Source organism: Schistocerca nitens, chromosome 6 (assembly GCF_023898315.1).
Source record: "Schistocerca nitens isolate TAMUIC-IGC-003100 chromosome 6, iqSchNite1.1, whole genome shotgun sequence".
In the NCBI taxonomy this organism is placed as follows: domain Eukaryota; kingdom Metazoa; phylum Arthropoda; class Insecta; order Orthoptera; family Acrididae; genus Schistocerca; species Schistocerca nitens.
Window position 1 is genome coordinate 335,006,745 of NC_064619.1, and position 144,179 is coordinate 335,150,923.

General features: G+C 40.7%; 1 protein-coding gene across 1 annotated transcript; it reads right to left on the minus strand.

The window, feature by feature from the left end:
* Positions 1-17,932: 17,932 nt before the first annotated feature.
* Positions 17,933-73,813, minus strand: LOC126262514 (cytochrome P450 6k1-like). The gene is made up of 5 exons (XM_049959187.1): positions 73,793-73,813; positions 40,179-41,078; positions 37,756-37,992; positions 36,153-36,404; positions 17,933-18,591 (listed from the first exon to the last, which is right to left on the minus strand). The coding sequence occupies exons 2-5, from the start codon at positions 41,068-41,070 to the stop codon at positions 18,413-18,415; spliced, it is 1,560 nt and encodes a 519-aa protein (XP_049815144.1). The 5' UTR covers positions 41,071-41,078; positions 73,793-73,813; the 3' UTR covers positions 17,933-18,412.
* Between the last annotated feature and the right edge of the window lie 70,366 nt (positions 73,814-144,179).

A 144,179-nucleotide genomic window follows, 5' to 3' on the forward strand; every position in this document is an offset into this window, starting at 1 on the left:
GCGGGGCGCGGACAGCAGAGGGAGCGCTCCGCATGCGGAGGGTATTTAAATCGGCCGCCCCCGCGACCGAACCCAGCTCCCTCTGAGCAGCCATAGCGTACGGATCTCCGTGCCGGCACGTTCACAGGAGCTCAGTCCGTCAGTTCACCTGATGATGGCGACATGTATGATCGCCGAAATATTGTGCCCGTTGGACACTGTAGACCGGCAGTACACCCGTGGATATTTTATTATCAAATACGCCGGGAGAAACTCAAGAATCATATAAAAATTAAACTCATTCTTGCTACTTACTCATATTTTATTGAAATCAAAATATAATACAAACACTCTGACAAAATTGAAATCAAATTTCTGCCTTCGGAAATTATCTGCTGTTGTCGTTTACAATCAACATAACAATGCCTATGTTTAAGAAGAAAGAACGAATCAGCATTACTACTTATAAGCTAAATTCGGCCATTTTTATTCCATGTGAGTTGGTTTTTATTCTCAGTACATATCTCCCCTCCTTTTGAAAAGCTATACCCACAGGGTACATAGATGGAATACATAACCCTTCCAGAACAACTTGTGAAGCACTGGGTACAGCAGTGGTCTGGATTACCACACGTTTAAGGAATCGCTACTTGAAGGCAAATATAACTCAGATAAATATTTATTTTGTAGAATCCTCGTCGCCAATGTAGAGTCTTGTACCATGGGGGCAAGGGAGAGGATGTTGTTATGGGTAGCCAGTATCATCTCTCTACGACACAAATGCACACGTATATTAAAACAGTTATTTGCATGAACAGATAGAGTCCATGTGTTGTGGTACAAGCTCATCAATAATAGTCCTCCTGCAGACAATATCAGTAATCTTGCTATTAGAAACTCAAGTCTGTCTGCTAGTCTCAATCTGGTCGCTATGCACTGTCGTAGCCCACGTGAGTCAGTGACTAAGCCTGCACTGCAACTCACAGAAGCCAAACTGGAGTGTCAGTTAGTGAGGCCCTCTGGTCAGCGACGGCGGCCTAAATACAAGCCGTCGAGAGGGCTTTGGTAGCGTGTTGCTTGCGAGTCTGCCTCCGGCCTCTTTCGTGATAGACATGCTTCATCGAACTCTTACTAACGATCTTCGCGCTACATCTTTGCCAATTGGTGTGCTGGCGGCAGCTTACGCCAGCACATGTTTAGTTTGAAAATCGTCGCAGCTCCTGGGTCGTGGATCTTTGCAACTCTTCCCAAATTGAAGAATTTGCATGTGTTACAGCAGTAATTTGTTGTTGATTGTTCTTTTTATTTTTATTTTCTTTCAAGAAGTTTTATTAGTGCAAGTCTAATCCTTGAAAAATATAAATGCTCTTTTGACCTCACCAACAGTTCTTCATGTGGGGTTTTGTATAGCATGTTACACGAGATTTAAATGCAAGCATCGGACATTTGGAATGTTCAAAACTATGGTAGTTGATTTTTCTGATATTTTTAAGATTATTGTCCCTTATGAATTTAAGAAGGTCTGCAGTTTTTAAATATTTATGATTAACAATGTAAACATTTCTGTACTCATTTTCTAGTCTTTCGTTGTTGAAGAATGGGTAAGTTCAGTTTCATTGTTGGGAAATTTGATTTATAATTTTCAAACTGATTCTCTAAATTAAATATTCAGAAAATCTACAAAACACATTTCCATTTGTACTGTCATTTTATCTAATGTCTCAGAAGATAACATTTTAAGTGACAGGTAGCCATGGACACCAACTCATTTTTCACTGTGAAATTTCTTGTTTTAACTTTCAATACACGTCACAGCCTTTTCTGAATTCATATCATTTCTAAACTAATGGTGTTCTTGATTTCAGCATCACACATACTAATATAGGCAATTTAATGTTGAAGATGTGTGTAGAGATGATCAGCATATACAATTTTTTTTAAAATGCAAAACAGGAAAGAGAATTGAGTTTTATTAAGAATGCTAAGCAACCGACTGTTGAACGATTCTTCATTCCAGTCTTAATCATGTGTGGTGATATTTTGCAAAAACTGTTTCTACTCATGCTATGTGACACACATGGTCTGAACAACCTTTTAATTGAACTTCCAGCGTGTAGTACTTATCTGAGGCAATCTGAATCCTTTATTTTCTACGACTTGTGTTCTCTTTAAGGTTTTGCTAAAAACGAATGGAATGCTACAAGACTGTACATGAAAGGCCGAACTGCTCCGATATTTTTGGAACAATGTAACAGCTGTAGATTTAGTTTTTTTGCGCATAACAGTACAAAAATATAGCTCGCGATTGTTTTTGTTTAAGCAAAGTTTGGACACTTCCACGTTTCTTGTACTTACCGAGACTCCATCATATATTTGACTCTTCCTAGTTCCGCAAACGTCAAGTGCACTGAGTAGAGTTTCTTATAAACCGTGAGCAGTTTTGTCATTAGGAGCATTGTGAACACCAATAAATCTTCGTATGGGACAGTCTTGTTTACAAAACCCGAGTAGAACGCTCATTTGTAACTTACCAGAAATACACAGCGCTTCTTCTGCTTGTACAGCAACGAATTTACATGACTCCTCTTTAATGCAATCATTAATGACACTGGCAACTGATTAAAATATTTTTTTTTTAATTGTGACTGTGTTGCTTTGAACGTGGAAGTGCTCTGCCAGCGATCACGAATAAACTGCTCTTGTCTCAACAAAAGTTCCGATGATTCTAGGTAATATCCTTTGTTATCTGTTCTTTCAGATTCAGTGCGTCCTCTGAATGCAACCTGTTGCGTGCCCAAGGAAAAAAGAACATCAATAAGTCTCTCGATTAATAATCTATTTTGTTTCAAAGCGTATTTTTTGTGGCTAGAAGTTTTACTCCTTGAGAAATAGAATGCTCAGTTTGTCCATGATCCAGAAACTGACAACTTTCTCAATTCTGAAGGTGTCTCCTGTAATTCTGATGTTTCTCTGATGTTCTGTCAAAATTTTTTGTTGCACATATGCCGAAAGAAGCTGACGTCTATTCTTTTCCAGTCCCAGACCCACCAAACAATAAAGATGTGTAACATTACAATTTATTTCTTACAGATCAACCTGAAAGCCAAGGATACTTTGTACACCAAGGAAATTGAAATTTTCTGATTTGTTCCCATCAAGCATTTTAATTTCTAACTGTTGTGTGACTCGCTTATTTTTGTAAGTGCTCTTTGTTTCTTAAGTCCAGCGTGAAAATGGTTTGTCATCTGATTCGCGAAATGAAGTCACAAATGTGCCCTCTGCACAAGCCATGATAGAATCAGTTAATTACCTGCGCTTACGAATTATACTACTAAAACAAGTTTTGTGAAACCAATCCTGAACAGCAGTAACACACAATTATTTCACGGCTGAGGCCAGCCTCGTTGTCACACTCCTACGTCACATGTGACTGTCTGACGTCTTGCCGGCTGCCGCCTGCAAAGACTCCACTCACCGATGGATCGAATGAACATGTAGTAACATACAAAACAAATTGTTATATTCTAAATCTGATTGTAGTTTTCTTCAAATTTTTGAGTGGGCTGAGCAACAAAAAGCCTCTGAAGAGTTTCGCCACTGGTAACCGGTCCCTGATATTCTGGATACTTGACCTCCAAGGTGGTCTCAAAAATTTTCAATCGGGGACGTACACTGATCAGCTGGAAAATTATGACCACCTACCTAATAGCCGGTACATCCACCTTTGGCACGGATACAGCGGTGATGTGTCGTGGAAGCAATGAGGCCTTGGTGGGTCACACACGTAAGTCAACTAATACCCGTAAATTCCAGGGAGGGGGGGGGGCAATGAGATCTGACGCCAAGTTCAATTACATCCCGATTGTGTTCGACCGGGTTGAGACCTGGCGAGTTAGGGGACCAGCACATCAGTTGGAACTCGCCACTGTGTTCCTCGATCGACACCATTACACACCTGGTCTTCTGACCAGTTTTTACTGAAAGCTGAGGAGTGACTCAGTTAAAAGCGTTGTCGGCGGAGAAATGAGCTGACTGTATGCTGGAGGTTAACTAAGGACCATTGCAGAGAAAGACTACGGTGAACAGATATCGTCCACGGTAAACTGCTCGACGAACAATAATTCTTTTTGCATCGGCATATACTGAACTTGGTAACTGTTGGTTCATGTGAAGAGTAAACATTATTAATGTAACTGCAGGCCTCCAGTAGCGACTGTAGTAATTTTAAAGTTCAGAAATCTTAACTTTTTAACTTTAGGACCCCAAAAATATTTGTATTTTGCAACTAGTACACCAGTGATATAATACTTTAAATAGAATTCAAAACAGTAATTTTTAATTAATTTATTTTCGATATCCGAAAGAAGTTTTTCAATTTTAGCAAAATGGCCACTGGTGATGACATAGAGGAGTTTTTTGCCCATTTTCTAGCAAGTGATAAAATATTATTAGATGATGAAAAGAGTGATTTGGCACAACATAGTGAGAAGGAGAAGCAGGAGGATGTACAATGGAGGCAGAAGGAGAGACAATAGGATAAAACAGGAACAGAAAATTGGTAGATGAGGTAAAAAGAGAACCAGCTATGAAACTGTGGAAAGGTCAAAAAGAGTTCAACCACTTTTGCAAGATAATTTTTTGGGACAAATGGATAAAATCAATAATAAAGTCATGCATCTGAATATTATCCGAACGAATAGTGCAAGAAGTAAAGATGAGACTAGGAAACTTATGAGTGATAGCGTATACAAGGAGGCTTGAACTTCGACAAGAAACTGAATAATGAGATTTCACAGGTGCAGAACTGGTAGTAAAGAAGTTTAGAACTTGTGATTGACTTGTGGATTGTGTATGTGTGACAAGTGTCGATATTTGTGGGCAGAGTAGCAAAAGGAAGAAAAGTTCAGGGTAGTGTTGAGACACCCTTTTCGTTACACTGTTGGGGAAGATAAGAACTTGTTACAAGAGAGAATTATACAACGTAGAATCATTATGAAATTTATATAGGACATTTGGAGAGAATTTAAGGAAGAGTAAATTTTAGCAGTTGTGCTCCTTGTCAGGCAGAAGTGAGTGGTGGTGGAATCAGTTTTGGGAAGAATTTAGGTTTGAAATGGGCAGTGATGGAAACCAAAGTTTCTGACCTTCGGCCCAGAAGGAAGAACCCAACCAGTTATTTTACTGAAAGTGTTTCATGGGTCTTTATCTGTAGCTTGAGACTCCAGAAGAAGGATACGTTTTGTGATAAATCATTTAGAGTAAACTGCTTTGTGGTGGGAATTGTTGAACGTAGACACATTTTAGTCTTACGAGAGCTTTGAAAAGGAGTTAAGTCACAATTTTGTTCAGAGGGTGCACAGAAGAGACTAAAGCTGCAGTTGCTGTTAGATGAAGGTATTTCTGAACCTTTCTTTATTGAAGTACTTATCAGTAGGTTACCCACAGTCACTAAAGAAAAACTGATAGAAAGACCTTGGGACAGTGTGTACCAACTTTTAGAATTTCTTGACCTATCTGATTACTTAAATTTCTCAAGAAATAGTTGTAATAATAAGCTACAAGAGAGTGGTCATAAAATCAATACCTGGTCAAAATGGAGAGTAGCTAAGAGGTACATACCTATCAAGACAGTTGTGGATGGATGGTACACAACCAGCAAAGTTCTAACAACAGTTTGAAACAATAGGTTTTACCATAATAGAAATAATGAATACCTAAGCCAGAACTGTAATAACAATCGTAGTAATAGCAATAAAGGGAGGAGGTATGGCAGAGCCAGTCAGTCAGTCCACCCCAGGGAATGAACGAATATGCCAAGAGCCAAGAGACACTAATAGGCCTTGGAGGGAACCAGTTGGCACCGAAAGTGTGGGAATTAGTGAGTGTCCACTTGATACAGGAACCAGCTCTGTTGACAACCCGATACCTGTTTCAGTAATATATGTCAGATTTCATAAGGTCTCGAGAAGGACTAGAGGTAAAAGAATTATTATTAAACAGTTAAAGGAGCAGTCTGACTTACTGAAACCATTCATAAGTGGACGTGTTAATAAAACAGAGTTGACATTAACTGTTCTACTAGGAAGACGTGGTTGAGGCTATACAAAAGATGAATGGTAGTAGGAATGTGAAAGTCATGTAAAAGTGGCGTATGTTTAACTAACAAAACATGTTGCGAGGTGATTAAGAAACACGAAAAGACAGTTACTTTACTTGTAGAAGGTGTGATTTCGGTTGGAGTGATTTGAGTTTTCAGTAGGTCTGTAAAGCGAAAAATTAACGTAAAACTTTCTGTAGAAGGAATGAACTTGCGGCACACATTGTTTATAGTAGCGGGGTTAGGAGTGAAAATTTTGTTGGAAATGTCAAGATAAAGAAGGAAGTATTAGTGGAATTTTGTATTAAAAACACGTGGTTAATGAAATTTGTGTTAGCTGTTGCTAACATAGGACTGCAGATTACATTAGGAATGGACTGATTACTAAAAATTTGAGTAGATTTATACATTGCTGAAGAAGAAACAAGAACTTAATACCAAGAAGAGATGAGAGAGTAGTCCTTCTGAAATATATGAAGAGACATATAACTATAAAGTAAAATAAGGAAATTAGGTATAGTGTGGGTACAAAGAGTGTGTAAAATTTACTATCTTACAGTTTACTGTTTAGTTTTCATATTGAATTGCTTCTTATATTTGTGTGCTGAACATCAGTAAAAATGGTATTCTGAACATTTACATAGAATAAATTCTATCTGCCAGGAATATTGCAAATGAAGAAATGTAAATAAATAAAGAATAATTGTAATACTGAAGAACTGTATTTAAATGAGTATACCAGAGAAGGATTTTTAAGTGACATTCAGGTCATTGAAAGCTAAGAAGTTTCATGAAAGGAAGAGTGGAGGCAGAAAAGATTTTTTATTGACATGTGACAACATTAGTAAGTAAGTGAGTGGCATAAGTGTTTTGATACGAAAGTAAGGCTTACATAAGGGCCTGGATCACCATGAACTGTGAGTATTGTTTGTAAGAGTTGTTAAAAGAGAAATGAGTAAATGCTATTCAGAAGATAAATAGTGTTATTCATTTATATATTAGGTATGTGAGGCAGAATGGATTGTTATCCTATAGAGAGGAAAGGGAAAAAATGATTTATTAGTTATTTGGTGAGCCTGGAGGAGGCGATTTATGTGGTTAAGTTGTAGAGAAATAATAAAAGGCCATTTAGTGTTTAGGTTTTGGATGTAGAGAATTGAAAGATTGAAGGATAATTTTGAACACTGTTCTACTAGGAAGACGTGGTTGAGGCTATACAAAAGATGAATGGTAGTAGGAATGTGAAAGTCATGTATCACATCCTCTCAATTAAATGCGACTCTCGTCTAACAATTGTTGCCTGTTGATGTGAATTTCATTAAGTGGAGAAATAGACACTAACGAACGTAAGAATTCACAGTCTTCCCTTTGACTTATGTGACCAACACGAAAATGGTAATACATGAAAGTGCCAATTAATGTCTTGAAACTGTTATAAAATGACACCTACCTTTTCTTGGTTTACTGGAGTAATAACATATTTTAGACAGAAATGGTATTTACACTTACCTAGCGGATTGATAAAAATAGCAGGTGTTCAACACGAATGTTAAACGTAATAAATGCTGTATGCATTACTTTTTCCATGTGTGCTGAAGAAACTATCTGCATTTGGGGAGACAAGTGTAAAGGAACACTTTCTGGTATACACTTTTCTTACGAATTAGTTCACATGCTGCGTGTTTGTCTCCAGAGAAATGCAAATAATTTCCCACACCAAATGTAACGTAATTAAAGTGTTTTTAAAACTACATAGTAGAAGGACGTGTAGGAATTTATTTATTTTTTTTTTTTCGTTTTTCATGCCACAACCAAATTTTAAAGTATACGCTGGAGAGAGAGAGACAGAGAGAGAGAGGGGACAGACACACTGAGAGAGAGACAGAGAGAGAGAGAGGGGACAGACACACTGAGAGAGAGAGAGAGAGAGAGAGAGAGAGCGAGTCGCTCTATAATATAATGTAATACTTCTAATTATGAATACACGATGATTCTTTGCCTTTTTATACAAACAATATTATTATTATTCATTTTCCATTTTTCATGATGGAGAAAGAGTTGTTCTGTACCCCTCTGGAGTAACAGAGATACTTGTACATTGAAATAAATCTTCCTGTGCAAGCCCTGATTTCTCTTATTTCGCTACAGTGATCATTTCTCACGATTTGGGTGGGTGCCAACAAAATATTTTCGTATTCGCAGAAGGAAGTTCGTGATCGTGCAGATTTGTGTCTTTTTCATGTAAGGGAAATTTACCGGATTCCCTTTAGTGCTGATGTGGATAACTGCAGACTTTTTATTATTTACGGTCAGTTGCTACTTTTCGCATCACACCATACATATATCTTGTCTAAATCACTTTTCAATTGCTTTGATCATCAGGACTTTAAGAGACAGTAAAAGTTCGTAGAAAATTAAATGTTAAAATGGAAATTAAATCCAAGGTAGACTGTCAGAATTTATAAAGAGAGAAGGATATTTATAAATTAAGATAGTTTCATTCCAGACGTCAGTGAAGTGTAAGTTATTTCAAGTATTTTTATTCATTTTGATTATTCGAAATGCAGCCAGCTATTTTTCTTTAGAGGTTTTAATTGCAGCTTTCAGAGAGTGATATTTCTAAAGTATTGTGTTGGTGTCAGTAAGTTACTGTAAATCAGACCACATTCCCACGTTCGTGGGAATTGGTTACAGCTCTGTTTTAAACAAGCAGCGTAGCATGACGTCTGTTCACTAGGTAAGTAAAATAAAAATACATTTCACGAGAGATGGTCGTAGGTTTGAGTTGAATTGTGGCAGTGGCAATTTCTCATTTTCAATGCTGGTCTTATAGCCTGTAACGTGATAGATGCGAAAAAATCTTTTAAAAGTTTAAATATGTGATGTATATCTACACTCTACAGCTCTAAGATGGTTGCGCTATGAAGCCGCCATTAAAATTTCAAAAGCAAAGTAACGCAGTGGATCACCTTACCAACATCAAACTCGAATTATTTACTTCGGGCTGCATGTCTTGGTCTATGATCCAGGGAAACCAATATTCTCTACGGAAAATACTTTGCTCGTCTCATGGACAAAGTTTGATACACACGGTATATTTTTGTTCACTAACAACAGGGCAGTGATATAAGAATAGTGCTTGCCCAAAAGAATTGTTATGGAAATGGAATGATTGAATCGTTGGAGAAGTGACGAAAGAGAACCTGGAGAAGCCAGAGGCACATGAATACATCATCGTGACACAGCTTGAGCAGGTGCGAATCTTTTCATGTCAGATTGCGACAGCAGAATGTCGACATTACTCGCACAAATAGTACACCTAGGATGCAGAGACATTGAGGAGGTGGGTAAAGAGATAAAGAAGCGATTGGAGGCTACAGAGAAGCAGCCAGACAGAGAGAATTGCAAGATCATAGAACGTAGAATTGGGAGCTAGATGCAAAAGTGAACGACGTTTGTTCCACATCGGTGACCTCATAAGCCGAATTGCAGTCGCTTCTCACATTTTAGGCGCAACAGGGGTACTGCAACAGATCTGAAAGTGAGAGGAATGAACCCTTCTGTGAGAATATGACAAAATTTAAAACAGATGTAGAGCATCCCCAAAAAGAGGAAATTTGGTGCTGTTGACAACATAAAATCCACATTTATTGGCGCAAGAGGTCGCCCTTCTGTCAACAGGGCTAAAGGTAACTTGACAGATACTAAACTGGCCCCTGCAGAATGAGAGGAATTCAATTAAGAGTTTTTCTTTTCTGTGCAGTGACTCCGAGTTTTGACGGGCAGCAGCAAATCGTTACATCCAAATGTTTGGGTTCAGCCGTTCGAGAACTCCCTTCACGCTATGGTCAATGCATCACTGCCTAGATTTTGTGAGCTGTTACCGGGACAGTGGCGCCTTGGAATGATTACTATATGCCATTCGGTGTGGTCTATAATATGTAGAAACTAGGATGGAGTTTCTGACTGTACAATGCCCAGAGAGGGACTATATAGAGCTTCTACTTTTTCTGGAGGCGCCACAGCTACCACATAGTACAAAACATTTTGATTTTAGTGGACTGTAAAATCTTACTCCAACAAATGTGCACACCAGCCATTCTCAAGAACACTTATCAGATGGTAATGGATATTCTGAAAGCCATCACTGAAAATAAAAGTTTAGTTAAGATGATAAACTTTGTTTGGGTCAAGAGATGCACTAACATTAAAGACAATGAAATGTTCCTTGACTTTGCGCTCACCGCCGCTCCCAACAGCAAATTTAAAAACATCTTATTCCACCATCAGACCTGAAGACGTTATACAGGTTGTTCGGAAATTCTCATTGCAAAATTCTTGGAATTGTAGAGGGTAGTGAGTGCATAATATTTTGAATAGGAACCGATGACTGGAAATGCACCGTTTACGTTCTACAACGGTTCGAATTCAGACGCTATCTCGTTCAGTTCTGCTTGAGGACTAGGCGTGACGCAAGACCATTATTAGGTAACAATGTGAAAGGATGCGTAACGAAACATCCATTTATCTTTTAAACATTTCTGTTAAGTTATGAGACTCCTGTAGAGACAGAGGAAGATCTGCTGTCACGGATTCTGGCCGCTGCTCTAGAAACTGAAGAAATTCCAGTTGGAATGGAGTGTGCACTCCAGAACAAGCTTCGTTGGTTCAAGTCTGTAACAACGTTAGTGATCGCCCCATCGAGCCACTATTGTGATAAAAAAATGTCGTGTGACTAGGGCCTCCCGTCGGGTAGACCGTTCGCCAGGTGCAAGTCTTCGATTTGACGTCACTTCGGCGACTTCCGCGTCAATGGGGATGAAATGATGATGATTAGGACAACACAACACCCAGTCCCTGAGCGGAGAAAATCTCCGACCTAGCCGGGGATGGAACCCGGGCCGTTGGGATTGACATTCTTTCCCGCTAACCACTTTTTTTCCCTTTTTGTTCGATACAGTTCGTTGCGTTTGGTCTGGGCGGACGTCACAAGACGTCCGTTCGAGTTGATCCTTGATCCCTTGACTCAGTTTTTTTATTACAGAGAGCACGCAGCCTTCTGACCGACACGGTGAGCTACCGTGCCGGCACATATTGCCCGTTGGCTTTGTTCGTGGCGGACGTCCAATGACACCCGTTCAAGTTCTTGGTTGATCCGTTCACTCAGTTTTTTATTACAGAGGGTAGCTAACCTTCTGACCGAGCACGCTGAGCTAGCGTGCCGGCGAACCACTCAGCTACCGGGGGCGGGCAGTGTCAGTATTGGTCTGTATGCGTGGTATGCTGGGTACTTCCTTGTTTTGGAATAATGTACACGAGTATAGAAGTTAATACAAATAAATGCGCTTAAGTAATAAATATATGTTTCGTTACGTCTCCTTTCGAATTGTTAGCTGATAACTGTGTTGCGTCACGCCTAAATCAATTTCTCAAGCAGAAGTGTATTAGGTAAACATTTGAATTTAAACTGTTGTAGAACAGTAACAGTACATTTCCGATCATAGGTTCTTATTCAAAATATTATGTATTGACCCCCCACTCTGCTAGTCCTAGAAGTTTGTAAATGGAATTTCCGAACACCTTGTACAGAAGAACAAGATGCCAACCACAGTAAAGGGAATATTATGGGGAAATACAGCCAAACTTTCTCTTGAAGCCCTAGTTCCACACAATTATGACGAATAAAATATTTGTAAGTTCACATGACATTTAATCATGGATCATTCTCCAGTCATCTTCACTGAGTATACATTCGAGATAACCCCTATTGTAAATATTACTGAGTAATATTAGAAGATATCGATAACATTTTTTTTCGAATGCAAACGGCGTTCAAAGCAGGTAATTGATTTCATAAACAGTTAATCAGGTGTCATCAGCCATTACCAAATAATATAGCATCTCTTCTTCATTAAATTAATATATTAATTTTAAAATTAATTATGAAAATTTTAAACAAATGTAATCTTAACATGTAAATTCCTAGACCTTACTAAAACACTGAGGGATGAATGTATGACTTTCAGGCCAAAAACAAAAAATAAATTAATATTTAATTTTACTTTTAATCTAAACTTATAGATGTGTATATTTATTAGATTACACTCTCTAACTTCATTGCCTTTCCTTGCAACGATTGTGACCTCTTACGATCGATCAATGGCTAAGAGAGCCGTGAGGTGTTTTCCTTTCAACACAATGATTTAAAAGTCAAAATTTGTAATGGGGTCGGTGCTAGAACTTTTCTATGTTTCCTTATAATTCGGCATTCGTCTTCCTAAAAACTAAAACTACTTCACACTCCCAGGTCTAAGCTCCCCCTCCCCTCCTACGAACTATGGTATGAGTGCCTTTGTAATAGACATGTACAAGTTGATGATGAGAAGCAGGATGTTTACATAATGCGACAATTGTGGGTCATTGAGCCATTCTACTCACCCTCAAGCCATATTTAGTATTTGAGAAAGTACATGTGTTAATTCAGATATGACGTAAGAGATGGAGTGAGTTGCAGACAAACTTTCATTTATTAACAGTTCTTTGATATATACACTCTTAGACAAAAGAAAAAACCACTCACAACGAAGTAATTACCCGAATGTAACAGATATCACAAGCAGATGATTGAGATTTGGAAAAAATTGGATTATTTATTCAAGAGAAAGATTTCCACCAATTGAATAAGTCAATAATGCGTTGGTCCACATCTGCCCATTATGCAAGCAGTTATTCGCCTTGGCGTTGATTTACAGAGTTGTTGGCTGTACTCTTGAGGAATATTGTGGTAAATTCTGTCCAACTGCCCCATTAGGTCACCAGAATCCCGACCTAGTTTGAGAACCCTGCCTATAATGCTAGGAAAGAGGCCATAGAGTATCATCGATATAACGCAGTGTTGCAAGAATGCCGCAGATGATACCCAAAGGAGTCCTGCTATGAAAACAAATGACACCTCAGATCAGCGCTCATGGTTGTCGGCTCGTATGGAGGATGACAGTTAGGTTGGTATCCCACCGCTGTCCGAGGCGTCTCCAGACATGTTCTCGGTCTGGAATCTCATTCGATGCGTTCTTATTCGAACAGCCCCAATTACCAGCTAAGACGGGTCTGGAGACGCCTCAGTCAGCGGTTGAATACCAATATGTGTGTCGCCGTCATACTGCCTGACAACCGGCAGTGAAGGTCTAACTTGCCATTTCTTTTCAAAGTATAACCCTTTTAGTTGCCATCCACTACACCCTTAAAGCCCAGCGGTACGATGACGATATTTTGTTGCCCTTCATGGGAAGCTATCCTGGATTTACATTTCAGTAAGATAATGGCCGCCCGCACACGGTGGGAGTTTCTACTGCTTGTCTTCATGCTTGTCAGATCATAGGATGGTCAGCAGCCGGCCGCTGTGGCCTAGCGGTTCTAGACACTTCAGTCCGTAACCGCGCGACTGCTACGGTCGCAGGTTCGAATCCTGCCTCGGGCATGGACGTGTGTGATGTCTTTAGGTTAGTTGGGTTTAAGTAGTTCTAAGTTCTAGGGGACTGATAACCTCAGATGTTAAGTCCCTTAGTGCTCAGAACCATTTGAACCATTCTGATGGTCAGAAAGGTCGTCGGATCTCTTTCCAATTGAGAACGTTTCGTCCATTACGGGCTGGATCCTCCAACCAGCTCGGAATTTTGACGATATAAAGCGGAATTTGGACAGAATTTCGCACCATATCTCTCAGGACTTACAAAATCTCCTTCAATTAATGCCAAGCCAAATAACTGCGTGCACAAGGGCAAGAGGTGGACCAAAGCGTTATTGACTTGCTCAGTTAGTGAAGCTCTTTCTCTCGAACAAATCATCCAATTTTTCTGAAATCGTAATGGTTTGTTTGTCTGTACATCACATCTACGAACTTCTGTCCCATTCATACACTACTGGTCATTAAAATTGCTACACCAAGAAGAAATGCAGATGATAAACGGGTATTCATTGGACAGATATGTTATACTAGAACTGACATGTGATTACATTTTCACGCAATTTGGGTGCATAGATCCTGAAAAATCAGTACCCAGAACAACCACCCCTGGCCGTAATAACGGCCTTCATAAGCCTGGGCATTGCGTCAAACAGAGCTTGGATGGCGTGTACAGGTACAGCTGCCCGTGCAGCTTCAACACGATACCACAGTTCATCAAGAGTAGTGATTGGCGTATTGTGACGAGCCAGTTGCTCGGCCACCATTGTACCAGACGTTTTCAATTGCTGAGAGATCTGGAGAATGTGCTGGCCAGGACATAAGTCGAACATTTTCTGTATCCAGAAAGACCCGTACAGGACCTGCAACATGCGGTCGTGCATTATCCTGCTGGAAAGTAGGGTTTCGCAGGGATCGAATGAAGGGTGGGGCCACGGGTCGTAACACATCTGAAATGTAACGTCCACTGTTCAAAGTGCCATCAATGCGAACAAGAGGAGACCGAGACGTGTAATCAATGGCACCCCATACCATCACGCCGGGTGATACGCCAGTATGGCGATGACGAATACACGCTTTCAATGTGCGTTCACTGCGATGTCGCCAAACACGGATGCGACCATCATGATGCTGTAAACAGAACCTGGATTCATCCGAAAAAATGACGTTTTGCCATTCGTGTACCCAGGTTCGTCGTTGAGTACACCATCGCAGGCGCTTCTGTCTGTGATGCAGCGTCAAGGGTAACCGCAATCATGGTCTCCGAGGTGATAATCCATGCTGCTACAAACGTCGTCGAACTGCTCGTGCAGATGGTTGTTGTCTTGCAAACGTCCCCATCTGTTGACTCAGGGAGCGAGGCGTGGCTGCACGATCCGTTACAGTCTTGCGGATAAGATGCCTGTCATCTCGACTGCTAGTGATACGAGGCCGTTGGGATCCAGCACGGCGTTCCGTATTACCCTCCTGAACCCAGCGAGTCCATATTCTGCTAACAGTCATTGGTTCCCGACCAGTGCGAGCATCAGTGTCGGGGATACGATAAACCGCAATCGCGATAGGCTACAATTCGACCTTTATCAAAGTCGGAAACTTGATGGTACGCATTTCTCCTCCTTACAAGAGGCATCACAACAACGTTTCACCAGGCAACGCCGGTCAACTGGTGTTTGTGTATGAGAAATCGGTTGGAAACTTTCCTCATGTCAGCACGTTGTAGGTGTCACCACCGGCGCCAACCTTGTGCGAGTGCTCTGAAAAGCTAATCATTTGCATATCACAGCATCTTCCTCCTGTCGGTTAAATTTCGCGACTGTAGCACGTCATCTTCGTAGTGTAGCAATTTTAATGGCCAGTAGTGTATAATTCCTTCGTGGTGCGTGATTTTTTTTTTCAAAGAAATGTTAATAAATGAAAGTTTGTCTGCATCTCTTCTCATCTCTTCTTTTCATTATCACTACATTAACTTCAATGTGTGTAATGCAAACGAAGCAAGCAGTACTTGCACCTTCGACATGCCAACAATGCGCGCTGAGCGAATCCTTCGGGTGGACTGTAGTGGACGAGTTTTGGCCAAAATTAAGTGAGCGTGTCCTGTTTGTACGGCTGCACAACACGGTGCGTCGGCGGTAGGCGACATATTTAACGTGTTCTTTGCGATCCGTTGTGCAATTCAGTCATCTCATCTCTGTGATCAATGGCGAGCAGAGAGTGTACATAAGAAGTTTACTTTCGTATATTATGGTTAGTTGTATAAAGTTTCCTGTGAACAAAGGTCATCACTGTTAAGTATCTGAGCTGTGTAATGTGTCTCACTGTAGACGAACATTTAGCAGTTTGTGGCTTTGTCTGTTACGTGATTGGTGCGTTCAAAAATGGCTCAAATGGCTCTGAGCACTATGGGACTCACCTTCTGAGGTCATTAGTCCCCTAGAACTTAGAACTAGTTAAACCCAACTAACCTAAGGACATCACACACATCCATACCCGAGGCAGGATTCGTACCTGCGACCGTAGCGGTCTCGCGGTTCCAGACTGCAGCGCCTAGAACCGCACGGCCACTTCGGCCGGCGATTGGTGCGTTCGTTGAAAGGTACTACCATACTTATTTATATCTGACTTCTCATTTAGTAACATTGAGAGCATTAATCCACTCGATAGTAAGTTTCCTTCAGCCTCACATTAAGAAAGACAGGTCAACGTCCTACGTATGCTGCATTTATGCAGGGACAACTGCAGAAGACACCAGAGGGTGGACAGCCTTAGAATCTGTGTGTTCTGCCGTGATGCAGAAGAGCAAAACCAGGGCCCCTCGCATGGTCTACACTCTCAGTACAAAATATGTTGACAGATGCGAGTTATCTGCAGAGATACAGAGGAGGGAATACACAGGGTACTACTTGCACTTCTTTTCATTTGGTTGCTAAGGTTAATTGGTTTGAAAAGAATCGGCTATCTCCGTCGCACTGGTACCGCTGCAGTAACATTTTTCGTTGGAAGTCCCTTTCTGGCCAGCCTACTATAGCGCTGCGTAGTGCTCTACACCGCACCCAGCACGTAGGGTGCGCTCAGAATAATGTGGCTGGAAGATGCGCAGTCGGCAGATCACTCGTGGCGAGAGCGACAGTGGTGGCCGCTGCAGGCAGGCGCTGTAGGGGAAATGCTGAGCACTGGAGGGGAGGAGCCGTTCTAAACCGAAGCCTATGCTCTCATATTTTCGTAAATAGTAAGTGTAGCCCCTTCAGGCCCACACTTCCCTCGTGACCATTCAAAAAGCTCTACTGTCACCTCTGACTTGGTTAATTACCTAGAAGTAATTCCGCTGAAAACGCAAAAAAAAGTATTGATTTATTTTCTCATGACTTATTAAACATCTGCAAGTTTCAGACAACTGTCATGAATGGCGAATTTTGAATGAAACCTACCTTTCTCTTGCTACTATGTTGAAGTTCGCTTCTTTTTTTTTTTTTTTTTTTGCCATAACACGGCAGAGCTTACGCAATGTCACCTCACTAACACGCTGTGCAGACGCAATTGAGAATGAATTCTGAAACCGTAGTTTATCAAGTTTGTCAAGTGGTGAACAGAAGGAAAGCAAGGTCGACAGATTATGAAAAACACGTCATCGGTACAAAAATAAATGGGTAATGGCTTCACTCATGCTGCACAAAAACCCACAGCATTCCTCATTTCACCAGCTATCCATGACCCTTCCAAATTACATTCTTTCATAGAAAAAGTCTCTAGTTAATGGAATAACATGTACATAATGAAGTTTGCATACTAACCATATGGCAATATACTCTCCTGTTTGCATGTTAGCATTTTCCTAGATCCCCTTCCAGTATCTCTAACCACATATGAAATAGAAGGAATGTTGTGGACATTTCATTTGACTTTTTTGTTAGCGCGTGCGATCGCAAATAAGTGTGCTACATCAAATCGGTTTTCTTGGCGTTGGTGGTAGAGACTCCCACCCAATTGAACACATTATGTAATACTATGCACCAAATTCAAAATCATAGGACCCCTATTTTTTATTATAAACTTTTTCGAATTTCGCTCAGTGTCTAAGCTGAATGCAAATATCACAATACCTATGGCGATTAACGAAATGATAGGCAGGTAAATATTTTGCTGTGACAGTTTCACAGTTACATGTAATGCATTATATATGTAACTGTGAATATATATATATATATATATATATATATATATATATATATATATATATATATATATATATATGTGTGTGTGTGTGTGTGTGTGTGTTTTATTTTTAGTAGATTTTAACCAACTCCTTGTCTTGTTGAACGGCAGATTCCGTAGGTATGTTCGTATACACTGAAATGGGCCTTGGTTTATTACATCCGTCTAAAATAAAAAGTTGTCGATTTCCTCTTGAGGTTCATTTTAATTAGTTGTAGAAGCACAACATGGTCAGAGCTATAACACAGGCAATATTAATGTCTACAGCAGTACACAACAGGAAACGTACCAAACGTGTTTAGTTCCAAACAACAGAATGAAGAGACAGCAGGTATGTAAATATACTACGTTTCGACTTGAATTCTTCTTCCTGACATACAGAAACAACAAGGTAAGGAAGCGATAGGCATTGCTATACAAGAGTTTCTATGAATAGATACGTGTCCAACTTGACAGTGATATCAGTGGTGATGAACACTATGCACAGTACAGAAACGGTGACATCTGTTGTTAGACCAACTGTATCAGTAGGAAATTTGTCACTATCAACAATCTGAAGCATCACAGTGTAATTGATGTAGTGGTGTCCATGTTCCATGAAGCTTTTCATGTGAACAGAGTGTGTGTGAGGTTTCTGCAGAGCTGTTCGCAGCAGCTGGAGATCTTCAGCAGGCAGGCACTTTTCGCGGCTCCAACCTCAGGTGGATCCCTCCGATCGGTGTCAGCACCACAGTGTTGGGAGCCATGCGTAGCTTAGACTGCTTGTCTCCGACGGGCAGAATGTCAAATTTTGACAGCAGATGTACTATTGCCGTCTTCACCTGCATCAACCCGAAACGCATGCCTGCAACAAAACAAGGAAGTTATCACTTTGTTGTACTGGGAATGATAATGCTACATGCTTGAAATCTCGCACTGTGTCAAAAAATTCATTTCATTCAACTTTTCACATAAACTGTAATAAATTTCGAAATAATTCTGTCCGCAGAACTAGCGTTATTTCGCCCCGTCCCCAGAGAAGTATCAGGACTGTAAACACGAAGAAGTCCTGTAGCAAAAGTGTTTTAATCGCTATACGGGTGCAAACTCACCATTAGTTGTTTGATTTTATCATTTGCTGTTATCGAGTCAGCTTTATTCGTACCTACTATGGCAGCTTGGCTGTCCCATTTCTTATTAGTTTTGAAGGTTATAGCTTCAAGCTACCTGCCTCTGCTTGCTATGAAGTGACAACAGGGTGTCTCTCCAGCTATGTCCCAATTAATTAAATAAATAATATTAATTAACTTTCACCACCCAGATTAATTGAAATAATGTACAGTGGATAACATCCCTTGACACTGTCATAAGCCATCACAATCAATATAGGGGGATAGAGATTCGTTTTGTCCATACACTGTTTTCCTTAGACTTACGATTCTTTAGCATTCTCAACTTCATTTCCTTCAGGTGCTTAATTACCCTCTTGAATCAGGTACAATCAGTTATTGGGAATTTACTTTGACTGGGAATGTACGAAGGTTTCCTTCATATCAAGAGCAACACAGGGATGTTGCTGTACAGAATTTATTTCTCAAATTGACCACCATATAATAGTTTCATCTCCTATTCAGATTGGGACTTTTACATCAGCAAAGCTGCATGCATTAATTCTCAGTTGGGATTAATCTTTGTCTCTAGGGCCATTAGAAGGTCGTAACACTGTTAGGTAGCGGAAGGCTTCATATAATGGAAACTATCTCGTCTCACGACATACAGATCTCACTGGCGTGCTAGATACTCTCTCTGTTAACTACTACGACCTGAATATCACTGGTAGTTGGAAGACTAAGCATCGGAGACCAGCAGACTACTGTTCTGACTATCAGGTCTCATAACAACGTAACTGCACTTGAAAGCTATCTTTCTAGTTGAAGGATTAAGGAAGGCGTTAGTCAGTGGAAAAGTACTCTTGATTACTTCAGCAAGGAACTGAACGAAATATAACTTTAGTAATCACTTCAGAGAAATTATTCAAACACGAAGTGGCTATAAGATCACACTCGTAATTTATGCTAAATATAGCTAATTGAAATGGTCAAAATTACGGTTAAATTTGCGTGATGCTGTTACAGAATTTACTGTAGCGACCTACCGAATGTAATTGACACAATTCACCATACAATAATGACTGAATAGCCAATCACTAATGATTGCGATTGCCACTGAAGTAGTATTGCATCCTGAACCTCTGTACAGTGCACAAAGCATACATAGCCACACGTTGCAGACCATGTGGTACCACCACCCATTACAAAGAAAACATGAAAATAATCATCATATTTTCCTTGTCAGTGACTGAACATCAATAAAGAACACACACTAATGACTACAGACTGCTGAGAAGTGGCTCTGTAAGTTTGCGCGAAAGCTGTAGTTGCAAAGCAAATGCAAAGAGAAAGATCCCAAATTAACAAAATGATACCATAAAATTATCAAAAGTCTACCTATATCCGAGCCTATAAGTGTTCCAGCAAATACTCTTACCGAAATACAGGGATTTCTCTTAGTCAGTCTCCATTACCAATAGGGATGCTAACCGTTATACATCTCGGAGTCACAAAGAAAAGCCACAAATGTTAAAATAGCACCCCGCAGGCTACTCTGATTAATCTTCTAACATTTGTAACAATTATTATCAGTTGGTAATACTCCATAATAATTTTATAGCTTAAGGTTCCTTTATGCGTTCAGCTCGAAATGCACTCAACACTATCATGCAAACAAAAGATCATCGAAGCCAAATAAAATTTGTGAAGCCATACATAGAAACGAATCATTTTATCTGCTCTGTTAACTAAAGAAGTTTTAACTACTGATTTCCAAACACAAAAGTGCCACGCTGAGAAACAGCACCACACTCTGTCGTAGCTACACAATTACAATCATTTAAATTGTCAAAAACACGCAAATCACCAGGTGTTAGAACATTTCCTTCTATATGTTAACTTTAACTAATATGTTTCGAGTGTGATCCAGGATAATAGAGCTCATTTTTAACGTAGTTCTCTTACCATACCACGCTGTGCGCTCCAGCTGCACAGTGCGTAAAATGTTGCACCCCAGGAACAACGTCTTCCACAGGCGGAACTACCTGACGCCCTCTAAATTATCGATACGTTGTGAAAACTCTGCAAACCTCTTTGCTCAACCTTGTCCATAGATTTACCTTCCATCAACCTCTACTCATCCTTGGTTGGTTCTATCTTTTCTACAGTCCAAGCAACCACGCTTTCATTCGTCAATTTTCCTGAGAAGGTACAGAGAGGAATAAGGAAGTGTGACTAGTGACATAAAACACTATTCGAATGCATACTTTAATACAATTGGACTTTGTGTGAGCGAATTATTTCACGTATAACGATCTCTTGTATTACCAGTCGGAAGCGCTTAAATGCAGTGTACGAACAATACCGCTTCAAGAAGTCCGGCAGAATTACGATCACTGGCCTGGTTCACACGTCAGCCTGAGTGAATGTTTTCCACGCTAGCTTAGGTAAATGGTGGGCTGGTCCCCAGTCTCTGCCTTAGAAAATACGACACAAAACAGTTAAAATACTGCAGGATGATCGAAATGCAGCGCACATCAACAGTTAATTAAGTGTATATGTATGCTTAAAATATGTATTTTATTTCATAACTTCACACACATTGTTTATAAAATATGCTCAGAATCATATCTCTGTTAAGTAACGTATTCACAAACATTATTTTACTATGTTTATTACAACTTTCAGGAGCACACTGACACTGATTGTTAAGCTCTGTTGTTATGTTAAAGTTCCTTCAGTGTGTGTGTGTGTGTGTGTGGTGGTAGTGGGCGGGCAGGGGAGGGGGGGGGGGGTGTTATTCAACGACGCGATGCGAAACACCAAACTCCAATACCCCCGACAGGTCACGATGTTTTCATGAAGCATACATGCATACATATCCAGTAGTCACAGGCCCTTCAGACCATGTACTGCTTTCACTAGCTGCCTCCGCTCATTTCTGTGTTGTGCTCGATTCTTCTTGGGGTCTTCAGTCGTCAGGGATACGCCGCCTTGGTCGTCATATGGGGCGTCTAGGGTTTAGTTTTCCCACAATGCATTCGTCACCCATCTTTCGGCTGGCATACGGGCTACACGGCCTGCCCACTGGATTCTTTTGCCCTTCAGCTTCTGTGGTACGTTGGTTGTTGCATCAAAAGGAATATTTCCTCATTCTTCTTTCTTCTCCGTCCTGTTTTTTCGAATAATGGTCTCTATATCTTCCTCATTACTCTTATTTGAAACAGCAATAATTTTTACGTCTTTTGTTTCGTCATGCCCAAGGTTTCTGAATCGTAAATGACTGCTGGTCATATCACTATGTTATATATTTCCATCTTAGTGTTTGCTGATATTGATTTTGAGCTGAGCGTCTCCCGGACGGAATACAAGAATTTCATTTCCATTGCTGTTCTTTGTTTGATGTCCCTTTCTATCCTGTTGTTGCTGGTAAACCAAGACCCCAAGTATTTGAATTCGTGAACTCTTTTAAACGTCATGCCATCTATCTCAAAAAATTCTTCCTAGTTTTGTCTTCTTCCTAGTTACATGAACTCCATTTTGTCTTGATACATCTCTAGCCCAATCTCCCGAGCGTAGTTGTCCATTTACTGGTACATTTCTTTAAACTCATGTTCTGATTCACTTAGTAGTACTACATCATCTGCTTATGCGAGACCCGTTTTATCTTGATACATCTCTAGCCCAATCTCCTGGTACGTTTCTTTAAACTCATGTTCTGATTCACTTAGCAGTACTACATCATCTGCTTATGCGAGACAATCGAAATTACCATTCATCTGTACTCCAGGCCATTCCTGTTGCTTATACTGCCTCATTACTTTCTACAACATTACACTGAACAGAACACACGAGAGAGCGTCCTCTTGTGTGAGATCTGTATCAGTCTCGAACGTTCCTGACGTGACCCTTCTGAAACACACTGCTGCCCTTGACCCATCCATACGAGTTTGTAGCATCCTCACTACTTTCTCAGGAGTTCTGAAGTCACGCAGTGCCTTGTATAGGCTACTCCTGTGATTACTGTCGTATGCACGCTGGAAATCGACGGACAGACTGTGTATATATCTTTGACATTACATCAAACAAGCCGATACCTCTGTATTTACTACACTGCATTTTGCGTCTCTTCTTGTATGTCGGGCATATTTCCATTCCTCTGGAAATTTCTCATTCTTACATATCAACTGGATTATTCTGTTTACCTCACCGCAATCTTTGATTAATTACCCTGTTGTTCTGTCCTGTCCTGGGCGAGGACGTGAAACACATGTAGATTTTCGGTGACTATTCACGTATCTACTAAAGTGAAACCAGGACTAATCAGTGAAGAAGACGAGGCCACTACTGCGATTTCATGGCTGTCAGCAAATGACAAAAGATGCTTTTCTTTATCCGGCACTTTCAGATCCTGCCCACTGTGAACATGATATGCACGAAACTTTAACATCTTTATAGGATTCTGAGGACTTACTATACGAAACCTAAGATTGGACAGATAACCTGAAACTTTCTGAAGGCGAGCGCAGCCTCACATCCATCACCTCAGCTTCTCTAGTATCCGTCAGAGTAGACTTTCTCCATGTTCCCTTGTTTCTGATACGCTTTCCCGGAAACCTGTGATTAATCACGCTATTTTTGACTTTTTGGGCACTGTGGCATCTGGACATTATCTACGAAATACCTCTACAGCAAGCGCATACGAATGACTATTCATCAATGCAACTACGTGTAGCTGCTCCTGGGAAAACGACATTTTAACAGGCAAAATGCTTAAAAATACTATAGACATAATGGGTCTTCTACCCCCTTACGTTAGTATAGTCGTGTTTTTTGGTAATATCTGTGGTGCTATCTTGCGGTGACTCATCGAACGACTGCAGTACAGCTCCTATTTGCAGACATTTTTTTTATCTTGTGCTCGACTTTTAGATCGCACTGTATGACCCATACCTCAAAATTTACATCATTCAAAGACAGAAGGTACATACGAATACCTTCCCTTAGTTTAACCTTATGAGTACCAATGGCATTTCATTAATTTTTGGGGTTCCATATGACAATCGATAAAACTCAATCCATATTGAATTACTCTGTCGTTCGTCTGTCTCTCGGACTGCTAGAAAACCTTTTCGTTAGGAAGTGGTAGACGTGTCAAAATGAAACTTATCTCACATATTAAGGTCTACGGTCCCTTGGTGCTCTAAAAATTGAAGCTTCTGTGTTGATGCAATCAAAAGATATGGCCATTTACATCATATATTTTGATACTCGCAAACTCACTCATCAAAACCTATAGGTTACTCATCAAAACCTATACGTTACCTCCCGTTGAACTAGAATCACAGAATTCGGTAAGAAGCAAGGTTTCACAATACAACCAAAGTAAAAAATCCGAAACCTGTAAATTTGTAATATTATCACACAACAAAGAAAAGTTTGTCTTCTCTTATCAGAAGGTGACTGTATGTCAGTTTGTTAAGATCCCCGACTATCAGGAAGGGGTTGACATATCACGTTGAGATTTACATCGCATACTAAGGTCTATCGTTGCTTAGCGGTATAAAAAATTGAAGCTTCGAAGTCAGTGCAGTCAAGAGATACGGCCTGTTATGACACATATTTTGATACTCGCAAACCCACTCATAAAATCTGTAGGGTACTTCCCGTTGGACTGGAATCATGAATTTTGACAAGAAGCAAGGTTTCACAGAACAGCTAGAGGAATAATCCAAACACTGTAAATATGTAACTATGTTGTTGTTGATATGGTCTTCAGTCCTGAGACTGGTTTGATGCAGCTCTCCGTGCTACTCTATCCTGTGCAAGCTTCTTCATCTCCCAGTACCTACTGCAACCTACATCCTTTTGAATCTGCTTAGTGTATTCATCTCTTGGTCTCCCTCTACGATTTTTACCCTCCACGCTGCCCTCCAATACTAAATTGGTGACCCCATGATGCCTCAGAACATGCCCTACCAACCGATCCCTTCTTCTAGTCAAGTTGTGCCACAAACTCCTCTTCTCCCAAATCCTATTCAGTACCTCCTCATTAGTTATGTGATCTACCCATCTAATCTTTAGCATTCTTCTGTAGCACCACATTTCGAAAGCTTCTATTCTCTCCTTGTCCAAACTATCTATCGTCAATGTTTCACTTCCATACATAGCTACACTCCATACAAATACTTTCAGAAACGACTTCCTGACACTTAAACCTATACTCGATGTTAAATTTCTCTTCCTCAGAAATGCTTTCCTTGCCATTGCCAGTCTACATTTTATATCCTCTCTACTTCGACCATCATTTTGCTCCCCAAATAGCAAAACTCTTTTACCACTTTAAGTGTCTCATTTCCTAATCTTATTCCCTCAACATCACCCGACTTAATTCGACTACATTCCATTATCCTTGTTTTGCTTTTGTTGATGTTCATCTTATATCCTCCTTTCAAGACACTATCAATTCCGTTCAACTGCTCTTCCAAGTCCTTTGCTGTCTCTGACAGAATTACAATGTCATCAGTGAACCTCAAAGTTTTTATTTCTTCTCCATGGATTTTAATACCTACTCCGAATTTTTCTTTCGTTTCCTTCACTGCTTGCTCAATATACAGATTGAATAACATCGGGGAGAGGCTACAACCCTGTCTCACTCCCTTCCCAACCACTGCTTCCCTTTCATGCCCCTCAACTCTTATAACTGCAATTTGGTTTCTATACAAATTGTAAATAGCCTTTCGCTCCCTGTATTTTACCCCTGCCACCTTCAGAATTTGTAACTATATCACTCGAATTTTTTTCATTTATTATCGCACTGTTTGTCTGCCCTTCTACTAAGACCCCTCTTTCTCAGGAATGGGTAGACGTATATTTTGCCAACATCGACAACAGGAAAAAATCGTCGTGTTTCTCTATTCCCGGGATGGGTGAACTATCTACATATATAACTAGCTCTGTACGGCACCCTCTGTAGAAACCGTTCGCTGACTTGCTGCTGTCATACAGCGGCCATGAAACCCAAGCACTGACTGGCTGTTGCATCATCGTATTTACCGATTTTTTTTATTTTATTTTTTTTAAAGTACCAGTGACTTTCGAATAACTCACTCATGCTAGTGCAAGACAGACATTTAGCGGTAAACTTAGATATTTCTACGAATGTAGTGCATTGTAGCAGCCAAAGCAACAGTCGGCGCCGAGATTGTGCCACGTGATTGTAGGGGATGGTGTGGTTTCTTCTTGCGATCAGATCGTTGACATTGAAAGTAGGTATACCTCAAGTTATTGTAACGTAAATTTGAGTTTCTCCTAGCGTTGTTGTGAGTGGTTTCGAATTTATCCACTATAGCCGCATGTATTTTTTATATAAATGTATTAAATGTTAGGGAAATATTTGCTTATTATTTAGGGCTATAATGTGTTTCAGGCGTTTTGAGTTCATGGAACTTTCGAGATACGGGACTGTCTCTAGGAAAAATGCAGAATGGCTTTCAAACACATCTCGTGAAATGGGTGGTTTAAAACTGGATGTTCCACTGGTTCCAAAGAGAAAACACAGCTCGAAAAAATGGATTGTCTACTTTTGTCAATTTTTTCCTGTATTCGTTGCTTTCTGTGATAATAAAAGTTAATTTTGTGAAACATTTAAAAATTTTATTCCAAAATGAAACCACCTCCTTCAAATAACTGAGTCATTAATTTTTGGCACTTTCGTCTTGTAATTGCTGCTTACTATGACGATAATGGTCAATTTTGTGAAAAAAATTGTTTTTCGGAGGGCTAACTGACGACTTTCCAATGGAAAGGCCTCCGGCCACAGAGTTAAACAAGGTAAACTTTGCCATCTCTTGGAAACAAGCAAACGCCACACGATGAGCTGAACACTTCGATACAGGTGAAAGGTGTCCGTAGCATCATACACTTCTTCTGCAACACACGATGAGGTATAGAATTCTGAAACAGAATTCTCTCTCTGATCCACCTTTTGAATGAAAACATCGCATAAACATTGCAGCAGGATCTGGATCATGTTTTGAGCTTTTATAACAACTCAAAACTACTTTCGATAACATTTATCATACCTGAATGGTATCGATGTGGATCCTACTAACAAAGATTTCATTTTTAAAGCTTGTCAGCTCTACATTACGTATGTTTAATGTCTTCCTTCGTCACTTGACTTGGTGTTGTACAGAAGCTGATTTCTGCATTTAATTTTCATTCTATCCATCACTGCTCATCTTTGATACTTAAAGATTATATACAATATTAGTTCGATGCACTACAGACGTAAAATGAAGCACACCTCATTACATGAAAGTAAGTTCAAGTATTTTCATTAACGTAGAAATAGTGTAAAACAGTTTCAGTAATATGCGATTTTTAGCCCTGGACAGTTCAGTGCTACACCACACGGCGATTGGGTGTGAAATTCCGGATATATTTATGTTGCTAAAAAGCAGAAAGGAAGCATTTAATATGCATGGCAGTATATTTTGGCAGAATCCGAAAAATATATTTGCGATGCAGTAACGGCAAAAGCCTAAGGGGTTTCGTTGAGTTGCATGTATGACAGAGCGTAGACTTATATTATTACCATATAAGACATAGGTCGCGATACACTACTGCTCCCTTATCGAGCATTTCCAACGGCATAAAAAACTTAAAGAATTTGAAGAACCTTCTGCATATTAATAAATCAACAGTTCTCATCAACGTGATACGGAAAACTGAACTCATCAATACACAGCAAAAAGATATTCAAAGCGCACTCGTGTAAAATAATCTATTAAAGCAAAGAAAAGATACAAGTAATGACTGTAGCCGCGACCTTTGATTGCAGTTACAGGATATCCATTTCACAGTAATGCATTCTGCCTCACCGCGACCGAATGACCGTAAAGAAATGCAAATTGTGAAAAAAAATTCGTCTTATTGATTAAGTCCATTTTCAGCTTCACCATCTGTATTCACTATTGCTGTGTCTTCCATCATATGAAGCAATATTTCCTGTATTTACAAGAGCCAGGAGAAAAGTTCTTGCTCCGGCATAGAGATGGCATTGATGTCAGTGAAATTTTGATTCATGTTGGCACGTTTAGCTCATTAACGTAAGTCCTTTGGCAAATTGACCTCTGCACTGATATTGTTTACAGCTATTTTAGAGTATTTCAGTTGTGTTTCATTCAAATAAAAAATAATGGCACATTGTATCGTGTTTACATTTTTTCGAACTACGTAGCTCCAACGAAGGAATATATAAAATTGGTGAAGATTTTTAAGGAGACTCCTTCGTCAGTCTGAACAATTACGGGATGAATGGGTGAATTTAAAAAAACAATTTACATCACCTGATGATGAATCCATGTGAAGGACGTCCAGAAACCGGAAACATACATGAAAATATAAGGAAAATGCACAAAAAGCTCATGACGATAGGATAGAAAAAATGCCATTCATTTTACATCACGATTTAATTATAAAAACGCTTCGCTCAATTCGAATGTCGCATCTTTTTAATACTGGCCACCGGAAAACGAGAATACGAACTGCTCAGAAATCCTTGGAACATTTTAAGCAGATCTGTATTAATTGAGTGAGTTGCTCCGTTACAGCGGACGAAATGGTCGATACCGTCATGGCAGAAACGAAACAGCAATCAAAGCAGTGACTAGACGCCAGTACCAAAAACACAAGGGGCGTTCCATAATTAATGCAACACATTATTTTTCTGGGTCAATTTCGTTTGAAAAAATTGCGAAATTTGTTGTGGGAAAACTTGGAATATTCCCGCTCCAGCTCCTGTAGTTTCATGACGTTCCAATAGATGGCGGCGCTATATGTTGCCTTCAGAATGGCGTCTGCAACGTAGTTGCGTTTCAGGCAGAGAGCTTTCACTGAGCTTCTTTTGGCGGGAAACCAAAGCATCACAGATATTCTTACGAGCTTGCAGAATGTCTACGGAGACCTGGGAGTGAACGAACACATGGTGAGTCGTTGGGAGAGGCGTCTGTCATCGTATTAACAAAGTCGCGAAAACCTGTCAGACCTCCAGCCTACTGCCCGACCGCACGCAACTGCGCTACCCTCAGGAATTAGAAGAAACGACTTCAGCGTGTTCGTCGCTACAAAAATGAGAACAAACTTCTCCTTCTCCATGACAAAGCAAGGCCTCACACAAGTCTGCGCGCCGGAGAGGAGCTTCACTGAACTGTTTTTCCCCATGCTCCCTACAGTTCGGATCTCGCACCTTTCGACTTCCACCTGTTTCTCCCAATGAAAGATGCACTGCGCAGAAAGCAGTACCTGGATGATTGGGAGCTTATTGATGCAGGAAGACGTTGGTATCGATGTTGGCTTCGTAAGATGGCGTAGGACCGTCGCATTGAACGGAGATTATGTTGAAAAATAGGGTTTGGCGCCCAAAGAATTGGGAATAATATGGTATATTGGAATCCTGAATAAAACAAACCTGCTTCCAGAAAAAAATGTGTTGCATTACTTACTGAACACCGCTCGTAGATAAACCGATTTTTCGCGATGGAAAATGGTGGCTTCTTGTTGATTAGTTTACAAAGGTTAAAAAGGTAATTAACAAATATCATGCAAGTCTCGGAATCAAGTGTTTGAAAAAATGAGTGGAAGCCAAGATTGTTAAAGAAGGATATCGTCTCTCATCAATGCGTCTCTTCACAGAGCTGTAACAGGATGACGGTGCTTTCCCTAATAAATGCTAGGACGGTCGTATTTTAATTCAGGATGCAGAACGATGGGTTGCCTAACTCGGCTGTCGAGAAATCGGTAGAGCTCGAGTGGAAATACATTTTTGTTCAGCAAGATGCTCGCACAGTTGCTGAAAGCGGCGAATCGAATGTGTGCACTCACCCCGGGCAGTAGAGTCTGCCTCATCGAAACAAAAGAGAGCACGTTTGGCTGCGCCATTGTGTGGTCGCCGGCTGGGCGAGCGTCCGCGACCAGGGGCCCTATTCTGTATTGTTCATACCAATCGGTGTAGTAGGTTAGTCTCGGTAGTGACGTCATTTTCGGTTCTTTATCGAAAACTATTCAGTAAGCTTCTGAGACTTGTTACCGAACAGTCCTCCCACAGATTTTACGACAATTGTACCGAGAGGTTTTGGATTTCGTTCTGGCCCTGTCGGTCGGTGAGCTGTGGTTTATGTGCACCTATAATTGGTTATTTTAAGCATACTTAGCGATTTTAGCTTTGGATTTAGTGATTGTGTTACTAAAGAATCACCAGAGGACGCATCCGGTTGGAAAGTGAGTTCGTAATAGACTATTTTCCTTTGTTAGAAAAATGGTTAGGTTAGGTTGTCACTGTGAATGATTACATCCAAAAAAACGTTTTCGGTCAATATTCTCTCAAAATACGTGTTATTTTTATTCAAATAAGAGTTTAAACATCATTAAATATCAAGAAATCGGCTCGCATTATGTATATTACGTGAGTGTGAAGTGACGCTGCTAGTGTCTTTGTGTACTTTTTCCTACAAATGGGTTAGTTAGTAACTATCGAAACGTGTTTACAACTTTCAAATAACAATGGAAAGCAATTATGTGAAGCCTGATATTGGAAACCTTTCAAACTATCACGCATTTATGACTTAAGCAGCACCATTTGGCAATTAAGTCAGCCTACGTTTCTCTACACAATACTACAAAATTTAGGCACTGTGTGTCTGTTGTTTGGAGTGGCCAAGTGGTTAGTGCGCGGGAACGCGATCTGAAAGATTATGGGTTCACGCATGGGTGGATGCAAAATTTATTTTCCCTCTTCATATATGCAACGCGTTCTGAGACATTGTTATTCGTGTAAGTTAAGATTTTTCTGCAATATTCGTTATTACTTACATGTAAGAGAGCACTTCCTCAGTAATGATTTCGTGATTTCTGTGTGTTTAGAACATGAAATATGAAATTCCTGTGAGTGAAACAACCGACAGTGACCTTTACATTTTTTCTTGTCAGAAATAATTCACCATTTTTTCCGACTATGTAGCGATTTTCGAGTATGCGGTTAGACAGGAATCTAAGAGCACAACTTAAATTACTGCGAATGTAACTAGCAGCAATCATCTTCATAATCTTGCTTGTCACAAGTATTTATCTGCGATCGAATGGTTCAAATGGCTCTGAGCACTATTTTTATGCATTTCAGCTGAGAATCATGGAAATGGATATTCTGCGCCTGATACTGTTAAGGAGGAGGCAAGGGCGATGAAGGTGGGCACGTCAGCTCGATGGAATGCGGCGACATGCGTTATGGCAACGTAACGCAATTTTCGTAACTTGGAAGAATAGTGCACCTGTGTCGTTTGCTAGCCGCTTTGTGTTTGCAGCGCTGTGTGCGCTGCAGTGAGCATGCTCGGATCTGCGGCCGCTTGCTTTTGATTCACTTGTGCGACACGAACCGACAACAGCGCTTTGGTTCTCTAGACCCGAACGGTATCGCTACCGAAATGCATACTGAATAACGCAGGGACCCTAACTCGAGTACTAGACCATTGCCAGCTGGAGTGGTCGTCCGGTTCTACAGTCTGGAACCGAGCGACCGCTATGGTTGCAGGTTCGAATTCTGCCTCAGGCATGGATGTGTGTGATGTCCTTAGGTTAGTTAGGTTTAATTAGTTCTAAGTTCTAGGCGACTGATGACCTCAGAAGTTAAGTCGCATAGTGCTCAGAGCCATTTACTAGACGATTCGGTGCTATTGAGTACCGAAACGATCGGCACACGGGCGGAAAGATACAGAATAGGCACCCAGGTGGCGGCGTCAGAGGCCTCGCTGGCGAGAGGATGTCGTCAGGGGTGTCTGCCACGGTCAGCTGTCCTGGCAGTGGGTCAGGTGCGAGGTGCGTTGGAGCGCAGGTTTCGAACCTAAGACCTATAAGACCCGCTGGAGACTCCAGGAGACTCGACGATGTCAGCCTAGTGGTCGTCTGCTCGTGGCGACTCCAGCTCGAGCCTCAGAATCATCGAGTCTGGCAGCGGTACATAGACCAGCTCCTAGTAAACGATGAGACTTCATGTGAACAAAGCTTTTTGGCCGATACGAGACCGTCGACTGACGTAAGTATGTCTCGACGTCGGCAGTAGTCGAAGACAAGACGCTGCTAGGTCTGTGCGACGTTTATTTATGGCAGATTTGCCCGGCAATTTTGTGACCAGTGCTCCGCATTCCATCAGCTAGGACACCGAGGCAGCGTAGCATCAGGCGATGGCATGAGGTAATCCAGCTTACCACTGCGACAGACGAGTTTTCTGCACCATGGAATCTCAGCCACAGTCCAGCCCTGGTAGCAGGGTTCCACAGTTGGTGAAATCTTCTCGAAAGCGGTTTCCCCAATAGCAGTGAAAAAACTGCAGTATATGATTACGAATAGTAGATGCAGCCTGATGTGCCATATTTCACATGTCTCCATACCGAGAGAGGCACCACAGTGAAAAAATCCTGGACTGGCATTCAGGAGGGCAGTGGTTCAAATCCTCCTCCGATACTCCAGATTTATGATTTCCACAATTTCACTTAATTGTTTAAGGCGAATTCTTGAATGGTTCCCTTGTAATGGATATGGGCGATTTCCCAATCCTTTCCTTCCTTTCCCAGATCTGATCTTACCATCGACGGAACATTAAATCCTAACCTTCCTTCCTTAAAAATTATTCCAGTCCATTGTGGCAGGGTTGTACAGTAACCACTTTCGATTTATTTCAGAATAAAAGCGATCTTTGTTGCAAAAGTATTCAATGTCAATGAAACATGTCATTAACATTAAATAATTCCGCAACGAAGACAGTTTTTACTGTAAAATTTTCCTTCCTTCTTCTTTACCACTTCCAAAGAATTTGTGACGAGAAAACGTTTATTATAATCGGATGGAAAGCTCATACCAGCTGTAGATAAGTGTTTTGAAAAGCTTCCAAAGTCGCACTTCGACAGTCAAAGTTATTCAGTAGAAAAGTTAGACAAAGCCCTTTACCTGAAAGTGTATATCGATAAATTGGACACTTTCGACCTGAATCATAAACAGGCTTCCTCTGTCAAGCAAGGTAGTGTGCATGGTTAATGTGATTTGCACATACTGTAGAAGTACAATAAACAAATATTTCCCAGGGGTGACCTGATCGATGCGTGGCCCGCTCTCAATGGGGCGGGCCGCGAACTCGTGTGTGGAGCATCGCATCGTGGCTTGCAACCTCTCCTTCAGAACTGTCGTAGTGGGTCCTCAGCTGCTCCAAAATGCAAACCCTCTTCGTTTGGATCTGTGGCCAAACCCTGTGCAGGTTCTATTATCCATTACCAATTATTATTTATTGTCAGTTATCAGTTACTCGCAATATATTACCATGAAACTATGAAACCATGAAACGTCAACAGATTTTAACTACTGAACTACAAGGATTGGATCTTTAACAGTGCGAACTATTAATTTATGACTGATTCAGAATATGTAAATACACATTTATAATCGCAAAACAATTGCTGATCATTTTGGAATGAAAGGGCGACGATTTCATTAGAAACCACCCATCAATTTACAGGGAAATGCTGTGGCACGTACAGCGCAAGCTGTGACTGATTCGTTCTATTGACTATCCAGTATACTTCTTAGATATAAGTACTTGTGACTTCGACCTGATTCTTAAAATAAATGTGGCAGTTCGTGACGTTCGCTTCAGAACTGTTACAGAGAGACTTTCGTTGGGCAATGGACCGCTCCATTCCAACTATCGACACATTTGGTGCTGCTGTTGCCGTCGTTATGGTCACAGTGAATTTTTCCAAATGGTGAGCCTCCCAAGTTTATAGGCTGCCAAGTAGTTATTTTTTCACTAAGAACCCAATCCCAATTAACTAATTATATTCCAAAGATAAATCCTTAAATGGTATATACCAGACGGATGAAACCTATTCAAAGATTTGTCACTATTTCACGGTTGCAACAGTTTCCTAAAAAAAAAAAACAGTAAATATAGAAGTTTTTGGATACCTTGATGAAATGAATTAGAATGGACTAATAAAAAAATATTCCTATAGTTCTCGAAAAGGAAGCAAGCGATGGTATAAATAACACAAATAAAAAACCAAATGGGAGCAAAAGGAACAACATAGGTACAGCTCACATATGAAAAAGAAACTGTTAACATGGAGGAAGCCAATGAGACTAATAAGGAGAGAAATAAAAAACGAAGTGAAAAGAAATATCATGAGTTTATCGGATACAACAGATGCAAGCACTTTTTACAACTACGTTGTTCACTTTAGAATACTATCAAGAGAAAAAAACTAAGGCATACATGTACATAGAAAAGATAACGCCAACATGGACGACGCCGACGATATCATCAGTCACAAAAGTAAGAAGCACAATGAAAAGAAATATCATAAAAGTATCAGACTCAACAAGTAGAAATTCATTTAGAACTAAGATCTACAATTTAGAAGGCTACCAAGGAAGAAAAAGCAAAGAACAACGTCCACATGGAGATACTATGTCAACTTGGAGGAGAAGATTAAGGTGCAGTGAAAATAAAGAAATAAAAGTTAAATTGTTATGTGATCCCACTTCATCATTGTGGAAATAATAAAATAAATTAAGACATTCCTAAACTATGTCTTTTAGTCAGTTATAGAGAATAGTGATCTGTGTCTATCTCTGATACTTTTTTCTGATACTAACGTCTCAAGCGCATCAGATAATCAATTTCACTCACTGAGCGACAATACATGTTTCTGAGAGAGTTTCATGCCACAATCGCTACTGTTATTTAGCATACAACACGCAAATGTGAGTGATGTTATCCACAGCTACGCGTTTTGGGGGTCAAGCTTCCATCATCTGTTTATCTGCGTTCAATCTTTCAAACACTCATTTAAAGCACATTATAGTCATGAAATAACTTTGGACATAAACTCAGCCTTACTTAAGCATCTGTAGCAGCTAAACATGTGTACGAGACATGCCACCGGGTAAAAGGTATTGAAGAAGATCTTGAAGTGGTGCACAAAGTGAAGAAAGGTAGGAAGTTTGACCAGCTAGAGGAACTAGAAATATCAGTTCACCGAGATGGATGTACAAACGGGAGAGAGCAATAACAGATTCTTCAACGAGGTCACATTTTGTGCAGTTTGACAGTAACAGATACACATTAACAGTTCGCAAAGAGAACTACTGTAAGCTTGTTTTCCCATGTCCCCTATGATATCTACGGCATACAATGAAAAGATTGGTGAGAGTGTGCAGTCATTTGCAGCCGTCTACTTGTCCACACAACAGGCCAGTATATGGGAAGACTGCTGGTTTGACATTTAGAAGGACGATCGGTGTTGGCACTATTGAAGAAGAGCATTTTTGTGAACGGGTAGTCTTATGAATAAGCAAAACAGAGAATGAGATGTTGCCGATTGCAAAGTAAGACGAGGACTTATTTTATTGTACTTCGTCACTATTTTGTGCTTGTATTTAAAGGGTTGAACGCAAGTAGCCAGATGATGGGACGTTTACTGCCTTATCACATATCTGTGGACAATATTGCTCACATTAGTGTGATATATGCTAATGACAACTATTATCTTTACAGCCGCTACGTCCAAACTTTGGTATGGATAATGAGAGGCCACAGTGTTGCAAATCGACAAGTGGATAATAGTCTGCTCCCGTTAGTTCAGTGGTCGGTTCGATTCCCGGCTGGGGCAGGAGAACTTCTGCGCTTATGGACTGGGTGATGTGTTGTCCTTATCATCCTTTCATCCCTATCTCCAACGCGCAAGTCGTTCAGTGTGGCGTCGAATGCAATAAGTACTTGCCCTCGGCGGCCAAACTTCCCCGACTGGAGGACTCCCGGCCCACAATGCCGTACACTCATTTCCATTTTTTCAGTGGATAATAGTTTGATGTCGTTGAGTCTAGTTGTTTATGAATATACATGTTTCTATCAGGAAACAAATTTTTTAACAAATATAGAATGAAACTATAGTGCACTGTGAGATGAGGAAATGACAGAAACTGCACTTCTTGTTATAGAAATCCGGAACAAATGACAGATGTATTTCAGGGTGCAGTTTTGGTCACTAAAAAGTCTACATTTCTGGTTTAGAATTTCTGAATGAATTTCTCTGAGACTATTTCACGTCATTCCATTTCATTTAGTGTGTCACCATTGATTTTATCATGTTAAATTATTCGGTTTCATTCAGTTAATCAGTATGAAGTGTTTCTTTTTATTTTAACGCAAGACATTTTCATACAGTTTTTGTAAAATAATGATAACAAGAAGAAAAGTGGACTGACTCACCAATGCAGATGCGTGGCCCTTCGCCAAAGGGCATATAGCAGTAGGGGTGCCTGGATGCCTTCTGCTCCTCGGAAAAGTGCTCCGGGTCGAATTTCTCGGGGCTTCGAAAGAACTTCCTGTCATAATGGAGTCCCATGAGTGGAATAATCACCTTAGTTCCTTTCTCCAAAACACAGTCATATCCTGGCAGCTTATAATCCTGCACCACCTCACGATTCAGAACTGTAGCGGGTGGATACATACGAAGGGTTTCTGAAAAAAAAACGGTGAACAGATGTTAACGGAAGTGTTTTAATAAGTATTCAATGGTGGCGCTCTTTGTGAAATTTTGAATCTCCCATTATCGATAGCAGTTGATTTGCACTCTGAAAACAATTCAAGATAATGTATGAACGTAATGGTCCCAGAAGAGGATTTGTCATTAACTAACTACTAAACCATTTGGTCTATGGCCAGCATTCTGGTGTAACAGGTGTTTGCTTCGCTATGAACAGTAGGGTAGGTAACAGGGTAGGATATTGTGATCGACAGTGTCTGAATAATTCTTCCTGAAAATAAAACAACACCAACCATACTGGTTTTCATGTGCACATCACAAGACTACGATGAGTAATAAGGGTGAATATATCTGAAATAATGGAGTTGATGAAATACGTTAACAGGATGAAAGTTTGATATCCTAGGTGATTGGGGTGCTATTGTATAGAAGAGAATGGAAGGTAAGATTACTGGAGAATAGAATACAACCCAACAGCAGCACTCTGTGCGTTTATAATCGAAGTAAAATCCGTTATACTCGTGAGAGAAAATAAAACTTACACTACTCGTAACATCTTTTCACAGGCTTTCCCTATGTTCCTTTAGCTTCTGGAGCCAAGAATTCGTAAATCATAAATATTTAATCTGTATACTGAAATAAACTCTGCTGTTTCTTTCATACATAGCAACTGTTGCTTGCCTTTGGATAATTAATAACACAGCAGAGTATAAAATTCCGTAACAGATCTTCTAGGAACCCAAAATGTTGTGGTTAATTCTTAAGGTGCTGATAAAGCAGACCTTGTTATGCTGAATGCCTGATATCGTGAGTGCAGTACAGTTTTGAATAAATGAACAAACAAGAAAGGTAATATATGTGTGTGTGTGATTTATGTTATTACAGAATTTCGTAATAGTAGTTAGGGATGGATCATGAGTCTTCTTGGATCTATAAGGAGAGAGGCACTGTTTCTAAGGATGCCTCAGGACGCTCCTTCCAGATAAGATTTGTGGACTTTTGGCTTCCTTATGCCTGAGAATGTTAATGTTTTTATCTGTTCCACAGTTTTGGATAGCTCCTATAAAGTGTTCTGTTTTTTTGCTGGCAGTGTACATAGTTTATATTGTAAATACTATATGTTCATAAATATAGGAAGTAACACTATTGTATATGGCTGTCATTAAATACCAGCTTTATTACGGATGATGGCATCATAATTAAACGAGTATGTGGCTGACCTAGTGTTTACTAATTTGCGTTCTCTTCTCTTAATGACTCTTATGTGTGCAGGACCACATTTTACTTATTATGATATATGATAAAAAGCCAACCCATTCAACATACCATTTACCACCTTTTCCATGTATGGCATTTTGGTCATTATATCTTCATATGTCACGTCACCCTTGGTCTTTTTCATTATGTCATCAACTTCTTCTTGCAGTTTCTTCTGGATATCCAGATGTCTAGAAAGCTCGTACAGGCAGAAGCTTACGGTGGTGGAAGAGGTCTCGAACCCAGCGAGGAAGAACACCCACGCCTGCGCTGCCACCTCCTTGGTCGTCAGGGTCTTACTTGTCCCTGCCAGGTGCAAATTATGTTTGTAAACATGCTGTTACTTTCGTTGTGAAGCAAATCAGCTTAATGTTACGAACTCTCACAGTTACCATGAGGAAATGGTTTCTAAGAATTCTTCATCGTTTACAGTTAGTGAGTGAAAGGTGCCCTTACAAAATGCAGTTTCTTTTCAAGAACTGTAATAGCAACAATAATTATATAAAAAGTGCCTATAACTGGATATCTTGTCTAAGGTGTTAGTTTCACAATCATGCTTTAAATAGTGCAGTTTTAATTTGACAACTAAAGTAATTGCCAATTTTGCCAGTTCAGGTATAATGAAGATAAAACTGCAAGAGCCATAAATTATAGTAATATTCTCTTGATTGCCTTCGCAAAAGTAATTCTCCTCTCTGTTGCGACTTCACATATGTTTTTTGTAGGATTGGTCATTCTACTAATATGTAAAAGCTTAGCTAAGTTTGGTAGTGACGCAAGATATTTCGTACTGACACAAACATCTACATGTACAACTACGTCTATACTCTGCAAGCCACCATACGGTGTGTGGCGGAGGGTACTTGGGTACCAGCGTCAGTTCCCCCTTTTCTTGTTCCAATATATTGGTTGATTCCTCTAGGAAGCTACATTCTCAGAACTTCAACGTGATGCAGAACACTTCTCTTCCAGCGTCTGCCTCTAGAGTTGGATGAACATCTCCGGGATGCTCTTGCGCTTACTAAATGAACCTGTAACAAAATGTGCTACTTTTCTTTGAATATTCTCTATTTCCTCTATCAGCCGTATCTGTTGACAATGACATCTTAATGACCAATGCTGAAGAAAGCTGCTGCTTTTTTCACCATTTTGGTGTTTCGTAAAGTAGTTACATGAAAGGCAATACTGATGTCCTATTGGTTAAACAAGAAAACGAATAACTGTCCTAATGGGACGGCCAAAATATTTTAATGGTAATAAATTCACAAGAAGAACTTGTAGAGATGCTTTGTACTACTCTGTGCCTCAGTTGTAGGTACTGGGGCTACATTTCTGAGAAGAAGAATGTCCAATTGAAGCATTGTTCAAGTAAATAGTGAAAATATCAATGCTAAAGTGATTCAGAAATGGAAATTGTCTATTAAGTTCTTTCAATTCTTGAAATGTATTTTTCAAGCCATGATTAGTTAGATACGTATCTTTACTTAAATAAAACATCATTTTGAATTTGCTTGTTGCAAGTAGGTGCATCGAAAATTGGTGTGTCATGGTGGACAACTATGTGTCTGTATATATCTGCTGCCCATTTACATTTTGTAGTTAACTTCGTAGTAGAAGTATGTGTTTAGCTGAGCAGCGTGTTAGCCCGAGCTGCACAATTAATTTCAGGCAACAAAAATTTTTCATTTTTACTGCGATTATACTAGATCAGATTAAAAATTCTGATTTAAACTCAAAGGAACGATAATAAAGGTAATAAAAGTAAAGACAGAACCTAAGCCAACACGAAGAACACCTGAACTTAAGAAAAAAAATGACTCTAAGTGCTATGGGACTTAACATCTGAGGTCATCAGTACCCTAGACTTAGAACTACTTAAACCTAACTTTATGAAAAAGCAAGTAAATATTTGAAGTAGACAATTTTTTTCCAAAGATAACACTCTAGGTAGAAACAAATGTGGGAAAAAATAGCAATGTCTCCTTATGTTAGATCTCGTGTACTTTTATTAGCAATGAAAAGATGTTATTCATTGATGTTTCGAAAGGGATCTCTATAACCAACTACTTATTCGTACTAAAAGCCATAGAGGTACATGAGTTACGAAGCAGCCAACAATATGAAGGCTTTCTACTGGTATTGATATACCTCTTAATGTTTGAGTTACTGGTTGATCTAAACTATTTATACCCAAAACTACTGCCACTTCTCAGAAAACGATATGCAGTTAAATTCATTTAACTGAAAACTTCTAAGATGAGAGCAAAATTTTCGCAGTTTTACATTAAGAAATGTGGCATGTATTGGTCTTTGGTTATCGACAATATTAATTATCATGCCAGTAAATGAGACCATACTCGCAAATGATTTGGATGAGAGCAGACTAACGGTGTCTTACTACAAAATATCTAAGATTTACAGGGTAAACAACGTTCTAAATTTACAATTAAATAGTTTTTAAAAAATCATATAATTTGAGGAACATGACTTACTTTCAGTACTCTTCTCCCCAGTGATTGTGAAGCTGTCATCAACATATCCATTGTTCTTCAACTGAATCATCAACTGCATGAAGTCCTTCCTAATGATGCCTGTCTTCTCTCGGTGTTTGACTGTGTCATCTACAACGCGCGTGAAATACTCTGTGATATCCCTCGGTGTGAAGGGCAAAGGCAGCAGGGTGCGCAGTTTGGGATTAGAGAATCCCAGAGACAGAGTCAGGTAAGAACGCAGGGATGTCTTGAAGAAGCGCCGCCCCCACTGCCGGAACTCCGCCTCGGGGTTGTGCTGACTGTCGACATCAATGCCGAAGGCGCAGGAGGCAATGACATCAGTAGAGTAGCGGGCGATCAACTCTCGGACTTCCACATCTCTGCCCGAGGGTATGACGTCAGCGAGAATGCGCGCACAGTCACGCACTATGCCGAACATGGCGCGCATTTTTCCCGACGTGAACGTGGGCGTCAGCTTCTGGCGCAGAGATTTCCACTTGGTTCCTCCGAGGAAGAAGAGGTGCGCCGACAGGTAATCTGTCTCCTCGTCTACGTAGATGCCCCGGTCAGGAAAGTAGTTGAAATCCCTCACCATGATCATTTTGATAAGTTCTGGATCCCGCACAACGAGAAGAGGATTATTTAATGAGTAAATACCGACGACAGCTTTGCCTTCTGTTTCAAAGTACACGTCTTTCATATCTTCGCCCGGGCATTTCCTCATTAGTATTGCGTTCCAACCATTTCCCAGTGGGAACGACGGCTCCAGATATGGCAGACCTTTCTTCTTCCAGTAGGTGTAATTTATTTTAAATGTAACGTATATTATCACGAAACACGTTGACAGTAGAGCCAACAGTTCTGTCACCCACGAGTCGAAGTAGAAGGCCATCTTGTTTCCTAGGTGAAAAATAGAAAGAACAGAAGATTAGTGTTATAACTTGTTACATGCTTTGCTGCTTTGTCGAAGCCCTCGACAGCCACAGAACAGTAACAACAGTGGAGTTGATTGGAACACACTAACAGAACGAAAGACAAGTGTTGGCTTCTGCCATACAACAGGACTATCTATTTCAGAACTGTAGAAGATATGTGATTCCACTGTAAATTCTGGGTTACAAACATCCTAACAGAAATACGAAACTAATTCCTATGAAATTCTCTCTTCTTTTCCACCTAATGTCACCTGGAGAAAATGAACTGTTCTAATACTAGTCGAGTGATAACTGTCGAAGACAGTTTGTTGAGGAGATACACTCATATGATGATGCAGCAGGCGATGCAGATCCAGTGTACCATTTTCAGTCTTGACTGTGGCAAGAGATTTGTAGAGAAGTACGAGATTCTTAAACAGGTGTACTTGCCCCATGAGACAGAATACAACATTAGGAACAGCAAAACTGCTTCGAACTAGTCCTTTGTATATTTCTCAACATAAATTTTGGACAATTATATCATTTATCGCTATTTATGTTTCACCAGTGTTAATTTCGACTGTCGTCCATAAATACTACATGGTGACACCTGATATTTGTTACCCTTTAAATTGGGAACAACTTGTTCTATCAATAAATGAGACTGATACATTTTCCATAGTGTAAATAAAATAACAAGCCCTTGAAAAGATCAGAGCGGCTTCAACACATTTGTATAACTGTTAAGTTGTAGCTGGCGCCGCACTGCAGGTCACCAATAAAAATTCAAATGGCTCTGAGCACTATGGGACTTAACCTCTGAGGTCATCAGTCCCCTAGACTTAGTACTCTTTAGACCTAACTAACCTAAGAATATCACACACACACATGCCCGAGGCAGGATTCGAACCTGCGACCGTAGCAGCAGCGCGGTTCCCGACTGAAGCGCCTACAACCGCTCGGCCACAGCGGCCGGCTGGTCACCAATTGAAACACAAACACCAGCAGTTACGTGTTATTTACTGTTTACCATTTCTGGAAGGTTCTTGAAATATCTTACGTTTGTAATTCTCGAATATTGGAGTTTGTATAAATAGCTACACTCTCTGTAGAGGAAGTTGGTTGTGTTCTGACTGTACATTGCTCTCAGTAATAAATGTGCATTCAGTGCTAAGTATTGTAGTTCACTGACGACCCTGCTTTCAGATTTGGGATGACACGACTGTTTGACGAACGCGTATGTGCACTTCTACTTGGATGGCAAAACCCAGCAGTAATTCGAAAACACTGAGGTGGAGGTCAGTAGCTGGTAACAAATTCTAAGCGGAATGAAGCAAACTCTGACGACAACTAGCAGCAATCTCGCTTAGTGGAAGAACAATACAAGAATGGGTTCCCAGTATCATGAGGAGACGACATAGTCTAGAACGTCTTGAGCCTATGCCACGTCGTGTATCTGAACGTGACAGAAGGTGACCAAATCTCACACTTCATGAAGGAAGTCATAGAAAATATATTCAAATAGTTCAAATGGCTCTGAGCACTACGGGGCTTAACATCTGTGGTCATCAGTCCCCTAGAACTTAGAACTTGGCCGGCCGAAGTGGCCGTGCGGTTAAAGGCGCTGCAGTCTGGAACGGCAAGGCCGCTACGGTCGCAGGTTCGAATCCTGCCTCGGGCATGGATGTTTGTGATGTCCTTAGGTTAGTTAGGTTTAACTAGTTCTAAGTTCTAGGGGACTAATGACCTCAGAAGTTGAGTCCCATAGTGCTCAGAGCCATTTGAACCATTTTTGAACTTAGAACTACTTAAACCTAACCAACCTAAGGACATCACACACATCCATGCCCGAGGCAGGATTCGAACCTGCGACCGTAGCGGTCACGCGGTTCCTGACTGAAGCGCCTAGAACTGCACGGCCACACCGGCCGGCTCAGAAAATATGTGATAAGCTCTTCTGGTAAAGGATGACACAACGACAGCGGAATTCATCAGTTAGAAATGAAACAGAAATGTGTCTACATGAAAGAATTATGATTGGCTGCCGAACATGATCCAAACAGCAGTTGTGGAAATCCGTCATGAGCTTCACTCATACCCCATACAGTAAGAGAAGAGATGTATGAGCATTTGGCAACCAGAAATGTCGGGCCAAGCACACCAGAGATTGTTGTTGTTGTTATGGTCTTCAGTCCTGAGATTGGTTTGATGCAGCTCTCCATGCTACTCTATCCTGTGCAAGCTTCTTCATCTCCCAATACGTACTGCGGCCTACATCCTACTGAATCTGTTTAGTGTATTCATCTCTTGGTCTCCCTCTACGATTTTTACCCTCCACGCTGTCCTCCAATACTAAATTGGTGGTCCCTTGATGCCTCAGAACATGTCCTACCAACCGATCCCTTCTTCTTGTCAAGTTGTGCCACAAACTCCTCTTCTCCTCAATTCTATTGAATACCCCCTCATTAGTTATGTGATCTACCCATTTAATCTTCAGTAGCACCACATTTCAAAAGCTTCTACTCTCTTCTTGTCCAAACTATTTATCGTAGATATCTCACTTCCATACATGGCTACACTCCATATAAATACTTTCAGAAACGACTTCCTGACACTTAAATCTATACTCGATGTTAACAAATTTCTCTTCTTCAGAATCGTTTTCCTTGGCATTGCCAGTCTACATTTTATATCCTCTCTACTTCGACCATCATCAGTCATTTTGCTCCCCAAATAGCAAAATTCCTTTACCACTTTAAGTGTCTCATTTCCTAATCTAATTCCCTCAGCATCACCCGACTTAATTCGACTACATTCCATTATCCTCATTTTGCTTTTGTTGATGTTCGTCTTATATCCTCCCTTCAAGACATTATCCATTCCGTTCAGCTGCTCTTGCAAGTCCTTTGCTGTCTCTGACAGAATTACAGTGTCATCGGCGAACCTTTAAGTTTTTATTTCTCCTCCATGGATTTTAATACCTACTCCGAATTTTTCTTTTGTTTCCTTTACTGCTTGCTCAATATAGAGATTGAATAACATCGGGGAGAGGCTACAACCCTGTCTCACTCCCTTCCCAACCACTGCTTCCCTTTCATGTCCGTCGACTCTTATAACTGCCATCTGGTTTCTGTACAAATTGTAAATAGCCTTTCGCTCCATGTAGTTTACCCCTGCCACCTTCAGAATTTGAAAGAGAGGATTCCAGTCTACATTGTCAAAAGCTTTCTCCAAGTCTACCAATGCTAGAAACGTAGGTTTGCCTTTTCTTAATCTAGCTTCTAAGATAAGTCGTAGGGTCATTATTGCCTCACGTGTTCCCATATTTCTACGGAATCCAAACTGATCTTCCCTGAGGTCGGCTTCTACCAGTTTTTCCATTCGTCTGTAAAGATTTCGGCGTTAGTATTTTGCAGCCGTGACTTATTAAACTGATAGTTCGGTAATTTTCATATCTGTCAACGCCTGCCTTCTTTGGGATTGGAATAATTATATTCTCCTTGAAGTCTGAGGGTATTTCGCCTGTCTCATACGTTTTGCTCACCAGTTGGTAGAGTTTTGTCAGGACTGGCTCTCCCAAGGCTGTCAGTAGTTCTAATGGAATGTTGTCTACTCCTGGGGCCTTGTTTCGACTTAGGTCTTTCAGTGCTCTATCAAATTCTTCACGCAGTATCATATCTCCCATTTCATCTTCATCTACTTCCTCTCCCCTTTCTTTAACATTGCCCTCAAGTACACCGCCCTTGTATAGTCCCTCTATATACTCCTTCCACCTTTCTGCTTTCCCTTCTTTGCTTAGAACTGGGTTGCCATCTGAGATCTTGATATTCATACAGGTGTTTCTCTTTTCTCAAAAGGTCTCTTTAATTTTCCTGTAGGCAGTATCTATCTTACCCCTAGTGAGATAAGCCTCTACATCCTTGCATTTGTCCTGTAGCCATCCCTGCTTAGCCATTTTGCACTTCCTGTCGATCTCATTTTTTAGACGTTTGTATTCCTTTTTGCCTGCTTCATTTACTGCATTTTTATATTTTCTCCTTTCATCAATTAAATTCAGTATTTCATCTGTCACCCAAGGATTTCTACTAGCCCTCGCCTTTTTACCTACGTGATCCTCTGCTGCCTTCACTACTTCATTCCTCAAAGCTATCCATTCTTCTTCTACTGTATTTCTTTCCCCCATTCTTCTCAATTGTTCCCTTATGCTCTTCCTGAAACTCTGTACAACCTCTGGTTTAGTCACTTTATCCAGGTCCCATCTTCTTAAATTCCCACCTTTTTGCGGTTTCTTCAGTTTTAATCTACAGCTCATTACCAATAAATTGTGGTCAGAGTCCACATCTCCGCCTGGAAATGTCTTACAATTTAAAACCTGGTTCCTAAATCTCTGTCTTACCGTTATGTAATCTATCTGAAACCTGTCAGTATCTCCAGGCTTTTTCCATGTATACAACCTTCTTTTATGATTCTTGAACCAAGTGTTAGCTATGATTAAGTTGTGCTCTGTGCAAAATTCTACCAGGGGCTTCCTCTTTCATTTCTTCCCCCCAATCCATATTCACCTACTACGTTTCCTTCTCTTCCTTTTCCTACTATTGAATTCCAGTCACCCATGACTATTAAATTTTCGTCTCCTTTCACTATCTGAATAGTTTCTTTTATCTCATCATACATTTCTTCAATTTCTTCGTCATCTGCAGAGCTAGTTGGCATATAGACTTGTACTACTGTCGTAGGCGTGCGCTTCGTGTCTATCTTGGCCACAATAATGCGTTCACTATTATGATTGTAGTAGCTTACCCGATTCCTATTTTTTTATTCATTATTAAACCTACTCCTGCATTACCCCTATTTGATTTTGTATTTATAACGCTGTATTCACCAGACCAAATGTCTTGTTCCTCCTGTCACCGAACTTCGCTAATTCCCACTATATCTAACTTTAACCTATCCATTTCCCTTTTTAAATTTTCTAATCTACCTGCCCGATTAAGGGATCTGACATTCCACGCTCCGATCCGTAGAACGCCAGTTTTCTTGCTCCTGATAACGACGTCCTCCTGAGTAGTCCCCGCCAGGAGATCCGAATGGGGGACTATTTTACCTCCGGAATATTTTACCCAAAAGGACGCCATCATGATTTATCCATACAGTAAAGCTGCATGCCCTCGGGAAAAATTACGGCTGTAGTTTCCCCTTGCTTTCAGCCATTCGCAGTACCAGCACAGCAAGGCCGTTTTGGTTATTGTTACAAGGCCAGATCAGTCAATCATCCAGACTGTTGCCCCTGCAACTACTGAAAAGGCTGCTGCCCCTCTTCAGGAACCATACGTTTATCTGACCTCTCAACAGATACCCCTCCGTTGTGGTTGCACCTACGGTACGGCTATCTGTATCGCTGAGGCACGCAAGCCTCCCCACCAACGGCAAGGTCTATGGTTCATGGGAGGGGGGGGGGGGGGGCACCAGAGATAACAGCCATGAATGTCGACCCCATACGTCAGGAGGTAATAGAGAATGTCGAAGAAAAATTGTATCGATCATTGGCACCAGTGTTCGCTGCTAGTCAAATGCACCAAGAAGGAAGGACACGGCCAACTAAGATTTTCCACAAATGTCATAAAACCCAGCATCTGACCAATGCACGCCCAACCAACTTCTCCGTCAAGTGGAAATACGGACCTTAATAATGATATACTGTGTATACTGTGTATCGAAGGAGGCCATGTTGTCTAATTGCAGCCGTGGTAAGCCCGGTGCCTCCACTGAACAATATGACATCGAAGCCGCAATCAAGTCCAAATGCGAAAGCAGGGTCTTGAATGAAGTACAACTGTGGCATCACATATTGATACTACCCCAAGGGTGTCACGAGGTTGGCGATGGGATTCCAAGTTTCCGTCAGATGTCGACAGCAGACATGTGGGATCCAGTGGACTCAGTGGTGCTCTGGACTACAAGGACTCTCTGCCGCCATTAGGAAGCCGGCGGCAGCCGGACACCACACGTTCACTTGGAGTCTCTTCGCTACAACACCACCATTAGTGCTTACTATAGTGAACCTTTTCCTTGTTGACGCTGAGAGCTGGACTCTGTTTCTTGCTGTATTATTTGTAATGAGTCTTTGTGTGCTAGGAGAAATACAGTTAAGTTATTCTTCTGCTTACTGTGCTAACTTGTTCATTAATCATTTCTGCTCCTATCCAGGTTTCCTACGACAATGGTTGCCGCACTACTCTTTAACCCACCTGTCCTTACCCTTGTGTGTGAAGTCATATATAACAACATACTTAGCACTGAGAGCACGTTTATTTCCAACACCAACGCGCCACGTAAAACTTGACATTTGTAGGTTGGAGAACAGCACAGCAGTCCAGTTTCACTGTAAGCAATATGGACACATTCTACACTACTGCAGAGACAGAATATGAGTTTTCTACCAATATTACGTCGCAAGACATGGACCGTCACAAAAATCAAATGCAGACTATTATTGTCAACCTGTGGGAGAAATCCGATCACTGTACCCTGGACGAGATCGCTCTCCAGCTCATAACATCTGTATAGAGATACTTGCCGCCCATCTAACCACTGAATTCAGGAAAATTAAGGGAGGTGATCATACGTGGAGGTAAGGTCGTCACAGACGAAAATCCTCCATGGACGACAGTCATCAATAAGTCAGGAAATCTCAGTGAAGTCTTCATCGACAGTTAGCCTTTCTGTGCTCTAGACGACTAAGGGGCTTCCTTGTGTACGAAGACTCCCACTTCTGATACAGTCAAAATAGGGGCCAACATTCAGTGACTGTGCGCAGATTTTTGACACAGCGATCCCTTCGATGATCACTTGCAGCAAGTGTATTGCTTGAAAGAAGCAAAGTACTTCTCAACAATGAACATGCAGACAGGCTACTGAAATATTAAGGTTGACAAGGCTGACCCGGAAAAGATCGCCTTCATGACTCCATAAGTTTAAAGTTATGCCGTATGATCTCTGTAGCGCTCTAACCACCTTCGAACATACGATGTACAATTTACTTCGATACCCTAAATGGATGATGTTTCTTTGCTATCCGGATACATTGCCTTTCAGAGGAGATTTGAAGAATATCTAAGCCACCTGACAGAGAAGTGTGTTCGGACTCCAGGGCTTCGCCAGCATAAAAAAAAGCCTCTTCGTAAAATAAGAAAAAAATCTTGTGCGTCAAATTAATGGCGATGAAGTCCGTCCTGATTCCGAGAAAATAAGACCATTCGTAGACTTTCCAACTCCTCGCCGCATTCGTGAATTGAGAAGTATTCACGGAATGTGCTCGTACTATTTCTGTCCCAAGGCACATATCTTGTAAGAAGCACTGCACGTAGATGACCAATTTTCCTGAAACGAGGGCGTAGAAAGACATTTCCTTGTTCTTAAGGAGGTGCTAACATCTTCCCCATTGCATGACGAGAATGCTGAGACAGAACTTCTCACTGATGATAGCAGTTAAAGGTTACGAGTAATTCTAGCGCAAATTCAGAAAGGTGCCGGGAAGGTGATAGGTTATGTTTTCAGATGAAGAACTCTACAACCAAGTAAGGGTACCTTGCAGTGTTTCGCTCCATCAACATATGTACGTGACAAATCATTCACTGGTGTGACAGACCACCATTCTCTGTGCCAGGTGATTAGCCTGATGGGGATTACTGAAGCATGGGATACAACCCTACGCCTTTGACCAATGATGTCGGAAGTTACCACAGTTTATGTATTGCACAGATTTAACAGCAAAGACGAATATTGAGAAACAAATGAATGCAGGACAGAGAATACGGGTGGTAGACATACACACATCAAAAAAAGTTTTGCATCACTCCGTCTCCCAGAACTCCTGAAGATAGACGTTGACTGTGAATATTGTATCACATACACAATCCCTTTGACTGTTCAGAGATGTCGCTAAACCTGCCGAAAGATGTAAACAACCATGCATGAGTCTATTATATGGAGGGGGTCCGACAGCCGATCAGTTCCAGTCGTTCCACCAGGATGACACTGTTCGTATTGCTTGTAGTTCAATCATGACTGGACGGCCAATACCGCAGTTCGATTGCGTCCCCATTGTTACTTTGTGCCAGGAAGGGCTCTCAACAAGGGAAGTGTCCAGGCGTCTCGGAGTGAACCAAAGCAATGTTGTTCGGACATGGAGGAGATACAGAGAGACAGCAACTGTCTATGACATGCCTCGCTCAGGACGCCCAAGGACTACTATTGCTGTGGATGACCGCTACCTAGGGATTATGGCTCGGAGGAACCTCGACAGCAACGCCACCATGTTGAATAATGCTTTTCATACAGCCACAGGACGTCGTGTTACGACTCAAACTGTGCGCAATAGGCTGCGCATGATGCGCAACTTCACTCACGATGTGCATGGTGAGGTCCATCTTTGCGACCATGATACCATGCAGCGTGGTACAGATGAGCCCAACAACATGCCAAATGGACCGCTCAGGATTGGCATCACGTTTTCTTCGCCGATGATTATAGCATATGCCTTCAACCAGACAATCGTCGGAGACGCGTTTGGAGGCAACCCGGTCAGGCTGAATGCCTTAGACAGACTGTCTAGCGAGCGCAACAAGGTGGAGGTTCCCTGATGTTTTGGGGTGGCATTATGTGAGGCCGACGTACGCCACTGGTGGTCATGGAAACCACCATAGCGCCTGTACGACACGTAACCATATCAGCAGCTCATTGGTGAGGCATTCGTCTTTATGTTTGACATTCGCGCCCTCATCGTGCATGTCTTGTTAATGACTTCCTTCAGGATAACGACATCGCTCGACTAGAGTGGCCAGCATGTTCTCCAGACATGAATCCTATCAAAAATGTCCGGGATAGATTGAAAAGGGATGTTTATGGACGACGTGACCCGCCAACCACTCTGAAGGGTCTACGCCGAATCGCTGTTGAGGAGTGGAACAATTTGGACCAACAGTGCCTTGTTGTGCTTGTGGATAGTATGCCACGACGAATACAGGCAAGCATCAATGCAAGAGGACGTGCTACTGGGTATTAGAGGTACCAGTGTGTACCACTACCTCTGAAGGTCTCGCTGTATGGTGATACAATATGCAATGTGTGGTTTTCATGGGCAATAAAAAGGGCGGAAATGATGTTTATGTTGATCCATATTCCAATTTTCTGTACAGGTTCCGGAACTCTCTGAACCGAGGTGATGCAAAACTATTTTTGATGTGTGTACAATGACAATCGGAGCACGTGGCGCCAAGTTTCTGTAGTTTAAATGTTAAAATGTGTGTGAAATCTTATGGGACTTAACTGCTAAGGTCATCAGTCCCTAAGCTTGCACACGACTTAACCTAAATTATCCTAAGGACAAACTCACACACCCATGCCCGAGAGAGGACTCCAACCTCCCCCGGGACCAGCCGCACAGTCCATGATTGCAGCGCCTGTGACCGCTCGGCTAATCCCGCGCAGCTCTGTAGTTTAAAAATGTGGCGTTTTCAACATACACAACATTAATAATTTTGGTTCCTACTGGCATCAGCTATCCAGGGTTAAAATTTGGTGACACAATTTTCCTCCACCCTGTGTAGGTCACCTGAAGAATTGAATACAAGTGCAAAAAAGAAAGAAAAATGGTTAGAAGTAATGTTAGCGTGGTGTACTTTAGTTGACATATGAGTTGTATCCCGAACATCAGCTGATCTTTATAGGTTAACTGCAGTGCGGGATACAAATTTAACGTATGTCCACTTTTTCGCATTCGTTAGCACTAGTATCATATTCTTCAGTTGACCTACATAGGTCTACTGAAGTACGGGATACAAATTTGACGAGCGTTGTTTTCTTCGCCTTTACTACCACTAGCATTCTACTCTTCAGGTAATTCTGATACTGCCGGCCGGAGTGGCCGTGCGGTTCTAGGCGCTACAGTCTGGAACCGAGCGACCGCTACGGTCGCAGGCTCGAATCCTGCCTCGGGCATGGATGTGTGTGATGTCCTTAGGTTAGTTAGGTTTAATTAGTTCCAAGTTCTAGGCGACTGATGACCTGAGAAGTTAAGTCGCATAGTGCTCAGAGCCATTTGAACCAATTCTGATACTAGCGAAAGCGAAAATACCGACATAAGTCAAATTTGCACCCCATATTTCAGTTGACCTGTAACTAGCTAGCTAGCGAAGACGAAAACTAGACGTACATAACAGCGCCATTCTATACCTCAGCTGAACTACGCGAAGGCGAAACAAAACGATTTACTTAAAATCTGTATCCAGTACTTCAGTTGAGCCATATAGGTCTTTGCTATCACTACTATCCTATTCCTCAGTTGACTATAGTACGGGATACAAACTTTTCGTATGTCGTTCTTTTCGCCTTCGATAGAACTAGTATCCGCCGAAAAATATCGCAGTAATAGTAGTGCTAGCGAAGGCGAAAAAAGCGACAACTGTAAAATTTGTATTCCGTACTGAAGTTGACGAAACCCTGCTTCAAGTCTTCCATATTCATAGGATTAGATAAATCCATACCTATAAACAAAAATCAAAAAATAAAAGTTGTCCAGAATGAAATACAATTGCTCAAAAATACCTCAAACTGATTAAGAATGAAAATAAATGCCTAATGAATTGGAACGAACAAATTATTTAATACGAGCGACAGAAATTGTACACAATGTCTAGCCCTGTCTTTTAAAAACACGTTCATTTATTTCAGCTTATAATGATGACGCCCACCACAGAAGATAACCGATTTATTGTCTACGGCTTGAAAACGAAAAAGCTTTCATATATGAGTGAACTTTTATGTCATTGGGCATAGCCAATGGGTTGTATCCCATCCTTCAGTGATCCGCCTGACGTATCCACATGGTCGACTGACGAGATGGACACTGAGTCTTTATGTGTACGATATCACAGTGGTATAAAAAGGCGGATGAAAACACAAGGACGCCAATTGTCTTTCAAGGAACCTTTCGGCAGAACACAGTCGCTCGGATGAAATCTCAGTCTTCGCTGCATTAAGTGATATTGCTGCTGAATACAGGGAAGACACAGCCATCCATGAACGTCTCCTTCATGCTCCGACATCTGGCCATCTGGGATTTGGGAGCACTCTAGACGGAATAAGACGCAGGTATCATCGGCCAAGTCTAGATCAATCCGTTAGAAACTATGCCAGCCACTCAACGGAACTCCAGAGATGCAAGCATAGGTGACAGTTACCTCCGGGCCATTTGGAACCAATCCCATCTGCAGCAGCTTGGAATCGACCTCTTTGGGAAGTTCCCAAAGTCGGAAAACGGTAATCGATGGATAACAGTCTGCAGTTCACACCTGTTACGGTGTCGGAAAAGCTGTGCCGACTGCAAAAGCTCTGGAAACTGCAAAATTCCCTGTAGAAGAGTTTATTTTGAAGCAAGGAGCACTCCGTGTGATGCTCTCTGATCGTGGAAATGCTTTATATCCAAGACTCGTATCAGAGGTAATTTCACGTTACGACATCACCTACATGGTGCCAACTGCCTATCATCCACAGACGTTGACAGACGTGCTCTTGATCTGCACTGATGTCGGTCAAAGAGACTGTAATAAAGTACTGTCTGTCGTAACATTCGCATACCACACAGCGAAGCAATACAATCCAGGCTTCACACCTTTTTTTCTGCTCCATGGCGGTGAAACTGGATACACTGTCCCAGTTTCAACCGCACGATTCTCAGGTTGACTACGTGAAACACTTGATCACCAAGACTGAAGAAATGAAACAGCTGGATCGCTTCTGGACACCCAAGAGAAATTTATATGAAACAGATAATGGAGAAAGAAAGAGAAGGATTAGTAGGAATTCGTGACTTCCAGCCGCATAGGGCAATGTGGTAATGCAATGGCGGAAGTTGAGAATTCGGATGGGACCGGGACGCGAACCCACATTTACCGTTTCTCATGAGCGGTTGCCTTTACCGCTCGGCCATCTGGACACGGTCTCTGTGGGACTCAAATTTCCATCTTACCGCACACTGCAATATAGCGTCCCTCGTCCATTAACCCCCTACTACTAAATTATTAATTCCCGTAAGAGCTCAGACGATATTAGTGCAGTTGTACTGAAACAAACGTCAAGGAATCGGCGCGCTAATACAGAAATGTGTATGTTTGAATGGTGTCTGTTCTGTGGGATATGTCGAGGCTCAGTTTGAAGCAGTGCTCATCACTGAAAGCAATTCTACTCTGAGCAGTGAGGTTCCAGGCCGAATGTGGCCGACACCACTGCGAACAGATTTGTTGGTGTGCTGGTAGTAGGCGCACAAGGGGCGCCGTGAACTCAGCCCCCTTTCTGTGAGCCGTGTTTTATTGTCCTTCTGGTAACTGAAGCACCAGTTGCACTCGGGATCGATAATAATGATGAATCCGGTCCTCTGACTGCCTCTCTGACGCTTCCTTGGTCCTTGTATTCTGTGGGTGTCTAGGTCGACGGCTTCCTACTCGAAACTGTGTTCGGTCATGGTTCACCCATTCCTGCCAAAATCGTCGACTAGTGGTGGCCCTGCTATTCAAATGCTGAGCGATTCGCCGATGATTCCAACCGGTTGCTTTGTGCCCGACTGCACGTCCTCTATCAAATGCTGAGATCTGTGTATATCGGTCACTCTCCGGTCTGCGACTCATATTTAGTGTCCGAGTACAGGGGATAAAAGTAGTAAAAACTACATGCCCTGGTAGCGACATGCTATCCTTGTCAGCGGCTCGTGAAATTCAGCTGCAGCGTCATATGTTTATCCATCGTCCTCCAAAGTTCACAGTTTTGCATTTTCCGTCCATCCATGTATGAATATCGGCTTGTGTCGATCTGCATAACTCCTCCATAGTGTGTAAGTTTTGTTTGTCTTAGAGTGTACTACATACGAATAATTGTAGGGATAACCATTATAGGTCACAAGTTTTTTCAAACCTAGTGCTGGACTGGGGCAGGTTACAGAGGATTTAGGTTCACTATGTAGAGGCTTTACTAAGGAAGATGCCGTGGTTATTGTGGGCAACAGTATTGACAGAGATCCAGGGTACAGCATAGAGTGTGACCCGGCAAAGATTGCATCAACATCGAGTCATACCAGTGTTGGGTTTGTGTCGGTTCTGGAGCGCCACGACCGACCTCATTTGAGCTCTTCTGTCAGGAGAGTTAATTTGGAGTCGGAACAGCTACTTGGATCTGGTGCGGGGTCACACATTGGTGTGGTTCCTGTTGATTCACTCTGTAGGTGGGACTATACTAGACATGGCCTACACCTCAACAAGAAAGGGAAGGGTAAACTGGCTGGGCTGATAGCAGGAAATTTAAAGGGGGGAGGAACTACATCTCATGGTGGAAACTCTTTTTTAGTGTAAGATCAGTGTCCCGTGGGAAACTCAGCCAGGCAAGTACTAAAGATGTTAAAAAAGTTCAAGATACTCACGAAAGTAAAGTGAAAAATAATGTTAGTATATTTCATCAAAATATTGGGGGATTGAAGAATAAAATTGATGAGCTTCTGCTTTGTTTATAAGATATAGAATCTGGGAATGTAATAGGTGTAGTATGCCTGTCTGAGCATCACACTGTCACTGATATGCAAAAGGTTAGCATCAATGGGTACAAATTAGCTGCACATGTGAGTAGTGATAATATGATGAGAGGAGGAGTTGCCATATATGTCAAAAGCTTCCACAGTGCAAAAAATTTAGAAAATAAAAAATTTTGTGTACAGCAACTGAACTAAAATTAAATGATGGCACTTTCATAATTGTAACAGTGTATAGGTCCCCCTCAGGGAATTTCCAGCTATTTCTAGAAAACTTGGATGCTGTGTTGTGCTATCTGGCAGACAGGGGGAAGCAAATTATCATTTGTGGGGATTTCAATGTTGATTCCCTGAAAGAGTGTAATAGGAAGAATGACCTTGTAGTATTACTCAGTTCTTTCAATTTGAGCTCCGTCATTGATTTTCCTACTCAGACAACAAAGAACAGCAGGACATTGATAGATAACTTTTCTATAGACCAAGATAAGTTTAAGGACATAAATGCTTATCCTGTTGAGAATGGTCTTTCAGATCATGGTGCACAGCTAGTTACAGTACATGACATGGCTCCATGCACTATATCAAATCAGAATTTCAAAGCAGTGTGTTCAATTAACAATATAAGTATTGCAAACTTTAGGGAAAGCCTACAGCAGCTAGACTGGGATGAAGTGTATAAGGAACCCGATGCAAACTTGAAATATAACTTATTTCATGATACATTTTTAAGGGTATTGGAAAATTGTTTTCCCAAGAAAATAGTTAAACACAATTCCAAGAAAACATATAAAAAACCTTGGCTAACTAAAGGAATAAGAATATCTTGCAACTGTAAAAGAGAACTGTATCTAACAGCAAGAGGGAGTACTGACCCCGAAATTGTTCAATATTATAAAAACTATTGTGTGGTACTAAGAAAAGTTATTAAAAAGTCCAGAAGCATGTGTATCATGTCTGAGATCAGTAACACTGATAATAAAATTATTAAAAAAATTATTGAAAGGGAAACAGGACAACCAAGAGCACAGGAAGACTTTAGTGCCATAAAACTGAATGAAAAGTGTACTAACAAACAATCAGAAATTGAAAATATTTTCAATAATCATTTTTTAAATGTTGTGGAGAAAATAGGATCTAGAAGAGGCCATACCTGTGCTGTTTGAAACAACTGTATTTCCACCAACCTCTCCCTCTGAAATCAGTAAAATAATAAACTCATTGAAAAGTAAAAGCTCTTACGGAATTGATGGCATTTCCAGCAAGGTAATTAAAGCTTGTTTCCCACAGATAAGTAGGATTCTCAGCCACGTATGTAATAGCTCTTTGGAGCAGGGTGTTTTCCCCGATATACTGAAATGTGCCATTGTAAAACCATTGCATATAAAGGGGGATACGTCGGATGTCAACAACTATCGCCCAATCTCTCTTCTGACAGCTCTATCAAAAATTTTTGAGAAAGTAATGTATTCAGGAGTAGCCTCCCATATTTGTAAAAATAAAGTACTAACAAAATGTCAGTTTGGTTTTCAGAAAGGCTTTTCAACAGAAAATGCTATATATGCTTTCACTGATCAAATATTAAATGCTCTGAATAACTGGACATCACCCATTTGTATTTTTTGTGATCTCTCAAAGGCCTTTGATTGTGTAAATTATGGAATTCTTTTATCATCATCATCATCATCATCATCATCATCATCATTTAAGACTGATTATGCCTTTCAGCGTTCAGTCTGGCGTATAGTCCCCTGTATAAAATTCCTCCATGATCCCCTATTCCGTGCTAACTTTGGTGCCTCTTCTGACGTTAAGCCTGTTACTTCAAAATCGTTCTTAACCCAATCCAGGTACCTTCTCTTTGGTCTGCCCCGACTCCTCCTACCCTCTACTGCTGAACCCATGAGTCTCTTGGGTAACCTTGCTTCTCCCATGCGTGTAACATGACCCCACCATCTAAGCCTGTTCGCCCTGACTGCTACATCTATAGAGTTCACTCCCAGTTTTTCTTTGATTTCCTCATTGTGGACACCCTCCTGCCATTGTTCCCATCTACTAGTACCTGCAGTCATCCTAGCTACTTTCATATCCGTAACCTCAACCTTCTTGATAAGGTAACCTGAACCCACCCAGCTTTCGCTCCCATACAACAAAGTAGGTCGAAAGATTGAACGGTGCACAGATAACTTAGTCTTGGTACTGACTTCCTTCTTGCAGAAGAGATTAGATCGTAGCTGAGCACTCACTGCATTAGCTTTGCTACACCTCGCTTCCAGTTCTTTCACTATGTTGCCATCCTGTGAGAATATGCATCCTAAGTACTTGAAGCTGTCCACCTGTTCTAACTTTGTTCCTCCTATTTGACACTTCCCCCCTTGAACCATGGACCTTGCCGTTGGTGGGGAGGCTTGCGTGCCTCAGCGATACAGATGGCCGTACCATAGGTGCAACCACAACGGAGGGGTATCTGTTGAGAGGCCAGACAAACATGTGGTTCCTGAAGAGGGGCAGCAGCCTTTTCAGTAGTTTCAGGGGCAACAGTCTGGATGATTGACTGATCTGGCCTTGTAACATTAACCAAAACGGCCTTGCTGTGCTGGTACTGCGAACGGCTGAAAGCAAGGGGAAACTACAGCCGTAATTTTTCCCGAGGAAATGCAGCTTTACTGTATGATTAAATGATAATGGCGTCCTCTTGGGTAAAATATTCCGGAGGTAAAATAGTCCCCCATTCGGATCTCCGGGCGGGGACTACTCAAGAGGACGTCGTTATCAGGAGAAAGAAAACTGGTGTTCTACGGATCGGAGCGTGGAATGTCATATCCTTTAATAGGGCAGGTAGGTTAGAAAATTTAAAAAGGGAAATGGATAGGTTAAAGTTAGATATAGTGGGAATTAGCGAAGTTCGGTGGCAGGAGGAACAAGACTTTTGGTCAGGTGATTACAGGGTTATAAATACAAAATCAAATAGGGGTAATGCAGGAGTAGGTTTAATAATGAATAAGAAAATAGGAGTGCGCGTTAGCTACTACAAAAAGCATAGTGAACGCATTATTGTGGCCAAGATAGACACAAAGCCCATGCCTACTACAATAGTAGAAGTTTATATGCCAACTAGCTCTGCAGATGATGAAGAAATAGATGAAATGTATGACGAGATAAAAGAAATTATTCAGTTAGTGAAGGGAGACGAAAATTTAATAGTCATGGGTCACTGGAATTCGTCAGTAGGAAAAGGGAGAGAAGGAAACGTAGTAGGTGAATATGGATGGGGGGGGGAAGAAATGAAAGAGGAAGCCGCCTTGTAGAATTTTGCACAGAGCATGACTTAATCATAGCTAACACTTGGTTCAAGAATCATAAAAGAAGGTTGTATACCTGGAAGAATCCTGGAGATACCAAGAGGTATAATGGTAAGACAGAGATTTAGGAACCAGATTTTAAATTGTAAGACATTTCCAGGGGCAGATGTGGATTCTGACCACAATCTATTGGTTAGGAACTGCAGATTGAAACTGAAGAAACTGCAAAAAGGTGGGAATTTAAGGAGATGGGACCTGGATAAACTGAAAGAACCAGAGGTTGTAGCGAGTTTCAGGGAGAGCATAAGGGAACAATTGACAGGAATGGGGGAAAGAAATACAGTAGAAGAAGAATGGGTAGCTCTGAGGGATGAAGTAGTGAAGGCAGCAGACGATCAAGTAGGTAAAAAGACGAGGGCTAATAGAAATCCTTGGGTAACAGAAGAAATATTGAATTTAATTGATGAAAGGAGAAAATATAAAAATGCAGTAAATGAAGCAGGCAAAAAGGAATACAAACGTCTCAAAAATGAGATCGACAGGAAGTGCAAAATGGCTAAGCAGGGGTGGCTAGAGGACAAATGTAAGGATGTAGAGGCTTGTCTCACTAGGGGTAAGATAGATACTGCCTACAGGAAAATTAAAGAGACCTTTGGAGAGAAGAGAACCACTTGTATGAATATCAAGAACTCAGATGGCAACCCAGTTCTAAGCAAAGAAGGGAAGGCAGAAAGGTGGAAGGAGTATATAGAGGGTTTATACAAGGGCGATGTGCTTGAGGACAATATTATGGAAATGGAAGAGGATGTAGATGAAGACGAAATGGGAGAGAAGATACTGCGTGAAGAGTTTGACAGAGCACTGAAAGACCTAAGTCGAAACAAGGCTCCGGGAGTAGACAACATTCCATCTACTGATGGCCTTGGGAGAGCTAGTCATGACAAAACTCTACCATCTGGTGAGCAAGATGTATGAGACAGGCGAAATACCCTCAGACTTCAAGAAGAATATAATAATTCCAATCCCAAAGAAAGCAGGTGTTGACAGATGTGAAAATTACCGAACTATCAGTTTAATAAGTCACAGCTGCAAAATACTAACGCGAATTCTTTACAGACTAATGGAAAAACTGGTAGAAGCGGACCTCGGGGAAGATCAGTTTGGATTCCGTAGAAAGGTTGGAACACGTGAGGCAATACTAACCTTACGACTTATCTTAGAAGAAAGATTAAGAAAAGGCAAACCTACGTTTCTAGCATTGGTAGACTTAGAGAAAGCTTTTGACAATGTTAACTGGAATACTCTCTTTCAAATTCTGAAGGTGGCAGGGGTAAAATACAGGGAGCAAAAGGCTATTTACAATATGTACAGAAAGCAGATGGCAGTTATAAGAGTCGAAGGGCATGAAAGGGAAGCAGTGGTTGGGAAAGGAGTGAGACAGGGTTGTAGCCTCTCCCCGATGTTATTCAATCTGTATATTGAGCAAGCAGTAAAGGAAACAAAAGAAAAATTCGGAGTAGGTATTAAAATTCATGGAGAAGAAGTAAAAACTTTGAGGTTCACGGATGACATTGTAATTCTGTCAGAGACAGCAAAGGACTTGCAAGAGCAGTTGAACGGAATGGACAGTGTCTTGAAAGGAGGATATAAGATGGACATCAACAAATGCAAATCGAGGATAATGGAATGTAGTCAAATTAAATCGGGTGATGCTGAGGGAATTAGATTAGGAAATGAGACACTTAAAGTAGTAAAGGAGTTCTGCTATTTAGGGAGTAAAATAACTGATGATGGTCGAAGTAGAGAGGATATAAAATGTAGACTGGCAATGGCAAGGAAATCGTTTCTGAAGAAGAGAAATTTGTTAACGTCGAGTATAGATTTAAGTGTCAGGAAGTCGTTTCTGAAAGTATTTGTATGGAGTGTAGCCATGTATGGAAGTGAAACATGGACGATAACCAGTTTGGACAAGAAGAGAATAGAAGCTTTCGAAATGTGGTGCTACAGAAGAATGCTGAAGATAAGGTGGGTAGATCATGTAACTAATGAAGAGGTATTGAATAGTACTGGGGAGAAGAGAAGTTTGTGGCACAACTTGACTAGAAGAAGGGATCGGTTGGTAGGACTTGTTTTGAGGCATCAAGGGATCACAAATTTAGCATTGGAGGGCAGCGTGGAGGGTAAAAATCGTAGAGGGAGACCAAGAGATGAATACACTAAGCAGATTCAGAAGGATGTAGGTTGCAGTAGGTACTGGGAGATGAAGAAGCTTGCACAGGATAGAGTAGCATGGAGAGCTGCATCAAACCAGTCTCAGGACTGAAGACCACAACAACAACAACATTTGGCACTCAACCGTTTATATCTCTTTCCCACTGACATTACTTTCGTTTTGGAGATGCTAATCTTCATACCATAGTCCTTACATTTCTGATCTAGCTCTGAAATATTACTTTGCAAACATTTCAATCGAATCTGCCATCACAACTAAGTCATCCGCATATGCAAGACTGCTTATTTTGTGTTCACACATCTTAAGCTCACCCTGCCAGTCTATTGTTTTCAACATATGATCCATATATAATATGAACAACAGTGGAGACAGGTTGCAGCCTTGTCTTACCCCTGAAACTACTCTGAACCATGAACTCAATTTACCGTCAACTCTAACTGCTGCCTGATGCCTGACTATCCATGTAAAGACCTTTAATTGCTTGCAAAAGTTTGCCTCCTATTCCATGATCTCGTAGACCAGACAATAACTTCCTCCTAGGAACCCGGTCATATGCCTTTTCTACATCTATAAAGCGTAGATACAATTCCCTGTTCCATCCATAACACTTCTCCATTATTTGCCGTAAGCTAAAGATCTGGTCCTGACAACCTCTAAGAGGCCTAAACCCACACTGACTTTCATCCAATTGGTCCTCAACTAATACTCGCACTTTCCTTTCAACAATACCTGAGAAGATTTTACCCACAACGCTGATTAAAGAGATACCTCTGTAGTTGTTACAATCTTTTCTGTTTCCATGTTTAAAGATTGGTGTGATTACTGCTTTTGTCCAGTCTGATGGAACCTGTCCCGACTCCCAGGCCATTTCAATTATCCTGTGTAGCCATTTAAGACCTGACATTCCACTGTATTTGATGAGTTCCGACTTAATTTCATCCACCCCAGCTGCTTTATTGCACTGCAATCTATTGACCATTTTCACCACTTCCTCAAATGTGATCCTATTTCCATTCTCAATCCTATCCCATTGTACATCGAAATCTGAAACGTTACTGATCGTATTTTCACCTACATTGAGCAACTCTTCAAAATATTCCCTCCATCTGACCAAGGAATCCACAGGATTCACAAGCAGTTTTCCTGACCTGTCCAAAATACTTGTCATTTCCTTCTTACCTCCCTTTCGAAGACTGCTAATTACACTCCAGAATGGTTTTCCAGCAGCTTGACCCAAAGTCTCCAACCTGTTTCCAATGTCTTCCCAAGATTTCTTCTTGGATGCTGCAATTATCTGTTTGGCTTTGTTTCTTTCCTCAACATAACTTTCTCTGTCTACCTGAGTTCTAGTATGTAGCCATTTTTGATACACCTTCTTTTTCCTTTTACAGGCTGCCTTGACTGTGTCGTTCCACCAAGCTGATTGCTTCATCCTACCTTTACACACTACTGTTCCAAGACATTCTTTAGCCACTTCTAGTACTGTGTCCCTGTACCTTGTCCATTCCTTTTCCAATGACTGTAATGGACTACATTCAACTAACTGGTACTTTTCTGAGATCATTGTTATGTACTTGTGCCTGATTTCCTTATCCTGAAGTTTCTCCACTCTTATCCTCCTACATATGGACCTGACCTCCTGCACTTTCGGTCTCACAATACCAATTTCGCTGCAGATTAAATAATGATCAGTGTCATCAAAGAATCCCCTGAATACACGTGTGTCCCTCACAGCCTTCCTGAATTCCTGATCTGTTATTATATAGTCAATGACAGATCTGGTTCCCCTGCCTTCCCAAGTATACCGGTGAATGTTGTTATGTTGAAAAAAGGAGTTTGTGATTACTAAGCCCATACTGGCCCAGAAATCCAAGAGTTGTTTCCCGTTCCTGTTGGCCTCCATATCCTCTCCAAATTTACCCATAACCTTTTCATACCCTTCTGTTCGATTTCCAATCCTGGCATTAAAATCACCCATGAGCAGAACACTGTCCTTGTCCTTTACTCTAACAACTACATCACTGAGTGCATCATAAAATTCTTTTAGATAAGCTAAATCATTATGGTTTTAGGGGGGCAGCGCACAAATTGTTTAATTCATACTTAACTGGAAGAATGCAGAAAGTTGAAATAAGTGGTTCATGTAATGTTAAAACAACAGCTGATTCCTCAAACTGGGGGGCTATCAAGTACGGGGTCCCACAGGGTTCGTTCTTAGGTCCTTTACTGTTCTTGATATACATTAATGACTTACCATTCCACATTGATGAAGATGCAAAGTTAGTTCTTTTTGCTGATGATACAAGTATAGTAATAACATCCAAAAACCAAGAACTAAGTGATGTAATTGTAAATGATGTTTTTCACAAAATTATTAAGTGGTTCTCAGCAAACGGAATCTCTTTAAATTTTGATAAAACACAGTATATACAGTTCCGTACAGTAAATGGCACAACTCCAGTAATAAATATAGACTTTGAACAGAAGTCTGTAGCTAAGGTAGAATTTTCAAAATTTTTTGGTGTGTCCATTGATGAGAGGTTAAACTGGAAGCAACACATTGATGGTCTGCTGAAACGTCTGAGTTCAGCTACATATGCTATTAGGGTCATTGCAAATTTTGGTGATAAGAATCTCAGTAAATTAGCTTACTATGCCTACTTCCATTCAATGCTTTCGTATGGCATCATATTCTGGGGTAATTCATCGTTGAGTAGAAAAGTATTCATTGCTCAAAAACATGTAATCAGAATAATTGCTGGAGCCACCCACGGTCATCCGGCAGACATCTATTTAAGGATCTGGGGATCCTCACAGTAACCTCACAGTATATATATTCACTTATGAAATTTGTTGTTAATAATCCAACCCAGTTCAGAAGTAATAGCAGTGTGCATAGCTATAACACCAGGAGAAAGGATGATCTTCACTATGCAGGGTTAAATCTGACTTTGGCACAGAAAGGGGTAAATTATGCTGCCAAAAATGTCTTTGGTCACCTACCAAACAGCATCAAAAGCCTGACAGATAGCCAACCAACATTTAAAAATAAATTAAAAGAATTTTTAGCTGACAACTCATTCTACTCATTGGCTGAAATTTTAGATATAAATTAATGGAGAAAAAAACCAACTTAAACATTAGTGTCATGCAATATTTTGTGTAATGAAATATCTTGTACAGACATCTTTTATTAACCTGACACATTCCACATCATTACGAAGTGTCGTATCATCATCTGTGGAACAAGTATTAATCTAATCTAATCTAATCTATACTAAACTGCTGCAGCTATCTCTTATACTACAGTCAGTTTTAGATTTCCATGTAGAACACCCCCAGGGCAAATGTTATTGGATTTGAGGGGGAATTGTAATAAATATCTATAAATATAGATTGAAGATATTCTCATTATACAATGGGCTAAGGCTAACAAATACTTCCTTTAGGCATAAAAAATCCACAATGCACCTGGTGAGCTAGAGGCTCTGCTTCAAATATGTAATAGAAAATAAGAAGACTTGCTCTCTAATTAAGGCACAAGAGTATTCAGAGATCCAGATGTCCCTTCAGACCATTTCATGTTAGTCTCAATAATAACACCATTTATAAATGGAAGATAACTAAACAGAAACTGAATAATGCTGATACAATATTTACATCACATTTAGTTCAAGAAGGGGCATAAAGTTACTATATCAGAAAATCCGTAAAGAGTACATAAGTTTAACAGTTAATGACATCAACCATGACTGGAATAAAACTAAAAAAATCCACCAGTTAAAGTAGCATCAGAACCATTTGGCATAAAAAAGAAAAGTTTTTTGAAGGTGGTCTGCGATACTGCTGTGATAAAATACACAATCTAATTTAAGAGAAGAAACATTCCTATTTAAAAACGTTAAAGTCTTCATATGATCGATATCTAAGACCACATTATGTAAGAAAACCAGCTCTAGTGAAAAAGGAAAATCAGAGAACTTAAAAACCATAGCTGGGAAAAAATATATTACGTTTGTTATACATGCTGTAAGAGAAAGATAAGACAAAACATACAAAATCTTGAAACATTTAAACTAAAAATAACGACCATTTAGAAATTAACACAACATCTGAAACTAATTGATTACAATACCATAAAACACTCTGGATGGGCATGCAAGATACACAGATGATTCTGGCTGAAGCAGATCGGAATGTAGATTTAATACCATTGGAGGAACTGCAGGATACAATTGCGTCTACGACGAACAGGATGCTTCAGGATGTAATAAAATCTAAATATATGTTATAAATTTTATGCTAGAATTTCAACAAAACGACAATCGCCAATCGCTGAAAGTATATTATCAGATGCCCAACACGGGTTTCGAAATGAAAGACCATGCTCAGGCTACATATACACTGTGACACATCTAACAGAAAACGCCTGTGAATTCCGTGTAACAAATTTCCTTGCCTTTACTGACTACGAAAAGCCGTTTGATGAAGTAAATAGAAACAAAATGTAAGACCTTTTAGGAAACAGAAGGATCTAATCTTCTTTTGTAAGAGCTGTGATGATTTACATATGAATAGCAGAATACAAATAAAAATAGCAGACAGCAGATGTAATACGGCCTAAATAAACCGAGCGGTTAGACAAGGGTGTCACCTTTCACCCGCTGTTTTTATTTTATATATATATCGACGATGTCACCAATGAAAACATTTCAAAATTAATAATGTGGATTTTAGCACAGTGCATCTTGCGCACGACCAGGTAATTGTTAGTCAGTAAGTATAAGAGCCAAAGAATGCAATCTGAACACCTCCAGGTCAAAGACAAAATCAATGACAGTTTTAGGGCAACAGCACGTACAAGTAAAGATCCAAATTGACAAGAAGATTGTAGCGTAAGTTAATACACTTAAATATTTAGGGTGCAGCATTACATTTGGGCCAAATAATGAAATACAAAATAAGTTAGACCTATGTAGCTACATCTGTGGAACGATGCGCGGAACGTAGGGATAGAAAGTCCATAGTTACAATTTACTGAAGTTCTACAAGGTTATGGTTGTACCTGCAATGCTTTATGGATGTGGAAACTGGGCCTCTAGAGTGGCGATGAAAAGAAGTCCAGAGCACGTAAAATGAACTTCTTCAGGTACGTGGCTGGACATACTTTAATGCAGAGAAAGAAAAATTATGACTTTGGAGCTGAAGATGCAAAGCATAGCTCACGCAATAAAACAATACCGTATGACATAAGATGGAAAGAATAGATAAACCGTGTGCCAGGTGCAAGAATATCTCGAACAGTATAAACCAAGAGGCAAAAGACCTTTGGGAAGATGAATGAAGAAATAGCCTGACGAGATTTGAAGCAGATGGAAAGGAACAAGACTGGTGTAGATGGCGATGATGATGATGATGCAGTACAACACTACAAATAAGACACGTGACAACGATTAACAACAGAATTTACCGTGAGCAACACATTAAAATTAATTTGTGGACTAGGGAAATATCACACAATCTCGCTGCGAGACGTGGCTGTAGGCTCGATCTGAACTGCGTCTGTTGCTTCAATACCTGTTTCACGAACCGCTCTCAGACCTACCTCGGCGAGGGACATCGACCGGGCTACAACACTTATAATGTGTATGTGACTGCATGGTCATCGCACTTTTCACATCTTTTTCGAGAGGATTATGTCTATTTGCAGCATGTGAACTGATGCGGTAGGATACGAATTCTGCAAACGTGTAAATCATATAACTGTTCAAAAGAAGCCTAAACAGAACAATATGCAACAAAATATATAACGAATTCGCATTTTTATTGACGTATTGAAAGGCAAGAGACTGGTGTGGAACAAGTAAGGACTAAAGTAACTTTTGCAACATGTTTCACTGCCATGCAGCATGGCTCGATGAAACTTGGACCATATATGGACTCTTACAGTGTAGTGCAGAACGCAGCTGAATGTTTCGCAAATCATTCACAGACGTACATGTGGAGGTCAGTACGTCCACGTAACATTATACCTCCCCACACCATAACACTTGGACCGCCAAAACGATCATCTTCGACAAGTCTTCTGTGTTCCTGAGTGCATTACGTACCCTCGTATGCCGAGAGGTGAGAACACACGATGCACATAGGAACATTGACGGACATGGTAGTTTCGGTGGCCCACATGTTTTGGAGTGGGAATGCGTAACGTTGTATGTGGGTACTGACCTCCAGGTCTTTGAACATGGTACACTCACCAGTCAACACTATATAGTCCTTCGACATGCTCGTCGTTTCAGGGGGCATTCGACTCCGACATCATTTTTGTGGATGACAAGCGACCTCATCGAACGACTTAGGTAGAGGAGCTGTTGGAACGAGAAGATGTTCCGTGAATGGACTGATCTGCCAGTTCCCTCCATTTAAATTCCATTGCGCACATGTGGAATACTTTGGCAAAACTTTTTGCATCACGTCCACGCACAACAACGACCGTCCACCACTAGTCAACCGCGCTGGTGGAGGTTTGGAACGAACTACAAGAAGAACTCTTCATCAATCTCACAGATAGTATGGGAGCAAGTTGGTGAGAATGTACTGCCGACAGTTGTGATTGTACACCATATTACGGACCATGTTACGCCCTTTATAATGTCAAGGATACCATCAAGAATCGCGGTGATTCCAGTGTAATTATAGTCTTTAAATAAAAGTGTCATATCTGTTTGCTTCGTCGTGTGTTTCAGTTACCTTCTGTACTCTATTGCAAGTCATTCATATGTGTGTGATTCAAGCTGTGGCCGAGCGGTTCTAGGCGCCTCAGTCCGGAAGCGCGCGACTGCTACGGCCGCAGATTCGAAGCCTGCCTCGGACATGCATGTGTGTGATGTCCTTAGGTTAGTTATTTTCAAGTTCTAGGGGACTGATGACCTCGGATGTTAAGTCCCATAGTGCTCAGAGCCATTTCATTCAAGTTTCATTTAGTTACGTTAGTTGGTAGTGACACGTCACGCAAAAGTTACTTTCCTACTAACGTTTTGCACACCAGTGAACATACACGACAGGGCGACGAGTCTCAAGTATGCTTTTTTGTTGTGCAACAGAAAGTGAATACCGATTAAGATGTGTCGCCGTTCATACATAAACAAATACACTTGCCTAATACTCAACGGCCTTCGGGGGGAAAAGTTACCAGTTGTGCCAGCAAAAAAATCACTTCTGATATGCGTTCCAACAGGGAAGGAAAATACACTTGCGCGCATTCAGAATAGCAGGCAAAAAAGTAAGATGAGGGATGGACAAAACTTGATGTCGTCAATGTAAACAAATTGCTTTGTACTATATCAAAATTTCCAAAATTATGCTTGGAACTACCAGGTACCAACAACCTGCACATGAAAACCCACGAAGTTGGGGAATGAGGAGAGAGTTCCGTTGTACCACAATTATTAGTAGGGGAAGGCGGGGCAAGACGGGGAGGTGGGGTAAGACGGGGAACGGCTATAAGTTACAGTTAGAGCAATGCCATCTGTGGATAGCTACGTCAACATCATCAGTACACAGGTCCCAGTGTGTTGACATTGCTGAACCTTAGTTTCGCGGCGGTTTCTGTGAGCTTTGCAAGGTACGTACAATTGTTATACTGATTTGCAATGTTTTACACCTTCCGAGGTCCTAAAACATAGTAGGGGGCAAGACGGGGTGGGGCAAGACGGGGAGCTTCCCCATGTTGCCCCCACTATTTGTCCAACCATTACGTTCTTATCGTCTCGCTGCGGGTTTTGAACACGTGCATTATACGTTGAATACAATTGTAAATAGGATGGTATTCGTTATTCCAACGTTTCCTAATTAATTACAAAGTATGCCTTAGGCTATATGGTGAATAAAAATACACAAAAGATGCAAAGTCAGTATTCTTGCTATGCTTTAACGGCTGACTATTGGAAATATGGTATTTACTATATAATATAGATTACCAGAAACGATCTGACTCAATAGTACGTTCCACGGGTTTTATTTCAGATGGTTCGCAAGTATCGGCGACAAACGTCTAGGCAAGATTGGTCATTGCAGTCAATGGAAGGCGCTGTAAATGCTGTTATAGAAGGTCATATGGGTTCTTTCAGGGCTGCTCGACAGTTCAACGTGCCACAGAAATCTGTGTTTCAGCGTCGGGGTGTCCATGACACTTGTGCAGGGACAGAAAGTGATGATGACGAGGCTGTCCACACTTGTGTACTATGTGGATGTAAGAGGCCTAAATAAAACGTAATACCTGATTCTACAATTTGCAGAACCATGTTTCGAAACCTTATCGTCACGTGATTTCGTTATTCCAGTCTTTATTTAAGCTTTAGAGATGAATTCAAGCTAGTTCCCCATCTTACCCCGCATATGGGGCAAGACGGGGAATTGGTAGTTTATGTTTCAAATCGAGATATTTCTAACTAAATGTAACAGGTTTGCAGGTTTCTTTACATGCTATTGTAATTCAATGGTTAAGTAAACAAATGGTAATCAAACCTACTTGAATTTGTTTATTTTTGTCCCTTTTTTAAGGGTTTAAAGTTAGCTTCCCCATCTTTCCCCGCCTTCCCCTATCTCTTGTCACCGGTTTTAGTAGAAAATAATACTTTGTAGGCTATGAACTATAAATGCCAACGGGCTTGCCACAGTAGTAACACCGGTTCCCGTCAGATCACCGGCGTTAAGCGCTGTCGGTCTGGGCTAGCACTTCGATGGGTGACCATCCGGTCTGTCCGAGCGCTGTTGGCAACGGGGTGCACTCAGCCCTTGTGAGGCAAACTGAGGAGTAGCGGCTCCGGACTCGGAAACTGACATAGGCCGGGAGAGCGGCGTGCTCACCACATGCCCCTCTACATCCGTATCCAGTGATGCCTGTGGGCTGAGGATGACACGGCGGCCGGTCGGTACAGCTGGACCTTCATGGCCTGTTCGGGAGGTATTTTTTTATGTACTATCAATAAAGGAATGTATGTCCCAAAATTTCTTGCAAGTCTGGAAGTTTGTCGCTTTCTAACACCATTTGGTAAGAGGAAGAGAAATCAAACTTCAATCTAACCCTACAGCCTAATGCGCAATTGTATTCGGTTGCTTACAGCGTCTCAACGTTGTGTAAAAGTGCCGTAATTCTCATTAACGCTAAAGAGAAAGAAACTTATACCGGTAACATAATTAAATTAATTGGTAGGTTACAAGAGAAATTATTTTGTTTGCATAATGGACATAGCGGCTGAAAGAACTTTGGAAGACTTGCTATCAAGCAAGACGAAAGACAGGCACAAAATTCCACAGGATTTTCTAGAATCAGTGGGGCAATGACACCCTAATGATTATTCAAGTTGGAATGTGCAATCTGTGAGACCGTAAGCATACCGCAACGGCGTGAAAGGGAGGTAAATGAGAGGATTATCTCAGTCAGCTTAACAGCTAATGGTATCCAAGTCAGTGGCAACAATAACAAACAAATCAGTGGTAAATAAATATGATGATCTTTTACGTGATTATTGATATGACTTCAGGAAAAAGGCGTCAGGGCTGCAGATCTGACATTGAGGTTGATAATCGAGACAAGATGTAAGAAAAATGAAGGTACGTTCACAGGATTTGTCGCTTCACAAAAAGTGTTCGACAACGAAAAATGATCCAAAATATTTGAAATTCTGAGACAAACTACTATAAGCTCTTTGGAAAGACTGATGGTGTCCAATACTTACAGGATGCATCAGGGATGAATAAAAATAGAAAACAGAGAGGGAAGTGATCGTCTTAGGAAGGGTGTATGACCGATATGCAGTCATTCTCCACTACTGATCACCATATACATCCTGGAAGCAACGCCGGAAACGAAATTTCAGGGTAGAATTATAGCAGTGACGAAATTCGCTGTTGACATTGCTATCACAAGTGAGGAAAAAATACTGGACGTGTTGAATGGACTGAATAGTCTAATCAGCGTAGAACTTGGACTGAGAGTAAACCAAGACGAAGGAGTAGCATATATGAGATTAACAATTGACATGAAAACTGGGAACAGTGTAGCAAACGTAGTGAAGGAATCCTACTACCCTGAAGACGAAGTAACGCTTGACGAACAAAGCAAGGTAGATATAAAAAGGAGACTACCACGGGAAACGAGAATATTCCTTGCTATCAAGGCGACCGTGCTAATTTTCCCGCACCGATCTGATTCATATTGACAGGGTGTGTAGGGCACGACTAGGAGGACATCAATATACGTAAACAGGAAGACGTAACTCTCGAGCTCTTTACCTTATTTTATGGACTGTAAGAGCACTTTTTTCTTCGAAAAATGGCCTACAAAATTCAGGCGCGTCATGAAGTTAATATAAAAATGTCCAGTATTTGACATAAAATTCCGGCCAGTTTTAAAAATGCCATATATTCGATGCCGCGAGAAACCTCCATCTGGCAACAAGGGATTCAATTTACAGCAGCACTGCACCGATGTGATGAACATGACTTTCGAGAACTCACAAGTTGCTAACATTGTCTCGACCCGCCCCGCCATCACAAACCTTGAACACTGTCTAGCCTTAGATGCGTCGTTGCAGCCTACGGTGCCAGTGAACTTGAATTGAAACTGAATTGTGTAATCGATCACAGCACAATATTTCAGTTAGTAACTAATTTCGTAATGGAAAAATTTAAAAGGTATTCATATGGTGTGAGCTATAAATTGAAAATAATAGCATATGCAGAAGAACATGTAAACAGATCAGCTGAGCGGAATTTCGTCCCTCCACCAAAAGAACAAACCTTTCACGATCGGCGGTTAGTGATGAAGTGAAAAAAAATGAAGAAGACTAAATGTGCAAACACAGGACTGAACGCAAAATGGACAGCATTAGAAGACAACGTGTTGAAATGGATTCAAGGACACGGTCAAAATGGCACTGGAGCTAATACAAAAATTATTCAAATACACGCTCGTAAGCTAGCGCCACAGGGGAACTTAAGAAACTTTAAGGGTGAAGTTGGTTGGTGCTAAAGGTTTATGAAGCGTTATTCACTTAGACTGACAGAGCGAGGTGGCGCAATGGTTAGCACACTGGACACACATTCGGGAGGACGACGGTTCAACCCCGCGTCCGACAATCCTGATTTAGGTTTTCAGTGGTTTACCTAAATCGCTTCAGGTGAATGCCGGGGTGGTTCCTTCGAAAGGGCGCGGCCGACTTCCTTCCCTAATCCAATGAGACAGATGACCTCGCTGTTTGGTCTATATCACCAAATCAACCCGTCCCTACCCCTCGCCAAAATCTCAGAAAATGCCACAAGAGTATGAAGGGAGGATGTTATCTTTCCATCGCTTCATTATTCAACATCCAAAGAAGGCCAGTGTGGAACTAAGCCAAGTAGTGAATATAGATGAAACTCCACTGACACTCGATGTGCTACTAACTATTGCCATGAAAGGTGTCTAACTGTAACTACAAAAACAAGTGGATATGAAAAAATGCACTTCATTGTTGTCTTTCATATTGCGCTGACGGTACTAAACTTAATCCAATGATCATTTTCAAGCGGAAAACAATGTCAAGTCCTTCTGAAATTCTGCCAGGTGTTGTAATTCATTACACGACAAGGCTTGGATGGAAAAGTCAGGTATAAAGTTGTGGATTAACATAGTGTGAGTGAGAAGGAAAGCCATTTGATTAAAGAAGAGCTCTCTTCATGGGCTGGTTCAGTTTAGTAGTCATTTGAAAAATTACGTGTAAGAAATTGACAGAGGGATGACCTGCTTCACAATTACAACCTCTTGATATGTCGATAAATGAACTAATTAAAGTGTATATGAAAGAAACATTCGTGTTCTACAGTGAGAGAAAACATTGTATTAAATCTTTCAAGCAGTGTGGCATAAGTAATGCTCCCGATGGCATTGAAGACCATCTTACATGTGAAAAAAACAACGATTACGATGAAGAGGAAGAAGGAGAAAAAGTTCATATGACGATTTTCAGGGATGTTAATGGTCAGTTCGGTTTTATAAACTAAGATTTATTTTTAATCTGGCTTGGTAATCTAATAATGAAAATGTTATGTTTTTAAAAAATTGCTTAAAATTAAGGTGTGGCTTATAGTCCGTAAAAAAAGGTATGTAATTTATATGGTCTGCAACATGCACGGAGTCGGAAGCCGATCGAGTAAGCGTTGGTTCGAGTCTCGCCACCGTCACTACTTTCATTGGGAGCTATGTGCACCTATGTTCTGCGATACATCAAGAAACTGTGTGACGTCCGAGAGCAGTTTTGAACGTAAACCAAGTTTGTTTTGCAATACACACGTTGAAAAAAACCACGCACCTGCAGAACTTCGGCATTCATTGCATGTGTTGTGTGTCGCAGTAATGTTGTCAACGTGTTTCTACTATGAATATTATGCTGATTCCTGCAGTGTTTCTTAGGATACAAGCTATGCTTGTCATAAACGTAGATATATTTCCCGTCTCCTGAAATAGCAAATGCCTATACTCCGTTTAAGAATGGAGATTGATAGAACTAAACGGGAATACAAATGAAATCTACCGGCAGCAATATTCCACCCAGTACCTCGTGTTTATTAAACTACGCGCTTACCCATTCGACTGCGGGCTCCTGGAATACTAGCGGCCATACAAGGTATACAGACACGCCTGTAATTTTCAAGCTCGGTTTCCTCGGTACCTGTTTATAGTAGTTTATTCCTGTTTACATGCGTTAAAGTCCTAGTCTGCTCCACACATCCTGTCAATATGAATCAAATCGGTGAGGGTGCGTTCTCACGGTCCCCCGTGTAAAATAAGTGTACTAGATATATTAAATATAGGCAGGATATTTCTGAGATTGTTCAACTGGAGGATAGAACTGTGTGAAAGACAGTCTGAACCTCTAGCAGTAAGTACTAATGAACAAATCCAAAAACTTAACAAAATTAAACTAAAAGAAAAATAATCAACTCCAAAATAACATCTAATTATATTCAAATCAGCATATGAATACACACAAATCATAAAAAGAAAACTTGTCAGGAACATTAACTGCGAGGAAATCGCAAAAGAAAAGAATCGAAGCGTTTGAGATGTGGTGTTACAGAAGGGTGTTGAAAGATAATTGAACTGATAAAATAAGAACTAAGGAGGTCCTGCGCAGAACCGACGGGGAATGGAATTCGTGAAAAACACTGACTTGAAGAGGGGACAGAATGACAGCATTTATGCTAAGAGTTCTAGAAATAGCTTCATGATGTTAGAGAGAGGCGCAGGGGTCAACAGATGTAGGTGAAGACAGAGAGTGGAATACATCCAATAAATAATCGAGGAAGTAGAGTGCAAGTGCTACTCTGAGGTGAAGAGGTTGACAACGTACAGGAAGTCTTGGCGGGCCACGTCTACTCAGTCAGAAAAAGGAAAAAAAAGAAATGCGCTGATTCTAATTTGATATACAGAGTGGCATATGTCTTGCGAACATGTGTGTTCACTACAAGCGACAGAAAACTGTCGGGCCAGAAGGAAATCAGTTGCAGGATGAAAAATGCTTGCTGTGAAGACTAGACAGCACAGTACTTGCCTGCTGATGCACCAACCGCTGTGTGGACTACTGCTATGTTCTGCACGGCGCTTAAATATGCGACGCGAATTCGGAATTTCTGCAAGTCACTCGTCTGCACGTGAGTACGAACGACGTCGCACCAGCCACTAGAGATAAACAAAACCGTTCTTCCCAGGGATCGTATTAGAACCGCCTAGTCACTGGTATTTTTCATGTCACCATTGACTTGATAAATGTTCAGCTGGAAAAAAAAATGCGCCTGTCGATAAGTGCATACTTCACTGATGAGAGTAAGTTCTGTCTGTACGCGAGTGATGGACGTACACTTGAACGGCTTAGACTGGGTGTGCGACCTATTCTGGACCCCATTCGCTCGCCATGATGAGGTCTCACCTTATTCTTCGTGCTGTAGGGGCCATCAGTTACAGCAGACGGCCACATTTGGTGTTTCTACAGGGTAAACCAACAGCTGCCCGCTACAGTTCACAGGTTCTTATCCCCGTGCTATTGCCATTTTTTTGACAGTAAGGTGCTTTTTCAGCAGAACAGTGCACGCCCACATACCAATGCTGCGACGCAACGTGCTCTTCGTGGTACACGAGAACTGCCCTAGACAGTAAGAACAGCGTATCTCTTGCCAATTGATCGCGTATGGAACAAGATGAAGCGGGAACTTAACTCGTTCTTCAGAGCCTACAAGAACCGTTGCTGAATTGCAACAAAGGCTGCAAGATGTTTGGAGCAATCTATCGTAGAATGCCCTCGACACCTTCATGGTCGCTTTCATGCGAGAATACACGCCTCCGTTGCCCCAGAGGAGGGCACACTGTGAATTGTTGTGATGGTGCGGCTGTTTGGGTACCCTTTACCTTTAATGTAACATGTATGTTTCGTTTGGTTTGAATTACTAACCATATACCGATGAACTGCCTGCCACATAAAATGACCTTGTCCTTAGGGATGTTACATTCTTCTTCCGGCAGTGGAACTCAATGGAAGGAGTGTTGCCTTTTTGATTCAGAGTCGCTGTATCTGTAGTTTTACCTTATTTTAGACTGTCTTGGTAGAACACAAAGAGGATTAATAATTTTCCGTTACATTCCATCTAGTTCTAAAATTTCCAAAGCCTTACTTTTCGGTTTCAGTGAAAATATCACAACAAAATTATGAATATTTTATCAAGTTTGAAACTATAAAATTAAAACGCGTTCTTGCTACTTACTCATATTTTATTGAAGACGAAATACAAAATAAAAACTACAAAATAACTGATTAGTTCCCTACTTTATGAAACTGTCTACTGTTGTCGTTTACAATCATCATCATCAGTTATCTGCTATATTAGCAGGTCCTTTGCCTCTCCATTTTCTGCGATCCGTTGCTTCCTTCTTAATCAGCATAACAATATATGTGCCGAAGAAGAAGGAAGTAATCAACATCACTATTTTTAATCAAACGTTGACAAATTTTACTCGGGATGAGTGTAGAAGAGTCCATATCTGTCCTCCTTTTGAAAAGCTACACTCACAAGGTACAGACCCTTCCAGAACCAACTCACGACCTGCTGGCTACAACAGTCACCTGCATTCTCACCAGATTCAGGGATCGCTACTTGTATTCAAATATGCCTCAGATAAATAGTTGTTTAGTTCGAAAGCCACAATCCCAAGTCTTGGCTTCCTTGGATCTGACTAATGGTATCATCAAACTCCTCCCAAACATAAGAATTTGCACATGTTAGATTGATAATTGGTTGGTAATTGTTCTCTTTTTCAATTTTCTTGTGTTTCTTACGGTAGGTGTACTCTTTTTGAGAACTATAACTGCTCTTTTGATCTCGTCAACAGTTCTCTGTTTGGACTTCTGTACTGTGTGTTGCAAGAGATTTAAATGCAAGTATGGGACATGGGGAAGGTTCAGAATCATGGTAATTGATTTCACGTTTGAAGCGTTGTCCGTTATTATGGAAACGATTTTAAATGTGGTATTAAATGTAGTAACAACGGCCTTAACCCTGTTTGAAATGTTTTCTGCAGTGCGTCTTTCCTCGAGTTGGAAGCATCCAGGGGAAAACATTTTGAGCCTTCTTATTTAAAAAATGCGTATATAATGTGTATTGCTTACGTTTTCCTCCCATCGTTGCCTTTGCAGCAGTCTAATCATTTTTAGTTTTATCAAATAGAAATAGAGGCAAGAAAGTGTGAGGATGATTCACGAGAAACAATTTGTGAAATGCCCGCAGAAGAATCATTGGTCCAGTGCAATTGTGACCTGCTTAAAAGGCACTGTTGTATACTTGGAGTTTAGACATATCATCAGGTTTGATGATGAGCCAAATGAACAGGAAGTTATCTGCTGGCAGTAGCGGCATTTTCCTTTTTTTTTTTTTGTTAATCCTGTTTGGCAAAATGACGCCATATGTCACTTGAAGCTCGTCTTCTAGGGGAAGACAGTGTGAATGACTTATATCCTGAAACATTGAACAATATGTTATATGGAGAAATTGAAGTACTTGCTATTAATATGCACTTTTTTAAAAGGTAAAAACTTAAAATTGGCCAATGGCTTTGCCACAGTGGTAACACTGCTTCTCGTCAGATGACCGGTGCTGTCGGGTCTGGATAGGCCTTGGATGAGCGATCGTCTGGGTCTCCGTGGCACTGTTGCCAAGTGCAGTGCACTGAGTTCTTGTGGAGCCAAGTGAGTAACTACTTGACCGACAAGTAGTAGTTCCAATCAAAAGAACTAACACCAGCCAGGAGAACGGTTTGCTGACCACATGCTCCTCCCATGCTAATCAAGCGATACTACTGGGCTTTCAAGTGACAAAACTGTTGGGGTTTTATCGGAAATGGTACTAAATACGCTAGATGTTTGGGGACTCAGTGACCAAATAGTGAGTGAAACATATGATGGAGCCTTAGTAATGGCAGGTAAACGCGGCAGTGTGCAAAATTTGGTTAAACAGAAATGTTTGCAAGCTATATTCTTGCATAGTTATGCTCATAGACTTAACCTAGATATGTTAAATTGTTCTAAAAATATCAGAACAGCTACGCTTTTCTTTTACAGTTTTATAACATTGCATTCACTGTTAGCAAGACCTCAAGGAGAACACAACTCTCAGAAAATAAAGGATTCACATTGCCTTAAATATGTACTACACGCTGGAATTTCTGTTCACGAGCTGTCCAGACAATGTACCTAAAATGCCATGAATTGAAGTGCATTTTCTAAAATAGCACCACAGATGATGAAGATTGGGATGCAGAGTCATTCAACAGTGCTTCTGGCTAGCTTATCATTCTTAATAAAACTCAACTACTTTTCCTGCATTGCCTTTATTAAAAATATTTGTATATGCTGACCACCTCTATACGCATCTCCAACAGAAAACTGCATGTGATATTAGTATATGCAATGCTGAAATCAAGAAGACCATCAGTTTGTTAAATGATACAAGTTCAGAAAAAACTGTGACTCTTGTATTGAAAGCTCTAACAAGAAATTTCAGTGTGAAAAAAGTGCTAGTAACCATGACTTTCAGTCTCTGAAGATCTTATCTTTTGAGATCTTAGATAACATGACAGTGCAAATGAAAACGCGTTTTGTAGGTTTTCAGAATATTCTGTTTATAGAGTTGCTTGACAAGATTCAGCTTGGAAATTACAAATCAATTTTCCTAACAATGAAACGGAGTGGCGTCCTCATAGTGGACAATGGTCAAGATATTGTTTTATGATGGAGTAACAAAAATTTATCAAATTGTCTCTTATATTCCCTGCAATTACAGCTTCTTGTGAAAGAAGAATAAAAACCTTTAAAATAACTAAAAATTGCCGTAGCATTTCAGTGAAAAGTGATAGGTTAAGATCTCTCTGCACAATTAGCATAGAAAGAAACCTGATTAAACAATACAGAAGTGATCAGAAACTTAAGGATAACGTGACTGCTACTAAGATGATCGATGTGCGGATCTCCTGTATAGAAAGATATAAGGAAAGCCTACCCACAGTTAATCCACTACCTTCGCCACTGTCAGTGACAAAGACTGTGAGCCAACTTGCCTCAAGAAACGACACAGAGGCTTTATGACACTCTTCTCTTCCGAATCAGTGCATGCATCCAGGCCACACAGAGGGCAACGTCATACTCCCGAGTTGTTTGTAAATTTGACTCGATTCTGTAATGACTGAAAGAACATCACATACCCTCTCAAAACCAAAAAATCCTCCTATGGGACAATCTTTTGAACAAAACCTGAGAATAATACTTATTTTTGCCTTAATATTCAGCGTATCCTCTTCTTTAATCCGATCATTAATGACATTGGTAACCGATTTAATTAATTTGTTTTGAGTGGAGCTTTATGTTCCTTTGAACCCAGAAGTGCTCGGCAAGTGATCACAATAAACTGTTTCTATCCACACAAAAGTTGTCGGAACTTTCACTTTCAAAGTGTTCTCTGAATGCAAGTTCTCGCCTGCCCAAGAATACAAATACGTCTCGTTATTACGAATCTATTTTGTTTCACGGTCGAATTATTTTTTTATGACTAGAAATCTGGTTCCTTCAAAAACTGACTGTTCAGTTCGTCCATGACCCAAAAACTGAAAACTTTCTTGATCCTGGAGATGCCTTCTTGCATTCTGCTGTTTCTCGGCTATTCTGTCAAACTTTTTGTCATGCACACTCCGAAAGAAGGTGCCGTGCGATCTTCTCCAGTCTGAGATCCACCAAGCAAATCACTTGTGCAACGTTACTGTTTATTTGTTACGGAGCAACCTTTAAGCCAAGGATACATTTTACACCAAGAAAAATGAAATTTTCTGATTTGCCCTCATCAACTATTTTAATGTCTAAGTGTGGCGTGAGTTTATTTTTATAACTGCCCTTTGTTTCGTAATTCCAGCTTCAAAATGGTTTGTCGTCTAATTCGCGACATGAAGACACAAGTGTTCCCTTTCCATAAGCAATAATAGTATCAGTTAATTACCTGCACTCACGAATTATACTACTAAAATAAACTTTCGTTAAACCAAAACCGAACAGCACGCGCAATAACGCAATTTCACGGCTAAGGGAAGCCTCATTGTTTTGCTCCTACGACACACGTGACTGCCTGCTGCTCTGTTGCCTGCCGCGTGCAAACAAGAGGCTATAAGTATTTGTAGAAGCTGACACTGAACTTTTAAACTGGATAGCATGCATAACGCAGTGAACTCTCAAATCACGGATGGATCGAGTGAAACTATAGTGACATACTCTCTAAGTGTACGTGTTCTTCAAATTTTTGGGCAGATTAAACATCGAAAGCCTCTGAAGAGCTTCGCCAATACTGCTCCTTGATATCCTGGGTATTGGCACTGCTTGACGCCAGAGCTGGTCTCATATCTATTCTACTGAAGACATAGATGGATCTGTTGCTGACAAAGGTGGCTATCTAGATATTTTATAAGCAGTCTGTCTGGTAGACTCGTGTCTGTGCCCCACAGATGATTTTTCTGTATTTTGTAGTTATTTGGGAAAAGAATTCGTGCGATGCGACAGTATTTATTTTGTGTGAATCGCCAGAACCATTTTCTCATCCACTCAATATTACAGAGTGATCTCTGCAAGTACGAATGTGTTCGAATCGTCAGTGACAGAAACAGAGGCTCTCTTGTGCTGTCTGATGGTGTAGTGTCAAACTAGCAAGGCTTCTCCAGAGAGGTGTAGCAAAGTGCTTATTTTCGAATTAAAGTTTTCCCGTTGGTTTCTCTCAGGTACACTCCAATGAGAAGCACCTTCACTCCCTTTAGTAAAGAAAGTGATCCGTTCGGCGACTGCCGTTAGTTGGCCTTTTTGAACGTCTATCTACTTCATCCCCCAAAACACCACGTCTCCACGGCAACGGCAGCTGGGCAGAACCTCAGGAAACTCACTCAAAATCTGGACTCTGATGTGGGGCAAGTATGATGTTCTTCAGACCATGTTTTGATACATCTCTGCGTTTCAGTTGGCAAGGATACATACTCGTTTTGATTTGGAAATTGCTTCATTTATTTCGTCAAGCTTTCCGGAGAGTCTTCCGTCTCGAGTTGTGGAGTTTTTTTTTTTTTTATCGTTTCTTCTGGATGATGTTCGAGCCAGATTCATCTCTTTGTTCGTGCCAAAGTGGATCACGTGCTATCAGCACAGGTGCTTCTTCTCTTGAGAAACACTTCGAATCTGTTTAAACACGGATGTTTTCAAAATTTGCGAGCATATAGATGATGATACAAATTTGATTCTTTGATGTTAGCTATCTTTCATTCTAATAATGTCCCTCATGCGGAACCAATGTAGCAGCGTGCTTCTGTTTGACAGTCATATTAGACTGTGCCAGAGTTGTTACAGAGTCACTGCAAATGGATCATACACCCTACTACAAGAATCTTATACTACCACTGAAAATATCATATTTTTATTTTTCAGCCTCTGCCCACCTGCGACCATCTCGCTCTACGCTGATAGTATTAATTGGCATATGTTCCATAATTACAAGAAAACGTTAAGACTATTTAACAAAATAAAAATAAACAGTGTCACTGCTAGAACTGTTTGCACTTTCCTGGTTGAATCTGTTCAATTTCACTGACTTCAGTACAATCGTCCGATATAGTTGGAAACGCCAACTTTTCTACATCCTTCAATGGGTAAAGATAAGCAGTCGTCATTCTTTCAGTCACAGAATTGGCCGGCTGGGAGGTAGTGCAGCAGCTGTCATGCGCATTGTGATACCAGCAGAATTCCATTTACTGGAGACGTGGACAGCCGTTTTCTCGACTTGGTTTTCATTCTGAATATCTTACTGAAAATAAAATTTTAAAACGGAAGATAATGTTAAAAAGTAATCTTCAAAGTTTTGATACTGGAGTGTCACGTCTCTCACTCCTCGTCGCTCATTAAATAATCTCACTAGTTACCAATAAGGATGGTAACAGTAACAACCAAAAAGCTTATAATCTTCTGGCAATATTGATTTTTATCTTACCTGAATACTCACTCGCATTCTGCTGTGGAATTCGAAGTGATAGTACTGCCAGAGCGAAGTCCGCTTGAGTACCACATAAATGCACATCGTCATCGGATGAGATCTGTCCAATCTGAAAAAGATATGCATTGTCCTTTAATTATGCCGGTATTTATACACATTGAAAGCATGGCATAACACTCTTCCCTGAACATACGAATTCAAACGAGAATTATTTTAAAAGAACATACACAACATGTTATTAGGAAAAGCTAAACGTACCTTGTGTCAAAATCTAACAAGTTCAAATTCCGAAGAAATACGTGCTGGAAGCATATCCAAGGGCAAAGAGCACCGTTCATCATACAGTTTCTGCAATTCGAGTGATTTAAATCGCAAACAAGATCCATCGGTGTCGTCAATGTAGGGGCAACTTCTCCCTCTATTCGAGACAAGGCTCTTTTTGAAGATAATACAGATAAATGTTCTATCAGAGGGTCATTAAATTTAAATCACACCTGAATTCCTTTGTATCCACGAATTTAGAAGTTGGGGCATCTCTCCCTAAATTCCCTTCTGAGACATGGTCAAGACACCCTTCGACTTCATTGCTTCCAGAACTTCTACACATAAATACATGCTGATGGTGTCCAAAATACTGGTCTCATCTGCAGCCGCTACAGGACCCATAATAATTGTATCAAGACATTCTTTGCGAACATAATTCTGTTTGATGTAGATTAGCAAAATGTGTTTAAAAGAATTTTCCATTTGTTTCAATTTAGCACAACAAATTTTAAACATTGGAAGTAACCATTGATTGTATTAAATTTGTTCAAAATATAGTTTGATAAATGTATCATAGAGCAAGTTTAGGATCTCTTTGGACTTATTAATCATTTGTGTTGCACACTGACTAACAAAAAATAAAATTAATGCATCTGACTGCTCTAACATTTGTTCGATAACAGAAAAAACGGAAAAACAACGAGCCTGCTCTGGATGTAGAATTTTATGTACTTTAAGCTGCCTATATTTCTGAAATTTAGTTAGCTGATATTGCCGTTCGGAAATTAGTTTTAAGAAATTATGTACATTTCTTGCAAATTCCTTACAGCGACTAGGAAGTGACTTGAGTACATCATTAGCACACAAGTGAATTGAAAGACAAATGGATTACGTTAATATGATTCCAGGAAGAAGCTATTTAGTCTACTGGATACTAATAGTGCTTCCTCATCATACCATTTGCGCCATCTGACCCAAAACCGATGATGGCTTTTAATAAAATGGTATATTCTACTAAGGAATGAGTGGTGTCTCATACAAGTTATCCCCAATCACAGACACTGTCATTATTTCAGACAAACTGAATAGCACACAACAGTGCAAGCAGAACTGACTGAAGCGATATTAGTATTTTAATTTGAGAATTTTATTCTTTGAAGATTGGAAATAAGGTCATCTTTTTGAGGAGGCGTAATACCGTTTTTTATAACAGCCGTAGTTTTGCTCCGTTTCATAACAACATTTTCTGATATGTTGGAATCAAAAAACGCACTTTTTAAAACAGCTGTCAAATGATCAGTTGTATTAGAAGACATATCACGAGCTGCAAAGAACGCAGCAATTTTAAGCTCGGATTCTTAGTTCTGTTGTTGAGCATTTGCCTTTAGACAAATACGTTCCAAAAGCTGCGCATGATTTTTTATTGATGTCACTCGTTTCATCAAAAAAATGGTTCAAATGGCTCTGAGCGCTATGGGACTTAACTTCTGAGGTCATCAGTCCCCTAGAACGTCTTAAACCTAACTAACCTAAGGACATCACACACAGCCATGCCCGAGGCAGGATTCGAACCTGCGATCGTAGCGGTCGCGCGCTTCCAGACTGTAGCGCCTAGAACCGCTCGGCCGCTCAGGCCGGCTCATTTCATCATGTTTTCCTTTAATTCAGTCAGAGCAGCTTTTGCAAAATATTAACAGTGTTTACATTTTGCCTTACAGCAATTATTAGGGTCCTTTACTATCCGTGAACGAAATGGTGGATCCTCCTCGCATGCAGGCCGATGTTACTGAAGCCTATGCTAAGGTTCCTCACTTTTTGGCAATTCACCTCTTTCGTCTTCATTTTCTTTGGCATAGAAACACCGCATATCTAACTTTTTAGCAATTCGCCTCATTCATGTTCTTTTTCTTTGGTATAGATGCACTGCACGACTCTTCGTCACTTCTTGTCAGAACACCCGCGAGATAAACTACACAAATTCACACAACATTTTTACATTTAGTATTCCTTCACAAGGCATTCTGTGTACTTCGCGATCAGCTCGTTATCTTGAAAAGAGTCGCATGCTTCAACTGCGAGATTTAAATTTTGTTCCTTTATTACTGGAGTGGGGATTTATGAAGTCCTGACTGCTCCGAGTGCACGAATCAAAGATACCGTGTTCATAGTGCTTATTACTCAGTAGAATAAATAACTCCATGTGGAAATGACTCAATTTATATGACGATTTTTGAATAGGAAGGAAGTTACAGAAATTGTTAAATATGGTAGAAAAGGTTTTACGTACACTTAAGCAGCTCTTGCTCCGATGCGATTCGATGGTGGTGAAGGATTTTCTTTTTTCCTTTCTGTTTCTATGTTACTAATGTCTTTTTCAGTATCAATGCAGAATTATTCTCCACTTTTTACTGGATTTCCAACTTTGATCTCATTACCTCTGAGATCATCCACACTGGTGCTCCATTGTAACTCCATTTAAACCTAACTTCTACAAATGAGGGACTCCATAAATGGATCGTTAATCTAACGCTGGGTCTTGTATTCCAGTTGGGTTATCAATAACCATAATAAATTCACAATGTTAATCAGAGTTACTTCTCTCCATGTACTCGCATATCCTCTTAATGTTCCCCTGGACACTGTAGATTTGATGCCAATTCCTAGCAGATTTTGTGCATAACGAATGCCTCTGGAAAGTGCAGTCGATCTGCATTACTGGGATCTAACCGGTGTGCAGTTTAATATTAGATCCTTCACAAAGCTTGAAAAGCGTCCCTGCCGGTCGACATTGCATGCATGGTGGCTCAGAATAAGACGAAAGTTACGTCAATTATTTATTTAGTACCTTCGGACAACTATCAATGTCCCTGATATATGACACCTTGTGCTACTATTTTTGTGCAGTCGTAATCAATCCTTTTGGATTAAGTGTCTTTTGTAAAAAGACGCCAGATTTTAATAAAATTTTCATAACAGGTAGCAGCCTTGCGCTCGTCGATTCCTATCAGAGGTGAGAAGTAACATTATGTTGTATTCATGGGTGTTGATAGTGATGTTATTTTTGGTAGTAATTAATTTATTTGCGTACTGGCGGAATGTATTTGTTTTGTGATGGAACGCAGTATTACAAGTCGTTCTGCTGCATTTCGTTACACGTACAATTCTCTTTTATTTGGAGTTTATGTATAGCTATAGAGATGCGTCTGTCTCAACAGCATTAGGTTTGGGATAATTAGACAATGGATGTGATAACTTGCTCTCGAAGAAGACCTTCAGTAAAGGTGATTAATTTACAAGGGGATATGCTGGAGGAAACGCCCACAATGTCGAGGCATATTGGCTTTACACAGTTGGACACCAGGAGAGAGCCAGTGAGTAAGCTTTCTTGGGAAACAACGACATAGCCTTTACATAAGGGACGTGCATGATCTGTTTGCCTCCAGAACAAGTAGACTGTGGCGCCAAAGCGACTGTAGCCCTGGAAACAGTACACAGAGGGGAAACTGTCCCTGTGGTACCAAGCCCCAAATCAATACCGGCCAAAATCAGATGCAGTTATTGTCAAAGGCTGCTCAGGGAATGCGGATAAAAGTCGTGGACTTGAGATCAGACCTCATTACCATTAACCTGCGACAAGAAGAAGTTGGGGATAAGGTCAAAACTATTGACGACAGTCAAGCAGCACTAGCTGAGCAACTGGAAGATACTCTACGGAATGATGTAGCATTGCGTTCGGACAGAGCATCGATCTATCATCCATGAGTGCTTGAGACGTTGAGGGAAGTAAATTGGAGCAGACTGAACTGCTACAAAATGTCTTTCAAAGTGTTGCGTGATGTGAGAAGATATTTCAGTAGCATGACTCGGTGACTCGGAGCTCTCCAAGATTGCTGGCACAGTATTAGTTTTGGCAATGGCAGTCTAACAGTTGTCACCAAAGTGCGAGACTGTTCCAATGGCACACATTCTATTGGTCTTAAGCAGAGTGCAGAGATCTAATCACTTATCTCATAAAAAAAAAAAGGAAAGTTGGAAATACATCGCAAGAATCACGAGGTGCTGTATCATCTCCAGCGTAACGCTGATAACAACAATTACTTGTGAAATGGCTCGAAAGATTTACACCGTATGGCTGATAACGAGGGCAAGCAAAGACACGTGGAGGTGGAGCAGTTGTGAGACCTCGAAGAGACGTTATTTCACAAACAGAAGACAACATCGCTTTCACGCGTAGATTAATACCAAGCTGAGTATGATTTCGATGATGACATGAGCAGGAGGCGCCTTATGTTCATCCAAAAATATTCGCTGGTCTCTGACTCCTCGAATAATCAGCATCATAGAATTTGGAATGAGCTATTTTATAATGCACTTCTGATGCTAGTGAAGTGGCAGCCTACATGCACTTACTAGTTTGTGAGTGTAAAATATACACTGACTTCGAACATGCCGTTTCCGAAGAATACTGGTTAATGGGTATCCAAGACCACATAAAACTCAGCTTTCTAATGAAGGAGGCATGTGGAAGTTTAAACAATTAGATTCGAATGCATTATTATGAAGAGATGGTATGTAGAAACCAATATCTCGGAGGACAGTACAATCTCCCTGAGTTACTGTACATATGCCTGACCAAGTTGACACACCGTTTGCAGAGAGAAATAATGACTACTGGTCAGACCCGTGCGACATCAAGATGTTCCAGCGCCTTCTGCAGGACCTTGGGTACAATCGTGGTACTGAAGTATGTGAGACAGAACAAATTGTGGCAAATAACTTTCTCCTGAAAGAAGGGTTACAGAAAATACTAACTTGCAATCATGACATCCACCATGGCAAAAACGTTATGGGTGTAATGGGAACTTGCTGAGGGGCTGGTGCAGAGAGAACGGAAGGTCAAATCATGAGCCTCGAAGAATAGTAGAAATTCGGAATGCAGATCTGCGGAGTAACAAGCGGAATGGAGAGGAAAGTGATAGTGACTAGGCATATCCGCAACAGATAACCTTGAAGCAAATGCAAATGAGCCCATGTCTTTTTACATACATTTTAAACAACTTACATGAATGTTGATAAAGGAGTAGAACGCGAATTCTGGGTGTTACATGAAGCTGAGGGATTCAGTATACTTCAGCAACATATGGAAATGGATAAGAATGCTACTTACTACTTGCAAGCCCTCTCAAAAGGCTAAGCCGCCCATGGTGAGTCACCATTATTCTTCAAAGTACCCACCAGGCTTCGGGAAACCATTGCGGCAGTCTTGTTACAGGCCATTACCCCATTTCAACACAACGAGGATTGCAGTATGTGTTCGTAGTACTTGAACATACATCTAAGTTCACAACATTCACTGCATTACATAGCAAGATCTATGACGAAACCGTACGCCGACCATTTCTTTAATGCTGTGGGATACGTTTGAAAAGTGTTTTCAGATAATGGACCACAGTTCCATTCACGAAGTGTCAAGGACTGTTGCAACTTAAGGGCGTTAAGACAATTTATGTCTCTCAGTAACATCTGACTTCCAGGCGAGCAGTAAATCTGATGAAGGAACTGAGTAAAATGAGTCACCTGTATGGTAGTTGACAGCATCGAAACTCGAACATTTTTCTGCACGATTTGCAGGATCTGTTCTATGAATTGCCCCAGTCAGTGGGTATGGCACCTACGTTTGTCCTCAAGAACCAACGGCCGACAAACAGGAAAAGGGAAGTAAGATACAAAGGAATTAAAGTTATTAGCTGCCAGTAGGCATTGATTTATGCAATGGGGCAAGGTGAAAATTTGTGCCATACCAGGATTTGAACGCAGGTCTCCTGCTTACTCTTCAGATGCGCAGACCACTACGCCCTCCGGACACCGTGGTCACTGCAGGTACACAGACTACCCTAGCATGCCTCCTATAAGACCAAAATTCTCGACTTACACCACGCACAACTGATGTAGTGCCTGTTGTGTTGGCAGAAGAGCCAACACCGTGTTATTAGAGGAGGCCGAAATGCAAGCGTTTAGCGCACACAGACTGGCGTGAGGAGGGAAGGACTATACTGACGTGAGGTCTGGAACATGACAAGGAATTAGAATTCAGAAAGCGGACGTAATTAGTTAGATACTTAACTTTAATCCATTAATGATGAACGTCGCTCTTGACGGTACATGAGTCACAATATTATTTGTTCAGAAGACATAGTAACTGAATATGGCGCCTTGCTAGGTCGTAGCAAATGACGTAGCTGAAGGCTATGCTAAACTGTCGTCTCGGCAAATGAGAGCGTAAGTAGTCAGTGAACCATCGCTAGCAAAGTCGGCTGTACAACAGGGGCGAGTGCTAGAGAGTCTCTCTAGACTAGACTTGCCGTGTGGCGGCGCTCGGTCTGCAATCACTGATAGTGGCGGCACGCGGGTCCGACGTATACTAACGGACCGAGGCCGATTTAAAGGCTACCACCTAGCAAGTGTGGTGTCTGGCGGTGACACCACAGTGCCGCTGCTTATTAGGCTCATTACTCACAACACATCGCCGATGCAACGAAGGGATCATTGGCCTCATCGCCTTCATTAAATACGTAGTGGCTGTTCTTTCCCATATGTACTGAGAAATGGTGATACGACTGCTATGAAATTCTTATCATTAGATTTTAAGAAATCTGTTAGATGAAAATATTTCATTTTGGGTGCAAGTCTTATGGTCTAACATTTTCGCTCTTTTCGTAAATAGTCACAGTTACTGCGCTGTGTCAAATTAAGCTAAACACTGCAAGAAATTTTAAAAAGTTTTCAGAGGTAAGAACGCCTTGCGTAAACATTGTTTATAACTGATTTCATGCATTGCAGTTTATGACATGTAGACAAGACATCCAAATTTTATTTAATATTGAGAGCAGAACCATATCTCATTTTGTTCTCGAATTATTGATTTTTATATCCGACGGACGGACCCACAAGATGTACCCATTTCCGTTCCTGCACATCACAAATCATGTGGTCATAACAAGCATCATCGTTCATAAACAGATGAAGCTATCGAAAGGAGACTTTTCGCAAAAAAAAAAAAAAAAAAAAAAAATAGCACGCAGAGAGACACTTGTGTCAGATGTAGATACCGGAAAATTTTTATTCGCCGAAATACGGAATAACTCGTGTGCGGCGTAGAGAAGTTGGCGAAACGCGATGCATAAACAGGTCAGTAGCGCTTCAGGAGAACCCAGCGGCCACGTTTAAACACGTCCTCCAGGAGCAGCAGAGCATGACGAGTTAATTCAACTCGACCACTGCAGTTAAAAAGTTCGAAGATATAACATTTGCTAGCCAAGGTGCCTAATGTATTTCCATTTGTGTTATTGCTCCTCGATGTATGTGCATATATGTTATTATTTTTTTTGTGTCATCTTTAAAAATCTCCACTCGGAGAAAAGGTCTATGTATTGGCAAAGGGGCCCAGTATCATTTTTATTTGTGTTATTGCTGTACAGTGTAGGGGTATATATGGTCATTTATTTCTCTTTCCTTTAGCAATCTCAGCGTGGAGATCAAATTTTTAGTGATGCTATTTTTGTGTTCGTTAAGAGTTAGAGTCCCCTTCTTGGTAAACAAAGTCAGGCTGATAAAATTTCTGTTCACTGTTATTTTAAGTATTCAAAACAATCAATGAGTGCGAATTATCTTCCCAAGCAACTTGGTGATGAAAGATGGCTATCTAAGCCCACTTTTATTTCTTTTATAGAGATTTGTTTGACAGACTCATGGATGTGCTGCACAAATGGTTTTTCCGTTTGTACAGTCCGTTGTGAGGAGAATATGTATGACGTAACAATATTTATTTTATTGTAATCACCAGTATTCTTTTCTCATCCACTTCATAGCCCATAGTAATTTCTGCAAGCATGATGAAAGGTGGCTACACTGAGCCACAGCGCCAGAGATCGCGCTAGAGAGTATTGTTCCGCCGCCTCCACTGGCAGTGATTATTGAGATGTCGTAGTAGTCAGTGCTTGGGGTGAGCTCGTGGTAGTCAGTGCTTGTTAAGAACTCGTAGCAGAGAGTGTTTGTTGAGATGTGCTAGTAGGGGGTGCTTGCTGAGATGTGATACTGAAAAGTTCTTGTTGAGATGTGGTAATAGCGAGTCGGTGTGGAGATATATTGTAATGATTAGAGTGATTTTGGTCAATATATAAAGGTAACGAAACTTGATTTATTTTTCATTATTTAATGTCGTAAATAATGCTTCATTATAGGTTCAGTCAACAAAGCATCTGGCTTGTGTTCTTGTATTAGAGTGTAATCCTGGTTTTCTTGCGCAATTGTAGTATTTCAATTTTTTTTAATTAATTCAGTATAAATGATATTTAAAATTTCTTGTGTTATTGAAGAAGAACCGTGCCAGATGCGTACGTTGAGTCATACTTCCACACACAGAACAGTTACACTTATGCTTTGGTTTCGTAGGTTTTATAGTTGCTGGGGACTTAATTAATTAATTGTGTTAATGATAATTTCCATTTCATTCTTTGTTATTGTTCTATGCAGTCAGATAGCGTAATAATACTAGTCAGGGCCAACCGTTTACGAGACTTCGTAATCGGACAGACAGCTACAAAAAATTAAAATTATTTGCATTTATTTTCAATTTTAATTAAGCCCCCATGCACGTGGCGACCGCTGCTTCGGATCGTCCCTTGGAAATCTTCTGATTGTAAAAATAGTAGACAGTAGTATTGTTGTAGTAATTTGTAGTTTAGTAATTGTAGTCTATATTGCATGTGTAGATTTGGTAATTGGCATTCATCTAATGGCATTTTTCAAAATTTAATTTTATGTTGTCTTGTCTATGGGTGTGACAATTTAGTGCAATTATTTCAATTGTTCGATTAATCGTGTTTGAGGGAAGCATTTCGTGTGAATGATATTGTTGGAGATATAGTGTCATTCTGTGTAACTTTCGTATTGTACGAGTTTTGTATGTTTTGTAAATGATTACGCGATCGATAAAAAAGGAAAAAATGATGAATAGTGAGAATAACGAAATTGTTAACATGGCGAACTCGCCAACACAGGAGAAAGGGATGATGAATAATGGAGTGGAAAACAATGTAATAAGTCGCGAAAATACTCCGGAAACAGTTCAAAATTTTTCACAATCGAAAAATTCTCAGATTACGAGATTAACAACAGAAGAAATGGAGCAGTTGAAGGGTGCTATATTAAATTTGGGATCACAAATAGAAACATTTGGAACTGAGATGAAAGCAATGACAACACGGGTATGCTCAAAAATAGGAACAATTGAAACCGAGATGAAAGCAGTGGGATCACAGTTACGATCTGAAATTAGAACTAAGATGGAAGCAATGACAACACGGTTATGCTCACGAATAGGGACATGTTTCAAAAATACGAAAGATGAATCACAGAAAGAAATTAGAGAAGACGTACAACCGATTTTGAAGGCTCACAATAATAGCTTAATTTCAACAGAAATCAGACAAGAGGAACAGGACAGAGAACTGGAAGAAAAAGATCGCGTGATAGTACAAAAATTTTCGGAGTTAAATTTACAACGCGTACACGATAAGGAAGAAATATTTGAGAAAATCGAGGAATCCGTACCAAATGACAGAATAAATAACTTAACGCAACAGTGTGAACAGTTAACTACTAAATGTGACAATACCGAAACCCGAGTCGCGACACTTACGGAAGACGTAAACTTATCGGAAAGAGTTGAGGAGATTTCAGATAAATTGACAAATCTTAGTTTACATGAGGACAGAGAGTCGGATGATACAGCTCCATTACCATTTGCAGAAACCGAAGATTACCAGAACATAAATAAGCATGTTGAAAAACAGGGAAAATTTAATGAACGCGTTAAAAGGGAATTTGAGGCATTACAAAAGCAAGACAAATATATTGAAAGCGAAATAGTAGGAAAAGACAGAAGAAGAAATTTAGAATCACAAATAGCAGAGGGGTTTGAAGAAAGTAATTTGTTTCATTTACGGGATGCAACAAGAGAGCGCCAGGCGCGTGAACTTGACAATAATCGACATTGGGACTGGGACAGACGCGGTAGGTCTTTGTCGCCACGAGGCGAAAACTTTGACTATAAACACTTTTTGACTGTTCGGAAATTTAAGATCTTCCGCAATTCTAAGAATGACATACATCCATGTTCATGGTTAGATCAGTGTACGTACGCACTTCCGCCAGATGTGCCACTAAGTCACAAACTGAAATTTATGAGCGGCTATTAATGTCCTCAGGGGATTCACTATACTAAGTGAATATGTGCCGTAGCGTTCACAGGGCCCCGAGCTGTAGTGGTGCTATTTCCCTTTTAGTTTTCTGCACCGCTGCCTACTCTTTCACTATTCTTTGCATCTATAAAAACAACTCTTCTACTATCCATCTATCTAGACAGTAGGTAAAGAATAACCGGATTTGACTGTTTTACCCAAAAGTGACTTTGGAAATTACCGTTTGGACTTACTATATTTTCTGCAGCATTCATTCGTAGTTTAAACGAAATTTTACCTGTTTATCTTCGTGACAATATTACTTCATATGTTGACGACATTCTTATTGCTAAACGTTCTTGGAGTGAGCACAACAAAATTTTGGATTCATTGTTATATATTTTTGCAAGAGTTGGCATTACAGTGAACTTAGAAAAATCTGAATTTGGTCGTTCTCAGGTGAAATTTCTCGGTCACATTATTTCTACAGACGGTATTCTTCCTGATCCAGAGAAACTAGACGCTATTCGTAATTATGCTGTTCCTACTACAAAACGTGATGTTCGTAGTTTCCTTGGTGTCTGTAATTTTCTTAGACGCTTTGTTAGATTGGATGATTTGGCCACACCTCGTTTACACATTTCAGTTATGCGCACTTTGGTCCCAGAAAATGCTTTCATAAATTACGAGAAAATTGCTACTTCAGTAATATGGAAAAACGTATTCGATCTGTTCTTGCCAAATGCAAATTATGTCAAAAGGCTAAGCCGCCAACTGTTTCTCACAGAGCACCGTTGTTTCCTATCATTCCAGCGAAATTAATGGACATGGCTGCAGTCGGTTTGTTCGGTCCAGTGGTTCGTTCTACTAATGGTTTTGCGTACATTTTCGTAGCAGTGGAATTGACATCAAAATATGTGTGTTTTACACCTTTACGCAAAGCAACAGCTCGTTCAGTATCTAATGCTTTCATCAAACATTTTCTTAAAGAAGTTGGTCATGTTGATAAGGTTATATCAGATAATGTATCACAGTTTCGCTCTAAAATTTGGCTTCGTACTCTACGGCGTCGTAAGATTAAACCAATTTTTATTTCACTTTTTCACCCTCAATCTAATGCTTCAGAGAGATGGATGAAGGAAATCAATAAATTGTGCCGTCTTTATTGTCATCAGAATCACAGAACTTGGGATCAGTATCTTCATATTTTTCAAAACATTCTGAATGAACTTTCTAATGACTCAACTTCTTTACCGCCTCTATTGATATTAAAAAATAAAGTACCAACAAATCGCATTTCTGAAATCGTTCCTTTTCCGCCTTCACGGAAACTGCGGCATTCTGAAGTTGTGAACCTGGCTCTGCAAAATATTGCATCTGCGGCTGCTAGAAGAGAGAAATCAGCTAAACGTCCTGGTCGTTTAAAAACTTTGTCAGTTGGTCAAAAGGTGTTAATTAAGTCTCATCGTTTGTCTCATAAAGGAAAAGGCTTATGCCGCAAATTTTTTCTGCTTTATAACGGTCCATATAGGATTCGCAAAATTATTCATGATAACACTGTTGAAGTAGAAACTCTTAAATCTCGGCGCTCTAAGGGAATACATCATATATCGAACGTAAAAATTTTTGTGGAATGACATACTTTAGAGAAACTAACAGCTAAATGTAAACATGCAGAGAATACAAGGATACCGCGCCATGTTCTGGCGGCGGCGCGTACTCAAAGCAACAGTGAAGTCTGCGCGCCGCACAAGGCAGTCGTTGACCGCAAACAATCACCTTCTACGTCACGCGTCTACAGCTGATCGAGCGCTCAGTGCGAATGCACTGACAGACGTAAACAAATACACAGTCTAATTTCTCCGACTAAATTCTGTATAAAGCTATGGTGACTTCATAAATTATGTTATTAACGTTCAGTATTTTTCAGGATACGGTTGTGTAAAATATTTAAGACCTTCAGGTAAATTCTGTGCGTGTCCGACGTTAAGAGGACTTGCTATGGAGAAAATTTCAGGAAGAATGTAATTTCGAAAAAAAGAAGTAAAAAACCAAAAAGGTAACGATTAATTGAGTTTATTTTTCAGGTAACATAATTCCACTTAGGTACGTACTTTAGACGTAATTTGCTGCTCCCGATTACGTGATTCATACTTTGTGCTAAATTTCATGTTCTATGAATTTACTTATGAAACGACGTGCTTGCGCACATTAACTGATTTTGACAATGATTGATTAATGAATAGGGTTGTTACTTATGTATATTATGCATCGCTTGGCTGCACTGCTTTTTCACTGATGTCATATTTTTTTAATTATGTGCCTGCTGTGCTTATTTATTTAAATTGTAATTGTCAACTGATTAATTGTGCTGACTTTGGTTATGTATGTAAGTTATACTTTGTGATTTATCTGCTTGCGCCTTCATATTTACTTATTAAGATTACGTATGAACATTTATTTGCTTATGCTGATATGATGCTAATGACTTGTTTATTACGTAAGATATATGTTTGCTGCTGTGCGTATGGATTGCATATTTACACATTTCTGTTTGTTGTCACAACTACTCTTCAATTTAGAATATAGCAATGCTGATATACTGTGTACGTACATACGTACATAGAGTTTAGGTTACACTGTGGTATTAATTATAGATTGTTTGCTTTGCAGAGCCTCGTTGTAAGGATTGTGCTGCATCCACTTGTTGACATTCTGTTCTATACTGGTATATTTACTCGCTATTGCATGTTTTGCTTACGCTCAGTGCCTTATATTTTTAAGATAAGAAAATGAACTGCTATAATTCTACGAACGACATTGGTACAAGAAACTGCATAGAAGTCACATGAGCTGGAGGTTTTATGGAAGCTGTATAAATTTATGCTAATAAGAAGGAAGATAACGACATGACATACCAACACTAGGTTTAGACCATCGACAGTTATTACACTGCATTTTTCGTGAGTAATTGAAATAGGAAGTGACACTTGACACAAGAAATACTCCACATGTTTGCTTCTGCCATGATTCTTGAAGTGGTGTACACACTGTGAAATATTATGATCATTCACACTCCGTAATCGTAATTAATTACTGAGAGTTATTCGAACTAAGTCTGTTAGAGGTCATGTACGCATTTCTTTTATTTAATGATGGACAAGGAACCAAAATGTATCTTATAATTTATAATGAGTAGAAGATTTGAGTCAGATGGATTATACAGAGGTTGTGTGTGGACACTGTGTCTTCGGATTGTATGGGATGCTGAATTGAAGTTTGCACTAGGATTTTGTCTGTACTTGTTCGAGGAGACTGACTAGAGGAAAGAGTTGTTATGGAAGTGAAATGATATTGGTGCTGAGGTTTGTATATATCGACGTATTGAAGAGGTATGATTGAGGTATTGAGATTATGTGAAGTTGATGATTATTGGAGTTTTCGTGGACAAGAGGTAAGGTAAATGATATTGATGATCGACGTATTGAAGAGATATTATTAAAGTATTGAGATTATGTGATGCTGATGATTATTGGAGTTTTGGTGGATAAGAGGTGAAGTAAGTGAGGAGCATATTTTTTTTTTTTTTTTCGTTGGTCTATATGGAACAAGGAGGATAAAGATGGCAGACTAGAACACTAAAGTAGCAGGAAGATTGTCTACACACACACTTTGTCAAATCACTAAGCAGTATATACTTTTTTTTGGAGAGAGGAAGTAATTGCATATCTTGGCTCACTGACAGTTGTTCAGCAACTGTACATTTTGATCTGGCTTGGCAAACATTGGTCTTGACATGATGACTATGACGTTGACTAACTATTATTGACTGTTATACATTGCTGCCACTACTACTTGATACACATGATGTACATAAAATTTTGACAGAATTGCATTTACACAGTTAACACTATTCAACTACACAGGAGCACTAAATGTGGATGAAAGATGAGTGAGTGTGTTTTGTGTGTTTTCCTCTCATAATCCCAGAGAAGTGATCCCAACCTATCTCCTAAATATTATTTTACTTGTTTGTTGTGGCTTGCACTGACACCCATAAATATTATAGGTTTACTGGTATTTGTGTATTGTAATAGTTAATAGGACAATTATCTGATATCATTTGTGTGTTTGTTATGATTTGTATGTTTAGTGTAAAGCATTGTATGTGTATTCAAACTATTGTTCATGCCTGAACTGTCTGATTAGTGATGGTGCTGCACTTTTCAACATGATGTGTGACATTTAGTCATGTTTAATTTCTGCTGATGAACAGTGTGATTAGTGAAAGTGAATATTATGGACTGCGGTCAGCACCTGTTCAACATTGCTGGTGCCACTAATGGAACTGCTTATACTGAATTGGTGTTACTTGTTGATGTCTGCACCTGCTTAACATTGCTGGTGCCACTGATGGACTGCTTCTACCGAAATGATGTCACTTGTTGGTGTCTGCACCTGCTCAACATTGCTGGTGCCACTAATGGAACTGCTTATACTGAAATGGGGTTACTTGTTGATGTCTGCACCTGCTCAACATTGCTGGGTGCCACTGATGGACTGCTTCTACTGAAAAGATGTCACCTGTTGATGTCTGCACCTGCTCAACATTGCTGGGTGCTACTGATGGACTGCTTCTACTGAAATGGTGTTACTTGTTGATGTCTGCACCTGCTCAACATTGCTGGGTGCCACTGATGGACTGCTTCTACTGAAAAGATGTCACCTGTTGGTGTCTGCACCTATTCAACATTACTGGGTGCCACTGATGGACTGCTTCTACCGAAATGATGTCACTTGTTGGTGTCGGCACCTGCTCAACATTGCTGGTTGCCACTGATGGACTGCTTCTACTGAAAAGATGTCACCTGTTGCTGTGTGTACCTGCTCAACGTTGCTGGTGCCACTAATGGAACTGCTTATACTGAAATGGTGTTACTTGTTGGTGTCTGCACCTATTCAACATTACTGGGTGCCACTGATGGACTGTTTCTACTGAAAAAATGTCACTTGTTGGTTTTTGCACCTGTTGACCATTGCTGGGTGCTACTGCTGGAACTGTCAACTACTTGTTTCTTGGGCTATGGAAAGCGTTTATGTGAATATTTGTATAAACTGATTTTTTGTGTATTACTGTTTGTGAAAAGTTATGAGACTCTTACCTGCACATATTCGTCATTGCTGACGCTATTGATTGAACTGTTTAACCACATAATACTTGTGTAAACTATTATGTAAAGTCACATGTATGAAAGAATTTGTATTGCTTACTGTATTTTATATATTAGGTTATTGAAAGGTCAGTGAAAAGCCAAAATTTTATCTAGTTATATGATATTTACGCATTAATATTGTCTTTTATTTTTGTCTGTATTTTTTTGACGAATTTGGAGGTATTTTCACCACCAATGCTGGCAAAAATACCATCAAATTCTAGCCTGTGGAGGAAGGGCATATGAAAGGTGGCTACACTGAGCCACAGCGCCAGAGATCGCGCTAGAGAGTATTGTTCCGCCGCCTCCACTGGCAGTGATTATTGAGATGTCGTAGTAGTCAGTGCTTGGGGTGAGCTCGTGGTAGTCAGTGCTTGTTAAGAACTCGTAGCAGAGAGTGTTTGTTGAGATGTGCTAGTAGGGAGTGCTTGCTGAGATGTGATACTGAAAAGTTCTTGTTGAGATGTGGTAATAGCGAGTCGGTGTGGAGATATATTGTAATGATTAGAGTGATTTTGGTCAATATATAAAGGTAACGAAACTTGATTTATTTTTCATTATTTAATGTCGTAATTAATGCTTCATTACAGGTTCAGTCAACAAAGCATCTGGCTTGTGTTCTTGTATTAGAGTGTAATCCTGGTTTTCTTGCGCAATTGTAGTATTTCAATTTTTTTTAATTAATTCAGTACAAATGATATTTAAAATTTCTTGTGTTATTGAAGAAGAACCGTGCCAGATGCGTACGTTGAGTCATACTTCCACACACAGAACAGTTACACTTATGCTTTGGTTTCGTAGGTTTTATAGTTGCTGGGGACTTAATTAATTAATTGTGTTAATGATAATTTCCATTTCATTCTTTGTTATTGTTCTATGCAGTCAGATAGCGTAATAATACTAGTCAGGGCCAACCGTTTACGAGACTTCGTAATCGGACAGACAGCTACAAAAAATTAAAATTATTTGCATTTATTTTTTATATTAATTAAGCCCCCATGCAATGAGTACATAGGTATATGTATTCAAATCTGTCAGTGAGGCAAACATAGACACTCTTGTACTGTCTGGTAGTGTAAGTGCCAACTTCACAAAGCTTCTCCAGAGAGATCTAGCAAAGTGCTTACTTTCGAGTCAGAGTGTTGCTATTGTTTTCTCTCCACAACATTTGAAACATCCCCTTACAGAAATTTATAAACGAAAGTGCTGGAGAACCTCAACATTATTTTATTTTCAAACAGCTGAGCAAAACTGAATGTACTCAGACATTTCTCTCTTTACTTATTCTGATCATCACTAAACTAACACACTATTTTTTTTTAGCGCAACGCAATATGACTCTCAATAATCCCTAAAAAAGAACGTTCCTGACTAACAATAACCTAACTACTGAAGGCACTAACTACTGATAGGCATAGTTAGCAAATAAAAGATTTTGATAGAGAACAAACAATGTATTTACCTTATTAGTGTTCAAAAGTCATAATATATATATATATATATATATATATATATATATATATATACATATATATATATCAGTTCATGACATCCAGTCTTACAAATTTCCTTTTTCTGACGGACACACGTCCACATCGTCAGCTGTCACAACTCTTGCCATGTCTCTCCCCACATCCACCATTGTTGGCGACTCACCTCCAACTGCGCTACGCTACGCGCTGTTCACATCCAACTGCCCAACAGTACAATAGCGAATATTCCAACAATGGAAACCAGCCACAGACTGCACACAGCACAGCCAGTGATTTTCATACAGAGCGCTACGTGGCGTTACCAACATAAAAACCTAAACAGCCTACTTACACATTTGTAATGAGAATCACCCTCTCTCCCTTTGATAAAAACACTGATCTTTGCAGCAACCGCCATTAGCTGATCTGTTTCTTTTTTTTTCTGTTAATCAGGGTGTTTCCTGCCATTTCAGCTCCAGCTATCTACCCTATCCTCTCTTAAAAGAAGCGCCAGGTCCCCATGTCAGCAGCCGCTGGCTGGAGCCTCAGAGTGCACACTTTTTCTTGGATGTTGGTGTGGTAAGCATGATCCCTAGTCCGTTAAAAAAAAAATCCGGAACTTTGTACACAAAATTTTTCTGCTCTTACCTTTTACTTATTGTGCATGGTCTCCTTCGAAATACTCTCCTCCACAACTGATACACCGCTCCCAACGCCGTTCTAGTCATGGTACTCCTCTTGCTGGATTGCGTGAAGCGCCGTCTGTAAATTTTCTTTCATATCGTCTGTCACTGCAAATCTTCGTCCTTTCAATACGGTTTTCAACTTTGGAAATAAAAAAAGTCCACAGGGGCCAGGTCTGGACAGTCCAGAGGGTGAGGTATAAGAGAGATTTCGTTTTTTGTGTAACAGTCACGCACCAACAGTGATGAATGTGTGAATGTGTTATCGTGACGCAAGAACCATGAATTGTCTCGCCACGTTTCAGATCGTTTCCTTCGTTTCCGCCTTTTCTCGCAGGCGTCGCTACACGTCCCATTAGTACCATCGATTAACAATTTGTCCCTGTGGCACGAATTCATGATGAACTAATCCTTCAAGGTCAGAGAAAACTATCAGTATGGCTTTGATCACTTATGATTCTCTTAATTCGCGCGATCCAAAATCTCTTCACAGTTTGTGAGACGAAGGTCTTTCTGGTCTTGACTCATGAGCCGTGGGGCGAATTTGGCGGCAACACGATCCATTCCAAGATGTTGCGTCATGTTTTCATGACATGATCCAATTGAAATGTTACTTTCTTGTGCAGTCTCTCGGACAGTCAGTTTTCGATTGGCATGCATAATTTCATTGACGTCTCATATGAGAGTCGTCGAAGGGTGTGCTGAGCGAGGGTCATCCTTGACTTCTGTCTGGCCATTTGTAAGCCGTGTGAACTATTCATAACACCGATTACGACCAAAGCATTCATCACCGGAGGCTTCCTGCATGTTTCTGTAAAGGTTTCCTTGAGTTTCACGCAAAATTTAATGGAAACGTCTCAGCAAGTACACGCACTTCCCCTAAATGTTCCCCCCGAGACTTGTCGATTTTACGCGTAATGAATGTCTTCGTGAAGTGCACCGTGCATATTACCAGGATCTAACCGTTGTGCAGTTTAATATTAGGGCCTTGATAAAGTTTGAAAAGCATCCCAGGAGGTCGTCATTGCATACATGGTGGCTAAGAATGAGACGGAAGTTATTAATTACTTGCTTTCGAATTTCGACATCCGAAGGCAATTAGCGAGGTCCATGATATATGGCAGCTTGTGTTACTACGCTTGCATATTTGTAGGCAGTCCTCTTGTAAAACGAGACCGATTTTAATTCAAAAGTTTTCTTGATGAGAATAGCAGCTTTTCATTTGCCGACTCCTAGCAAAGATATGTAGTAACTTCGCAAATTTCCTCTGAAAAATGACATCACAACATTGTGTGATGAGAGGCAACACATGGACGCAGAACGTCGGTGACGTACCGTGTGCCATCAGACTTCTCTCAATCACTACTAGCCGCTACCTCATATGATACCCGATGATGCCCCACACATTGACGTCAAAAAATAAAAAATCGGGACCTGTCTCCAGGTCTCTGTCATACTGGACGACGATGATTATTAGGAGTAGTGCAGAACTGCAATTCATCGCTGAAGATGGTGCGCCGCCATTCGTCAGTAGACCATCCTTTCTGGTCATGGCTAAGCTAAATGCAGCCGTTTGTAGCGTGGTGTTAATGGCAATCTATCCATGGGAGGGTAACTCCCTGTCCAGCTGCTGCTGCCCTACGATCAGTGATGCAGGATGACACAGAATGTGTGAGGGAGTATATCTGTTGTTCTTGGATGCCTGGTGCAGCTGTGAAGGGCTCACCAAGTGGTTGGTGCACAATACGGCGTTCTCCCCTTGTGTTGGGCAAACATGGTCGACTGGAGCCTTGACGATATGTATGCCTGCCCTCATATTCCATTGTAGTCAAACATTGGGCCGCCATCGAATTTGAATGCTCCAAAGATGTGGATCCTGGACGATTCAAGCAGCCTCCCAGACAGATTCCCACAATTAGGTCTCTTTCAAATTCTGTCAGGTGCTGATAACACTCTCTCAAAGACTAATTCGCATATTGTGTCACTGGCACCGATTACTCAATATCTGAACCTGTCCACGCCGCTTATATACCTTATCACGCCTGGCAACACCTATAATCACGAAGAACACAAATGAACTCTGTAGGCTGTTGTGTCATAGGCAGTTGTAACTCCAAGCATTTACAGTGGTGTGTATTTGCACGAGGCTACATTCACGTCTCATAATGTCTTCTAGGTGCTTCACTTTCTGTCAGCAGTGTATTTAATCATGGACAACTGTTTAGCTAAGCGGTCATCTTAAAATCAAGGATTAAGGTTACAACATGCGAAAGAATGGTTCCTTGTTCTCAAATACAAAATTATTATCTGCAATTGACACCAGGGAACCCTCCATCAACCTGGTGGAACATCAGTCTCCGATTTCATGGTTTTCGACATTGGCTGTTCGTGAGTAATCAGCTTCTGGTGGCACATGATGCCATTCTTTAAATGCAATGAAACTGTACAGCATTAATACTATGTTTGCACTTATCATAAATAGTCTTCAGTATTAACAGTTGCCTCTAGTAGATGGGGACAAAGTTTCTGTGAATAGTTTTGTACATCGACCACCGTCTCTCAGTCCAGATGTATTAACAGTAGTAAACACCAGCTGTGGAAACCTACTCTATGGGGAAGACATGTTAACCATGGTCTGGGCCACCGGAGTAAATGAGCAAGAACATAGCACAGCAACTGTGTATGTCCGCTAACCTGTTACGTTCCACAGATACTTCGACAGGTCCTAAATTTCTGAATGTCAGAAGGATGTTCCACATGGCACAAGTTCATCTTCTCTAGAACCACTTGGAACCAGCCATTTTACTCTAATGAATCCATCACACTGGCTAAATTACAGCTGCAAGCAGAAAGCTACTACAACCCCAATCGCACAAGGTGTGTCTCAAAGGTCATGATCATACCTTTCTCGCGCCTCGACAGATAGGAGAATCTTTGTAATATTCAACATAGGTGGCAGGAACCCTCAGTTTGGCAGCTCACCTCAGGTAAGTCTGCTCCGAGCACCGGTGGCGTCAGGTTCGCTGACTTAGTGCACCCCTGTTTTGAGACTTCATGGCAGATACTTTGAGCTGTCAAGTTATGCACAAAATTCGACAAAATAGCAGTAGAAACTTATAAACTGCTTAAGCAAGCCTACGAAAAGTCAGCTCGTTCGTGTGTCCAAGTTACGAAGAGTATAAAGAAGTTTAAGGGGGTCCAGGAAGAGGTGGGCGATGACTCCACTCTGGATGACCACCGAAAAGCAAGACAAACTAATGAAAACGTGAATCGTGTGCGTAGGTTGTTGATTTCTGACAGCCAATTGAGTGTTTGGTAACTGTCCGACATTCTGAATCTTCCGAAAGAGTTGTGTGTCGTATTGCTGTGGAGGAAGTGAACTTACAAAAGGTGTGTGCAAAACTATTCCCCAAGCTGATAATGGACGAGCAAAAGGCCAATCGAGTACTGACCAAAGTTAAGTGAACGAAAGAGTGTAAGCTGAATTGCATTATTTGTATCAACGTTACAACCAGTGATGGAACGTGGACATTTCAGTATGGCTCAGAGACAAAGCGCCAGTGCCGAATGGTACTCTCCTGCATTCCTGAATCAGAAGATTGCGAGGATTAACAAATTCAAGTTGCAGACAATGTTGACAGGGGTGTTGTTCACACAGAATTTCAACTTCTAGGACACACAGTTAACATTACCTCTCACGTGGGTGTTTTGGAAAGACTGCAGAAAAGGGTCATCCGCGTGCAAAAAGAGATTGCCGCTATCTGGTTGCTCCATAATGGGAGTCTGCCCAGCTATATGCCTCTCTGCGTTCATGAGTTGTTGACGAAGCATAACATGGTGACATTCCCACAGACGCCATACAGTCTTGACTAGAGATGGGAAAAATCGTTCTTTTCATAGATCTGATTGTAACTGCTAACTCAGTGGAATTAACTGGCTCACAACTCACCATTCATACACAAAAATAAATGAAAGGAAGTGACCTTCTCCTTTTAATTCATGTCATTACGCCTGTATTTGCATCTGCCTTGGTCCTACTCTGAAAGATTGCAGAAAGAGAAGTAATATGTTTATTTTATGTCCCTAGAAAGAGCAGTTTAGAGATTAAATATTCTGCATTTCTTCTGCAGCAAAAATTAAAAATGTTACAACAAAATCATAAATATTTTTTATCAATTGGGAAAATTTTAATAGTAAGACTGATTCTTCTTACGTTTTCACACTTTTTTTGGAGACAGAATACAACATAAGAAATATAACATAATTGTAATTACTTTAGGCATCTACATTCGTGATTTACAGCCAGTATAACAATATATACATACTCAAGAAGGAAAAATTAATCAGTATTATGATTTCTAACTAAAATCTAATCTATTTCCCTTCAAGTGAGCAAGTTTCCTTTCTCAGTGCATGTTTGTCCTCCTTTTGAAAAGATACACTCACAGGGCAGTTTTCTTGTTTCCCAATAGCTTAAGGGATCGCTGTTCCTAGGTCAACATGCTTCAGATAAAAGTCTGTCTATTTGATAGTCACTGAAAATCTCACGTCATGACTTCCTCAGAGCTGAGAGCACGCTCCAGACGCCTTCTAATATTTCTTCCACGCTGATAACTGATATAATTTGTTTGTATCTTTAAAAACAACAGAAGTCATGGCTGTCAGGGGCCAGGCTAACTCTCCTTTTTCCAGAGTTACCCATCTGTCACTCCTCAGAAAGATCTGGTTCTTTGGATCACTTCAGGAGTAGTTTGCCCATCTCCATTCCCAACCTTGTTCCAACCGATTTCTTTTCGTTTCCCAAGGTCAACAACGTGCTCAAAGGGCGCCAGTTTGACAGCACTGATTTAAAGGTGATACTCAATGCCTTTGAGGAGGTCTCCCGGGCATGGGAGAGTTGTTGGAAAAAATGTGTAAATACGCAGGACAGCAATTTTGAATAATATTAACCATTTTCTTGGATGCTGTTAATAAATCTTTTTTAATACATTTTATGACTTGGGTTGCACCTGGAACGTCAGCAATGAGCTGTGGTGTTGTGGCTAGAATAGGGTTGATGGTCCAACACTCATAACTATGGAATTCAGTGTAGAGGTGACATCTAATGAAAGAAGAAGTATGTTAGCTTAAAAAGAACAGATTGGAAACTTTTATGATAATAATTCCCAGTCATTGACTAACTTATCTGCCAGAATTAAATAAAAGATAGATGTTCCATGCTATCCGAAGGAAAAAATTTTCCTGATACCTGATTACAAATTCTGTGGAGGACTTTATAGGAAATATTGACGCAGGAATCGATGTGTTATCTCAAGAGGTACAGTATTACATAAGCGTAAGTGGAAAGGCGATAGGAATGCACTTGTTATGGTGGGTGAAGGAATGTGCTATCACCACTGAAATACTCAATTAGGTTAGGTTTATTAAAAGGAATCGCAGTCGACTGACGTGGACCTAATAGCTAGTGAGATTCAGTTTCTTCAGGATGAAGGGGTATATGAATAGGCAAATGAATAGACCTTCCACTGGGTATGGAATTTGAATGATGTATAAATATCATGTGTTCGATATTTTTGTGAATGTATAAGTGGTGAAATAAGTACTGTCTCATCCTGATTTTTTAATGAGCAAGGTCTTCGGATTTATCATGTACTCATGTGCTACCATGAATTATATACATCTTAATGAATATATACAGAGTGGCATAGTAGAGAGAGAGAGAGAGAGAGAGAATGAGAGTGAGAGAGAGAGAGAGAGAGAGAGAGAGAGAGAGAGAGAGAGAGAAGAGGAAGTCTCTAAATAGAACTAATCTTTCTCCACACACGTGTATCTAATGTGTGCAATTATTCAAATTCGTGTCCATATCTACCAAATGTGGATATCATCATTACGTCTTGGAATCCTATCCTGAGCAGCCTTGAGGTGTCCGTTCCATTGACTCTGAAAATCTTTCTTGGAGTGTCATGGCTTCTGATGATGGGTCTTGGTTCGCCATGCAACCATATATGCAGTCATCCATGTCCTGTTCATCTTCAGCAAAACAATCGTAACCAATTCATTCCAGATGAAACTTCGATTAAAATTGGCTTATATCGAAAAACTTGCCTTTTTATTTAAAACACTGTTAAAGAATGAAGCTATCATAAAGATCAAGTAATTTATCCCCTGTCTGGCCTCTGTCTGTAAGGGTGTATGTAATTATGTAAGTTATTCTGGATAATAATAATTTTTATTATTATGGTTAAATAGACATATTATATTATACTTACTCATTTCTAACACTAAGGCTTTATTTTTAACAGTTCTTCTTTTGGATGCGATCTGTTGAGCTGCCATTATGGCTGTCCTATTGAGATTATTGCTTATTGGTAATTATATGGAACCTGATTTCTTTCCTTTTTTGTAATTACGAAGCCCTATGCACCAGTGTGAACAAGACTGGTACATTTGAGATATTTGAAATCATGGTCACAGAACAATTAACCAATCCAGTTACTTCTAAATACTATATTTTGTGTGCTTCTTTAAACATTAGACCTGGGCCGTCAATGTAACATTTCGTTACAGTGTAGAACAGATGACAGCCTCACTGCCCCAGCAACCAGCTCCACAAACGGTTGCTGCTCTCAAATATCACCAGTTTAAAAGTAAAGAAGAGGACTGGTCGGAATACCGTGCACAACTCAAATCACAGTTCACACCACACAATATTAAACATATATCTCGCATTTCTTTCTTTTTTTGTCCAGCGCTGGAGCACTTGAATTGTAAAATTATAAATCTTTTTACCTCTGAACATAATTTTTCTGTGAAAACAGTCTGTATGTGAATAACTAAATGAAAATGCTTGAATGCACACTTTGTGCTTGGTTGATCTCTTTCGATATTACAAGATTGTTGAAAGAAAACTATTTTTGCGTAGAAACTAACGTAAGTGCAAATCGCAGAACTTATTAGCTTATTAAAGGTGATGCTTAAATACATTTATTTTATAATCAGTCCTTTGACCTAGCTATGGGTAGTCCCTTACCTGCTGACGAAGTTCACAATTTTATGAACTGCCTGGAATATGGCTTCTTCAACACTAAATCAGAGATAAAAAGTAAGACACGGTTTTTACGCCAGTTATGTTGATGACTTAACTTTTGCATTCGATGCGACTGACAAGGTTTGGAGCGGTTGTGTGGCAGTTTGATAGTATTCATGAGAAGGTGAAACTTAGTTAATTTCAAAATGAGAGCGCTGAGTTAAATTTCCTCCATTTGAATTTATACATGCAGAACAACACTGTTAACTGTGATATTCATCCTGAGCCAACTGTCCTGCAGACACCATTGACCCACAGGCTTCCAAAGTAGCATTTCTCCATCACACAGTAAATCGCGTTTTATGGACGTCACTTTCCACCGACAAGTTTATAGAAAGAAATTAATCTGATTTAATGTATTGCAAGCAGCAATGGCTACTAATGGAAATCGTCAACTTAGTAATAAAAGGACAAAAAAATTTCAAATTCAGGCATTAATAAACAAAAGAGTAATAAAGAGGAAAATGGCAAGTTTATTTCTATACCATTTTTAGGTAATATATCTTACAGTATCAGCCATCTTTTGATTAAAAAATAGGACTATAAAGTTACTTTCTCCATCAGACGTTTGAAGAAAAATATCTACAAGATGCTATCTAATATTGTCCTAGTTATTATACTGGACAGAATAGAAAGGTTATTGAAGTCAGGTGTGAGGAAAGGAAGGTGACAAAGTATATAATTCGTAGTGTATAATTCTTCTTGTGCAGAGCACCTGCCTTCTTGCTGATGATTCTCCGAGGAAACTGAATGAAATAGCAATTTTATGTAACGCATTTGTACATATACGTGGCATCATTCTCAGTCTTTTTTACACATTCTTATAATGTTTTAACCTTAATCTGATTTTGGAATTTGTTGGATGTTCTGTTTCATCTCGTTGCAGTGTTATAAGAATATTTTCAGATTACATTTTTACACAAACTTTTGTATATGTTTCATTTTTTATCGTTTTAGCTTAACAGTGGCCTTACACAAATACGATATTCATTTTCTATTGTAATTTACATAACTTAATCTGCGCAGTCTGGACGCATTTCCTAAGCACACACATTTAGCGACCTCCGCTTGTAGATTTCCTTAGCGCTAGAGCCTCTACATTTCAGCAGTTAACTTTTGTTATTTTGTCATGCGCACACTGTCACAACCCAAATGCTAACACTGTGTTCTATAATGTATAAGTCAACTTTTATGTCGACAAGAGCCGTATATCAACGGGTCTCTATTCCGGACATTTCTTCTTCACACTTGAAATAGTAGTGCTGTAGTGTTAAGCTATAGCTTGCGCTTTTTTTGCGTTCTTAAGATGAGTGTCTCATTTAAACAAGAACTGTTTTGCTTTAGTCACTTTATCAGCATGTGATGTAACAAATGGATACGCTTACCTTACAATTTTTGTCTACAGTTGTTACTTCGTTTTGTTTAAAATATTTGTTTGACCACTAATGTAATTTTTAGACTGCATTACAACTTGAGAAGAAGATAATTTTAAAATTTATATTTGCCCAGGAAAATCGCCAAATAACCGTAGGTTTTAGGATGATATTTGATTTCTACTATCAGTTTCTGCATCTTAGTAATGCCATCTTCAACCCCTACGGACACCATATACGGACAGATATATCGATACATGGATACTGGAGCCATCAGTATCTGGATTCCGTGAATTCGTTTTTGAAAGTATACTTCGATACTTCGACGACTTGACAACAACTGCTTTTTTTTTTCATTGTTTACTGCGACGACTTGACAACACCCGAAAAACGAATTCACGAAATCCAGAAACTGATGGCTACAGTATGCAGATTGCCTGTGCATGGAATGCATATGGGCCTGAAGATGACGTTATTGAGATGCCGAGACAGGTTGTCTAAATAAAATAACTTATCAAAATCTATGGCTGTTTGGTGCCTTTCCTTGACAAATATCTAAGCGGCTGCTATCCCGATTTCACAATGCACAAACAAGACAAGATCTGAATTTGTCGAAAGCTAGGTCACGGGTTCCAGTATATCTATTTGCAGACGGCATGATAATGGTTTTTTTTTCAACCTTTCCCAGTTAAAGACTTTTCTTTGCTCGCCTCGCTCGTTGCCACCTGAGAAGAAGTCGCCAGCAGAATTATTTTGCATGGTCGTTGTCACCATACCTTGTAGCATTTTCTGCGACCGCAATGAAAATACTTCATCCCCCATCCTCCCTCCCCCCCTCCCTCCCATGTCAGACAAAGTTTCAGCCACTGGACAAAGTTTTCTTTTAAGTTATTGCCAAGAAACAGCGTTGGGGGCACGTCGTCCTTCGTTTTACATCGTTTGAAGTTCTTCTGGGCTGCATCGACGTCACAAAACCAGCGGCGGCAACAGTATGTCAGTGATTCTGAGGCAGAATTTTTGTCCACAGACCCTGCACGTCGCAACAGCAGTCAGCTCCTGGCCATCCGTAGAGGTCGGCGCCGTCTGGTGTGGTGCCATGGGGATCTACGTCGAGCCGCCGCCGCCGCCGCCGCCGCCGAAGACGACGACGACGACGTTGACGACGTCGCCGCCGATCCTGCAGCAAGAGCCGATGTCTGTGGGGGTGTCATGAGGCCCCCGGAGTCACGCCTGCTATTTTCCTGCCAGGTATAGCAGTTAGCTGAAACGACTGGTTTTCGGTTATATCAGTTTTTTATACGCCAGTATAGCCTAACTGTTAAAACCTCTCATTTTCAAGATACATAAAATCGAAATATTGAGTTAAGTAGGCAAATAAAAGAAAAATTAGGTATGTCCATTGTTCGCAGCTTCTCTCAAAAAGCGATAAGTGGCTGAATGCTACAAAAAATCGCCAGTCGTCTCCTATGCATTCAAATTTTTTAAACTCAGCACAGAAATCATCTTGTAATGGGCTGTCATACTCGGGCTTTACCATGATTTCGTTCCTCTTTTATTACTGCATACAAATGGCAGAAAGATCTGCACTCTTTTAAAGCAAAGCTGTGTCAGTGTGTAACTATATTTTCAGACTAGGGTTGGTGTCATTTTGCAATACAACGGATGTCTGGAAACGATAGCGAGAAACTACCGTACAGACCAGGTGGGGGTAACTCTTGCACACAGCACAAACTCGTAAATCTTAGGCCACGGGACACGGCAACACGTACGTTATTGTCTCGCAATATTGAACCAATTCTTTTACCATGTATTTGTTCCCCGTTTCTGTCAGCATTGTTACTGAAATATTACTGATCACTTTTCTCATTTTCTACAATAACGCAATATTTCAAACCAATGCAAATTTTACGAACAAAAATTACTCCTTTTTTTAAAAAAAAAGGTTTTCCTTAGAAACGAAAAATTTTAGACACTGCTACTATGGCTAATTGATATTTCGCTTGTATTACTCAGTTATTAGTAAGAAATTTAAAAAACATCTGTTACAACCTACAGCAAATAAATATCGAAAATATCGATTATTCAGAACTACGGTAACGGAATCGGTTTAAATGGGTCGGTTTTTCCCATCCTTACTTCCTGCCCACAGCCTCTGAGTCCCTGGATGCCGGCGTGCACCCTGTGGCCTGTATTTCGGCCGGTGTTTCCTGTCACTCGTATGGTGAACACCGGAGTGCGGACAAGGAGCTGCGATCAATCGTCGCTACAGTTCCTGTATCCTCATCGATGTCTGTATTCAGGGTTCAAGCCTGCCCCTCTCCGCCCCCCCCCCCCCCGTACCTTCCCCACCCATAGTCACGTGCACGTGACTCAGGACTACACCAGATTGGAGGTGGGGTGGGTGGGATCGACAAAGACAAGAGGTCACAAGTTAACAGTTGGTACCTCACAACGGTACCATAAGCTGGAGACAGTCGCTGCCAGATTCACAGCTTCGAGTGGCAGACGTCACCGCAGACACGCCTTGAAGAGTTTCCTTACTCCATCGCAGCCTGAGGCTTGCCTCTGTCAGAGGCTCAGAGCGCAGTGCCGCCTAGCTGACTCTTGAAATCATCGTCTACAATGACAGCATCGTCTTAGCACAGATTCATCTGTTAGCTACCAGAACTATTAGTCAGAACGGTGTTCCGAAGTTTATAGCCAATTGTACACTGAGACGTGACAGTCATTCTGCATTCTATCATGCCACAGCAGATATTGTACAGCGACAGTAACAGATTTCTGTGGACATTATTGCTTCCAAATTTAGTATTTCATGAAAGATTTCTTGATGCCTTCAGCTGCCATTCTCTTTATTTTATGTACGATTGTGCAGTTTCGGCCTTAGACCATTTTCTAGTATCTAAAACAGAAGTGTCATACATTGGATACATTAGTGATACTTGTTATTTTTATGTAGGACCAAGTCATATCTGTAGATATACAAGGCTCACTATAACTTACTTTATGGATGAATTTTTAGTAGTAGATTATGTTATGTGCGTTGTTGCCCCTATGGCGTCATGTTATGCTCACAAAATAAACCCGAAATGTTGATGCTATTATAGGAGCATGTTATTTTCGAGAAGTTGTTGCAAAGCCCCATGTTTTAACAGAAAGATAATTATTTACAGAAATTTCCTACTTAATCTGCATATGCTTTTGTTCTCAGTTATATTTAATTATCGTTCATCATTGATGCAACTATGAGTGTATGTAATTTCTTTAAAATAACTTGTAAATATTTGTTCTGTTTTTGTGGCAGCACGTCATTTTTGAATGGTTGGTACAATGATCTTATACATGAAGTCTATCACAATACTCTAATGAAACAGTACTGAGAACTACGAGAGTAGGGAAAAAGCTTCTTTATTGTTGCGTGATGTTTCGCATTACAGTCATATTTGTTAATGAGTGTAGCGATAATTTTACATTCTATGGATCTGTAATGCTTCGCCGTAGAACTTGCGGGCTTTCAAATAGAAAATGTGATGAGTGGCCCTCAACTACGTACCCTCTGACTCAGAGTTGAAATATTGAAAGTTTTTGCTGCTTTCGTTGTCTAAGGGCTGGGATACATAGATGCCGCATTACTAGCCAAATACTGCTGACTCTACAGCATACAATATGAATACACACATGAATCGAATGGTCGAAGGTCCTCGTCACTCGGGAATTGCGAATTTTGAATGCGACATAGAAATTTATAAATAAAAGATTGCAATTAAATAAAATCTGCAGGTACTATCTCAACGACTTTAAATGATGACTACGATAGTAAGAGTACTTTTGAGAATACGATATATTTCTGCGATACACTTATTGGTGTCGATATTCCAGCAATTAAATAAAATGTAAGTTGAATAACAGGGAAACAACGGGTTCCTACTTCACATAATCAGTTTTGAACAACAACATAGCTTGCGAGATATTCACTTCTAAAGGCATACTATGTCTTCACTGGAGAAGACACGGAAATCTCACAAGTGCACAAGTCGGCACTACGAAATATTTCTATCTCCCGCGACCATGTGCAAACTACTGAACACTCGCCCAGTATTTCTTGCGACCAGCCATCGCGCCTCCCCGTCCAGCACTCCCCCATGTCCTGTGCCACCATTCATTCCCCAATTCCATCCAGCCTCCCCATTAACGAGCGCTGTGATTGGCTAGAGCGCTCCCGCCATTTCTTCAAGCCAACGCACACTCACAAACATATTGAAACACATACAACATACTGGATTTACATTTAAATAACTTGAAATTAAATAAATATTCCTACGGCGGGACCATAAACACGATCTAACACACATTATTAAATACATAAACAAATCAAATAAACATATATCAAAGAAATAGAAACAAAAGGTAGGCCAGTAACCGAATGTATCTGTGCTTTGTAAAACACAGTAAATATTTAACCAATTTCTCCATGAATAATATATATCGGATCTAAACAAAGACATAGATGAATAAATATATTGATAAGCATGCTGCTACCGTTTTGTCGTGTAACTGTGGAGTACTTATGGCCTGACGCGATCAGTAGTACTCGGCCACTTTGACCTCCAATAACTCATCTACTATTGAAGTTACATGCCTGTAATTCATACCAATTTAGGTTGACACTAATAGCTTTCTAAAGATACGTCGATGGACAAAATCGGATGAACCGTTTAGATTTTGTAAATTCGTTGCTGGGTGTTACTTGTATAACTTACAGTCAGATACTAATCTTTAAACTAATAAAGATATCGAAAATCTGATTACACCATCACAATTGTCGTGTAAATAATGGTAAAGTACATGTTTCTTTTTAAGGTATCATGATTCCTCTGGCTATTATTAATTTCTACATGAGCTGTGAAATGTCTGCTATTATGGTTTGACAAAGTCCGCCAGCTTTGGCACTCCCGACATACAAGTCTCCTCCATCGACACAAAGCACAGTCCTCGACACAGCGTCAACATGGGATTCCCAGCCACGCGGTCGGCCAGGACCAGGCGCTGGGGCTGCCCCTCTTGCTCCGGCTAACATTCGGCCCCACGCGGCTGCTGACGAGCCACAGCCTGCCGAGCGGCCCCCACGCGGCCACGCCAACTCCGAATTTAGAATATTTTCAGGGCGCCACAACTCGCCAGTTACCTCACAAACTGGTAGAAAGTTGTCTAGGATTTTCCCATTTCACAGATCTTTTTGCTCATTTAAAACTCTGACAGATCTTATAGGTGGATGTAAATTTTGTTTTTTTCCATTATATCCATGGTTTTCCTCTGAGTAACTTACGTAGTATTTGACGTGATCCATCTATATTAGGTATGTTGTGGATGGTGTCTTAAGTGTGCAGCAAATGTGGATGGGTTATCGTCGCTTATTGTCGTGTGTTCTTTAAATCGTGCACTAACTTTTCTTCCTGTTTGTCCAATATGAAATTTTGGACATTCTTCACAAAAATTTTGTAGGTTCTTGACTGCGAAAACTGAGAACAAATCATGTGCAGGTTAAGTAGCAAATTTCCGTAAAATAATTATAATCTTCCTAGTGGTAAGTACGTTAAAATATGGGCTTTATATATAAGAATTTTGCAACAACTGCTCGAAAGTGACGTGCTCCTAAAATAGCGTGAACATCTTGGATTTATTTTATGGACTTAACACGATGTTACAGGAGCAACGACGTACATGACAATCTACTACTAAAAAATCATCTATAAAATAAGTTATAATGCGCTTAGTATATCTACAGACATGATTTGTCCCTACATCAAAATCACAAGTGTCACTAAAATATCCAATGTATGACGCTTCTGTTTTAGATACCTGCAAGTGGCCTAAGGCCGAAACTGTAAAATCGTACATAAAATAAAGAGAATGGCAGCTGAAGGATCAGGTAACCTTTCAAAATATTCATAGCAGCTGCAGACCCTATCACACTGCAAATTTAGTATTTTAGATTGTTCAAATTTTAAGAACGTGACCTAACACTGTGTGTGTTGTATCTGCTCCATCTCCTCAAGAAGTAAATCTAGACATAGATGTATTAGGCACTCAACACTCTACTTGTCGGACATGAACAGAGAGAAAAATGTAGGTGTGACATGTATTACTGCTCGTATTAACAGTCTCATTACTTGCTGTAACTCATGAAGGCTTATATCGCATTCAGTGCCTAAGGATCTGCAAGCAACTGCAGAGAGATCAATGGCTGTCATAGTGGGAAAATATATTCAATCGTGACAAAATCTGGAGCCTCTTGTCACTCATGCAATTCTCCAAAAAACTGTAAGTCTGACATACATTACTCTCAACCAGCTTTTATCTTGAACCGAGGATTTTAGTAACTGGGGGTGGAGGACTGAGATTTAAGCAAATGAAGAGGTTGAGCTGGATAGCGTTTATTGAAAAATTCATTTCCGACTGTAATGTCGGCGGCTGCGGGACCACCAGTTGGGAGGCGATGTCAGGTACCACTGATCCCCAGCAATTAGCCACAGAGGCCTTACTGTAAGATCAGGGCCCACTTACAACGTTACCACTCTTCGAATACGACAGACAACACTACAAGACTAGAGACTTTGTATCAAAGACATTTTGAAACGATTTTACTTCTGATATACCATAAAAGGAGTACTAACGAATTCTTTAAAAAGAATACAGACCTCTCGACAGATTCTAATTTAATAAAAAATTTAAAACTTACCCCAAATTCTACCAATACCTGAAAAGTTAACTTTAATCATTTAACAATAAAAACTCAATTTAAATGATCAGTATCGTCACCTGACTATTCTTTAACAGGTTTCCACCTAGAAATATTCAAAAACCAGTAAAATTCAATTGCATTCAGTTTATTCCCATCCACGAGAACTGCCCCACCACAACAAATTATACCACATTTAACAGACAACAACAGTTTACCACTACCTTTAACACCTAACGAAACTCTGGCCACCAGCCACCACAGACGATCATAACAAAAAATTACGTGTACAGAATGCACCGCCAAACGGTACAGCATTACCCACTACGCTTTTTACGTTCAAAAACATCTGCCCAACTAGTTATTTCTCACGAGATGGAACTTAAACAGCTTAGTACTCCTTAAAATAGATGTATTTTGAAATAGTGCACCTTAATATTTGTGTAGATACCACTTACGCTAGATACCTAATCAGTAACCTAGCCTAAGGGAGTGTGGTGCACCACATTTATCTTAAAATTAAAGGGCAGCCTTGTCAGACCAAGAAAATTTCTTATAATCGTTCTTTTAATTAAACACTCACTAGCAACGTACATCAAAAGGCCATGCCAATTGTGTCTTATCACAAATTACCAGACCATCAGCTCTTTGAATGTGTCAGTGTGTCGAACTGTCGCACTGCCATACACTTCCTAGTATATTTCACCAGGATATAGAGGGCGTGTAATTGTTTCACCGGCTGTGCCGCTGACAGTGCAATCCGCTTTTATCTCGCGTGTGGCGCCATACAAACAAGTCTGAACAAGAATCAGAAATATATCTCATCTTTAGGACATCAGAGTAAAAATCTAAGGCTGTGTAATCACATCTGATTTGTACTCCATCATTACACGTGGTGTTTGTTTTGCGTTTATCTCTCGATATAACCTTGTTATCTATTAAGCAAGTCATCCTGAGTTTCCGTTAATACGAATTGCTCTGCTGAACTGGAGTTCGTTACATTCACGTGAATAACATTGGATTCCCTTGTAGGGTAATATCTTAATAAGTCTGCAGAAGATTCGACTTTGTATCCCATTTCAATGTTGAATTTATAGAAATTTGTGTCGGATCTGAATGTACCTGAGAGTGCGAAAAATCAAAACTCGCAGCTACAAATATTTCGCTGCTCCATTTACCTCCTAATTTAGACTTCTTCAATTCAAACACAGGATGCCGGTCGGTGTGTGACGCATCCTTACTTAACGACCGAGAGCAGTTGCTCTTGCGTCGAGTTGTTACTGTTAACACACAAGCAACATTGCATGAAATAATGCAGAAATCAGTGTGGGACGTGCGACGAACGTATCCTTTAGGACAGTCTTGCAAAATTTGGCGCTAGTAGCGGCTCCATAATCTAGTTGTCTCTGTTCACATGGGATTGACTGGGTCACCTGGTCCAACAGAGACAATCATTGAAGTGAAATGGTTGTGTACCGCTACTTATAGACCGTTTGTAGCCATTCATGTTGCTAAACACCGATGGGATTTTTATGGATGACAATGCACCGTGCACCGGGCTACAATTGTTCGAGATTGGTTTGAAGAACATTCAGGGCAGTTCGAAAGAATTATTTCGCCACCAATATCGCCTGATACGAATCCCATCGACCATTTATGGGACGTAATCGAGAGGTCTGTTCGTTCAGAAAGTCTTGCACAGGAAACACTTTTCCAACTGTGGACGGCTATACGGGCAGCATGGCTCATTTTTCCCGCAGGGGCTCTCAACGACTTGTTAATTCCGTGCCACACAGGTTTTTCTGCACTACGCTGGGCTAAAGGGTGTCCGACAAGATACTAGGAGGTATCCCATGACTTGTCACCTCATGTACTATTATACGGAGAACCTCCGAATATATGTGAATATTTACGAGGAATAATCAAATCGGTGCTTATATATAGGGCGGTCCATCTCAAGTTTCGGATGAGATTATCTCAAAAACTATACGTCGGGTAAAAGTAGTGGGTAAGGAAAGTTCATAAGCTCAAAGGGGGACATCAAATGATACTACACGTAACCTCCAGCCCCCGCCCCCTCGGATGGGGGCGGGGGGCTACTTTTAAATCTTAAATGAAACACCCATTCTTATTGCTGTAGTTTTACTGCATGAAAGGCGAAAATGTGGTAAGAACTAAAGATTTTTCCTTTCTTCATTTTGTGGGGGTTGCCAGCAAGAAAATGTTTCGTAAGGGTTTGAAATTTTAAAGTTTATTGCAAGTCTGTAAGTGCTATCATTCTTAGTACTGAATCAATAATGTATGGGTATTGACGCATCGCTGACTATACTGCTATTTCACCCCCCCCCCCCTCCTGCACAGGTAGAGTATCCCGTATGAAATCATGATAACGTGCTCCATTGAGCGTAGGTGGAAGAGCATGGGGCCCAATCAAGACATCACCAACAATGCCTGCCCAAACGTTCACAGAAAATCTGTGTTGATGATGTGATTGCACAACTGCGTGCGGATTCTCGTCAGCGCACACATGTTGACTGTGAAAATTTACAATTTGATCACGCTGGAGTACATACTGACGAAACTAAAATGAGCTCTAACATGGAAATTAAGCGTTTCCGGACACATGTCCACATACCAACTTTTCTTTATTTGCGTGTGAGGAATGTTTCCTGAAAGTTTCGCCGTACCTTTTTGTAACACCCTATATATATTTGGTGGACCATCTGAAGTTTCGAATGAGATTATCTCGAAAACTATACATTGCGTAAAAATAGTGGGTAAGACAAGTTCGTAAGCTCAAAGGGGGACATCAAATGATACAACACGTGAACCCCAGCCCTCGCCCGCTTGGGTGGGGTAGGGGGCAACTTTTAAATCTTAAATGGAAACGCCCATTTATATTGCAGGTTCGGATTCTCCATAAAAATTAATCAAGTTTTGTCTGAAACATTTTTTAAACCATTAACAGATGGCGCTGAAATCGAGCAAAAAGTAAAATTGGTGAAGAACTCTGATTTATGTAGAATGATCCGAGAAGGACGCATCGAATCAGCACAAAATATGCACCAATTCTTTCATTACGACAAATAAAGCTTTTTTTTCTTTTTCATTTTTTTTTTTTTTTTTTTTTTTACAAAATGTGTCCTGCCCACCACAGTTTTTGATGGACGGAGGCGGAATGGTATTACAATCTCGTTAGGGAACTCTTCAAAATTGCATTACTCAGCCGATTATGGCGCTACCGTGGCCAAACTGCGAACTATGGCTCAGTACAAAGGTCGGTGCAATGCGATCAGATGTCACTTCACTTTCAGATTGTGAACCGTAAACATCAACTGACGAAAGTAAATTATTCTTTAGCGAAACATGGCTCACTATCCTCCTACAGAGGTTGTTGATATGATGTTAATTTTAGGTGACTCACACTAATGAAGCACCCCAACACAAAGAGGCAAAGGGACTCACACTAATGAAGCACCCCATGGGAACATCGTTTTATACGTCCATGTCGTTGTTCCTGGGTAACGCTAAAAGTAGGATACAGTACATTATGTACAAAAATAACTTAAATTGGCGTAACGAAAGAATTAGTGCACATTTTTTATCGATTTGATGAGTCTTTCTCGAATAATTCTAAATAAATCAGAGTTCTTCCCCAATTTTACTTTTTCTCGATTTCAGCGCCATCAATCAATGGTTTAAAAAAATGTTTCAGACAAAACGTGATTATTTTTTTATGGAGAATCCGAACCTGCAGTAACAATGGGTGTTTCATTTAAGATTTAAAAGTAGCCCCCCGCCCCCATCCAAGGGGGCGGGGGCTGGAGGTTACGTGTAGTTCATTTCATGTCCCCCTTTGAGCTTATGAACTTTCCTTACCCACTACTTTTACCCGACGTATAGTTTTTGAGATAATCTCATTCGAAACTTGAGATGAACCGCCCTATATATAAGCACCGTTTTCATTATTCCTCGTAAATATTCACATATATTCGGAGGTTCTCCGTATAATAGTACATGAGGTGACAAGTCATGGGATACCTCCTAGTATCTTGTCGGACACCCTTTAGCCCAGCGTAGTGCAGAAAAACCTGTGTGGCACGGAATTAACAAGTCGTTGAGAGCCCCTGCGGGAAAAATGAGCCATGCTGCCCGTATAGCCGTCCACAGTTGGAAAAGTGTTTCCTGTGCAAGACTTTCTGAACGAACAGACCTCTCGATTACGTCCCATAAATGGTCGATGGGATTCGTATCAGGCGATATTGGTGGCGAAATAATTCTTTCGAACTGCCCTGAATGTTCTTCAAACCAATCTCGAACAATTGTAGCCCGGTGCACGGTGCATTGTCATCCATAAAAATCCCATCGGTGTTTAGCAACATGAATGGCTACAAACGGTCTATAAGTAGCGGTACACAACCATTTCACTTCAATGATTGTCTCTGTTGGACCAGGTGACCCAGTCAATCCCATGTGAACAGAGACCACTAGATTATGGAGTCGCCACTAGCGCCAAATTTTCCAAGACTGCCATAACGGATACATTCGTCGCACGTCCACATTGATTTCTTCGTTATTCCATGCAGTGTTGCTTGTGTGTTAACACTAACAACTCGACGCAAGCGCAGCTGCTCTCGGTCATTAAGTATGCGTCACACAGCAGCAAAATATTTGTAGCTGCGAGTTTTGATTTTTCGCACTCTCAGGTACATTCAGATCCGACACAAATTTCTATAAATTCAACATTGAAGGGATACAAAGTCGAATCTTCTGCAGACTTATTAAGATATTACCCTACAAGGGAATCCAATGTTATTCACGTGAATGTAACGAACTCCCGTTCAGCAGAGCAATTCGTATTAACGGAAACTCAGGATGACTTGCTTAATAGATAACAAGGTTATATCGAGTGATAAACGCAAAACAAACACCACGTGTAATGATGGAGTACAAATCAGATGTGATTACACAGCCTTAGATTTTTACTCTGATGTCCTAAAGATGAGATATATTTCTGATTCTTGTTCAGACTTGTTTGTATGGCGCCACACGCGAGATAAAAGCGGATTGCACTGTCAGCGGCACAGCCGGTGAAACAATTACACGCCCTCTATATCCTGGTGAAATATACTAGGAAGTGTATGGCAGTGCGACAGTTCGGCACACTGACACATTCAAAGAGCTGATGGTCTGGTAATTTGTGATAAGACACAATTGGCATGGCCTTTTGATGTACGTTGCTAGTGAGTGTTTAATTAAAAGAACGATTATAAGAAATTTTCTTGGTCTGACAAGGCTGCCCTTTAATTTTAAGATAAATGTGGTGCACCACACTCCCTTAGGCTAGTTTACTGATTAGGTATCTAGCGTAAGTGGTATCTACACAAATATTAAGGTGCACTATTTCAAAATACATCTATTTTAAGGAGTACTAAGCTGTTTAAGTTCCATCTCGTAAGAAATAACTAGTTGGGCAGATGTTTTTGAACGTAAAAAGCGTAGTGGGTAATGCTGTACCGTTTGGCGGTGCATTCTGTACACGTAATTTTTTGTTATGATCGTCTGTGGTGGCTGGTGGCCAGAGTTTCGTTAGGTGTTAAAGGTAGTGGTAAACTGTTGTTGTCTGTTAAATGTGATATAATTTGTTGTGGTGGGGCAGTTCTCGTGGATGGGAATAAACTGAATGCAATTGAATTTTACTGGTTTTTGAATATTTCTAGGTGGAAACCTGTTAAAGAATAGTCAGGTGACGATACTGATCATTTAAATTGAGTTTTTATTGTTAAATGATTAAAGTTAACTTTTCAGGTATTGGTAGAATTTGGGGTAAGTTTTAAATTTTTTATTAAATTAGAATCTGTCGAGAGGTCTGTATTCTTTTTAAAGAATTCGTTAGTACTCCTTTTATGGTATATCAGAAGTAAAATCGTTTCAAAATGTCTTTGATACAAAGTCTCTAGTCTTGTAGTGTTGTCTGTCGTATTCGAAGAGTGGTAACGTTGTAAGTGGGCCCTGATCTTACAGTAAGGCCTCTGTGGCTAATTGCTGGGGATCAGTGGTACCTGACATCGCCTCCCAACTGGTGGTCCCGCAGCCGCCGACATTACAGTCGGAAATGAATTTTTCAATAAACGCTATCCAGCTCAACCTCTTCATTTGCTTAAATCTCAGTCCTCTACCCCCAGTTACTAAAATCCTCGGTTCAAGATAAAAGCTGGTTGAGAGTAATGTATGTCAGACTTACAGTTTTTTGGAGAATTGCATGAGTGACCAGAGGCTCCAGATTTTGTCACGATTGAATATGTTTTCCCACTATGACAGCCATTGATCTCTCTGCAGTTGCTTGCAGATCCTTAGACACTGAATGCGATATAAGCCTTCATGAGTTACAGCAAGTAATGAGACTGTTAATACGAGCAGTAATACATGTCACACCTACATTTTTCTCTCTGTTCATGTCCGACAAGTAGAGTGTTGAGTGCCTAATACATCTATGTCTAGATTTACTTCTTGAGGAGGTGGAGCAGATACAACACACACAGTGTTAGGTCACGTTCTTAAAATTTGAACAATCTAAAATACTAATTTTCCAGTGTGATAGGGTCCGCAGCTGCGATGAATATTTTGAAAGGTTACCTGATCCTTCAGCTGCCATTCTCTTTATTTTACGTACGATTTTACAGTTTCGGCCTTAGGCCACTTGCAGGTATCTAAAACAGAAGCGTCATACATTGGATATTTTAGTGACACTTGTGATTTTGATGTAGGGACAAATCATGTCTGTAGATATACTAAGCGCATTATAACTTATTTTATAGATGATTTTTTAGTAGTAGATTGTCATGTATGTCGTTGCTCCTGTAACATCGTGTTAAGTCCATAAAATAAATCCAAGATGTTCACGCTATTTTAGGAGCACGTCACTTTCGAGCATTTGTTGCAAAATTCTTATATATAAAGCCCATATTTTAACGTACTTACCACTAGGAAGATTATAATTATTTTACGGAAATTTGCTACTTAACCTGCACATGATTTGTTCTCAGTTTTCGCAGTCAAGAACCTACAAAATTAATTGTGAAGAATGTCCAAAATTTCATATTGGACAAACAGGAAGAAAAGTAAGTACACGATTTAAAGAACACACGACAATAAGCGACGATAATCCATCCACATTTGCTGCACACTTAAGACACCAACCACAAAATACCTAATATAGATGGATCACTTCAAATACTACGTAAGTTACTCAAAGGAAAACCATGGATATAATGGAAAAAAACAAAATTTACATCCACCTATAAGATCTGTCAGAGATTTAAATGAGCAAAAAGATCTGTGAAATGGGAAAATCCTAGACAACTTTCTACCAGTTTGTGAGGTAACTGGCGAGTTGTGGCGCCCTGAAAATATTCTAAATTCGGAGTTGGCGTGGCCGCGTGGGGGCCGCTCGGCAGGCTGTGGCTCGTCAGCAGCCGCGTGGGGCCGAATGTTAGCCGGAGCAAGAGGGGCAGCCCCAGCGCCTGGTCCTGGCCGACCGCGTGGCTGGGAATCCCATGTTGACGCTGTGTCGAGGACTGTGCTTTGTGTCGATGGAGGAGACTTGTATGTTGGGAGTGCCAAAGCTGGCGGACTTTGTCAAACCGTAATAGCAGACATTTCACAGCTCATGGAGACATTAATAATAGCCAGAGGAATCATGATACCTTGAAAAGAAACATGTACTTTACCATTATTTACACGACAATTGTGATGGTGTAATCAGATTTTCAATATCTTTATTAGTTTAAAGATTAGTATCTGACTGTAAATTATACAAGTAACACCCAGCAACGAATTTACAAAATCTAAACGGTTCATCCGATTTTGTCCATCGACGTATCTTTAGAAAGCTATTAGTGTCAACCTAAATTGGTATGAATTACAGGCATGTAACTTGAATAGTAGATGAGTTATTGGAGGTCAAAGCGGCCGAGTACTACTGATCGCGTCAGGCCATAAGTACTCCACAGTTACACGACAAAACGGTAGCAGCATGCTTATCAATATATTTATTCATCTATGTCTTTGTTTAGATCCGATATATATTATTCATGGAGAAATTGGTTAAATATTTACTGTGTTTTACAAAGCACAGATACATTCGGTTACTGGCCTACCTTTTGTTTCTATTTCTTTGATATATGTTTATTTGATTTGTTTATGTATTTAATAATGTGTGTTAGATCGTGTTTATGGTCCCGCCGTAGGAATATTTATTTAATTTCAAGTTATTTAAATGTAAATCCAGTATGTTGTATGTGTTTCAATATGTTTGTGAGTGTGTGTTGGCTTGAAGAAGTGGCGGGAGCGCTCTAGCCAATCACAGCGCTCGTTAATGGGGAGGCTGGATGGAATTGGGGAATGAATGCTGGCACAGGACATGGGGGAGTGCTGGACGGGGAGGCGCGATGGCTGGTCGCAAGAAATACTGGGCGAGTGTTGAGCAGTTTGCCCATGGTCGCGGGAGATAGAAGTATTTCGTAGTGCCGACTTGTGCACTTGTGAGATTTCCGTGTCTTCTCCAGTGAAGACATAGTATGCCTTTAGAAGTGAATATCTCGCGAACTATGTTGTTGTTCATAACTGATTATGTGAAGTAGGAATCTGTTGTTTCCCTGTTATTCAACTTACATTTTATTTATTTGCTGGACTATCGACACCAATAAGTGTTTCGCAGAAATATACCGTATTCTTAAAAGTACTCTTACTATCGTACTCATCATTTAAAGTCGTTAAGATAGTACCTACAGATTTTATTTAATTGCAATCTTTCATTTATAAATTTCTATGTCACATTCAAAATTCGCAATTGCCGAGTGATGAGAACCTTCGACCATTCGGTTCATGTGTGTATTTAAACAGGAACTGTTTTGCTTTAGTCACTTCATCAGCATGTGATGTAACAAGTGGATACGCTTACCTTACAATTTCTGTCTACAGTTGTTACTTCGTTTTGTTTAAAATATTTGTGTGAGCTCTAATGAAATTTTTAGACTGCACTACACCTTGTGAAGAAGATAATTTTAAAATTTATATTTGCCCAGGAAAATCGCCTAATAGCCGTAGGTTTTAGGACGATATTTTATTTCGACTATCAGTTTCTGCATCTTAGTAATGCCATCTTCAGCCCCTATGGACACCATATACGGACAGATATATCGATACTTGGATACTGGAGCCATCAGTACCTGGATTCCGTGAATTCGTTTTTGAGTGTATACTTCGACGACCTGACAACACCCGAAAAACGAATTCACGAAATCCAGAAACTGATGCAAGTATCGACGTATCAGATTGTCTGTGCATGGAATGCATATGGGTCTGAAGATAGCATTCTTGAGATGCCGAAACAGGTTGTCTAAATAAAATAACTTATCAAAACCTATGGCTGTTTGGCGCCCTTCCTTGAAAAAAATATCTGAGCGGCCGCTATCCCGATTCCATAATACGTAAACAGAGAAATTTTGAATTTGTCGAAAGCTAGGTTCAAAATGTTCAAATGTGTGTGAAATCTTATGGGACTTAACTGCTAAGGTCATCAGTCCCTAAGCTTACACACTACTTAACCTAATTATCCTAAGGGCAAACACACACACCCATGCCCGAGGGAGGACTCCAACCTCCGCCGGGACCAGCCGCACAGTCCATGACTGCAGCGCTTAAGACCGCTCGGCTAACAAAGCTAGGTCACGGGTTCCAGTATATCTATTTGCAGATGGCATGATAACTGTTCTTTTTTTTTTTCAACCTTTCCAAGTTAAAGACTTTTCTTAGCTCCCATCGCTCGTTGCCACGTGACGAGAAGTCGCCAGCAGAATTATTTTGCACGGTCGTTGTCACCATACCTTGTGGCATCTTCTGCGACCGCAATGAAAACACTTCATCCCCCATCCTCCCCTCCCCCCCCCCCTCCCTCGGGCCAGACAAAGTTTCAGCCACTGCAAAAGTTTTCTTTTAAGTTTTTGCCCAGAAACAGCGTTGGGAGCACGGTGTCCTTCATTTTACGTCGTTCGAAGTTCTGGGCTGCATTGGCATCACCAAAACCAGCGGCGGCAACAGTATGTCAGTGATTCTGCCGCAGAATTTTTGCCCACAGACCCTGCACGCCGCAACAGCAGTCACCTCCTGGCCATCCGTAGAGGTTCGGCGCTGTCTGTTGTGGTGCCATGGGGATCTACGTCGAGCCGCCGCCGCCGCCGCCGCCGAAGACGACGACGACGACGTTGACGACGTCGCCGCCGATCCTGCAGCAAGAGCCGATGTCTGTTGAGGTGCCCCAGATATCCGTCATGAGGCCCCCGGAGTCCCGCCTGCTATTTTCCTGCCAGGTATAGCAGTTAGCTGAAACGACTGGTTTTCGGTTTAATCGGTGTTTTATACGCCAGTATAGCCTAACTGTTAAAATCTCTCATTTTCAAGATACATAAAATCGAAATATTGAGTTAAGTAGGCAAATAAAAGAAAAATTAGGTATGTCCATTGTTCGCAGCTTCTCTCAAAAAGCGATAAGTGGCTGAATGCTACGAAAAATCGCCAGTCGTCTCCTATGCATTCAAATTTTTTAAATTCTGCTCAGAAATCATTTTGTAATGGGCTCTCATACTACTACTCGGACTTTACCATTATTTGGTTCCTATTTTATTACTTCATTCAAATGGCAGACAGATCTGCACACTTTTAAAGCAAAGCTATGTCAGTATCTAACTATATTTTCAGACTAGGATTGGTGCCATTTTGCAATACAACGGATGTCTGGAAACGATAGCGAGAAACTACCGTACAGACTAGGTGGGGGTAACTCTTGCACACAGCACGTACTCGTAAATCTTAGGCCACGGCACACAGCAACACGAACGTTATTGTCTCGCAATATTGAACCAATTCTTTTACCATGTATTTGTTCCCCGTTTCTGTCAGCATTGTTACTGAAATAGTACTGATCACTTTTCTCATTTTCTACAGTAACGCAATATTTCAAACCAATGCAAATTTTACAAACAAAAATTACTCCTTTTTTTTTAAAAAAAAAGGTTTTATTTAGAAACGAAAAATTTTAGACACTGCTACTATGGCTAATTGATATTTCGCTTGTATTACTCAGTTATTAGTAAGAAATTTAAAAAACATGTTACAACCTACAGCAAATAAATATCGAAAATATCGATTATTCAGAACTACGGTAACGGAATCGGTTTAAATGGGTCGGTTTTTCCCATCCCTACTTCCTGCCCACAGCCTCTGCGTCCCTGGATGCCGGCGTGCACCCTGTGGCCTGTATTTCGGCCGGTGTTTCCTGTCACTCGTATGGTGAACACCGGAGTGCGGACAAGGAGCTGCGATCAATCGTCGCTACAGTTCCTGTATCCTCATCGATGTCTGTATTCAGGGTTCAAGCCTGCCCCTCTCCGCCCCCCCCCCCCCCCCCGTACCTTCCCCACCCATAGTCACGTGCACGTGACTCAGGACTACACCAGATTGGAGGCGGGGAGGGGGGGGGGGATCGACAAAGACACGAGGTCACAAGTTAACAGTTGGTACCTCACAACGGTACCATAAGCTGGAGACAGTCGCTGCCAGATTCACAGCTTCGAGTGGCAGACGTCACCGCAGACACGCCTTGAAGAGTTTCCTTACTCCATCGCAGCCTGAGGCTTGCCTACGTCAGAGGCTCAGAGCGCAGTGCCGCCTAGCTGACTCTTGTATTCATCGTCTACAACGACAGCATCGTCTTAGCACAGATTCATCTGTTAGCTACCAGAACTATTAGTCGGAACGGTGTTCCGAAGTTTATAGCCAATTGTACACTGAGACGTGACAGTCATTCTGCAATCTATCATGCCACAGCAGATATTGTACAGCGACAGTAACAGAAAGTCTGTGGACATGGATTGTTTCCAAATTTAGTATTTCATGAAAGATTTCTTGATACCTTCAGCTGCCATTCTCTTTATTTTATGTACGATTGTGCAGTTTCGGCCTTAGACCATTTTCAAGTATCTAAAACAGAAGTGTCATACATTGGATACATTAGTGACACTTGTTATTTTTATGTAGAACCAAGTCATATCTGTAGATATACAAGGCGCACTATAACTTACTTTATGGATGAATTTTTAGTAGTAGATTATGTTATGTACGTTGTTGCCCCTATGGCGTCATGTTATGCTCACAAAATAAACCCGAAATGTTCACGCTATTATAGGAGCATGTTATTTTCGAGAAGTTGTTGCAAAGCCCCATGTTTTAACAGAAATATAATTATTTACAGAAATTTCCTACTTAATGTGCATATGCTTTTGTTCTCAGTTATATTTAACTATCGTTCATCATTGGTGCAACTATGCGTGTATGTAATTTCTTTAAAATAACTTGTAAATATTTGTTCTGTTATTGTGGCAACATGTCATTTCTGAATGGTTGGTACAAAGATCTTTACATGAAATCTATCACAGTACTCTAATGAAACAGTACTGAGAACTATGAGAGTAGGGAAAAAGCTGCTTTATTGTTGCGTGATGTTTCGCATTACAGTCATATTTGTTAATGAGTGTAGCGATAATTTTACATTCTATGGATCTGTAATGCTTCGCCGTAGAACTTGCGGGCTTTCAAATAGAAAATGTGATGAGTGGCCCTCAACTACGTACCCTCTGACTCAGAGTTGAAATATTGAAAGTTTTTGCTGGTTTCGTTGTCTAAGGGCTGGGATACGTAGATGCCGCATTACAAGCCAAATACTGCTGACTCAGGGGATTAACTGATTATTGTCCTCCCATCTGGGTAAATCCAGCAGAAAAACCCTGAGAACAAAAACTGCAATGGAACCTTCAGAGCTCTTTTATTTTATAGAAATTTCAGCCATGGGGTTAAAACTAAGGCTTTTTGCATCCTTTGATAAATCCACACACTGTACAGGTGTACATAGATAAAACTAAAGTTTTCACAACATTTAATTTCCGTCACCAGTCACATAACTTTCACAAGAAAAAGTTTTGTTAAGCATTTAATTTTTGTGAACACTCATTACATGACACAAGGGGATAAATTACTTGATCTTTATGATAGCTTCATTCTTTAACAGAGTTTTAAATAAAACGACAAGTTTTTCGATGTAAGCCAATTTTAATCGAAGTTTCAACTGGAACGAATTGGTTACGATTGTTTTGCTGAAGATGAACAGGGCATGGATGACTGCATATATGGTTGCATGGCGAACCAAGACCCATCATCAGAAGCCATGACACTCCAAGAAAGATTTTCAGAGTCAATGGAACGGACACCTCGAGGCTGCTCAGGATAGGATTCCAGGACGTAATGATGATATCCACATTTGGTAGATATGGACACGAATTTGAATAATTGCACACATGAGATACACGTGTGTGGAGAAAGATTAGTTCTATTTAGAGACTTCCTCTTCCCTCCCTCTCTCTCTCTCTCTCTCTCTCTCTCTCTCTCATTCTCTCTCTCTCTCTACTATGCCACTCTGTATATATTCCTTAAGATGTATATAATTCATGGTAGCACATGAGTACATGATAAATCCTAAGACCTTGCTCATTAAAAATATCTTTATAGCTTACATCACATGACATGAGTTGGCCACCTGTATACCGAAAAAGAAATCCTCAAATGATTCACTGACTATGTTTCACCAGTTATGTCACTTTCATTAGATATGTTTCATTGACTTTTCTAATAAGTGATGGAAAAATACTTTCTGTTATATCGTACAAAAAGAAAACTTTCATGTTACAGCTATGAATGAACAGTACTTGAAGTTCTACATCCAAGGCTTCAGGTCAAAGTACACATACTTATTCCAATATCCAACAAACTTCATGAGTGTATGCGACAACATTACTTACTTACCCAGCTCTCTGAGAATGCTAATATTTAATGTTTACTTGACATGAACAAATTATCTGCTTCAGGATGCGACAGTACTTCTTTCACCACTTATACTTTCACAAAAATATCGAACACATGATATTTATACATCATTCAAATTCCATACCCAGTGGAAGGTCGATTCATTTGCCTATTCATATACCCCCTCATCCTGAAGAAACTGAATCTCACTAGCTATTAGGTCCACGTCAGTCGACTGCGATTCCTTTTAATAAACCTAACCTAATTGAGTATTTCAGTGATGATAGCACATTCCTTCACCCACCATAACAAGTGCATTCCTATCGCCTTTCCACTTACGCTTACGTAATACTGTACCTCTTGAGATAACACATCGATTCCTGTGTCAATATTTCCTATAAAGTCCTCCACAGAATTTGTAATCAGGTAACATGAAAATTTTTTCCTTCGGATAGCATGGAACATCTATCTTTTATTTAATTCTGGCAGATAAGTTAGTCAATGACTGGGAATTATTATCATAAAAGTTCCCAATCTGTTCTTTTTAAGCTAACATACTTCTTCTTCCATTAGATGTCACCTCTACACTGAATTCCATAGTTATGAGTGTTGGACCATCAACCCTATTCTAGCCACAACACCACAGCTCATTGCTGACGTTCCAGGTGCAACCCAAGTCATAAAATGTATTAAAAAAGATTTATTAACAGCATCCAAGAAAATGGTTAATACACTCCTGGAAATTGAAATAAGAACACCGTGAATTCATTGTCCCAGGAAGGGGAAACTTTATTGACACATTCCTGGGGTCAGATACATCACATGATCACACTGACAGAACCACAGGCACATAGACACAGGCAACAGAGCATGCACAATGTCGGCACTAGTACAGTGTATATCCACCTTTCGCAGCAATGCAGGCTGCTATTCTCCCATGGAGACGATCGTAGAGATGCTGGATGTAGTCCTGTGGAACGGCTTGCCATGCCATTTCCACCTGGCGCCTCAGTTGGACCTGCGTTCGTGCTGGACGTGCAGACCGCGTGAGATGACGCTTCATCCAGTCCCAAACATGCTCAATGGGGGACAGATCCGGAGATCTTGCTGGCCAGGGTAGTTGACTTACACCTTCTAGAGCACGTTGGGTGGCACGGGATACATGCGGACGTGCATTGTCCTGTTGGAACAGCAAGTTCCCTTGCCGGTCTAGGAATGGTATAACGATGGGTTCGATGACGGTTTGGATGTACCGTGCACTATTCAGTGTCCCCTCGACGATCACCAGTGGTGTATGGCCAGTGTAGGAGATCGCTCCCCACACCATGATGCCGGGTGTTGGCCCTGTGTGCCTCGGTCGTATGCAGTCCTGACTGTGGCGCTCACCTGCACGGCGCCAAACACGCATACGACCATCATTGGCACCAAGGCAGAAGCGACTCTCATCGCTGAAGACGACACGTCTCCATTCGTCCCTCCATTCACGCCTGTCGCGACACCACTGGAGGCGGGCTGCACGATGTTGGGGCGTGAGCGGAAGACGGCCTAACGGTGTGCGGGACCGTAGCCCAGCTTCATGGAGACGGTTGCGAATGGTCCTCGCCGATACCCCAGGAGCAACAGTGTCCCTAATTTGCTGGGAAGTGGCGGTGCGGTCCCCTACGGCACTGCGTAGGATCCTACGGTCTTGGCGTGCATCCGTGCGTCGCTGCGGTCCCGTCCCAGGTCGACGGGAACGTGCACCTTCCGCCGACCACTGGCGACAACATTGATATACTGTGGAGACCTCACGCCCCACGTGTTGAGCAATTCGGCGGTACGTCCTCCCGGCCTCCCGCATGCCCACTATACGCCCTCGCTCAAAGTCCGTCAACTGCACATACGGTTCACGTCCACGCTGTCGCGGCATGCTACCAGTGTTAAAGACTGCGATGGAGCTCCGTATGCCACGGCAAACTGGCTGACACTGACGGCGGCGGTGCACAAATGCTGCGCAGCTAGCGCCATTCGACGGCCAACACCGCGGTTCCTGGTGTGTCCGCTGTGCCGTGCGTGTGATCATTGCTTGTACAGCCCTCTCGCAGTGTCCGGAGCAAGTATGGTGGGTCTGACACACCGGAGTCAATGTGTCTTTTTTCCATTTCCAGGAGTATATTATTCAAAATTGCTGTCCTGCGTATTTACACATTTTTTCCAACAACTCTCCCATGCCCGGGAGACCTCCTCAAAGGCATTGAGTATCACCTTTAAATCAGTGCTGTCACACTGGCGCCCTTTGAGCACATTGTTGACCTTGGGGAACGAAAAGAAATCGGTTGGAACAAGGTTGGGAATGGAGATGGGCAAACTACTCCTGAAGTGATCCAAAGAACCAGATCTTTCTGAGGAGTGACAGCTGGGTAACTCGGGAAAAAGGAGAGTTAGCCTGGCCCCTGACAGCCATGACTTCTGTTCTTTTTTTTAAAGATACAAACAAATTATATCAGTTATCAGCGTGGAAGAAATATTAGAAGGTGTCTGGAGCGTTCTCTCAGCTCTGAGGAAGTCATGACGTGAGATTTTCAGTGACTATCAAACTAGACAGACTTTTATCTGAAGCATGTTGACCTAGGAACAGCGATCCCTTAAGCTATTGGGAAACAAGAAAACTGCCCTGTGAGTGTATCTTTTCAAAAGGAGGACAAACATGCACTGAGAAAGGAAACTTGCTCACTTGAAGGGAAATAGATTAGATTTTAGTTAGAAATCATAATACTGATTAATTTTTCCTTCTTGAGTATGTATATATTGTTATACTGGCTGTAAATCACGAATGTAGATGCCTAAAGTAATTACAATTATGTTATATTTCTTATGTTGTATTCTGTCTCCAAAAAAAGTGTGAAAACGTAAGAAGAATCAGTCTTACTATTAAAATTTTCCCAATTGATAAAAAATATTTATGATTTTGTTGTAACATTTTTAATTTTTGCTGCAGAAGAAATGCAGAATATTTAATCTCTAAACTGCTCTTTCTAGGGACATAAAATAAACATATTACTTCTCTTTCTGCAATCTTTCAGAGTAGGACCAAGGCAGATGCAAATACAGGCGTAATGACATGAATTAAAAGGAGAAGGTCACTTCCTTTCATTTATTTTTGTGTATGAATGGTGAGTTGTGAGCCAGTTAATTCCACTGAGTTAGCAGTTACAATCAGATCTATGAAAAGAACGATTTTTCCCATCTCTAGTCAAGACTGTATGGCGTCTGTGGGAATGTCACCATGTTATGCTTCGTCAACAACTCATGAACGCAGAGAGGCATATAGCTGGGCAGACTCCCATTATGGAGCAACCAGATAGCGGCAATCTCTTTTTGCACGCGGATGACCCTTTTCTGCAGTCTTTCCAAAACACCCACGTGAGAGGTAATGTTAACTGTGTGTCCTAGAAGTTGAAATTCTGTGTGAACAACACCCCTGTCAACATTGTCTGCAACTTGAATTTGTTAATCCTCGCAATCTTCTGATTCAGGAATGCAGGAGAGTACCATTCGGCACTGGCGCTTTGTCTCTGAGCCATACTGAAATGTCCACGTTCCATCACTGGTTGTAACGTTGATACAAATAATGCAATTCAGCTTACACTCTTTCGTTCACTTAACTTTGGTCAGTACTCGATTGGCCTTTTGCTCGTCCATTATCAGCTTGGGGAATAGTTTTGCACACACCTTTTGTAAGTTCACTTCCTCCACAGCAATACGACACACAACTCTTTCGGAAGATTCAGAATGTCGGACAGTTACCAAACACTCAATTGGCTGTCAGAAATCAACAACCTACGCACACGATTCACGTTTTCATTAGTTTGTCTTGCTTTTCGGTGGTCATCCAGAGTGGAGTCATCGCCCACCTCTTCCTGGACCCCCTTAAACTTCTTTATACTCTTCGTAACTTGGACACACGAACGAGCTGACTTTTCGTAGGCTTGCTTAAGCAGTTTATAAGTTTCTACTGCTATTTTGTCGAATTTTGTGCATAACTTGACAGCTCAAAGTATCTGCCATGAAGTCTCAAAACAGGGGTGCACTAAGTCAGCGAACCTGACGCCACCGGTGCTCGGAGCAGACTTACCTGAGGTGAGCTGCCAAACTGAGGGTTCCTGCCACCTATGTTGAATATTACAAAGATTCTCCTATCTGTCGAGGCGCGAGAAAGGTATGATCATGACCTTTGAGACACACCTTGTGCGATTGGGGTTGTAGTAGCTTTCTGCTTGCAGCTGTAATTTAGCCAGTGTGATGGATTCATTAGAGTAAAATGGCTGGTTCCAAGTGGTTCTAGAGAAGATGAACTTGTGCCATGTGGAACATCCTTCTGACATTCAGAAATTTAGGAACTGTCGAAGTATCTGTGGAACGTAACAGGTTAGCGGACATACACAGTTGCTGTGCTTTGTCCTTGCTCATTTACTCCGGTGGCCCAGACCATGGTTAACATGTCTTCTCCATAGAGTAGGTTTCCACAGCTGGTGTTTACTACTGTTAATACATCTGGACTGAGAGACGGTGGTCGATGTACAAAACTATTCAGAGAAACTTTGTCCCCATCTACTAGAGGCAACTGTTAATACTGAAGACTATTTATGATAAGTGCAAACATAGTATTAATGCTGCACAGTTTCATTGCATTTATAGAATGGCATCATGTGCCACCAGAAGCTGATTATTCACGAACAGCCAATGTCGAAAACCATGAAATCGAAGACTGATGTTCCACCAGGTTGATGGAGGGTTCCCTGGTGTCAATTGCAGATAATAATTTTGTATTTGAGAACGAGGAACCATTCTTTCGCATGTTGTAACCTTAATCCTTGATTTTAAGATGACCGCTTAACTAAACAGTTGTCCATGATTAAATACACTGCTGACAGAAAGTGAAGCACCTAGAAGACATTATGAGACGTGAATGTAGCCTCGTGCAAATACACACCACTGTAAATGCTTAGAGTTACAACTGCCTATGACACAACAGCCTACAGAGTTCATTTGTGTTCTTCGTGATTATAGGTGTTGCCAGGCGTGATAAGGTATATAAGCGGCGTGGACAGGTTCAGATATTGAGTAATCGGTGCCAGTGACACAATATGCGAATTAGTCTTTGAGAGAGTGTTATCAGCACCTGACAGAATTTGAAAGAGACCTAATTGTGGGAATCTGTCTGGGAGGCTGCTTGAATCGTCCAGGATCCACATCTTTGGAGCATTCAAATTCGATGGCGGCCCAATGTTTGACTACAATGGAATATGAGGGCAGGCATACATATCGTCAAGGCTCCAGTCGACCATGTTTGCCCAACACAAGGGGAGAACGCCGTATTGTGCACCAACCACTTGGTGAGCCCTTCACAGCTGCACCAGGCATCCAAGAACAACAGATATACTCCCTCACACATTCTGTGTCATCCTGCATCACTGATCGTAGGGCAGCAGCAGCTGGACAGGGAGTTACCCTCCCATGGATAGAGTGCCATTAACACCACGCTACAAACGGCTGCATTTAGCTTAGCCATGACCAGAAAGGATGGTCTACTGACGAATGGCGGCGCACCATCTTCGGCGATGAATTGCAGTTCTGCACTACTCCTAATAATCATCGTCGTCCAGTATGACAGAGACCTGGAGACAGGTCCCGATTTTTTATTTTTTGACGTCAATGTGTGGGGCATCATCGGGTATCATATGAGGTAGCGGCTAGTAGTGATTGAGAGAAGTCTGATGGCACACGGTACGTCACCGACGTTCTGCGTCCATGTGTTGCCTCTCATCACACAATGTTGTGATGTCATTTTTCAGAGGAAATTTGCGAAGTTACTACTTATCTTTGCTAGGAGTCGGCAAATGAAAAGCTGCTATTCTCATCAAGAAAACTTTTGAATTAAAATCGGTCTCGTTTTACGAGAGGACTGCCTACAAATATGCAAGCGTAGTAACACAAGCTGCCATATATCATGGACCTCGCTAATTGCCTTCGAATGTCGAAATTCGAAAGCAAGTAATTAATAACTTCCGTCTCATTCTTAGCCACCATGTATGCAATGACGACCTCCTGGGATGCTTTTCAAACTTTATCAAGGCCCTAGTATTAAACTGCACAACGGTTAGATCCTGGTAATATGGACTGACTACACGGTGCACTTCACGAAGACATTCATTACTCGTAAAATCGACAAGTCTCGGGGGGAACATTTAGGGGAAGTGCGTGTACTTGCTGAGACGTCTCCATTAAATTTTGCGTGAAACTCAAGGAAACCTTTACAGAAACATGCAGGAAGCCTCCGGTGATGAATGCTTTGGTCGTAATCGGTGTTATGAATAGTTCACACGGCTTACAAATGGCCAGACAGAAGTCAAGGATGACCCTCGCTCAGGACACCCTTCGACAACTCTCATATGAGACGTCAATGAAATTATGCGTGCCAATCGAAAACTGACTGTCCGAGAGACTGCACAAGAAAGTAACATTTCAATTGGATCATGTCATGAAAACATGACGCAACATCTTGGAATGGATCGTGTTGCCACCAAATTCGCTCCACGGCTCATGAGTCAAGACCAGAAAGACCTTCGTCTCACAAACTGTGAAGAGATTTTGGATCGCGCGAATTAAGAGAATCATAAGTGATCAAAGCCATACTGATAGTTTTCTCTGACCTTGAAGGATTAGTTCATCATGAATTCGTGCCACAGGGACAAATTGTTAATCGATGGTACTAATGGGACGTGTAGCGACGCCTGCGAGAAAAGGCGGAAACGAAGGAAACGATCTGAAACGTGGCGAGACAATTCATGGCTCTTGCGTCACGATAACACATTCACACATTCATCACTGTTGGTGCGTGACTGTTACACAAAAAACGAAATCTCTCTTATACCTCACCCTCTGGACTGTCCAGACCTGGCCCCTGTGGACTTTTTTTATTTTAAAGTTGAAAACCGTATTGAAAGGACGAAGATTTGCAGTAACAGACGATATGAAAGAAAATTTACAGACGGCGCTTCACGCAATCAAGCAAGAGGAGTACCATGACTAAAACGGCGTTGGGAGCGGTGTATCAATTGTGGAGGAGAGTCTTTCGAAGGAGACCATGCACAATAAGTAAAAGGTAAGAGCAGAAAAATTTTGTGTACAAAGTTCCGGATTTTTTTTTTAACGGACTAGGGATCATGCTTACCACACCAACATCCAAGAAAAAGTGTGCACTCTGAGGCTCCAGCCAGCGGCTGCTGACATGGGGACCTGGCGCTTCTTTTAAGAGAGGATAGGGTAGATAGCTGGAGCTGAAATGGCAGGAAACACCCTGATTAACAGAAAAAAAAAGAAACAGATCAGCTAATGGCGGTTGCTGCAAAGATCAGTGTTTTTATCAAAGGGAGAGAGGGTGATTCTCATTACAAATGTGTAAGTAGGCTGTTTAGGTTTTTATGTTGGTAACGCCACGTAGCGCTCTGTATGAAAATCACTGGCTGTGCTGTGTGCAGTCTGTGGCTGGTTTCCATTGTTGGAATATTCGCTATTGTACTGTTGGGCAGTTGGATGTGAACAGCGCGTAGCGTAGCGCAGTTGGAGGTGAGTCGCCAACAATGGTGGATGTGGGGAGAGACAGCTGACGATGTGGACGTGTGTTCGTCAGAAAAAGGAAATTTGTAATACTGGATGTCATGAACTGATATATATATATATATATATATATATATATATATATATATATATATATATATATATATTATGACTTTTGAACACTAATAAGGTAAATACATTGTTTGTTCTCTATCAAAATCTTTTATTTGCTAACTATGCCTATCAGTAGTTAGTGGCTTCAGTAGTTAGGTTATTGTTAGTCAGGGCCGTTCTTTTGTAGGGATTATTGAAAGTCAGATTGCGTTGCGCTAAAAAAAATAGTGTGTTAGTTTAGTGATGATCAGAATAAGTAAAGAGAGAAATGTCTGAGTACGTTCAGTTTTGCTCAGCTGTTTGAAAATAAAATAATGTTGAGGTTCTCCAGCACTGTCGTTTATAAATTTCTGTAAGGGGATGTTTCAAATGTTGTGGAGAGAAAACAATAGCAACACTCTGACTCGAAAGTAAGCACTTTGCTAGATCTCTCTGGAGAAGCTTTGTGAAGTTGGCACTTACACTACCAGACAGTACAAGAGTGTCTGTGTTTGCCTCACTCATAGATTTGAATACATATACCTATGTACTCATACTTGCAGAAATTACTATGGGATATGAAATGGATGAGAAAAGAATACTGGTGATTACAATAAAATAAATATTGTTACGTCATACATATTCTCCTCACAACGGACTGTAACAAACGGAAAAACCATTTGTGCAGCACATCCATGAGTCTGTCAAACAAATCTCTATAAAAGAAATAAAAGTGGGCTTAGATAGCCATCTTTCATCGCCAAGTTGCTTGGGAAGATAATTCGCACTCATTGATTGTTTTGAATACTTAAAATAACAGTGAACAGAAATTTTATCAGCCTGACTTTGTTTACCAAGAAGGGGACTCTAACTCTTAACGAACACAAAAATAGCATCAATAAAAATTTGATCTCCACGCTGAGATTGCTAAAGGAAACAGAAATAAATGATCATATATACCCCTACACTGTACAGCAATAACACAAATAAAAATGATACTGGGCCCCTTTGCCAATACATAGACCTTTTCTCCGAGTGGAGATTTTTAAAGATGACACAAAAAAAATAATAACATATATGCACATACATCGAGGAGCAATAACACAAATGGAAGTACATTAGGCACCTTGGCTAGCAAATGGGTTATATCTTCGAACTTTTTAACTGCAGTGGTCGAGTTGAATTAACTCGTCATGCTCTGCTGCTCCTGGAGGACGTGTTTAAACGTGGCCGCTGGGTTCTCCTGAAGCGCTACTGACCTGTTTATGCATCGCGTTTCGCCAACTTCTCTACGCCGCACACGAGTTACTTCCGTATTTCGGCGAATAAAAATTTTCCGGTATCTACATATGACACAAGTGTCTCTCTGCGTGCTACTTTTTTTTTTTTTTTTTTTTTTGCGAAAAGTCTCCTTTCGATAGCTTCATCTGTTTATGAACGATGATGCTTGTTATGACCACATGATTTGTGATGTGCAGGAACGGAAATGGGTACATCGTGTGGGTCCGTCCGTCGGATATAAAAATCAATAATTCGAGAACAAAATGAGAGATGGTTCTGCTCTCAATATTAAATAAAATTTGGATGTCTTATCTACATGTCATAAACTGCAATGCATGAAATCAGTTATAAACAATGTTTACGCAAGGCGTTCTTACCTCTGAAAACTTTTTAAAATTTCTTTCAGTGTTTAGCTTAATTTGACACAGCGCAGTAACTGTGACTATTAACGAAAAGAGCGAAGATGTTAGATCATAAGACTTGTACCCAAAATGAAATATTTTCATCTTACAGATTTCTTAAAATCTAATGATAAGAATTTCATAGCAGTCGCATCACCATTTCTCAGTACGTATGGGAAAGAACAGCCACTACGTATTTAATGAAGGCGATGAGGCCAATGATCCCTTCGTTGCATCGGCGATGTGTTGTGAGTAATGAGCCTAATAAGCAGCGGCGCACTTGCTAGGTGGTAGCCTTTAAATCGGCCGCGGTCCGTTAGTATACGTCGGACCCGCGTGCCGCCACTATCAGTGATTGCAGACCGAGCGCCGCCACACGGCAGGTCTAGTCTAGAGAGACTCTCTAGCACTCGCCCCTGTTGTACAGCCGACTTTGCTAGCGATGGTTCACTGACTACTTACGCTCTCATTTGCCGAGACGACAGTTTAGCATAGCCTTCAGCTACGTCATTTGCTACGACCTAGCAAGGCGCCATATTCAGATAATATTGTGACTCATGCACCGTCAAGAGCGACGTTCATCATTAATGGATTAAAGTTAAGTATCTAACTAATTACGTCCGCTTTCTGAATTCTAATTCCTCATGTTCCAGACCTCACGTCAGTATAGTCCTTCCCTCCTCACGCCAGTCTGTGTGCGCTAAACGCTTGCATTTCGGCCTCCTCTAATAACACGGTGTTGGCTCTACTGCCAACACAACAGGCACTACATCAGTTGTGCGTGGTGTAAGTCGAGAATTTTGGTCTTATGGGAGGCATGCTAGGGTAGTCTGTGTACCTGCAGTGACCACGGTGTCCGGAGGGCGTAGTGGTCTGCGCATCTGAAGAGTAAGTAGGAGACCTGCGTTCAAATCCTGGTATGGCACAAATTTTCACCTTGCCCCATTGCATAAATCAATGCCTACTGGCAGCTAATATCTTTAATTCCTTTGTATCTTATTTCCCTTTTCCTGTTTGTCGGCCGTTGGTTCTTGAGGACAAACGTAGGTGCCATACCCACTGACTGGGGCAATTCATAGAACAGATCCTGCAAATCGTGCAGAAAAATGTTCGAGTTTCGATGCTGTCAACTACCATACAGGTGACTCATTTTACTCAGTTCCTTCATCAGATTTACTGCTCGCCTGGAAGTCAGATGTTACTAAGAGACATAAATTGTCTTAACTCCCTTAAGTTGCAACAGTCCTTGACACTTCGTGAATGGAACTGTGGTCCATTATCTGAAAACACTTTTCAAACGTATCCCACAGCATTAAAGAAATGGTCGGCGTACGGTTTCGTCATAGATCTTGCTATGTAATGCAGTGAATGTTGTGAACTTAGATGTATGTTCAAGTACTACGAACACATACTGCAATCCTCGTTGTGTTGAAATGGGGTAATGGCCTGTAACAAGACTGCCGCAATGGTTTCCCAAAGCCTGGTGGGTACTTTGAAGAATAATGGTGACTCACCATGGGCGGCTTAGCCTTTTGAGAGGGCCTGCAAGTAGTAAGTAGCATTCTTATCCATTTCTTCATGTTGCTGAAGTATACAGAATCCCTCAGCTTCATGTAACACCCAGAATTCGCGTTCTACTCCTTTATCAACATTCATGTAAGTTGTTTAAAATCTGTGTAAAAAGACATGGGCTCATTTGCATTTGCTTCAAGGTTATCTGTTGCGGATATGCCTAGTCACTATCACTTTCCTCTCCATTCCGCTTGTTACTCCGTAGATCTGCATTCCGAATTTCTACGATTCTTCGAGGCTCATGATTTGACCTTCCGTCCTCTCTGCACCAGCCCCTCAGCATGTTCCCATTACACCCATAACGTTTTTGCCGTGGTGGATGTCATGATTGCAAGTTAGTATTTTCTGTAACCCTTCTTTCAGGAGAACGTTATTTGCCACAATTTGTTCTGTCTCATATACTTCAGTACCACGATTGTACCCAAGGTCCTGCAGAAGGCGCTGGAACATCTTGATGTCGCACGGGTCTGACCAGTAGTCATTATTTCTCTCTGCAAACGGTGTGTCAACTTGGTCAGGCATATGTACAGTAACTCAGGGAGATTGTACTGTCCTCAGAGATATTGGTTTCTACATACCATCTCTTCATAATATTGCTTTCGAATCTAATTGTTTAAACTTCCACATGCCTCCATCATTAGAAAGCTGAGTTTTATGTGGTCTTGGATACCCATTAACCAGTATTCTTCGGAAACGGCATGTTCGAAGTCAGTGTATATTTTACACTCACAAACTAGTAAGTGCATGTAGGCTGCCACTTCACTAGCATCAGAAGTGCATTATAAAATAGCTCATTCCAAATTCTATGATGCTGATTATTCGAGGAGTCAGAGACCAGCGAATATTTTTGGATGAACATAAGGCGCCTCCTGCTCATGTCATCATCGAAATCATACTCAGCTTGGTATTAATCTACGCGTGAAAGCGATGTTGTCTTCTGTTTGTGAAATAACGTCTCTTCGAGGTCTCACAACTGCTCCACCTCCACGTGTCTTTGCTTGCCCTCGTTATCAGCCATACGGTGTAAATCTTTCGAGCCATTTCACAAGTAATTGTTGTTATTAGCGTTACGCTGGAGATGATACAGCACATCGTGATTCTTGCGATGTATTTCCAACTTTCCTTTTTTTTTTAATGAGATAAGTGATTAGATCTCTGCACTCTGCTTCAGACCAATAGAATGTGTGCCATTGGAACAGTCTCGCACTTTGGTGACAACTGTTAGACTGCCATTGCCAAAACTCCTACTGTGCCAGCAATCTTGGAGAGCTCCGAGTCACCGAGTCATGCTACTGAAATATCTTCTCATATCACGCAACAATTTGAAAGACATTTTGTAGCAGTTCAGTCTGCTCCAATTTACTTGCCTCAACATCTCAAGCACTCATGGATGATAGATCGATGCTCTGTCCGAACGCAACGCTACATCATTCCGTAGAGTATCTTCCAGTTGCTCAGCTAGTGCTGCTTCACTGCCGTCAACAGTTTTGACCTTATCCCCAACTTCTTCTTGCCACAGGTTAATGGTAATGAGGTCTGATCTCAAGTCCACGACTTTTATCCGTATTCCCTGAGCAGCCTTTGACAATGACTGCATCTGATTTTGGCCGGTATTGATTTGGGGCTTGGTACCACAAGGACAGTTTCCCCTCTGTGTACTGTTTCCAGGGCTACAGTCGCTTTGGCGCCACAGTCTACCTGTTCTGGAGGCGAACAGATCATGCACGTCCCTTGTGTAAAGGCTATGTCGTTGTTTCCCAAGAAAGCTTATTCACTGGCTCTCTCCTGGTGTCCAACTGCGTAAAGCCAATATGCCTCGACATTGTGGGCGTTTCCTCCAGCATATCCCCTTGTAAAGTAATCACCTTTACTGAAGGTCTTCTCCAAGAGCAAGTTATCACATCCATTGTCTAATTATCCCAAACCTAATGCTGTTGAGACAGACGCATCTCTATAGCTATACATAAACTCCAAATAAAAGAGAATTGTACGTGTAACAAAATGCAGCAGAACGACTTGTAATACTGCGTCCCATCACAAAACAAATACATTCCGCCAGTACGCAAATAAATTAATTACTACCAAAAATAACATCACTATCAACACCCATGAATACAACATAATGTTACTTCTCACCTCTGACAGGAGTCGACGAGCGCAAGGCTGCTACCTGTTATGAAAATTTTATTAAAATCTGGCGTCGTTTTACAAAAGACACTTAATCCAAAAGGATTGATTACGACTGCACAAAAGTAGTAGCACAAGCTGCCATACATCAGGGACATTGATAGTTGCCCGAAGGTACTAAATAAATAATTGACGTAACTTTCGTCTTATTCTGAGCCACCATGCATGCAATGTCGACCGGCAGGGACGCTTTTCAAGCTTTGTGAAGGATCTAATATTAAACTGCACACCGGTTAGATCCCAGTAATGCAGATCGACTGCACTTTCCAGAGGCATTCGTTATGCACAAAATCTGCTAGGAATTGGCATCAAATCTACAGTGTCCAGGGGAACATTAAGAGGATATGCGAGTACATGGAGAGAAGTAACTCTGATTAACATTGTGAATTTATTATGGTTATTGATAACCCAACTGGAATATAAGACCCAGTGTTAGATTGACGATCCATTTATGGAGTCCCTCATTTGTAGAAGTTAGGTTTAAATGGAGTTACAATGGACCACCAGCGTGGATGATCTCAGAGGTAATGAGATCAAAGTTGGAAATCCAGTAAAAAGTGGAGAATAATTCTGCATTGATACTGAAAAAGACATTAGTAACATAGAAACAGAAAGGAAAAAAGAAAATCCTTCACCACCATCGAATCGCATCGGAGCAAGAGCTGCTTAAGTGTACGTAAAAGCTTTTCTACCATATTTAACAATTTCTGTAACTTCCTTCCTATTCAAAAATCGTCATATAAATTGAGTCATTTCCACATGGAGTTATTTATTCTACTGAGTAATAAGCACTATGAACACGGTATCTTTGATTCGTGCACTCGGAGCAGTCAGGACTTCATAAATCCCCACTCCAGTAATAAAGGAACAAAATTTAAATCTCGCAGTTGAAGCATGCGACTCTTTTCAAGATAACGAGCTGATCGCGAAGTACACAGAATGCCTTGTGAAGGAATACTAAATGTAAAAATGTTGTGTGAATTTGTGTAGTTTATCTCGCGGGTGTTCTGACAAGAAGTGACGAAGAGTCGTGCGGTGCATCTATACCAAAGAAAAAGAACATGAATGAGGCGAATTGCTAAAAAGTAAGACGTGCGGTGTTTCTATGCCAAAGAAAATGAAGACGAAAGAGGTGAATTGCCAAAAAGTGAGGAACCTTAGCATAGGCTTCAGTAACATCGGCCTGATTGCGAGGAGGATCCACCATTTCGTTCACGGATAGTAAAGGACCCTAATAATTGCTGTAAGGCAAAATGTAAACACTGTTAATATTTTGCAAAAGCTGCTCTGACTGAATTAAAGGAAAACATGATGAAATGAGCCGGCCGAGCGGTTCTAGGCGCTACAGTCTGGAAGCGCGCGACCGCTACGGTCGCAGGTTCGAATCCTGCCTCGGGCATGGCTGTGTGTGATGTCCTTAGGTTAGTTAGGTTTAAGACGTTCTAGGGGACTGATGACCTCAGAAGTTAAGTCCCATAGCGCTCAGAGCCATTTGAACCATTTTTTTGATGAAACGAGTGACATCAATAAAAAATCATGCGCAGCTTTTGGAACGTATTTGTCTAAAGGCAAATGCTCAACAACAGAACTAAGAATCCGAGCTTAAAATTGCTGCGTTCTTTGCAGCTCGTGATATGTCTTCTAATACAACTGATCATTTGACAGCTGTTTTAAAAAGTGCGTTTTTTGATTCCAACATATCAGAAAATGTTGTTATGAAACGGAGCAAAACTACGGCTGTTATAAAAAACGGTATTACGCCTCCTCAAAAAGATGACCTTATTTCCAATCTTCAAAGAATAAAATTCTCAAATGAAAATTCTCCAATATCGCTTCAGTCAGTTCTGCTTGCACTGTTGTGTGATATTCAGTTTGTCTGAAATAATGACAGTGTCTGTAACTGGGGATAACTTGTATGAGACACTACTCATTCCTTAGTAGAATATACCATTTTATTAAAAGCCGTCATCGGTTTTGGGTCAGATGGCGCAAATGGTATGATGAGGAAGCACTATTAGTATCCAGTAGACTAAAAGAGCTTCTTACTGGAATCATATTAACGCAATGCATTTGTCATTCAATTCACTTGTGTGCTAATGATGTACTCAAGTCACTTCCTAGTCGCCGTAAGGAATTTGCAAGAAATGTACATAATTTCTTAAAACTAATTTCCGAACGGCAATATCAGCTAACTAAATTTCAGAAATATAGGCAGCTTAAAGTACATAAAATTCTACATCCAGAGCAGGCTCGTTGTTTTTCCGTTTTTTCTGTTATCGAACAAATGTTAGAGCAGTCAGATGCATTAATTTTATTTTTTGTTAGTCAGTGTGCAACACAAATGATTAATAAGTCCAAAGAGGTCCTAAACTTGCTCTGTGATACATTTATCAAACTGTATTCCCAATTTCTAAAGGGGATTTTGAACAAATTTAATACAATCAATGGTTACTTCCAATGTTTAAAATTTGTTGTGCTAAATTGAAACAAATGGAAAATTCTTTTAAACACATTTTGCTAATCTACATCAAACAGAATTATGTTCGCAAAGAATGTCTGGATACAATTATTATGGATCCTGTAGCGGCTGCAGATGAGACCAGTATTTTGGACACCATCAGCATGTATTTATGTGTAGAAGTTCTGGAAGCAATGAAGTCGAAGGGTGTCTTGACCGTGTCTCATAAGGGAATTTAGGGAGAGATGCCCCAACTTCTAAATTCGTGGATACAAAGGAATTCAGGTGTGATTTAAATTTAATGACCCTCTGATAGAACATTTATCTGTATTATCTTCAAAAAGAGCCTTGTCTCGAATAGAGGGAGAAGTTGCCCCTACATTGACGACACCGACAGATCTTGTTTGCGATTTAAATCACTCGAATTGCAGAAACTGTATGATGAACGGTGCTCTTTGCCCTTGGATATGCTTCCAGCAAGTATTTCTTCGGAATTTGAACTTGTTAGATTTTGATACAAGGTACGTTTAGCTTTTCCTAATAACATGTTGTGTATGTTCTTTTAAAATAATTCTCGTTTGAATTCGTATGTACAGGGAAGAGTGTTATGCCATGCTTTCAATGTGTATAAATACCGGCATAATTAAAGGACAATGCATATCTTGTTCAGATTGGACAGATCTCATCCGATGGTGATGTGCATTTATGTGGTACTTCGAATTCCACAGCAGAATGCGAGTGAGTATTCAGGTAAGATAAAAATCAATATTGCCAGAAGATTATAAGCTTTTTGGTTGTTACTGTTACCAT

Bases quoted from the DNA above. Each gene is read 5' to 3' on its own strand.
- LOC126262514 (XM_049959187.1), bottom strand. From the start codon at position 41,070: ATGGCCTTCTACTTCGACTCGTGGGTGACAGAACTGTTGGCTCTACTG. The intron at 37,993-40,178 runs GTAAGTCATGTT...TGCACCTGGCAG, and splicing joins TGGGGAGAAGAGTACTGAAA to GGACAAGTAAGACCCTGACG. The intron at 18,592-36,152 runs GTGAGTCAGTCC...GTTTTGTTGCAG, and splicing joins AGGGCCACGCATCTGCATTG to GCATGCGTTTCGGGTTGATG.